The 114,559-nt window shown below is 53.5% G+C and overlaps 1 protein-coding gene and 1 long non-coding RNA gene across 3 annotated transcripts; one reads left to right on the top strand and one right to left on the bottom strand.

Moving 5' to 3' along the window:
• Window positions 1-1,601: 1,601 nt before the first annotated feature.
• Window positions 1,602-16,070, top strand: LOC118499963. The gene is made up of 3 exons (XR_004902482.1): window positions 1,602-1,613; window positions 3,877-3,878; window positions 15,799-16,070. It is a non-coding gene; the product is annotated as an uncharacterized LOC118499963 (long non-coding RNA).
• Window positions 7,507-110,359, bottom strand: DGKD (diacylglycerol kinase delta). 2 transcript variants are annotated; one of them, XM_028510034.2, is made up of 30 exons: window positions 110,184-110,359; window positions 83,925-84,035; window positions 82,192-82,272; window positions 40,139-40,243; window positions 39,742-39,874; window positions 38,854-38,960; window positions 38,393-38,518; window positions 38,157-38,259; window positions 37,322-37,484; window positions 35,437-35,545; window positions 32,490-32,629; window positions 31,618-31,711; window positions 30,483-30,577; window positions 30,279-30,378; window positions 29,918-30,191; window positions 28,672-28,821; window positions 27,687-27,815; window positions 26,400-26,487; window positions 23,467-23,577; window positions 22,271-22,367; window positions 22,018-22,125; window positions 20,944-21,057; window positions 19,949-20,083; window positions 19,537-19,688; window positions 19,089-19,200; window positions 18,908-19,000; window positions 17,884-18,003; window positions 10,239-10,356; window positions 8,777-8,907; window positions 7,507-8,056 (listed from the first exon to the last, which is right to left on the bottom strand). In XM_028510034.2, exons 1-30 carry the CDS (start codon window positions 110,337-110,339, stop codon window positions 7,967-7,969), a joined length of 3,645 nt encoding a protein of 1,214 aa, XP_028365835.1. In that variant the 5' UTR covers window positions 110,340-110,359; the 3' UTR covers window positions 7,507-7,966. The 2 variants fall into 2 exon arrangements, with proteins under 2 accessions (XP_028365835.1, XP_035878579.1); XM_036022686.1 differs by lacking the exon at window positions 110,184-110,359 and adding an exon at window positions 86,038-87,075 and having other exon boundaries at window positions 7,509-8,056.
• Between the last annotated feature and the right edge of the window lie 4,200 nt (window positions 110,360-114,559).

Genomic DNA, 114,559 nt, shown 5'->3' on the forward strand with positions numbered 1-114,559 from the left:
CGCTGGGCCCTTTCTGCAGATCTCAAGGCTGTTCTAAGTCCGGCTCTTCCCAGCGGGGAGCCGGGAGAGAGAGAAAACGGCACTCGTCACTCGGTGTTCCCCGCGAGGGCTGGAGGCTGACACAGTGCCGTTTCGTCCCGTTCGAGAGGTCCCTGCTGTGGCGAAATACGCTCCCACCTCGGGATCTGCTGAGCGTAAAACACAGAAGCTGCCGGAGGAGGAGAGGCAAGCCTGCCTCTGCGAAAACACCTGCGGCCGGGGAGCGGGCTGGGAAGTGGGCTGGGCTCTCAGGCTCTGGCCGCGGGCGGCAGCTCGGCCGGAAAACGGCCCGTCTGGGCCTAGACTGGGGGGGAAAACCGCCGCACAGCACCTCGGAACCCCCGAGTTGCTGCGGTGCCTGCGGCGGGACTGCCCTCGGGGTGCCCCGCCCCCCGCTCTGCTCCGGGCACAGACCTGAGGCTCAGGCCTCCAGCGCTGCAGAAAAGAACCACGTGAGTTAAATTGCAGGCCGGGCGCTCAGCAGGGGGCGCATCAGAGGCGACCACGCACTGATGTTTCTCTCCCTCCCTTCCTTCCTGTCTCTCTAAAAATACGTAAATTAACTCTTTTTAAAAAGTGTCACTTTTCCCACAGCACCGGAGACGCAGTGGAGGAACAAATTAACTACCCCACTGTTCTCAGCGCCTAGTCGCTCCTAGGGCTGGAGGTTTACCGTGTTCCGAGGACGTACTTCCTCCTGAGTCAGCCCTGCAGTCTAGGAGGGGGCGAGCACACCGGGGCCCAGCCCAGCTCGGCTGAACTGGAGCGCAGGGCTCCGGTTAGGCAGGTCGGAACAGCAGCGCCGCCTGCTGGACAACAGTGATCAAAGCCACGGTTTCGGGGAGGAGAGGGCTGCTCGGCGGGAAAACAGCACAGCGGTTACTTGGTAAAGCAGACAGACGTGGCAGTGGTCAGAGAAAGGAGAAAACGACTCGGGAATGAGGCACATTTGAACAAAAAGGCCTTGTTAGGAGAACAGGGCCTGGAAAAGCCAGGACGTCCCACTACAGGCTACCATCTGGCTTTCCCCTCTCGGAGACCACACACCTAAGCGGGGAAAGCTCCGCGAGGGTGGGGCTGTGGATGCTTCACCGCGCGCCTGCGTTGGCTGGGCCTCTGCTTGCGGCGGCGGGAGGCCTGGCCTTCGGTCCCGGCCCACGTGCCAGCTCTTCTCTCACGGGAGTCTTTGCTGCGGCGAGCGCCCTTGCAGCTTTTTTAAATAAATGCTCGACCCGTGCCCGCAGGAGGCGGCGACTTCTTGAAGGAAAGCGCGACGCTTTGCCCAGCAGAGGTATCCTAGCCCCTCCTACAGCTCCTGCCGGGGGCATGCGGATGCAAATGGAGTTGCTGGAAGCCACCCTACGCGGAGGAAGATGCTGCAAGCTCATCACAGCCCAGGGTTCAAACTGGCTTTTCTCCCGTCCGGGTTTGGAGGCAGAAGCGGCTGAGGGATCCGGGTAGGGGGGCCGGAGTGCTGTTCAGGGGCAGGCTCCCGAAGGCCACTGTCACCCCTGTGGTCGTCCCCACCTCCCACGTGTCTCGGCTCCTCCCGTCCGGAACAGCCAGGGGTGGGGGTGGGGACTCGGAGTGCCCGTCCCCAGACGAGCCATAGTCACGTTACTGTGATGGGAGTGCCCTGCGAGGTCCCTGAACGTCTTAGGGACTCACCCGACGCCTCTGCAAGGGCCCCACGCCCACAGGGACACCCGAGAACTCGGGCCGGAGGGAAGAAGTACGTCTTTCGTCTTCCGAGCCGGGGCAGAACCGGAGCACCATTTCAGAGCCCCTCGTCTCCACCCCGGAACCAGGCCTAGCAGGTCGGGGTGCCCCACCCGCACCGCGCGGCTTCTGCATCCCGCAGGGGAGAGAGGCAGGACAGGCTTGCTGGTGAGCCCGTACTCACCGCGCTCCACCCGGCTGGAGACAGAGGCGGGAGTCCCAGTCAGGGTCCCGGGTTTCGGCACCAAATCTGTTGACGCGAGAGACCCGGTTGTTGATGTGTGTGAAGAATTGCACTTCAGCAAATCTGTTAGCGTGTGGTCCGTGTACTAGGGGTCCGTTCCCATGTAAGAGAGCGGGCCTGGCTGGAAGGCAAAGTTTCAGGGCAAAGCGGGGCGGCAAAGGAGTGGCTGCAGACCAGGGTGGCAAGCCCCGGGGCGGCCTGACACCAGGTCTGGGGGCAGGGGGGGAGCTCCAGCACAAGTGTGCGCAGGCAAATCCTTTGCTCCGAGGACGCACACGGCTGGCGGGACGGGGGGGGGGGGGAGCCCCATATTGACTAACAAGTAAACGTGGTGCCCACTCTCCTGGGGGAATGTGACTACGTAAACTTAGGTGTGTTGGGGGGGGGGGGGGGGGCGGAGGTTGTCTGTTAGCCCGAATCCTGGTCTTGCTCCAGGTCCCTTTTGTTCATCTTGTTGTAAACCAGGTACGCGTGACAGGAGGCAGTTAAAGTTGGGGCACTTTCCCAAAGTTATTTGTGGGCTCCTTTTGTAAGCATTAGGGACTCCCTTGTAAAACAGATAGCGACCGGAAGTAGGCAATTCACCAAAGTCGTTTTATGGGCTCTTTCTTTGGGCTCCGTGGACCGGCCCGCATTCCAGGCCTTGGGGTGAAAGCACAGCTTCAAGGCTTTCTTTCCCAGACAATGGAAACGCTACAGTTTCAGGGACTCCCCTCGTCCCCTGCTACCATGGTGTGTGCTGGGAGGTCGGGACACCCAGCAGTCGGACCAGTCCCCCTGAAGCAGGAGAAGCACAGGCAGAACTCTGAGACTGCAACGCTGTCACTGGCCAGCATCTAAGCACCCTGGTTGCCAGGAAACACCTTTTACCAGTTAGGTGGAATAAATAGTAAACCAAGGCAGGGAGGAGGAAGGAGGCGTCTCACCCACTGACTCAGCAGTCCCGAGCCTGTTCTGATAATATTGTCAGGTGTCTCAATATCACAAGAAACACTATATTAACAAGAAAGAAGAAAAGTCCTTGAAATTCTATGTAACATTTCCACTATCTGGGGAAAAAAAGCCTTGAAATTGTGCTTTCATCCCAAGGCCTGAATGTGGGAGGGGGTCCAAAGAGCGAGCCTAAAACAACTTTGGTTAATTGCCTACCTCTGGTCACTATTTTAGGAGGGAGTCCCTGATGTTTACAGAAAGAGACCATAAATAACGTTGGAAATTGCCCCAATTTTATTTAACTGTCAGGTATTTGTTTTACAACAAGATGACCAAATGGGGTCTGGAGCAAGATAAGAATTCAGGTGGACAGACCCCCACACATACCTGAGTTTGGGTAGTCACATCCTCCCAGGAAAGCTGGTGCCACATTTACCTGTTAATCAATATGTAACTTTTTGCCCTCCTATCCCACCTATTTAAGTCCTGGGAACAAAGGACACTCTCTCTCTCAGGGGCTCAGGGGGCTCTTGGCTCTCGGGCCACAGGGCCTCTGGCCACGGGGCCTCAGGCTGCCCAGGGCCTTGCCACCCTGGTCTCCAGCCACTCGTTTTTCTCCCCCTGCTTTGCTCTGAAACTTTCCTTTTCACCCCCTACTCTACCCGGTCCTGTTCTCCTCCGTGGAAGCGACCACTAATAAACTGATTACACACTACTAGGTTTGCTGATACGTAATTCTTTACATGCGTCAGCAAGAAGAACCAGGTCTCTCCTGTCAACTCCTGAGTCAGTGGGTGAGACTTGTCTCCCTCCTCCCCCTGCCTCGCTTTGCTGTTCATTCTACCTAAGTGGTCAGAGGTGTCTCCTGGCAACCGGGATGCTGGATGCCGGCCAGGAACAGCAGCGCAGTCTCCGTTCTTCCTCTGCCGCCTCCTGCTCAGTAGTGCCTGTTGTCTTTAATGTTGTTTGAAACAACTTGGTTACATCGCATTTTGACAGCTGTCATATCAGCATGCATTAAAAGTCAGTTTTTGTGAAGCCATTTTAATACTGCAGATGGAAGAAAATAATCAACGTTTTCAGCATATTATGTTTATTATTCCAAGAAAGGTGAAAAAGCAACTGAAACACGCACACAAAAGATTTGTGCAGTGTATGGAGAAGGTGCTGTGACTGAGTGTGTCAAAGTGGTTCTGGAAGCTTCCTGGTACCACTGACGTTGCAGCCAGACAGCGCCGTGCCGTGGGGCTGGCTCGCGGGTCGGAGGGTGTTTGGCAGCCCCCCGGCCTCCACCTACCAGAAGCCAACGGCGGGGACAGCTGACGTACTCAGAAAACCCGAAGCAAGTCACTGGTGCAAGTAAAAGTGTCTTTATTTTACGGAAGAAAAAGGAACGAACTTTTTGGCCAACCCACTATTTCCCCCTAAGGGGACTGTAAGCCCCCGAGGGACTGCAGCAGGGACGGCCCCTGCCCCTGGCCGTCCCTCCCTCGCCTGGGGCCGGGTGGCACTTCCCAGCCTGCTCTTCCGCAGGGTGAGGCCGGGTCCCTCGGGTGAGCCTTCATTCCCAGTCCTGCTGACCCGGCAGGCCCAGGAGACCTCTGCTCGATGCTGCGGGCCCCCTCGGCCACACGGGGCGTCCCTGGGCACCGGACAGACAGCCCCGGGTTGTTCCGGGACAGACGCACCTCGTTCTGTGGGAGCTGCGACACTGGGGTCCCCCTGTTCAAGCAGCCCCGTCTGCCCCAGGTCACGGCCACCCCCGCCGCCAGGCCAGACCCGGCGGGAAGTGCCGGAGCACTTACCTGTGGGGGGCGGAGGGGTTCTCCGCGGGGAACGGCGCGTTACCCCTGCGACCACCCCACACTCGTGCCCTGCCCTCCCGGGCTGGCAGCGGCCCCCGCCCCCCACAGGAGTGCAGGCTGGGGGCTGCCCGAGCCCACACCGCCCTCCCTGGAAGCCCGGGCTCCTGCGGCCCCACCTGTCGTGTGGCCTGGGCTGGGGGTCAGGCCGGGGTCACAGCACTCGAGGCACGACCCCAGTGCCCAGCTGCCCCGTGACCCGACCCCCGCACGCGCTGACTGCGTGACTCGGGGCGGTGGGGAGCCTCCGCAGCGTGTCCTCGCCTGCAAGGTGCAGATGCCCACCTGGGGGAGATGCCCACCTGGGGGGAGATGCCCACCTGGGGGGGATGCCCACCTGGGGGGAGATGCCCACCTGGGGGGAGCCTCCGGAGGGTCAGGGCACGAACGCAACCTTATAAACGTGCTCGTCACTGGCACCCCCATCGGCCACTGTCAGCAAGGCCCGTTCCCTCTGCAGTGACTCGGTCACGGGTGTGTGACCCGATTCTAGACACTGAGACGGGAGGGGAGGTCCGCAAAGGCCAGGGCTTCTGACAGGTTCCTTTGGCTGGAGTGCCATCCTGTAAACAAAGGTGGTGAGCTTGGTCCTGGGTCGGAGCCCGTACAAGAACTGGTGGATGTTTCTCCTCTCTCTCTCCCCCCCCCCTCCCTAAAATCAAGAAGCATGTCCTCAGGTAAGGATTAAAAACCAGAGACACACATAAAAGACAACCACCTGCTCACACACAACTTACACTGAGCACGGTGAAGTCTGAATGTGATGCCCGGACTGGTGGCAGCCATCGGGTAACCATGAGGCCCACTCTTGGGTGGCCACACGGGAGGAGGGTGCACACCAGGACAAAGGTGGGCTCTGCTAGGCAAGGAAGGGGACGCAGAGCCGCTGGGAAGCAACCCCCCCACACACACAGCCCTCCCGCACCTGCCAGTCTGCTTTTCCACCCCACGGCCCCAGTCCACACCCCGCACCCCAAGGAACGGGGGTGACAGTTAAGTGGCCTTGGAACAAAGGTGCTGCGAGTAAACAGAGAAGGGGGCCGCCAGCCCGCAGTTTCACACAGACTTCAGTTCGAACGCCAGCCAAAACGGCCTGGCCTCGGCAGCAGCTGGGCCGGGGCCGCCTGGGGCTGACCCGGGGGAGCTCCATGCTCCCCAGGCACCCCCCCCAACACTGCGTTTCCGCCTGGCAGATCCTGGAACCCACGCCCCGAACCCTGCCACGGCCTCCCCTGCTGCTTCTCAGCCACCACCAGCTCGACTTGTTTTCGGAGCAGCCGGAAACCCATCCCGAGTCCAGTCTGGACGGACGGACGGAGCGGCGAGTGAGGACAGGAGCCCGGCAGCGGGAGACCCGGCACGGGCCCGTTTTATTTACACGCGGACGGCTCCTGCGCAGCCCCCGGCACGCTCCGCACACGGCGCTGCGGGGGGCGTTTGCTTCCACGGGGGGCACGGCATAAATTAGGGTCATAAATACGAGGGTGAGCCCCACCCGAGGGTACAAACCGTTCTCCAAGACTCTCCGGGGATCCTCCCTGCCCCTCCACGCCGACAGGTCCCTGAGGTGCCCCCGGGACACAGCAGGGGTGCCGGGGCGGGCGGAGGCGCAGCCCCGGGCCAGCAACAAAGACGCGGCGAGGGGGGCGCCGGCCCCCCGCCAGCGCATGTCCACGCAAGTCACGTGCGTCCCTCCCGCTCCTGACGCACAGGAGTCAGAGAGTGGCTTTCGCGCGAACGGCTGCTTCCGTCACGGACAGCAAGCTGCTGTCCAGCGCCACGCCCGACCCAGACTTCGGCCTCATCCACGGGCCCCGGGGCAGCTCCCCTGCACCTGCTCACGGAGCTGCAGCCTGTCCCGTCCTGTCCCGTCCGGGGGCCCCAGGACCTCAGGGCCCAGGCGCCCCACCTCGAACAGGGCAGCCTCCCTCTGGGACCCTGGGGTGTCTCCTGTGAAGCCAGCTTCTCCCTGGAGGCCGGGGCCAGACTTTCTCTCTCCACCTCCCGACTCAGACAGCTCCGCTGGTGGGGAGCGTCCCAGGCAAGAGGGGCCACACACAGCCGCCGCGGCTCCCCTCCAGCAGGCAGCCGAGGGCGCGTGCGCAGTGCGGGGCTCCCCCACAAGCCCTGACGCCGCCGCCCCACACGCGGCCACCCGGGAGGACCACGAGTGGAAGCGCCCACGGACCGGAGGTGGGCGTCCGGCCAGGCCCAAGGAGGGGACCCGCCGGGGCACGCTGGGCAGAGGAGCTGACGGCGGGGCATCTGCAAAGCTAATGGCAGGTCAATGCCGCTCAGCTCTAAGTCCCCGGGACGCCCCACGGTGACTGCCCAGCGCTCCGAGGCTTCCTGCCCAGCCCCTCACTTGGTCAGCCCTCCCCTCCGGGGTTCACCCGGGGGCTGGTGTGGGGTCCCAGGACCCCCCTCCAGGGCGGACAGGAGCCCTGTGAGGCACGGCGGACTCTGGAAGGGCAGCGAGGGGCACAGCCAAAGGCAGTGACAACTCGGCAAGAGGCGTGCGGACACCTCCAGGGACCCGGGCTCTCAGGCCAGCCCAGGCTGCCCACTCACGGCCACTCTGCTGGGACGGCAGCTTGTAGCCCAGCAGGACAGACACCCTTGTCTCCACAGGAGTCCTGGCCCAGCGCACACACAGCCTCTGTCCCAGGGAGGCCGCTCCGGAAGGACACGTGGGTGGCGCGCGCCAGCCCAGGAGCGCGGCTGCTGCTTCACCGGCCGCAGGAGGAGCGGGCCCCCCCCACCCCCCTGTCAGACTGAAACGGGCAGGGCTGGTGGCACAGCCATGGAGCCCGAGTGGGGCTGCTGTGAAGAACCACGAGTGGCCGGGGAGCTCCTAACTGCCCGGGGAGGGACGGTGCGGTCTGGGCCCCAACCCCTCAGAGAGCCGGCCAGAACACGGAGCCACACGCCACACCACGGCAGGGCACACAGACGGGAGTCCACGGGACAGCGGCGCCAGCCCAGCCGGGCCGCCCGCACGCCGCCGGGTGGGGAGCTGCGAGTCCGAAGGTAGCTGTGTTGGTGAGTCCCAGGCCCCGGAGCTGCGTCCTGAGCACGGGGCAGAGAAGTAGCACCATGAGAAGGCCCCGGGCCGCACGCTCACGCCCTCAGTGGCACACGTGGAGGACGCAGGCGGAGAGGGTGGAGGCTAGGCCTCGGAGGCCGGGGGGCCGCGGCTCAGCTCCTTGATGCCACACAGGATCCTCTTCACGTGGCCCACCTTGGTCACGCCGAGGTCCTGCAACGAGAGCAGAGCCCCCTGATGCCGCGCAGAGCCGGGCCACCAGCCGCGGACCACCCAGGACTCTGCACACCAACGGGGGTGTGACGGTGACGCCAGTGGGAGCAACGGTGGGAGAAATGACGAGCATGCAGACACCCCTCCTGTGGTCCCGTCACTGACACCATCAAGGGGACAGCCCACAACAGAGACCACACACAGGCTGGCGGTAAGTGCCACCGGCCCCCTAAGCGCCAGCGCCCGGGACAGGCCCAACGACTGTGCCGCCCGAGGCAGGCACGGCGCTGCTGCTCCCCCCCCCCCGCCGGACGCGGGGAGGTGCCCGCGCTGCAGGCGCTGGACACGGGCGAGCGGGACTGCGCTGGGGGGCCTCCATGTGCCCAGCAGCCACCGGGTCACCCCAGCTCTAACCACCTATGTCACCAACAGAGGGACCCCGTGTGCTGGCTCCCTGACCACCGGCTCCCTCTCCGGTGACCCCACTCACTGTCCACCTGCACTGAGCAAAGCGAGCCCCCCCCCCCCACGTGTGTGCTCTGGCTTGGCCTGGCCGCGGCCCCGGGCGGAGACATCACTGCCCCCCCACCCCGCCACCCGCCACCCAGAGCCGTGCACAAAGGACTGAGAACCCTGAAGGGAGTCCTGGTGCCAGACACGGCCAGGTCGGAGGGAGGGGGCCGGGGGGGGGGCCTCGGGGAGGCCCGGCCGTGGAAGTACCTTGAGGTCCCTCCGCTCCAGGTGCAGGAGCTCAGAGCCCCGGATGTCGTGCCGTGTGAAGATGTCCTTATACTCACAGAGACTGAGGTGCTCCAGCCAGGCAGCCACCTCCTCTGTCCCCCAGAGGTGCACTGTCAGAGACGGAGAAGCAGGAGCGCAGTGAGCCCCAGCGCCCAGCACCAGAGAGGCAGCGGCCGGCACCCCAGAGAGCCCCGGTGCCCAGCAGCGGCAGGCAGCCCGGACACCCCAGCACCCGCACCCAGACACCCTGGCACCCAGACACCCTGGCACCCACACCCAGACGCCCCCCAGCAGCAGCAGGCAACCCAGACATCCCAGCACCCGCGCACCCAGATGCCCCAGCAGCAGCAGCAGCAGCAGCAGGCAGCCCGGAGACCCCGGCACCCACACCCAGACACCCCAGCACCCAGACACCCCGGCAGCAGCAGCGGGCAGCCCGGAGACCCCGGCACCCACACCCAGACACCCCAGCACCCAGACACCCCGGCAGCAGCAGCGGGCAGCCCGTGCCCCTGGAGGGCGCAGAGCCCCAGGCCGAGGGCGGCGAGGGTCTGGCTGTGCAGCCCGAGCCGGCTCTGCCCCGCCGTCCAGAGCAGCGACTTCCCGCCCTTCTCCTCCCACGGCCACGGGAAGGAACCACTAGGATTCTGCGGCACTTCAAACACCAAACACACGCACTGTTAGCTGAACTGGTTGGAGGGAAAATGGGTGTGTGTGCCTCACTCACGCCCGACACCCTGAGGGCAAGGCCAGCGCCCGGCCCAACAGCGGGCAGCACACGTGCTGCTCTGGACGGTCGGCCCCGGCTGGGCGCAGCAGGAGGGGAGACGTGCACGGATCTCAGAGACGCAGAGCCACCGTCACCGACAGAACCACCCCCCCCTCCCCCGGCTGATCACGAGCAGAGAGAATCAAAGGGCGCTGCCCTGGCTGGCGCCAGCGCCACCACGTCCAGGCGGGGCCGCCGGCACGGAGAGCACCGGGGACAGCTGTCCTCAGGGCCAACCCTCCAGACGCACAGTTTAAGTCCCAGTTTACTGACACCAAGGAAACGGCCTGCAGAGCCGTTTCCGGCTGACTTCGCCGCCCACGATGGCGGTGGCCCAGGTTCCCGGAGGCGGGGGGCGGGGGAGTTGATCGGTGAGCGGGCGGAAGGCGGTCCGCAGCCCCCCCAAAGACGCAGGCCTGAGCGTGAGCTCCGTGTCTCCGTCTCGTCACCTCTGCTGTCCCCCCCCTCCCACCCCCAAGTCAGGGCAGGCAGGGGCTCGGTGGCCGGTCGCCTACTGTCAGTCCCGGAAACACATGTGCGGCAGGGACGGGCAATGGCCAGTGGCCAGAGCAAGCCAGAAAGCAAGGCACCCCACACAGGCCGCGAGGCCCCGGGAGGAGATGGAGGCCAGCAGCGAGCGGCGGTGCGTGCGGCCGAGAGGAGGGGGGGTACCCGGCGCTCCCAGGCTGCCGTGGGCATCTCTGCTCCTGCTGTTCTTCTCCTTCTTGAACTTGGTCACCAGGCGGAACTTCCCGCTGCGGCTGCGTTTGGACAGATCCGAGGTCACGTTCTGCGGTGCAAAGTGAGAGACACCGGGCGTCAGACGCAGCGCCCCGAGGCCCGCGTCCCGCCTGGGGCCGGCCGGGGAGGCCGGGGGGAGGCACGCTGCTCCAGCTGCTCCAGCTGAGCTCACCCTGTGGTTCCCCTCGACTGCTGGTCTCGTGCCTACTGTGGACTTTCAATGCCTGTCAAAAGTGGCTTCACGACGATCACTGTGCATTTTTTTCACACTCTATTTTTCATTTTACAACGCACACTTCCCACGCAATGACAGAGCTCTGTAAGGCTGTTTAAACACCAGCCCCACGGCAGGGAGAGCACCAAACAGGCTGTCCGGCCGACCTGCCAGTGCGGCACGGGCAGGCCGGGCCCGCGGCGTCCCGCCCGCCCTCTCCTTGCACCGACTCCCCCGGCAAAGTCTCAGGAGGACGGGAGCAGGGCGGCCACGGCACTCCAGGAGCGGGGCAGAGCCACCACTGCCCAGCGCCCCTGCCCTCGACCATCCTGGGGTCTCGGCCCCTCCTCCGTGCACACTCGGACCCCCGCACGCAGGAGCCACGTGCGTGGACCGCCTGTGGCACTCCCAGGTCAAGCAGAGTTCCCGTCTCTTCCAGGTGTGCAGCTCCTTCCTGCCCTCGCTGGGCGGGGATCTGCCCCGGGACCCCGCCCCCTTCGTCCCCCCACTGACCCCCGGGGTTCGGCCTCGCAGCTGTGTAACGGGGACATCCGGTGCCCCGGTCCCCTGAAGAACGCTCCACAGGGGTGTTTGCTGGGGTTGCCCCGACTGCGAGTCTGGAAACGACAAGCACCTTCACGCTGGGAGGCGCTGTGGGGACCCCCCGGGTTTCCCCACACCCCTCCCCCGGTCAGGGCCGTCTTCACGGACCTCGTGTCACAGGCATTTTGTTTTCAATTTTTCTGCCGCAAAAGAGACAGCTCACAGAAACAGTTTCTCGCCAGCCACCGTGAGTGCTCAAGAAACTCACTTTTATAAATTTCTGGCACTTGGCAAAACTGTCAGCCGTCAGCTCTAACACCAGCCGCCCGTCCAGCACCTCCGGCTACCGGGCGACCAGCCCTGGCTCCGGCCAGAGGACCGAGGGCTCCCTGGGCGCTGAGGGCGTGGGCAGGAGGCCCTCCCACCGAGCCCCCCGACACTTCCAGGCCCGAGGCTGTCCCTGGGTGAGCCCACCCCTTCCTTCCCCACACGGACGCCCCCCCATCCACCGACAACCCGCCTGCACCCAGTCTTTGTCCAGGGGATGGAACGGCCTTTTAATCCCTCCGCACTTTCCAGATGGAGTTCTTTTTCTAAAAGTACTTTTAATTGTTTTAGAGAGAGGAGAAAGGAGGGAGAGAGACAGGAAGAGAAACACAGATGTGAGAGAGACACATCAATCAGCTGCCTGTCCCGCGCCCCCAACTGGGGACCTGGCCTGCAACCCAGGCACGTGCCCTGCCTGGGAACCACACCCACACTGGCAACCTTCCGGCTCGCAGGCAGGCACTCGGTCCCCGGAGCCACGCCAGCCAGGATAGAATTCTTTTAAAGCAGTTTCTTTCATCAACTACTCGGTTTAAAGAAATGATCTGCACGGACCTACTGATAATGCTGAATTCTGGAATAAATGCACTGGATTTAAAACGTGAACCGTGGAAGTCCTGGACCTCCGTCTCCCAACACCGAGCACACCCAGCGCCACTTGCACGGCACGGTCGGAGGTGACGCGGGCCGCTAGGGTTTATGCTCCCCCGCAGCTCGGAACACGAGCTGAGGCCGTGTCCGCCTCCACCTGGCTTCAGCCATGCTTCTCACGTCACGGAAACCGCCGGTTCCTTGACACGTTCCCTTTGGAGGCCGTTTTTACACAGTCTTTTCAGGTTGTTCTGGGGCTTTTTTGAAAAATATCTTAAGATTTCAACTGGCATAAATTTTCCCTGAAAAATCAAGTTTCATCAATATTTTTAAATTTATTATTATTTCTTGGAATATAACTTGATTTCTTATGTTTTGTCACATTCCCTTTATCACTGCATTTTGTTTATTTTTTATCTGATTTGCCAGAGGGTGGTTTAACTTACTCTATTTTACTTTCAAAAACCCAGCTCACAGACTTACCACCCCTGATGCCCTCATCTTTATGCTGGTAACGCCCCCCTCCGCCCCAGGCTCCCCTGGCCCCTTGCACTTCACCCCCACACCCTCCCTCGGTGGGGACACGGGGACACAGAGCCAGAGCTCGGTGTGGGCAGCGGCACCGGGCGGCGAGGAGGCCAGCAGAGGGGCGCGGGAGGCCGGGGCCCGGTGCTGTCCGGAGACAGGCTGCGGTTTCTGTTCCCAGGCCCCCCCAGGTGGGGTGCGGCCCAGCCCTCCCATGCACTGGCACAGCCCTTCTGGTTCTGTAACTAAACCTGTTCTCAGGCGCCACCTACCTGCAGTAGCTCTCACCTACCTGCCGTCACCCCACCCCGGTCCCCCCAGGCCAGGACTGACACCTGCCCATCCCTCCCACCCACATCCTAGAAACCAGGACTGCCACACACACACACACACACACACACACATATACAAACACACACACACGGCCGGGAGGCGCCATGGGATCAGACGTACGGTCGCCTTTGTTTCTGCAGTGGCTGAGCAGCGCTTGCTGAGGTTTGTTTTGAAGACATTTCTCGGTTTACAGCATTGGAGCCACAGTCCCAGACAAACCCGGCTGCTGGTCACCCTGCCGCCAGGTGCCAGGCTGTGAGCCTCCCGCGGCGGCAGCTGCTGCCCTGCCCGTGAGGTGGAGACAGTCCTGGCCCTGCACCCGCCTTCCACAGAGACCCCCGTGGGGGGAGAGGCCACCCCCACCCCGGGCAGGGCAGGGCAGGGCTCAGGAGCCGGGGCTGCGGCCTAGTGGAGGTCAGTTGCCACTTTAAGCCAGCCCGTGCCCGAGGCTCCCGGGTGCCCCAGCTGCTGCTCCAACCGTCCGCTTTGGGAGTTTCCGACCCACGGCAGGCTGGCGCTTTAACGCCACACACTCCATTACCAGAAATATGAAACCAAAAAGAGCATAAAAAACACAAACTCTCAATTGCTTTGAAGTTCCTGAACTCCTCCTCCCAGCTTCTATACCGATGACGACTCCCTGCCGCCCGCAGCGCTGGCCTAGAATGCGGTGGGACTCAGACAAGGCCCCGTGGGCACGCCCCCTCTTCACAGAGCGCACGGCCCTCTCTACAGGGAGGCGCGGGCGCTGTGTGCCAACAGCTGCACACGCACTCCCTCTCGACACCCTTCTGTCCAGACGCGTGACACGGCCTGTCGTATCTGACCGATCATGGACTGGCAGCAGCGGCTCACACCCAACTGGGTTTCATCCCTCTCATCTCCAGAAGCTTTTGCCTTACACACGTGTGCATACGAATTAAAATGAGAACGGGGGGATCACTAAAAGAACAGCCAGGGGTATGTACCCCCAGACTAGCAGAGGGCACGGAGAATTGGGTGGGAAGAAGCGGGGCCGCATCAAAAAGGAGAAAATAAAGGGAACAGAAGAAGTGGGGCAAACAGAAAGCACAAAACCTAACAGAAATGTATCTAAACATACCAGTCATCACAGACAACACAGACAAATGTCAAACAGGCCGGACTCCCCAAGGAAACCAGAGGACCCGACTGGGTGGGAGCCCGGTGTTCAGTGGTACGCGGTGGAGAGACCCCCAAACAAGGCCCAGGGTCTGACCGGGACAAGCGCACGCCGCACAGGCAGACCCGGGGGGAGAGGGCGACGGGAGGTCTTCTCGGGACAACGAGCCCGCCCGCACCCAGTCCCCAGCCTCCGGACGCTGACGCAGGGACTCGCAGTCACGGACGCCGGCGGAGATACCGTGTGCGTGCGGAGCTGGGCAGTACGCAGCAGGCCAGGACAGAAACACAAGTTTGACAAAACCGTTACATCTTACCAACATCAAGTGGTCCCTTTGATCATGTATTGCCCTAGCTTTGCAATTGTTTGTATGTTAACATTGTGGTTCTGGAATTTTCTTACTGTGTTTTCTGGAAATTGTTTATTTTTAATCTTCCTGTGCCCTCAGTTTTCACTGGGGCCCTGGGAGAGAGAACTGGGCTCTGTGGCCCACGTGTGGTCGGATTTGTCAACGCAGCCCGGGACAGTCTGCTTCTAGGAGCGCCGTCCGTGTCGTTTTCTGTGTCTCACTTTCCCGTTGCTAGCTACGTACTAGATCCCAAGTTGTCTTTCATAATATGTTTTGTTTTTGTCCTTTATAGTGGCTTGGAAAGGTGAAACCTCTTCAATTCTACTAGACACTACCTTTCAGTTTTTAAAAAACATCACACTGACTCTACATTTCCCTAGTTATCGAAGCCAAGAACCTGGCTTAACCTCCTTCGCCCTTCCAGGAGGCATTTAATGTGCTTCCACTCCTCTGTCCGAGTTCTCTTCCCGACCTCCCCCCACCGCCCACCTCAGGGGCTTTGAGGACTTCATCTGGGGCCACGGGGCTTGCTACGTCACACCTGCTGCATATTTTGTATGCTGTCACCTTAGTGGTCTCGCTTCACCTGAAGATTTATTACACCTACAACTATCTCACCAGCTGCAACGAGTGCGGCCTGCCCTCACACCAGAGCGTCCCCGCTCGTAAGCTGCTGAGTCCTGCCGCCTGACTAGGAGGCCCGAGTGCCTTTCCACGCAGGTTTGTCTGCACTCACCTGCGAGCTCAGACATGGGCGCGCTGCACTGCTGCCCAGCCCGCCCGCCCCCTCGCCCTGCGGCTGCCAGCAGGGGGAACGGGCCACGCTGGCGGCAGGTAGGTACCCGGCGTCTAGTGTCCAGCGCCCTGTGGGATGCGCACCCTAAGGTGAGCTTCTCTCCCGGCCCACTGCGTTCTCCATCTCCGAAAGTCTAGGGTTCGCCTTTGTCCAGACGCTGCCCACGAAAACTGCCCGTCCGACAGCCCCTCGCCGGGCTCTTGCTGCTGACCCTCCTGCTGCGGGAGGGGACTGCGCCCCGGGTCACAGTGCACCCGGGGTCCTGTCTGCCCAGCCCCGGGGCCTGTGGCAAGTTGGGAGGTCTCCGAACACGTGTGAAAGGACAGTGAGGGCGTGAGCCAAGCACGCCACCGCCTCCGCCCCTGTCGAAAACAAACTTCTAGGACTTCCGGCCAAGATGGAGGCGTAGGTAGACGCCCTCTGCCTCCGAGCACAACCAAAACTAAGGACAACAAAAATTTATAAACAAACAAAAAACAACCAGAACAGAGAGAAATGAACTGAACGCAAGTCTGACAACCATTCATCCAGAGCGGTAAGGAGGGGCGGAGTCAGAGGCCTACGGAGAGGGGTCGAGGGGTCCCGGCAGGAAAAAGCAGTGGCTGGCAGACGCGGGTGCACAGGGTGCAGGCGGCAGCTGGCAGACCCGGCGGCAGACCCTGGGCGCGGGAGGCAACGGGCGGACCCAGTGAGGGGCGCAAGGCAGCTGGCTGTCCGCAGTCACACATTCCTGCGCAGATAAACCAGCTAAAAACAGGCAGCGACACAGGCCGAGCAACGCAGGGCCCCAGCACCGGGAAACAAAGCCTAAATGCACCGACTGAAAACACCTGCGGGGGCTGAGACCCGGAGAACCTCCCAGCCTCGCAGGAGAGCTCCTGGGGGAGACCCACAGAGCCCTAGAAAGTACCTGAGCCCACCTGCTCGGGAGCCAGCACCAGAAGGGCCCAGTCTGCTTGTGGGAAGCAGCAGAGGGGACTGAAGTCCTAGAGAGAGCGGAGCAGGTGCCATTGTTCCTTCTCAGACTCCGCCCCCACACACAACGTCACAACCCAGCGACTGAGGTGCCCCGCCCAGGTGAATACCTAAGGCTCCGCCCCTCATAAGTAACAGGTATGACCAGACCAAAGGGGGGAGGGCAGGGGGAAGATGGCTCAAACAGAATTAAAAGCCCCTCGGCCAGTACTTTTAAGCAAACAAGAGATGGCCAACCTATCAGATGCACAGTTCAAAGCACTGGTGATCAGGATGCTCACAGAATTGGTTGATTTTGGTAGCAAATTATATGAACAAATGAAGGCTACAATAAGTGAAATGAAGAGAAATACACAGGGAACCAAAAGTGATGGAAAGAGAACTGGGTTTCAAATCAATGGAATGGACCAGAAGGAAGACAGGAACAACAAAACAGAAAAGAATGAAGAAACAAGAATTCGAAAAAATGAGGAGAGGCTTAGGAACCTCCAGGACATCTTTAAACATTCCAACATCCAAATTATAGGGGTACCAGAAGGAGAAGAGGAAGAGCAACAAGTAGAAAACTTATTTGAACAAATAATAAAGGAGAACTTCCCCAATCTGGCAAAGGAAAGACTTCCAGGAAGTGCAGGAAGCTCAGAGAGTCCCAAAGAAGTTGGACCCAAGAAGGAACACACCAAGGCACATCATAATTATATTAGCCAAGGTAAAAATGAAGGAGAGAATCCTAGAAGCAGCAAGAGATAAGGAGACAGTCACCTACAAAGGAGTTCCCATCAGATTGTCAGCTGATTTCTCAAGGGAGACCTTATAGGCAAGAAGGGGCTGGAAAGAAGTATTCAGTCATGAAAGGCAAGGACCTACATCCAAGATTGCTCTATCCAGCAAAGCTTTCATTTAGAATGGAAGGGCAGATAAAGTGCTTCTCAGATAAGGTCAAGTTAAAGGAGTTCATCATCACCAAGCCCTTATTTTATAAAATGTTAAAGGGACTTATCTAAGAAAAGATAAAAAAACATGTATAGTAAAATGACAGCAAACTCACAATTATGAACACACCTAAAACAAAAACAAAATTAACTAAGCAAACAACTAGAACAGGAACAGAAGCACAGAAATGGAGATCACATGGAGGGTTAGCAACAGGGGAGTGGGAGGAGGAGAGAGGGGGAAAAGGTACGGAGAATAAGCAGCATGGACAATAGGTAGAAAACAGACAGGGAAGGGCAAGAATAATATGGGAAACGTAGAAGCTAAAGAACTTATGACACACGGACATGAACTAAAGGGGGGAATGTGGGTGGGAGAGGGTGTGCAGGGTGGAGGGAATGAAGGGGGGAAAATGGGACAACTGTAATAGCATAATCAATAAAATATGTTTAAAAGAAGAAAAAGAAAAAGAAAAGAAAACAAGCTTCTAGGAAGCTGCTGTTTAACTGACCAACGCGTCTCCCCAGCCGGGCAAGCAGTGGGGCGGGCCGGCGGGGGGCGGTTCAGCCCGCCTTCTGCCCAGTCCCTGGGCAGCCGCACAGTTCTGCTGCCTCGGGCAGCCTGTGCCCAGGCACCAGGGCCGTCCTGACACTGGCTCCTTCCCTCTGCCCGTCCCTCTCCACGCCTGGAAGGCTTTTACTCGAGAAGTCTCGAGAAGCCACATCGGGGCTGCAAGACTGACGCCGTGTTAACCCTGAGGCCGCACAGGGCACACTGAATACAGGCACCCAGGGGAGAGCCACGGCACCCAGCAGTGCCCCAGCCGGGGGAGCCCCACGGCCCACGTACCTCTTCATCACTGGGCTCCATGAGCTGGCACAGCCAGGGGGTGTCCGACAGCTTCCTGAGCTGCTGGTCCATCTCGGTGAGAGCAGCCCCGAGCCGCTCCTTCTGAGGGGGGTCCAACTGCTGCTCCCGCGGCGGGGGTGGGGGTGGTGGGGGAGAGACACAGCTGGTTGTGGGCTCTGAGGAGCTGCGGCCACAGCCAAGTCCCCGGGTGCTGGGCTCCACCCGGAGAGTCCTTACAAGGACTTCCGGAAACTGAGTCACAGAGCCTGGCTAAGGGGTCAAAGTGAGAGCCTCCCCTCCCCAGGAGTGTCAGCGAGAGAACTAAACTCTCCTCTGTCCGCAGTGGAGCAGACCAGACCCGTCAGAGAAGCGCAGCTGCAGGGCTGATGCCCCACTTGCCCCCGCCGCCCTGGGACCCCCGTGGGAAAGGGGGCACATGAGGGAGGCGCTGCCCCGCTCCCAGAAGCGGGCACTTCGGAGGGAGGGGGAGAGGGTACAAAGACTGGCCTTTTGGGGCCGTTCTCCAGCGTGTGGTTTTAGCAAGTCCCCTCACCCCCTCGGCCGCCCACATCCTCACTTGGTAGAAGACAACGGTTGCCCGGGCCCGCTCTCTGCTCTGGCTCCGGTGACTCAGCAACCCCCCACTCCCGCCCCCACCCCGAGGGCTTCTGGGAGCTGCCGCCTCAGCCAGGTCTGCAGGGGTCAGGGAGGACGGGTGGCGAGCACCGGGCCTGCCAGGCCCCAGGAGGACCGTGGCCGTGTGCAGATGTTCGAGGGAGAATTCTGTCTACAGGGACGACGGCGCCCCCCACAGGATCTGCCGTGCTGGAGAGGAGACGACGTGGCTGAGATGTGGCCAGAAGGGTGTGTGCACCAACCACGTGGTCAGGTCACGTCATGACCTCTGAGGAGCCTCCCAACTACGGGTCTAGGCTCCGAAGGCCAGGAAATCCGGACTAAAAGGTGCTGCCCTTTTGTGCGAGAATGGCCTCCTCACCCAGCGAGAGCCCGCCCCCCAGCTCACCAGGGCCATCTTCCCAGCCAGCAGCAACTCCGTCTCACTGCGCAGGGCCTTCATGTTACTGACCATCTCCAGGACAAAGCTGCAGGTCAGCCCCTGCAGAGAACAGAACACACACTGTGGAGGCGGCCCGAGGGCTGCACGCGCCCGGGGGGGCGGGGCCAGGGGAGGGCAGGGCAGGCACCTCCGCGGCTCTGGGCCTGCTGTACACTTGGTCCAGGGACTTGGAGCTGGCGTTGACGGCGTGGGCGAGCTCCTGCTCCATGTCCTGGTGGGACTGAGCGATCTCCCGGATGCTGGAGGGAGGAGAAGCGCATCCTCATCAGGCCAGAGGAGGGGGGGACCTGGACGTCACCTCACTCTCGGGAATCAAGTGGGGACAGTAAGTGGACTGTTCCCTGGAGTCCAGGGCTTGTTTTCAGATCCACGAGCTGGCTCTGAAGACACCCGCGGGTTGTAGGCTTCCATCTACAGAAAGTCTGAGCAATCTCTGAGAGACGACGAGGGGCCGCAAGCCAAAGCCAAGGGCAAGGGGAAACCCGCTCGGCCCCGTGAAGGGCCTGGGGGAGGACCGCCACGCCCGTGCCCGGCGGCGGAGCGAGACCCCGGCCCAGCAGCAGGACGGCGCTGACCTGTGGATGAGGGCCCCCGCCGCCTCCCCGAACTGGTCCATCTGGGTGGCCTCTTCCTCGGACAGCATCTCCGGGTGCAGGGAGAAGGATGGCGGGCGGGACGACTCGCACTTCTGCTTGTCCTCCCAGGACTTCAGCGTGTTCTCAAATTCCTGGGGCACGAGAAGCCAGCGCTGCAGTTCCCACCACTCCCGGGGGCGAGCGCGCGTCCAGCGACAGCGAGCGTGCCTGGCACACTGACCGGCCGGCGGGGCCAGAGAGGGGACTCTCCTACACCGGGGAGCCGCCGCTCTGGCTCAGCTCTTACAGCTCAGAGTTTCTAGCACTGAACGTGGAAGCCCCCGAATCTCCTTACAGAAGCAGCGCAGGTGTGCTCGCAGGTGAGCCCCAGCCCCTCGGGCAGCCCTCTTACCTGGTCTCGGGTGAGCATCTGTGCCCGGTTCTTGTGGATGATGCGGATGTATCCTGGAGGCTGGACCCAGGCCTCTCCGTCCACCTGCACCGGTACACCCTCGTCCCCCAGGATGGAGATCTTCACCGTGCGACACTGAGCAAACATCACAGCCGTTACCTGGGCACCGAACTCGGCCACGAAGCCTTACAGTGCCGTCCTGCCCTGCGCACGCCTGCGCATGCCAGCCGACCCCTGGAGCTGCAGACCCCACACCTACAGCCAGCCCTGTGGTCAGAGCACCCCCTCCTGTTTGAAGTTCATGGAGCTGAGTGTCTGCGCCCCCACCCCCAGGGTCCCCTCAGCCAGCACTGCACCTGTGACCCCAGTGAGGTCTCGGGGCCCAGACAACAGCACCAGCCCACAGCGAGACTCGTGGCCTCCAAGAGCCGCTGGGCCCCCGGGCACATGCGAACATGCCCAGAACAGAGCAAACTGCCAACAAGTGGTTAAGGGTGCACCGCCCCTCTTTTCAACAAAAACAGTGCCGCTAAAGAGTCATAATTGTGAAGTTCAAGCTGCCTGCCGTGGGGACAGACTGGACAGCACAGCCTGGGGGTCCCAGCAGCTGGTGTGTCAGCTCCCCCCGGGGTCTCTGTGCGTGAGAGCACCACGCTCCCCACCCCCACAGACAGACCCTTCCCAGCCCAGGGCCAGAAACAAGTAACAGAGGTGCCGGCCCTCCAGCGCCCCACCAGCTGGGCCGAGCCCACACTTTCCCCACTTCATCCCGCCTCAGCGAGAGGGGCTAGGGCACGGGCGGCATGCACAGGGCAGGGCAGGGCAGGGCAGGGGCTCGGGGGACTCCCATTTATTCTCCCGGGCTCTGGGCCCGGACGCATCGATGGGAGCAAGTGCGGGGAGACTGCAGCTCTGGGCCAAGCCCTGCCTCGCCGCACAGGTGTGAGCCAGACAGCCCCCCAGGCCCGCCCTGCCTCCAGGACCCCAGCCGGTACCTGGGCAATCCGGTGGTGCTGCAGGTTAATGACCCGGGAGACAGCCATCTGCATGCTGCCGAACACGGCGACCACCTCCAAGATCTTGTCATCGAACGACGGGGCTGCGAAAGTCTGCAAGGCCCGAGTCAGAGCTGACCTGCGCCCCCACCTCCCCACACGCGCTGCTGCACTGGCGCCCCAACTGAAGGGGCAACCGTGGGGTGAACCCGTTACTAAGATCCTGAAACCAGCTGCCTGGGATCAATCCCGGATCTGCCACTCACTAGCCTCATGACCTTGGGCAAGTCACTTCGTCTCCCTGCCCCTCAGTGCCCTCACCTGCGCCTGGGTAACGCCGGTATGCGTGCTGGCGTGCGCCTCACAGGCTGCTATGGGGGCTGAGTGAGCACGTGCACTCCCAGAACAGCGACCAGCACTGTTCTGAAGTGCCCGGGGGGTGTTAACTGCCTTGACCAGCTCGTATGTACAAAGCAAGCCACACCCCAAAAACCTGTCAATGCCTCCCAGAGTTCTCAGCATCAATTCCAAAGCCGTCCCCTGGCTCACACAACCCCACTGGAGTTCCAGCTTCCCTGCACCCCACCCGCTGCAGGGTGCCGCCCAAGAACTCTCTTCCTGCCTTGCCATCTGGCCACTGCGCCTTCCGTCAGCGGCTCCCTCTGCCCAGAACAGCCTCGCCTCGCCACCCCCGAACCTGACCTGGCTGACCCCAAGTCATGTGCTTCAGGTCTCCACACAGATGTCCCCTCTTCCTAGGAGCATTCCCAGATCACCCCACGTCGGGGGTGGGACTGGCTTCTGCATCTCACCTATGCCTCTGACCACACCTGTTCTACTCAGCCCCTCTTCTCGTGAGTGGGGTCCCCATCTGTCTAGCTCTCCACTCCAGCCCACTGGCAGTGCAAGGCAGGAGCATCCATCCCTCTGCATCACCGACAGAGCGCCCCGAGTGCCTGCCGAGGCTCCACTGGGGCCCCAGGTGGCTGACGCTGTGTGAAGGGGCCACCCCTCTGGTCACCACCGCCCTGCCCCCGAGCTCAGGCCCATGCCACCCAGCACCCGTGTACGTACGTCATCCTCCTTGGTGCCCCCCCAGAAGTTGGTCCCTCCGGCGTAGCTGGGAATGTTGAGGACAGCAATGCCCTGCAGACTGGGGAGCGGGATGGGCCGCCCGTCACACTGAGCGGTGGGCATGCAGGACAAGGAGAGAGGAGAGACGCGGAGCATCCGTTAGTCCTCCGCCAGCAACCCGCACGGGGCAGAAGGGCCCACAGGAGTCCGACGGGCCCCTGAGCACCTGCAGTCACGGAGGCCCCCGGCTCACCTCCAGCAGGACCTTCTGCTCCAGGTTCTTGTAGGTTCTGTGCAGCAGCTCTCTGGTCCCGAGAACCCCATACCACATCATGTTCTTGGTCCGACTCCTGGACAGGGGAAGCAAGGAACGGCCGTGGCCGTGGCCTTCTCTGTACAGGTAACTGCAGTCGTTGCTGCAGGGTGTGGGGGCCGCACCCGCTCACAAACGGGTCGCGTCCAGCCCTCCCCTGAGGGCTGAGCGACACCTCCAGGAAGGGCGTGTTCCTGCTAGGGGTCTATGAAAAGTGAGCAGAGCCAGACTTACTGGAGGAAAAGCGGCATTTCCCAAGAAAGTGATCGTACCTTGAAAGGCAAAAAGGTCCAGACACTTGAGGACCTCACCCGAAGTTTATAAATCATGACTTTTTCTGACTATAAAACCACGCTTACCACACACACTTTGGAAAGTACAGGAAAACGCACAGGAGAAAATAGTCTCGTCGCCCCCAGATCTACCTGTGCCGACGACAGACACTTCTGTGGTCTCCTGTCTGTCCTGGACCTGTGAGCCACGGGTGCAAGAACCGGCCCACGGAGCCTCCCGGCCCGCCCTGCCCCCCTCCCCCTGAGTGGGGCACGCCCCATGCGTCCTGCGGCGTGGCCGATCTCCGTGGGCACATCCCCGAGTCCCGTACTGGATCGACCCTTCTGGCTGGGCTCAGCGCGCTCCCGCTCCCCAGCTCTGACCACACAGCAGCGGCCCCTGGCCAGCTTCCTGTCACTGCTTTAGTGACATCCCCAGCAAGAGCCCTCGGGGCCTCTCGTGTGGCAGTCTTCTGCAGGGGGCTCGGGCTCGGGGCCCTGACCCCGCCCCAGCAAGAGGCCGGGCTGCCCCGCTGGCCCAGGACACGGCACCTCCACACGCGCTCTGTGCCATGCTCCTTCACGAGAGACACGACTCTCCTGAGAGACTCAGCCCCCGTTCTCCTCAGGCAGGGTCACTCGCTTTCTCACGCTGAGTTTGCCCCAGCGTGGCCCACCTCAGGGGAACCCTCCTCCAGGCTGGCCTCTTGGACTTGGCCCTGCTCCCACCCAGGCATCTAGGCTCCGAGTCCATGCCCCGCCTCAGCACACGGCGCACGGTGGCCCGCTGACCCCAGGAACGACCTCACGGGTCAGGGAGAAGCGAGGGAGCCTCGAAGGAGGTGTGCACACAGCGCCACCCACCTGCACTTCTCGGGGTGCTCGTCCCGCTTGTTGTTGAAGTCCAGGGATATCTTCGCGTCCAGGCCGATGCCGAAGTAGTTGTTCATGACGCACTTCTCCGTGTAACACTCCCTGCAAGGGGGTCAGAGCGGGTCCCACAGCCTGCTCAGCGCTCCCGCCCCCCAGCCTCCGAGCAGCTCTTCCTGAGGGCAAGGCTCTGGACTTTTTTTTTCTTGGTGACAGTTTTATTGAGAAATAATTCATATGCCACATAACTTTCTCATTTAAAATGCACAGTATGACTTCTAAAAAATATTTATTTGTTTTTAGAGATTAGAAGGGGGCGGGGGAGAAACATCAATGTGTGGTTGCTTCTTGCACACCCCCCAGCTTGGGGACCTGGCCCACAACCCAGGCGTGTGCCCTGACTGGGAATCGAACCGGCGACCCTTTGGTTCGCAGGCCGGCACTCAACCACTGAGCCGCACCACCAGGGCTGAAGTGTACAATGTGATTTTTGACACACTCACAGAGTCACGTCACCACCACAACCACCAGTTTGAGAATGACTGCGTCACCCCAGAAAGAAAGGGCGTATCGCACCCCCTAGCCAGCAGTGCCAACCCCTCCCCAACCCCCGGCGACCACCAGCCTGCCTCCTGCCTCCTGTCCCACGGACCTGCCCCCGCCGGGCACTTCCTGTCAACGGGACCCCACGACAGGGGCCCTTGCGTCCGGCTCCCTTCAGTGAACGGTGTTTTCAGGGTTCGTCTGGCTCTGTGTTTGATCCCCTCTACTGGCCCAACACCACCCCACTGTGGGGACGACACCCATCAGTCCGTGCGCACCGGGGCTGTTTCACTCGGGACCAGTATGTGCCCACATTCGTGCACACACGTTAGTGTGGACGGGTCTCTTCTCTCGTGGGCCCATCCCCAGGAGTGGGACTGCTGGGCCCGTGCAATCTCTGGGTTCAGGGGACCTGCCAGGCTGTCTTCCAAAGCGGCTGCCCTGGCCCACATTCCCACCGGCAACGTCACGCCTGGTGAGTCCATGGCACGTAGACTCTGTTCCTCAGGACATCCCTCGGTCGTCCCCGACCCAGTTAAAGCAAGTCCGCTAATCCGAAAACGTCCCTCCCAGCCTCGCGGCAACACTTCCCTTCCCCACACCCACCGTGGCAAGAAATATCCCAGCTTCTTGCCCCATCGGGCCGCAGGTATCATCACACCTGGGGCTCTAGGGCCCCGATTCCCCTCCAGGGCAGGTGGGTGAAGGGGGCGGCCCTGACCCTCCACCCCGAGGAAGCAGCAAGGAGAAGAGCATGTTCGTGGCATCCGCGGCAGAAGTCCCCAGAGAAATGCAATGAGGTGGGTGGGCTCGAGACTGCGGCAGGGGCCAGGGTCCTGGCACATTTCAGGGGAACGGGTGTCTGCAGCCTGCTCTCACGAGGGATGACTACGTGCCCGTGTTTTTATGACATGCTCAATGCAAGTGCCTAAGAGCTGGGTAGGAGCACAGCTCCGGACAAAACTGAGACCGCACGCCACCCAGTACCTGCAGGTCCTGGGAGAGAGAGGGAGCCGAGCCAGAGAAGCGGCCTGGGACGAGGGGACACGGGTGGCGGGACGGCGCCCAGGGCCTGGAGGCGGCAGGCAGCAGGGGCCTGGGAAGTGCGCCGGGATGGCTCCCGGAGGCCATCGCAGTCAGAGGCCGAAGGACCAAGGCCTGGGTTGGCGGGTGACGGCCTGGGCTGCTGGCCTGGGCGAGGGTGGAGGAGGGGGAGCACAGTCTCCCCACGTGAACGGGAGTTTCCCCGTCTGAAGAGGACAGAACGAAGAGAAGCCAATGGCCGTGGCTGCCTGATATGGACCCTCGGGGATCTCAGGTGAGGGAACGAGTGACAAATGAAATGCTGAGTTCCGGGGCCCCGGGGCACTGACCCTGGAGGACGACAGCTCTGATCTTTTTGAGGAAACGTCAGGAAGGGTCAAGACCGGAGCCCCAGCAGCCCTGCGAGGGGCCCGCAGTGCAGAGCAGACAGCAGGCGGCCGTGTCGGGTCTGGGGGTGGAGGGGGTGCCAGGCATCAGGCAGGCCAGCACTGGCAGCAGGATCTGAACCCAGGCCCCTCCCTGGCCCGCTGACCTGACGGGGCCGCCGCTTGGCACCCTTCCGGCCCTGCCCTCCTCAGACTCAGAGCGCCCGCCACCCGCACCTTTCTCGGCTGCTCTCCCCACCACACCACACCAGACACACACTCGGCAACTCTTAACCAACATCACCGGCCACTAGCGGCCCGAAACGCGCTCTCAGCCAGCCAAAAGGGAAGCCTGGAAAGACGGGCTCTCACACCCCTCCGTGTCCACAGCGGCGTGTATCCACACCAGGGCAGACTCAACTCAACGGCTGGCTACAGCCCCTCCACCTTGGGGCCCGGCCGGGCACAGGGCGGGGGCACAGGGCAGCCCAGAACGTTCCTCCCCACACGTCTAAGCCCAGGACAGCGTCTCCCTGGAGACCACCAGGAGGAGGACCTGGCCCAGGGCCTGGGGCACCAGGCGGGGCGGGGGGTGACCGCACGGGAGAGCAGCAGGACAGCGACGGGGAGAGGGCAGGGGTCAGGAGGAGACACCAGCGCGGGGCCGGCCGAGGGACCGAAGAGCGGCGGCAAAGGGCAAGTGCAAAGCCAGGCGCCAAGAGGAGTTTCTGAACCTCAACACCACGTCTGTTCAGGAGAGGCCGACTCGCGACCACCGGGGGCCTGGGAGCGAGCTGGGGCAGGCCCCACGCCCCCCACTCCAGCGGGGGCTTCCTGTCTCCCCCATCGGCCGGCACCAGCTGAAGAGGACCCCCGAGGCAACCGCCCCCCGAGGCCTCTGGGTAACTCCGAAGCAGCCCCCGCCCGACCCAGCACTCTGTCCTCAGCACGCCCCTCGGCTCACGCCGTACTCACAGGTTTTCCGGCTCAGAGTTGAAGGGGTCAGCGTTTATCAACAAGCGGCTGATGACCGAGCCACCAGGCAAGGAACCGGCACGAACACCTGTGAGGGACACAACGGCGGGGGCGGCCCCGGTCAGGAGCCCCCGTGGCTGACGGACGCGTCGAGCAGAACACGCAATGCGATGTTTCTAAAGCAGCAGATGAGCAGGCACACACGCTGACGACGAGGAGCTGGGCGTCGGGAGCGGCTGTCATCAGCCCACACCCAGGACACACACACACACACACACACACACACACACACACCGGGCGGCAGGAACGGACGCTGGTGAGACAGCGTACAGACCCCCACCAGAGCGGCCTCTGGGCGTCCAGGTGCCCAGTCCGGGGAGGCTCCTTTCAGAGGGATGAACCCCAGGGACATTCCTGGTGACAGGAGCCTTCAAGCCCCCCGCACCCATCTGAAGTCTCTAAGCCAACCCTGAAGGCAGGGACGAAGCCCCGCGTTTGAGCACTCGGCCTGGCCCAGCATCCCAGTGAGGTCTTCATCACTGGCTGACCCAACGCCTCGCAAGTGCAAGGGCCCACTTCCCAGGGGCTTCTGGAATTTCCTTCTGACAGGCGAGTCACGAGAAGCCACCAAAGCACTCGGGGGGGGGGGGACGGTGCGGCCAGGAGGGCTCGGGACTCGGCCCGAGCTGGTTCAGGGGGTCTGCGGGCCACATCGCAGCGCTGCCTCCCTCGAAGGCACCAAGTCCCGCCCCAGCCGCCCCGCAGGGAGGCAGCCACGGGCGTTGCCTCCACTTTATCGGGGGCAACGAGCGAGCAGGGGGAGGAAAGCGCTCGGGGCCAGCCCTCCCGGCAGCTGGCTGTGCTCCTGCCGTGATCACGCTAGAAATAGTGGTGCACACTGCCCCCCGCGTCCCGCACAGCCCACCCGCCCTGCTCTTTTCCCTCAGGATAACGCCCACCTACCCCTTGGCACCCAGCTGGAGGATCGCCTGCTCCAGGCACCTTCCTGGGGCCCCCGAGCAGCAGTGTGGGTGCCGTCGGCCCTCTGTCACTGATAAGGCACCTTCGCGCCGTGACCTGACTCTGAGAGCCCGTCCTCACTCCCGAGGGGGACAGGGACCTGGTCTCACTCATTCCCACAGACCCCAGACCCGGCAAAGCCACAGGCCCTGGGCCTGGCTGGCTGGCTGGCAGGTCAGCGCGTCCCCGACGCCCTCCCGCCCCCGAGGCCCTCCCTAGACACCCTTGGCCACGGAGCCTGGCCTGCCTGGGGGCGGGGACACTCACTCGGGAACAGGATCTTCGTGTTCAACGCGGGCAGGCCATCCCGGTTTCCTGGCTGGGTGGGGAGGGAGGCAGAACTGCCCAGTAACAGGCTTCCTTTGCCTATCAGCTTCTCACACGGGGACTTGGACACTATAGAAACAGGACACAGAGCCATCAGACTGTCCAGGAGAGACCACGACTGCCCGCTGGGAGAGCTCACTGGAGAAACGCCAGGCGGAGGGCCAGGGGAAGTGCAGCACTCACAAGCCACTGGGCGGCCCGGGCAGAATGGGCGAGATGAAGACAGAAGCCCAGAGAGAGAGAGACGAGGAGGGCACAAGGAGAGGCAGGTGGGTTTGAATGCCACCTAAAGAGTGACAGAGGCCACCAAGGTGAGGCCGGGGCAGGGCACAGAGCGGCTAAGCCCTCGTTATACTAAGGGCTCAAGGGGCCAAGCCAAGTTCTGCATAGGAATGACCATGGAGTGACCTCTAAGGCAGATGTACCTCCCAGGGTCTTGTTGGGCTGCAAGGGAGGGGCCGCGCACAGCCAGTGGGAAGGGACGATCCTCCACATCGGGAGCCTGCACTGGGGGCTCCGCTAGGAGGGGTAAGGGTCCCCGGGCAGACGGCCCGTGGGGCTGGGTGCTGCCCTGGCCACCATGCCAGGCAAGGCCGGCTAAGGGAGCAAACTTCGCACATGCACGGTGCCCAGCTGGCTGCAGCCGGAAGGCCCTCAGCCCCATTGGATCTGGGGTGCACAGGGAGGTCCTGGGGAAAGCACACTTCTCAGCAGCAGGGCTCCCCCGGAACCCCCACCTGCCATCAGACAGACAGCACGCAGCAGGTGGTGCACAGAAAGGCCGAGTGTCCCTGCCCTTCCTGCTGCCAAGTGGCCGGAGCAGGCAGTCACGAGAAGGCACCCTGAAACTTCGCTCAGCGAGCTGCTCCAGCAGCACGCAGGCCTGGCCGCAGCACCGAGGGGCACCCAGACCGGCGGGCTGTACCTTTGCGGAGGCTCCTGTGCTTGGCAGCCCCGCAGCTGTCTCTGTGGCACAGCCTGTCGTCCGGCTTCAGGTCCTTCTTCTCCTCCGTCTCAGGGAGACCTAAGACAATCCTCTCCTGCTCCTGGGTCTGGGCATTCTGCTCATCGACAGCTGCACGGGGCAAGAATGGGCACGGCTCAGCCCGTGGCATGAGCCGCAGACGGCACCAGGCTGGCGGAGGGCCTGCTGGACAGACTCCCTGCGCGTCTCCCAGTCTTATTTTTTCCAGGTGTCCTCCTGGCTGCGGCTGAGACCCTGAAGCTCCCACCTCATCCTCACTGTCCCCTGGGCCCAGTGCCCCGCACACCAGGGGCACCAAGCGTCCATGCCAGCAGCCCGAGGAGGAGGACCCGAGGCTGGAGGACGCGCAGAGAAGGTAAGTGAAGGCCCGAGAGCCCAGAGCATCCCCAGGGGACTGACAAGGGGTTCCACCTCGTGCACCCACCAGTGTGTAGCTGGGAGGTCATGACCTTATTATTCTCACTGAGGCAAAAGCAGGTCCATCTGCTCAGAGTAAAGAGGTGAGGGCTGGGAATGCGTCAAACACACGTGGAAAACACACAACGGTTTCTGAAGGCAAGGAGAGCGCGGACAGCCCAGGGCGAGGAGGGGCTTGCTGAGGAGGGAGTGGACGGGTCCCGGCGAGATGGGAGGCAATGACGGTCACGGGTCAATGCGGTTTCCCCCCGATCTCATTCAAGCTTAGCAAACCGAGCCTCACAGAAGGGCGCGGCCGGCCAGGCAGACCTTTCACCCTGCATCGGTCTCCCTGCCTCCCCCAGGGAGGCTGACCAGGGGCACCAGGCCCCGGGCACTCTCTGCACTGCAGCCAGCCCTGCTTCAGACCCCACGGTGCACACGGTCCTCCCACCTGTCTGACTCCTCCTGCCCCTGCTGTCGCTGTCCCCAGGTCCAGCCTCTATATCCACCAGCTGCCTCTGGGCAGGGCCACCCCTCCCGGTGTCCTGGGAGCCTCTCGGTTGTGAGCACCGGGGCTCTCCTTGAAGCACGGTCCCCAGGCAGCCCGACCTCCAGGCGGACAGGGGCCTGTCCCGCAGGGCTGTACCCGAGGTTGGGTGGAGTCCCCAGAGGCGAGGTCCCTTCCAGGGAGCGGTGGAGGCCTTTCTGCCACCGTGCTCGGAGGAAACCGGCACCATGGCCAGCGCCCGCCTGAAGAAACCGCCCTGGTTACGAAGAGACCAGCTACCTTTCTCGGTGTGCTCTATGATCTGGCGAATCGCCTTCTTCAGGCTGTTGGCCCGCAGCATGAGCTGCTCCCGCGGCCGGAATATCTGCGGCCGCGCCGGGCACGCCGACCCCACTGAGCGGTCCACGGTCGAGCTGCAGCTGCTGCCCAGCCCGTCCCCGTCTTCCACCTCCTCGGCGATGGTGGGCGGCGGGGTGGACAGAGAGGACGAGGCCTGGGACTCGTCATCCAAGGTCTTGAGGAGAGAGTCCAGCTTCTCTTTCAGGACAGAGCACTGGGCGGGAGCAAGCAGAGTGGAATGGAGTGGCACGGAGCTCCTCTCTGTCCCGACACCCTCCCACCCGGGAGCCAGGGGACAGACCTTCTTGGCCATGACCTCCGACTCCTCTGAGCTCTCGGTGGTCTTCTCGTAGGCCTTCCCCACTCGAGCCACGAAGTCCTTCACCGTCTCACAGAGCACCCTGTGGGGGGAAGCGCAGGAAGACGCTTCTAGAGAGACAGCTCTGGCTGGGAACCCGGCGCCCCACACGGTGGAGCCCGGTTCTGCCGGCCCACCGGTACTCACTTGGCCGATGAGATCACCACCGAGTGCTGGTCGGAGGTCAGGATTTTAGAAAGGTGGGCCGCAACAGAGTCTTCATAGAAGAGAATTTGCTGCACCTACAGTCACCCCAGAACAGGGCAGGGCGACCATCAGTCCACCGGTGACCTCCTCACCCACTGCGCCCCAGCCCCGCTTCAGCTCGCTGCCCCGGCTAGCCCCGCCAGCGCCACCAGGAAGGCCACAAAGGCTCCCCGAAGACGTGCACGGATGGGCCTCAGTGAAAACTTAAAAACCCCTCGGGCTCCTTCACCCTTCAACCCGAGGCTCACCAGCAGCAGCCCGTGCCAGGAGCGAGCCCCCGCCGCCCCGCCGCCCCGGGTAGCGCTCCTTCGCTCATCAGTCCGCCTGGCCGATTCGAGGCCGGGCCCCCCTCCTCGAGACGGGAGCGCCCCTCCCCACACACGTCTGCCTGCCGACACAGGGGAGCTGACCCTGCGCGGTGAGCCCACTCCAGGCCTTATCCCAGCGGCAGCGAGCTCCACCACTGGCTGACAGCACCCCTCTGAGGCTCCGCCCAAACACTCTTCCTCTCCTGAGAGTGCGACCACTCTCCGCTCGCAGGCCACGCCGCAGCAGGCCCAGCCTGCCGGCGCCGGCCCCAGCCCACTGCGCTCCGTCCACCCTGCCGACCGGCAGGCGGCCCCGGGCAGAGCGCTCCCTCTCCTGCTCAGCCAGCAGCCGGCTGCCCCGGTGGGCCTGAGCGCAGCGATGGGACCGGGGCCGTGCTGCCACCGGGTGGGAAATGAGGCAGGCAAGGCTGCGCCCTGTGGAGCTGGCAAGCCACCATAACCACCCGGAAATGAAAGAAGAGCTGAACGTCAAGCTGGCACAGCCAGCTGCACGAGGAGGCACCCGGGGGACAAGGGGCGGCGGCAGGGGCGAGGAGAGTGGGAAGCCCTAGGAGATCGTCCCCACGAAGGACCCAAATCCTGATGGCGAGCAGGAAGCTCCTAGACGACCTCAAAGCCCAGGGAGGTCGGAGTCCATGGGTCCCCAGCTCGGTCCCGAGCTGCCCCCGAGCCTCTGCGGGCCAGACTAGGGTGAGGATGACAGCACAAGCAGGGCTGGGGGCAGGCGGCCGGCCGGAAGTACGAACCTCGGAGCCCTCGCTGAGGTCCTCGGTGCCCGTGCCGGTGGCGGAGGAGGAGGCCTGCCGGCGCAGCTTGGTCTCGTAGGCCATGACGCTCCACCTGCACACACACGGGCAGGCGGCTCCCAGCAGTCGGCCCACCTCCCGGGGCGGGCCCCACACCTCCCGCCGCAGGCCCCGGGACCCTCCCACCAGTTCCAACTGTGTCTCTAAGTCCCTGATCTGGGCTCCTCTCAGGACTAAGGACTGTCACTACGGGACAGAGAGCCACAAGCCCTCAGCCAGCAGCCAGCTCTTCTCACGCACAAAACGCACAGAACCCCCGTAAGTGGAGAAGGAATGGCGGGGCGCTGAGATCACACCCCCTGATGGCAACCACAGGGTCCTGTGAGAGGACGTGCGGCGTCTCAACACCACCGAGTCACCACGGGCTCCAGCGGGTGGGACCTCAGACATGCACTCGGAACTAAAGGCAGTTCCCCCCAAGGATGCCGAGGGGTTGCTGAAAACACAGAAACCATGCACCCAACACTTAGGATTCTTCTGGGAACAGAACATGAAGTACGGAGGAGGGCACCCTGTTCGCAGGTGTCAGGTGAGGGCTGCAATGGCGGAAGGGGACAGGGCCACCTTCCTCAGTGGCCCCAGTGGGTCAGGCTTGGCCTCGAGGGAAGATCTGATCACTGGGCACCTAACCTGTCTGTTATCTTTTCCATAATCTTGGCCAAAAGGTAAAGATACCAGGAAAGTCATTTCTACTACTAACTGCAGAGGGCCTGCGGTTTCCAGGGACCCCGGTAAGAACCCCTGGTCGAGGTGACCTGTCTCCGCCCCCTCCCCCCCGCCCTGGTAGGCAGCACCGCCACGCGCCCACTCACCTGTCCAGCATCTTGGTGCTGGCTCTCTCCAGCTTCTCCAGGATCTGAGGGAGCTGAGTGTCGTCGTCACAGGCCGAGCCCCAGCCTAACACACGCGCCAGGTCGTTCCCTGTGCCCAGGGGAAGCACGCCCAGCTGACACTGACAGACACGGGGGGAAGACACAGCCTTGAGCCCTCTTCGTCGCTGACCACGGTGGCTTAACTAGAGAGAGTCGCTTCCCAGGAGCGAGGCCCCGCCGCCCCAGGCAGAGCCACGGGACAGGACAGACGGCCTTTCGGGCCCCACAGCCGAGTCCTCCTCTGCCACAGGCTGCACCTCGCCTGCTGCCCTGTGGGGGCCGCCCGCTAGGACCTCGTTCACCAAACCGCGTCCTAAATCCCCTTCCCTCCCACTGGCACGGCGATGGCCTCAGTCCCGTCCCTGGCTGCTGGGCATCTGAATGCTGAAGAACCCTTCTGTGGCTCCCCACCCGCCGTGTCTCCCTCCATCCGCGCCGTCTGACTCACTGAGGCCAAGCTCATCTTCCAAAGACATCACTAGTGTCGCTTCCCCCTCTCAACACGCTTTCAAGGGCTTCTGAGTCCCACCCAAACAGGTACCAGGACACCCAGTGTGGTCACCAAACTTGACAACGTCCCAGTGCTCAGCCTACATCCCTCTATCTGCCACTCCCCAGAGAGACCCCTTACATTGCTCAGGCCTCGGCCCCCTGAATCCCCGCCCCAGAGCTCCCACCAGGCCAGGAGAGCACTCGGGAAGTTCCAACTGCAACACGCAGTGTGCAGGGAGGGCCGCTGGTCCTCCCTAGGCTCTGCCAGACCACAGTCGCCCGCCCCGGCCACGAGGGAGGCCCCCCACCCTGCTGGGGACAGTGAGCTGGAAGGTGAGGACCAGGACATGTGGGCACTGGGTCCCCAGAGCCTGAAAGAAAAGGCAGGGGCAGGGGTGTGAGGGCACTGCAGTGGGCCCCCTGCTGGAGAGGCGGCCCCCCTGCCCGTGAGACTCCACCCAAGTGAGGGCGCTGAGGAGGAAGCTGGAGACGCAGAGGAGCAAGGAGCCACACCGGGCCCCGGGAAACTGCATTAGGGAGTCTGGGCTGCACCCTAAAGCCAAGGGGTCACCAAGAGACGCTCAGGGGTTCATGTGCAGAACTGCTGTGGGGAAGGACCCTGGGGAGGGTGGATGCACGGAGGCCCAGGGTCAGCAGCACACAGGGCTGGCAGAATTGAGCCCAGCAACTACGCAGAAATGAGGAGGGCGAGGGAAAAATTAAGAATAGCTATCAGATCTCTAGCTCGGGTGTTGGGTAGATGATAATTTCCAGACTCTAAGGAAAAAAAATGTGGGCTGGGGAGGCTCAGTGGGGTCAGGGCTCAATGCAGGAAATGAGGGGCTTGAGGTGGGGTGGGGCAGACAGGAAGATGAGGAGCACCAAGGGGTCGGGTCCAGGGGAAGCCAGGGGACAGGGGGTGAGGAGCACATGCCACAGGGAGGCCGGAGAAGGTAAGTGCTCACTGAGTTCCCCTGACTAGATGAAACCTGCTTTCCTGACTAGCAACAATGAACTTGGAGGTAGGTCATCCTAGAAGTCAACACAACTTAACACAGGACCTGAGTGTAGTGCCCAGACTTCACCACTAGGGGGCAGCATTCTCTTCCCTGAGCAAGTGGCCTCGCTGGGGCTGAGTGGTTCCAGTCCACCTTCCAACACCGCTCCAGCGCCCGGGCTACATACATGCAGGCTAAAACCAGCCCACCCCACCTCCCAGGCCCGCCAACATGGAGAGTCAGGCCCAAGACTTGAAAACAGCATGTTCAAAGCAAATGAAAAACTAGGGAAAATATGACCGACAAAGATTTTATATCCCCAATGTGACAATAATCCTCAAAGAAATCAATTTTAAAAGGTAACTACCCCAATAGAAATCTAGTCAAGAAACATAGACAGGTGATTCATTTAAAAATTCATGGCTGAGATGTTTGACTTCACCAGTATTAAAGAAAGAAAAACAAAACCTACCCTTTTTGCCCGCTTACTGGGCAAAAACAAAAAGGGCGGCAACAGGTGGCGGAGGAGGGGGCGGCTCTCCGTGGCCCCGGGAAACAAGGCCAGTGCGGCCCGGAGGGAGTCTGAGCGTGGGCGCCCCCTGAAAGGGGCTGACGGGGCCGGGTCCACGTGGTCCTCGCCAGGCGTCTTAACGGAGCGGCCCGGGCGGACGGCGCAGCGAGTGAGCTAGCCGAGGGCTGGCAGAGCTCCGCTGGGCAGAGAACCTCCCCACGGACCTCCACTCACTGCCGCAGGGCGAGCGCGGGGCCCGTCACATGCTGCTGTGTAAAGCGCCCTGACGCAGCAGCTGGAACTCAGAGCCGCACTACACCACGAGCGTGTCGCCGAGGGGTCTGGGGACAGTGACCGGTGTCAGCAGTGGGCAGCGACGGAGGGGGGATGAGCGTGGGGAGGCTGGGAGTGGAAACAATGAGCACTTGACTTTTACAATCAGAAAAATCTGCTTTTAATACCAAAAAAAATTAAGTCCAAGGGACCCCAGCTGTGACTTTAAGTTCAAGTCTGCTTCTCTCCCTCCCTGGACAACAAGAGGCATCAGGCAGTAAGTTACTCCACACGACCCAATACGGGGCAGGAGGGGACAAGGCGGGGCGGCAGCGCCACCCACACCTGCTCCCAACCCGGATCCGTCCTGCAGAGGCAGGTCCTTTGTGCGCCTCGGTGTCCTTCTAACTGTGAGGTCCCTGTTCCTGTGTAACAGCCCCGGGCCCCAGGATGCTACCGCGCCTCCTGCTCCTGCTCCCTGCTGCCAGGCCTCCGTGGGCCCCCACCTGGGAACGGTGCTCCGCGGGCTCACGGAGCACGCCCCGAGACCGCCCAGCCACTCTCTAACGGCGGCACGGCGCCCGCGGGTCTGGGCTCCCCCGTGGTCAGGTACCTGCTTGTGGAGGTTCAGGCTGTCGATCTCAGAGAGGACCCAGCCCACACTGCCATCCCCACCACACACCAGGATCCGGAATGTGTCGAACTTCTGGAACAAGCGTAAGCTGCAGAGGAAGAGAATGTCAATGAAATGAGGTGCATTCTGAGTGACAGATGACAGCCAGTCGGCCCCGGGCTGGGGGGCCCCATCTGTGCTCCTCATGCAGACCCTGCACCCCCTCCTGTGAAGAAGCCTCTCCCAGGTGCTCAGCCTGCAGGGGCCACTGGGCGCCTGAGAGCAAAGGGCTCCCACCAGGGCCCCTGAACCCACTCCCCACTCGGCCGGCCCCACACTCAGCCAGCCCCCGCACACGGGGTGCAGGAGCCTAGGCTGCAGGATTCTGTCCACACTTCACCTTCCCTCTGGGTCCCTGCGTCCTCCCAGATGGTATGGCCCATCCCTCTCCCCTCCTAATTCTATCTCCATCCCCTTCCTGTGCTCCTCGTGGTCACCCCACCCCTCGCACGCAGCGTCCCCTTCGGGACAGCCACAGCATCCTCTGCTCACTCCTCACCCACGTCCTGAGTGGCCTCATCTACGTTTTGGCTTCAGAGATGACACAAATGCTGATGACCACGAATGACCTGAATGACCCTAAACCAAAACCTCCGATTTCCTGAAGGACAATACCTTGCACTTGCCTACCCAACGGGCCACTACGGTGTCGCCTGGGTAGGCACCTCCTTGTCCTAGGTTCCCATCCTTGGAAAACAGCAGAGCCACCATCAAGCCGTCACCGGGCCAGACGCCACTGTCCCGGCCACAGTGGCTTCTCTCACAAGCCGTACCAGAGCCCCCTCCCAACCTCACATCCCCTACGGACACCTCCAATCCTGCCACAGCGTGGTCTTCCCAAAACTGGTCTCGTCAAGTGTCTCGCTTTAAGAAGTTGTCCCTTGTTTCCAGCAAAGGTTCAAGGCTCTCGGCCAGCGCCTACGACCCTCCCTGGTGAGCAGCTTCCGCTCCCCCGGATGCCCCCAGTCTTCTGGCCTCTGCACGCACAGCACCTCCTGCCTGGCAGGTTCCAACCCCCCCTCCCTGCCATGACATCACCAGCTCTCTTCAAGCGCCAGCTCGGGGAGAAACTCAGAGACCCCCAGTGGGATTCAGAAGCCCCTTCCCCGAGTCCCACAGAAGCCGCACGTCTCCCTGTAAGTGACGGACCTCTGCGTGTGTCGCTGCGCCTGCAAAGTGAGCATCCAACAGAACAAACCTCTCGGCTGGCCTCCCTGGAGGAAAGCTTCCCCAGTACTGAGCAGCCAGGGAAGCCACGAGGCAGGCCTGTGACCCCTGACCTCGAAAACGCCCATGCCACTGTCCACTGACACACCTAACAGCGTGTGCGCCACGCCAGGCAACAGGTCAGGCCACGTTCAGGTCAGAAGTGCGTGCACAGCTGAGACTCACACCAAAGACTGGAAGGACAACCAACTCAACTAACTATTAAGAGTGGGCACCTCTGCAAGTGGAATTTGAGGAGGTGTGTGGTTCAAGAAACACAGTCTTTATTTCCTATTTTAAAATGCATGTTTGAGCCCTGACTGGCGTGGCTCAGTGGACTGGGCACCATCCCACAAACCAAAAGGTCGCCAGTTCGATTCCCAGTCAGGGCACAGGCCTGGGTTGTGGGCCAGGTCCCCAGGTGGGAGCGTGCAAGAGACAACCAATTGATGCACCTCTCACATACTGATGCCTGTCTCCCTTCTCTTGCTCCCCCCTTACCTTCTCTCTAAAATTAAATAAATCTTTCTTAAAAAATATATGCTTGAATCGTTTAAAATTAAACATTATCTTCAAAATTTTTTTTAAACTCCAGGGAAGATGTATTCTGCAAGCTCACCCGAGGTGCGGTCCCCCGTTCATGAGGTCGAAGACCTGGGCAGGGTTCAGCAGCTGTTTGAACCTCCTGAGGAACTTCACGCCCTGGTTGTCCCCACTTTTCGAATTGACGAAGACCAATAAGGGGCTGGTGCAGGACGGAGGACACGTGGCCTTCCAGAAGCCTGCATGCGAGGAGGGGAAAGGACGGAAGGACACCGGAGGCCATGAGGGATGGAAGGGCACTCTTAGTCGTGCGGGGAGAAATCATTCTGAGGCCCTGGAACTCCCAGGAAGCCAGTAACATGCACACTTCCACACCGCTCCCCCACGAAGAAGAAAGTGAGGGCCCCCCAGTCTGCCATCGAGGGTACAGGGACTCGAACACTCGGAAGGACAGGGCATCTCAAGGCTCCGACCTTTCCTCTCACGCTAAACCTGAAGAGCTGGTTTCCTCTGAGACACGCGCCTGGGTTTCCCGCCTCTCCACCCACACTTGTTAATGCAGCCGCCCCTTACCCTCTGGACAAGGGACAGTAGCTGTGGACAGCGTGCGAATTAGTGTCTGCCACTAGGCGGAGACCAGCTGATGGAGACACCACCACAACAGCTCCCATCAGACATGCACAAGAGTCTTCGGCCGGTTTCTACTCACTCACACCTCCAACGGCCGTGCTGGCCTCAAGTCCTAAGCCTTCCCAGTGGCCACCGGGACACCATTCACCGTCTTTGCACCGGAGTGCTCTCCCCGGACGCTGGGCCTGCCCTCCTCCCAACCACATCTCAAAATCACAACACAGCCACCCCGGAGAGGGCGAGGAGAACATGCGGAGGAAGGGCGAGTGCGTGGTACCCACCATCGGAATCGATGCTGTTGAGAGCCGTGGGGGGGATGACCGACACTTTGCACAGGCCCAGCGGGCACTTGGTCACTAAGGATTCTTTACAAGCTGTGTGCACCTGGAACAAGAACCCACGCATCACAAGGGGTCACAGCCTGCTTCACACGTGGCCTGCAGCTCAGGAGGCATGGGCTGGCCTGCTGGTCCCATCGGGGCCCTGACAGGACCGGGGGTGGGCCGAGCTCACTCACCATGGCCTTGCACCACAGGCAGCGCCAGTCCTGCAGGCGCAGCACGCTGCCGCAGGTCTTGTCACACACCGTGCACTTGGCACTCACAGGCAGGTTTCCTTCCAGCCACTGGTGAGGCATGGCGATCTGCAGACCGAGCGGAGACAGACACGCTCTGGGCACGCGTCCCAGCACCCCACACTCGGGCACCACAAGACCCTGGCCAGAGACGCTCCCCAACGAACCCAACCAAGGCACTCTTCTCAACACAGGCAGCGGAAGGACAGTGCGGCACCCCCACGGCACCTGCCCCGGCACAGCATGACACACAGGGACTGACACGGAGGCACAGAGGCCCACACAGAGTCCCCAGGCGCACAGCAGGAACAACGCAGGACCACGAGGAAGAGAACTAAGGAAGAGGGCCGGCCCAAGTCTTGGGGAGGGGGACCACGCCGAGTCGGCCGGTGCCCCATGCATACCCCGTCCTCGTCCTCGATGATGTCCGTCCCGATGGAGGCCAGCGTGGTCCACTTGCAGTTATTGGTTGCGCGCACAGCACACCGTTTGTGGGCCTTGAACTTGCACACTGTGGGAGAACGAACACATGCACCTCCAAGCCTCGCTCGTGGCAGCTGCTTCCCACGCTCGTGGAGACAGCCCGGTGGAACTCCCCGGGCCTCTGGGACCGTTGGAACGGCACACGGCACTCCCCGTGTTGGAACTAACTACTGGGACACACGTGGAGGCCCATCTCGGTGGCCCTGGGCACCCAGAACAGCCAGGGCCAGCAGACTTTCAGGGAAGGGCCAGAGAGTGACCAGCTCAGGCCTCAGGGGCCACGCTCTGTCTCCATCCCAACTGCTCGGTCTGCCTGGCAGCCCGAGGGTCACCAGGGACCACGCTTCATGTATGGACACCAAATTGTCCATTTCACATGATTTTCTGTGTCACAAAATAGTAATCTTGATTTTTTACCATGTAAAAGTGTAAAATCATTCTTAACTAAACAGGCCGCATAAACACGGGCAACAGGTGGATTCCGGCCCAAGGGCCACCGTTCCCCGCCCTGGAGGTCAGCGCGCCTGTCCACAGCCCGCGTCGCCCGCAGGGGCACAGCCACACCGGGCTGCCCCACGGTTCCAGCTCTCCTCCCTCCGAATCCTCTACATGTCCTCCCTGTGTCTCCTTATTACCACTTCCCTCTCTCCTCGCCTCCGTGACCACGGAAAACAGTTTATCAAAGACTCCTCGGCTGGCACAGTAAATAATCACGGGGAACTCACTCTACCCCTGGCCGATCTGAGGTGACTACGTTCGAACCTCCGGGGTCAGGGCGCCCTGCCCACAGAACAACACACGGTTTGCACCTTCACAGGACAGTCCGTGGGACGTGACCCCAGACAGAGCCTCGCGACACACGTTGCAGTAGGTCGGCCTCGCGTGGGAGCAGGCGTACCAGTTGTGCGTCCCTGAGAAGTGGTCCATGCTGTACTGGGTCGGCTGCGGGGAGGACAGACAGACGGCAAAGGTAAGGGGAACCTCCGACATCCTTAAGCGTGGTGACTTGAGCAGGGTTCGCTCACGGGTCCGGGGGAGGAGAGGACGAAGGGGTACAAAAGGCAGGGCCACGGCAGGATGGGGCAACCTTAATTTACCAGGAGCGCGCTGAGAAAGCGAGTTCCAGAACCGCCCGGCCCACCCACGAGAGACACCCAGAGGGCACAGGGTGAAGGGAAGGGCAACGAGAAGACTCCCCTTTCCTACCTCAAAATGCTCCCGACTCTGGACGGTCTTCAGGGCTGCAATCCAGTCTTCCATCTCCTTCCTGTTATCTGCACACAGGATGAGCTTCCTGCACGGCGTGATGACCTAGAGGAGGCAGCGCATTCAACACACCCACGAACCAAGGACAAACGCTGACAGCTCTAAAGTTGCCTTTAAAACCCACTTTCACTGTGTATATTTTAATGAGAAACAACTGTCTGATTCAGATACTTTACTGAACAGAACACTAAAGACCAAGAACCATCTCAAACCAGAAAGGCTGTTGGGAACCGCCCTGACTGGTATCAGAAGCTGAAACCCCCGCCTAGGCTAAGGCTAAAGGAACGCCCTTGGAACCGTAAGCCAGCAAGGAGACAAAAGCTTATCTCCCTGGCAGGAATGCTGCTTCTGCTGCTTTATTCATACCTGAACCCCAAAAAGCTTGGTCGGCTAGCCAAAGACGGGTAAGATTCCCCAAGGGGGGAACGACCTAAGACAGGCACGATCACTTTGGGAGGCTCCCCAAAAGAAGGACTTGGGTCTGCAGCAAAAGGGGGTGATGGACCCTCGCTCCACGGCTTTGATATAGCCTGAGTTCTCATCATCTGGGAGAAAATCTCCTTATCTCTTGGTTGCCTTAGTTCCCTTGCTCCACCTAAGCCTGAAACAATGACAGGGTGGTGCAGCTCTGTGCTGAAAAGGGTGGATTCCCCGGGTGATCAGGCCTAAGAAAGAACATGTAAATTACTGTGAAACCTTCTTTGTTTAGAATGCTCTCAGTTGAATGAGAGGGGTCCAAGGAGGAAGTTAGTTTGTTCCTCAAAGTCTTACAGCTCTTTGACCCCGACTCACTAGACCGGTAGAGTTCCTTGTTTTCTATAGTTCCTTACTTCCCCCTGATGAGTACTGTACTTTACCTGAATTATTATGCAAAATGAGCCCAATAAAAGCAGGTATGGACGGTAAATCGGCGGGCTCCCCACTGGTGGGGGGGCCATTTCCTATTTCCCCACAGAAACTAGTTTGTCTCTGTGCATGTTTTTTCTCGCGTGTTTTTCGACGAGCCATCGGCAGCGTTCCGTGGTCACTGCTGGCCGGTGACCCACGCATCAAAAGGCAATCGAATTCAGGGTGTACGTCCACCAGAAACAACCCACGCGGACACTCGCGAACCACTGACGCTCAGACGCAGCAGTGCGCCACGGGAACAGCTTGTTGCGGACAGAGCACAGCGGGGGCTGCTCCCACACGCTCGCGAACCGCCACCGAGCACTGACGCGGGTCCGGGAAAGTCCGGTCCCAGTTACCCTAAGGACACCGCGGGCGTTTCACACAGACCACACGCCGAGGTCCGTGTGCGGAACCTTTTCATGTCCGACGAGAACAGCAACCACCTCCTGCGTGCGGGGCCTGAGCAACTAACTTAGCTGGAAGTGAGGTCGTGACCCTCGTAATAATCGGCAAATCAAAACTACAACCACGGCGTACAAAACGTTCTTATAAATCAACAGAGGATATTCTTCTTCTAGAAAAAAGGCTGCGTGTTTACATCTGAGAGAAAATACAAAGCGGCTAATACACAAGTAAGAAGATGCCTACCCACCCTAGTCATCAGGGACACAAATGAAAATAAGCCATGTTTCACCTAACAGAACAGCAGTGTCGAAAGATGACAACTCAGCGTTGGCAAAGACACAGGAGAAGAAAGCTCTCCTCAAGCACTGACAGGAGGCAAAGAGGACGCAGACTTTCTAGGAAAAACGGACCATGTCCACCAACATTTCAGGCGGTGCCCTCTTTCTCAACCCCGTCTGGGAGCGATGAGATGCGGCTGCACAGCTCCCAAGCCCACCCTGCGGAGCAGGGTGCGCGCAGAAGTCTGGCTCTGGGTCTCCCCCGAAGGCAGCCCGGAAAAAATACCTGAAACCACAGTTCGCCCCCCATGTTTAAGGTGTTAGCTAACGCAAGGACACTTTCCTACCCCCCTTTCAGAGCGGGAGCACTCCGCGGACACTCCCGCCTCCGCTGTCTCCTCCCTCCGAACCACGGGCATGTCCTGGCCCCCGCCCCTCAGCAGCGGGTGCCGGTCCCTCGCGCCTTCTCGCAGCTGTGCTCCCCCCACCCCCCCTGCCACCCCCACGCTGGGGAGGCACCGCACCTACGCAGCCGTTCCCTGCTAGTCCCTGCTACCGGACACCACGGACACCACCACGTTGTCGAAAAGCCTTTGATGCGGCAAATGGCGCAGCAGTGTTACGGCCTTCGCACAGGTCTTTGCGTTTACCCACGCGTTTGGGGGATAGATTCCCGGGACACCCTGACAGCGTAAACACACATGTGACTTTGCTAGCTGTTGTTGGGTGCCCCCCCCCCCGCCCCACCCAGGGGCTGTGCCGTTTTACATTCCCACCAGCAGCGTCAGGAAAATGACACTTCCCCAGGGATTCACCAATACAGTTTGTTATTTAACTTCCGGTTTCTGCCCATCTTACAGCTTTAATTTCTACTAGGAAGACTCAATTTAGGAGCACCCAGTGTAATGATGAGGTGGTCATGTTTCTGGCTCAGAAAAGATAAAAACAGGGTTTTACAGATGGCCTCTTCTGTGATTCCCATAAACCACCTACTGAGCTAATCAGGAAGGGGTAATTGGAACTGGGTCACAAACCACCGGGCTGCTCACGCTTTCCCGTAACCAGGGTAACTGGGGTAACCACGTGCGGGGGGCCAGGCTGGGCTGCAGAAAGAGGCAAAGAGAGCGTGAGGTGAGGGGAGACTGAGAGACAGAAAGTAGAAGACTGGAGGAGTGGGGGCCCTCCAGAGGGAGGGTGGGCGGTGGGAGCCACCCTCGGAGGCCCCGAGAGCACCGCAAAGAGCTGACACCCGGCACTGAACACACCCGTCCCTCCACCCAGCAAGTGCTCACTGAGTGTCCATCTGCTCAAGGACCGCGACAGGCCAGAGCTCCTGCCCACACAGAGCTCCCCTTGCCTGGGGAGACAGGCGAACGAGAAACTTCAGACACCGGGATGCGCTGTGAGGACAAAGGGGGTCGTGCGCGTGGGGCTGCTGGGAGCTTTGGAGGGCGGGCGGGGCAGCCACGGGAAGGCTGGGGGGCGGCCAACGGCTGGGTCGGTGCTAGAGGACGTCTCATCGTACAAAATCTCAACAAGCACTTCTTTTTACTTTTTACTCACTCTGGCGTGAGTGTTAACATTTGAACATTTTTATCAGCCTAATAGTTTCAGAAAGATACTATACTTTATACTTTCTTCTGCATAACTTGGAGATTATCTCAGGAGTTAAGCAATGAGACACTTACAGAAGAGAACAACGCAATTCTTCACGTCCTGTTCTATTTTAGGTCTTGTTTCTACCACTCCCGTGACAAGCTGTACAAGATGCAGAGTCCACATCATTCCAGAGCTCAGCCGATGGCGCTCCGGGCCCTCCCCCTCCACGTGCCGGAGGAAGGAGGGGCTACCAGACAGCGTCCCGGGCACTGGGCACCACCGGGCAGCAAGCTATAGACAGAACTGTTATGTTTAAAGATGGTGAGTTCCTGAAACTAACGATAAATGTTGTCATTTCCACACTCTGTGCCGTTATTTACAGGGAGTGAAACACTGACCAACGGACAAATGTTGAAGAGCCTCGTGTTCAGCTTTTTTAGCAGCATGGGTGCCTGTCTGAGCCCCGCTGACCGGCTGGGAGACGCGGGTGGACCGTCTGCGTTTCTCTGCGGGGGAAGAGGGATGACGAAAGCCACCTGGCAGGGCTGTTACCAGGCTGAATGTAACCAGACGCAGACAGCACACAGCACGGGGCCCAACACAGTGTTCGGGGGACGTCCCTGGGGCCGCAGCCCTGACAAGCCGGGAGAGCGGGCGAAGCCCTCCCTGTGCCCCCATTTGCGCATGTGCGAACAGGGGCCCCGGGAGGTGCTGAGAACAGCGCCTCGTGTGTGAGTGCTCCCTGCCCACCCGCACCCCCACCCCCCCGCCCCTCTCAGGGCCACCGCAGGCTCTCCCCTGTGGGCGTCACCTTCCTGAGACTCTCCTGGTGCCGGCAGTCCACCTCTCAGAGCATGAGAATCATCCCAGCAGACCCACCCACCAAATAAAAACCGGTCTGCCTCTCTCCGATCACACTCCGCCACCCAAGACCGAATCCATGCTTGTCAGCCACCCACAGGCCAGACACAACTCGGTCACCTTGGATGGCGCCCCCCTCCCCGGGTCTCCAGAGCTCCCCAGCAGCCCTCCAACCCAGGGGAAGCCTCCTGGACATGGGGGCAGTCCCGTGCGCCCCGGGGCCCATGGGTGAGGCGGGTGAAGCTGGGGGGGGTCCTTCTCCGGAGGAAAGCGGGAGGCTTTCTAAGAGAGATGTCCTGGACGGGGCTCCCATTCAGTCCCTTTATTTGGGGGACAGAGGGGCCAGGACAGGCCTGAGGAGAGAAGCAGGTGCTGGAGGACACCTTCAGGTTACCCCCTCGTGGCCACTCACCAAGCTCACAAAGCAGGAAGAAGGCCGGGTCTGGAAGGGCCGCTCTGGGGAATGCCGTTACTGTGCCGTGTGTAAAGATTACACACCGAGGGTGTAATAACCCCGTGTATCATGCACACAAAACACGGGTGGGCACTACGCACGGCAAACTACAGTAGTAAGAGTGTGCCTCTGTTTGGACTGCCACCGCTAGGAACCAAGAATGAAGAAACATCCAGAACTATCCCAAAATCAAGCCTTCACACAGAAAAAGCTTTGGGGACCAGAAAATATTTTGCTCTATATTTTTCAAGCAAATTTGTAAGGTAAGAAACAGCTCACATAAATAACTGGACTTAAAAACAAACGCAAATGAAAAGCAGGGAACAGCACGAACAGGTCAGGACGGTCAGCAGCGCCAGGCTCGGCGGGCCGGGGCCCAGGGCTGTGGTAGGCAGACTCGGTACCGAGGGAAGCGGCAGAGTCACAGCCCTGAGCAGAGCGCTGCGTGAAACCCACGAACTGGAGAGAAAGCACGTGCCCAGCCGTGCAGCTGGCAGAACCTGAGACAGAGTGAAGCGGAGAGGGGGGTGGGGAACACAGAAATGGTGGAAGCTGAGACAAGCCAAAGGAGCAGTAAACAGACTAAATTCTTAGACTCTTGCTGGAATTTTCTGAGGTTAAAGGACCTTAAAAATCAGTAAGGAAAAAAAAAGCAGAACTAAGAGAAACATGAATGAAAGACTTGAACAGTGCATTATTTCACAAATGGCCAGTAAGGCGCTCAACCTCAGGAGGCAGCTGGAGAGTGGAAACTGAACCCCAGCGTGCTCGCCGTTCACGGCAGCGGAACCGAAGGCACAGAGGGTGCCCAGTGCTGGCGAGCTCGCGGCACAGCTCGCACCCTCCTGCACTGCCGGCGGGAGGCGGCTGGGCGCACCTGCTGGGAAACCAGTAAAGGTGATGCTGTGCCCCCTGTGGCAGGAAAGCCAACGCGCCGCCCGCACCAGGACAGCAGCCCCCCTCTTCACAGGCCCGCACACACACAGCCCGCACGCCCAGCGCCGGTCCGGGGACGAGCTGGAGTACGAGCTGGAGCACGGTGGCACAGCGGAGCACTCCAGGGCGATGAGAACGAGCCTCCCCGCCCCACCCCCATCCCTGGTGACATGGTGACAGTGGTGGCGTGCTCACTTTACCACCCCGAGACAAAGGACGATGGAAGTGTATGAAGACTATGAGAGACTGGCAGAGCTACGTTTTTCAAGTGTTAGGAGTGAAATATTAAAGTGTTAGAAATGGATCTTAAACCTATGAAAAGTATTCCCACTTACTCATAAAATAAATGCAAATTAAAATTAAGGGACACCATTTCCCTCCCAGGTAGAGATCAACAGTTTGGTAACGCTAGTGCACGCTGGGGTTGTGAATCAATCCCACTCCCACGGACCACTGGGTGAGGCCCAGCACACTTTAAACTGCAGACCTCTGTCTCAGTGTCAGTGCTTCTGTGACTTTGTCCCACCAGCATCCCCCCTGAGCAGTGGCGCGCAGCACACACAGGGTTTTCACAGCAACACTCCCTGGAGAGACGAAGGACTGGAAACAACGGAAATGCTGATGGAGATGAGACCGGTAGGCCACGGGCTGAACACATCACCGCACACTCCCACGGCGGAGCACCACACGGCCGCCAGGCGGACGAAGCCGCTCCGTCCTCCCGCGCTCACAGGGACGCCCTCTAAGAACAGTATGGGGGGCATGACAGTAATCCTGGTCACCTCTGAGGGGCTGGAAAATTTACTTATATCTTTTTATCCTTTTGCATTCTGTAACATGTACATGAATCATCTATTCAAGAAATAATTATTTTTAAAGTCTTAGTTTAGAGTATATGCTAAAGATTAAAAAAAGGGGCTTTAAAAGTTCTACTTGAAATAAGAACTTTTGCCTCCATCCTTTCAAAATAAATGACCTTCGAGGAAATACAGGAAAATACTTAGCTACCTAGATACCCGCATGAGTCTCTGAGACCCAAGCCAGACCTCCCAGCGCCCTGGGAAGAATCAGCAGGAGGGCCCACCGGCCACAAGCAGCGATCTCTGAGAAACCAGGGGCAAAGGAGCCCTGCCGGAGACACGCAGATGTGATGTGTAGGTGGGCGAGGAGGTGGACTCCTGAATCACAAGCACTCGAGCCGACAGGACAGGGGCAGCACCCGGAGGGCGCCAGACGATGGGGGCAGCCACCATGGGGGGGGGGGGGCACTCAGTGGTCCTGGGAAATTTCTAGGTATTTACATGCATCTGCTTGTTTCACCTTCTCTGCAACCTACTGAAATAGATACTGAGAGGAAACTGAGGCCCAGCAGAGGCCCTACCCAAAGCCCCACAGCTAACCAAGTAGGGGACCGGACCCCAGGCAGGTAGGCTCCAGGCCCGGCCCCTGACCCCCACCACCACACCCCCCCACCTGAGCTTCCCACCTGGATTCCCGACAGACTGCTGGGTGGATAATGCCAGGAAAGCGGGGCCAAAGGTAGGGGAGGGGCCGGCACTCGCCAAGAGCTCTCCGAGGTTCACTCGGAATGAGCCACTTCCTTTCTGGCAGGAATACGCGCTTGGAGGAGCGGCACAAGGACGATGTGGACATCTCACTGAGTCATCTGACCGCTGCTCCTCCCACGGGGCCCAGGTTTCCCAAGAATCCCAGAGGTTGCTGGAGTCAGACCTGAAGGACGACGATGGGGGCAGTTCATGACTCACCAGCAACGTCGTCCCCCTGTCCGGAGCTTCCAACCACAGAGCTGGACACGCCCTTCATGTGTGCATGAGACCTTCAACGACAGAAGACCAAGACCCTGCAAACGCTGCCATGCTGCAGCCACGGCCAAACCAAACACAGCCTCAGCAGCGATAACTGTGGGGCCCTGAGCCTGGGACGGGACAAAGGCCACGCCGAGCAGGGCAGACATGCAGCCCGGACCGGACAGGAGCTGCTCAGACACCCTCGTCAGATTTCAGGGATCCAAACCAGTGCACAAGTAACCAGCAGACTCCTGCTTCTGGAAAGACGGTTACAGGCACTTTTGCGTACTTCCCTGGCTGAGCACAACTACAACCCCGGGCGTTAGACTTGAAACAAGCGTGAGCAGACGGAAGGGTACAGAGAAGAGGGCAGACAGACTAGGGGCCTTGGGGCCAAGGAGGGACCCAGGCCGAGCTCCCTGGGTTCTCTGTCTGTCCCAGACATCCCAGGTGTGGGGCTGAAGAAGCCACAGCCAGAAACACCAATGGACACAGAAAAAAATGTAAAACCCTCCAAAAAGCTGCTCTCTCTCTAGCCACAGAACCAGGACAGGAGCAAGCTGGCAAGACAGAAATCAATAGCAGTATGGAAGCCAATAACCACTCCGCTCCAGCCAAACAGGATGAAAGTACCGCAGCCCCCACGCCCACCCCAGACGGTAACCAGAAGCTCCAGCACCCGGGATGCTGGCCATCCTCTGCGGTGTCAGAGGACGTGCTGAGGCAAATAAGCACAAGAAAAGGTATTCAACATAATTAGCCATTGAGGGAACGCTGATTAAAATAAAATCACAATGCAACATTACTTTACACCTACTAGATATTTAAAATAAAAACAGCACGTGGAGAAACTGGCCCGCATCGTTGGTGAGAATGTAACACGGTACAGCCACTCTGCAAAAACAGTTTGGCAATTTCTCTAAAAACCAAACATGCAACTATGAAACAACCCAGCAAAAACAGACTTGGGCAGTTATCCCAAAGAAATGAAGACTTACGTTCACACAGAAGCCTGTCCACATATGTCTGTAGCAGCTTCACCCATCATCACCCCAAACTGGAAGCCGCCCGGGGGCCCTTCGGGGTAAATGATCAAACACTCGGCGGTGCGCCCCGTCTGCGGACTACGGACTCAGGAACAGAGCGAGCGGTGACACACACGACCTGGAGGGCCCTCCCAGCAGCCACGCTGAGTGACAGGCACCGATCCCTAGAGGTTACATACTCTGCCATCCCATGAACACCCCTGAGACGACAGAATTACAGAAATGACGGGTTAGTGGTTGCCAGGGGTTCAGGCGGGGACCGGGTGTGGCTGTGACAGGAAACCAGAGGACCCCGGTGGATACGGAACCACTGGGTCTCAACCACGTCTGTGCCAACATCCGGGCTATGAGCCGCGCTGACTTCTGCAAGGTGTTACCACTAGGGGGACTGAGCAACGCACCCCAAAGACCTTTGCATTACTTCAAGTCTGTGTAATCTACAATGCTCTCCAAATAAAAGGTTTAGTTAAAAATAAGTAACCACGTTAAAAAAAACCATTTTCCCACATCTAACGTTTAGCTGGGGAAAACGGGGAGTAATTCCCGAACAATGCTCCATTTCTTAAGGACAAGGGCATCTGTGGCCTCAGCACAAATTAAAAGTGTAATCTTATCTCATTCAATAGGCAGTGCAAGCTCATGAAACGTCTGACTCGCCAAGAAAACAGTATGCGACACGCCTTTGGCACACATTCTTACAGAAAACCAAACCTCTCCGCAGGCCCGAGTCTGAGTGAGTGCGCAGGAGGGCCGTGGCACTGCCCCTCCGTGACATGAGGCCTGGCGCTCCAGCCTGCACAGGACAGAGCCCGGAAACGGCGGGACTCGCTTCTACACGCGCCAGGGCCTGAGCAACCAGCGAAGCTGTGCTCCACGGCAGCTGCAGACCCCGGGTCCGCCCGCACACCGCACTGCGCTTCCTCGGTGGGTGGGCCCCGGCATCCCTCCAGCAGCCAGCGTACTTACTCTGGGAGCAACCAGAACTGCCGCCAAGACAAGAGCTGCCCCCCTCCCCCTGCTCCAGCCCCACAGATCCCACTGCCCGCCCAGCAGACCTCTCTGAGGTCCTGCTCACGCACCTAGACAGGTTGTCATGCTGGCGCCCCCGCCCCCGCTGGGAGACCGCACCCTCAACCTCACCTCCTCTCCCACACTCAACCCTCACCACCTCCAGGCTCCAAAGTCCTCCTGTCTTCTCAGGAAAAATTCATTTCAACAGACAGACAAGGTCTCTGCTCCAATAGACAGGAAACAACATCATAAGTAAATTGCATAGCATGGAGAGTAGTAGCTGGTAATAAGTCTGGAAAAAAAAAGAAAAAGATCAGAAAAAGGAGGCCAGGGCCAAGGTAGGGCTCCCTGGGAAGGTTGGAAGGGCTCAGCAGGGAAGAGCCGGGCACGCGCCTGCAGCGGGAGCGAGCCCCGGGCGGCCAGAGTGCCCTGCGGCACCCGCGGGAATGGGGGCGCTCACTCTGGGTGGAGTGAGAACCACGGAGCCCCAGAGCAGACGGCTGCTGTCTGGCCTAGGTTTAAAAACACCCATGCTGGTCGCTTTCTTGAAGACAGTGTAGGGGCCAGGAGGGAAGTCAGGAAACCCTTAGGGAGGGAGCCCGGGAGCCCATCAAAAGATGAAACGGGGGTGCACTCTAAAGTGTGCCCAGGTCCTGGGACCTGGGACCTGGGACCTGGGACAGGAAGGCTGTGAACAGGCACGGCAGTGGAGAGTGGGGACCAGAGGTTCAGTTTCGGACACGATGAGGCTGAGGTGTCTGTCTGAACCATGCCCATGTCCAATGTCTGTTTTTAAAATTCTCATTCTAGGACATTGTCACTGATTTTTCTTTTTTAACAGAGGGGAAGGGGAAGAGGGAGAGAGAGAATGAGAGAGGGAGGGAGGGAGAGAAAGAAAGGAATATCAATGTGAGAGAAACACTGATCAGCTGCCTCCCGTCTGGGAATCAAAACTGCAACTCATGCATGTGCCCTGACTAGGAATCGAACAGGCAGCCTTTCAGTGTAGGGGCAATGCTCCAACCCACTGAGCCACACCGGCCAGGGCCTCATGCCCACGTGCCTCGTCTCCCCGGGAGGGCCTCGCCTGGCCAACCAGCTTGGCCGCGCTCAGACAAGGAACGAGGTCACGCCCACGCCCCCACTGCTGCGGGCGGTCTCCCAAGTCAAGCTCTGGAGAGCGGCCCGGCTCTCCCGTCAAGCTGAGGACGCACACACCGGGCAGGGCGCCCTCGGAAAGACACTCTAGTGCAGCTCGTGCCCGTGTCCCCATGTGTCTGTGGTGGCGGAACCCGGGGAAGCATGCGTCGACAGCGGCACACTTGATACCTACGCCACAAAAACTGACAGCCGAGCGCTGTGGTTCTCACCTTGGGCCGCGCCGACAAAGAGCCCTGAGGGTTACATCCCACTCCCCACTCCCAGAAACTCTGACGTCATCTAGGAATCAGGAATCAGTTGTTTCAGACCTTGAACCACTTAACTAAAGGTAGGCACAGCCAAACGGGTAAGTCTCAGAAACACAATGCTGGGTGAAAAAAGCAAGTTGCACCATTTATTCAAAATTTTAAAGCTGGCTAAATAATACTACATATTGTTTCTACCCATATATGAGTAAAGGAAGTATTAAAAACATGCAGTCAAATAGCAGACAGCTCAGCACAGGGATGGCCACTGGGCAGGGGGGGTGGGCGCCGAGGCAGGAAAGGGAAGACAAAGGACTCCAAGCATATCCAGAATGTTTCTTTCTCGGGCTGGAAGTGTGCATAGTTGTTCGTTATGTTATTTTTTGAATGCCTGAAATAGTTAATGGTTTCTAAATTTTTTAATGTTTTAGCCTTGGCCAGTGTGGCTCAGTTAGTTGGAGCATCGTCCTGCAGTCTGAAGGGTCACAGCTTCGATTCCCTGTCCAGCACAACCCCAGATGACAGGTTAGATCCCTGTCAGGACAACTGATGTTCCTCTCTCACACTGAAGATTCACTTTCTCCCCCCCCACTCCCCAACTCCACCCTCTACCTCCCCTTTCCTCTCCCTCTGAAAGCAACGAAAAAAAAAAATGTCCTCAGGAGAGGATAAAAAGTAAATAAAACTGTAAGTGTTTTGACACAAATATATGCTAAAATACTGAAGCCAGAGCTGGAGATGTACACGGTATGTCTTGTGTTTATAGTTTACTGTATTTATGTATTTATTTATACACACAAATAGTACAGTTTACTGTGCCATACAAATTTATAGCTTGCCTTGCCTTTAGAGTGCAGCCTTCCGAAAGGGAAAGGGCCAGCCCGAGGCCATGCCTGCAGACAGAGGCTGCTGGCGGGGGAAATCTCAGAGCACAGCTGGGTCTTAGTGCCTGCACACACATGCCTGCACTGCACACACACGGCCCTCTAGGTGCTCCCGTGGCCACGAAACACCCACAGATTCCACGGGCCACCCTTTGGTTCCAGCAGACACAACTGTGCCTGATCTGCCTCTCAAATGTCTCACCCTGGAGCAGAGTCCTTCATCCTGAAGAGCTGGCTGCGGGTGTGAGACTAAGGGGGACGCTTTATAAAAAGAAGAGGGAGGTACTGGCGGGACTGCTCACAAGGAAGCTTTAGAGACCAACAAAAAAAAACCTCTCCGAACACAACCCCTCTTCCATGAATCATTAAGGTGGTGGCCACTGGAAGCTGACATCAAACTCTGAAAGATTTTGAGGACCATCAAAGCACACAGTGATGCGTGTCGTACAGCTCAAAGGACAAGCCAGCTCAGTAAGTCTGTGAGGGTGACCAGCGTGTGGCACAGGGGGCAGTACTACACAACGGCTACAACAGACGAGCCGCTGGTGCAAATGACTAGTCTCTCTAGGCCTCAGCTCCTTAACAGTGCCTGCCCCTCGGGTCACTCAGAAGGTGATGGAGACAGGCTGTTCTTGCTGCTAGCAATGGGAGCTGTGACCTGCTGTCCTCAGGCCCAGCACAGGTCAGGGCACATGAGACGATACATGAGAGCAAATGGTTGGCTCCCCAACTGTCCCTACAGTGGGATGTCGGAGCCAGCACAGACACCTGGACTCAGGGGACACTGAGCGGCCCACATGAGCGTCTGGTCAGCACCTGCCTAAGGCGCCGCCCCAACACTAAGGACGCAGACCGCCCACATCTACGGCAGCATGAATAAGAAGCAAGCGCTCCACCTGGGCAGCGGACGTCCAGGCTCCACGGTGCTTGTTTCGGGATCTGGGGTGGAATTCGTCCTGTGACAAAGCTCAGACAACAGGAATTCATCAGAGAAGCCGACCTGGCCTGCGGGCTTTCTGTCAGGCCAGGCTGGGACTAGAGCATGTTTCTTGCGTGCGGGTGAAGTCATATACCAAGCAGACAGCCTAAGAAACCCCAGCCTTCCACTTGTAAGAAATACAAAAGCCAGCCCTCTGGAGGTGCACCCAATAATCTACCATTCTTTCCACCCCCTTCATTTTTAAATCCCCACACTTTAACCTCTTTCCCACATGCTTCCCGCATCACCTACCACCACCTGGAGCTCTTACCTGCGGCTCTTCTCTCTTTCAGGACATTGTCCAACTGCTCAAAATGGACCAGAACTGGGGACCCAGAAAAAACGAAAACTGAGTTTTCAAATCGATGGACAAGAATCCGTGGGCCAGCAAGGCAGAGCAGAGATGCCAGAGTGACGGATGAGCCCCGCACAGGTCAGCCACTGACCACGAGCAGACAGAGACAGCGCTGGGACAGGGTCAGGCACCTGGAAATGCTCTCCCAAACATAGCTCCCTGGCCCGCAGGGCCTGGAAAGGTGGCCGAGAATAAGCATCTGGCAAGCTCAGTCATTTCTGTCACTTCCTGTTACTCACATCCTGCTGTTCAGATGCTGCCCAAAATGCTGGATGAATCCCTACCTCGAAGCCCCCGGAGACCCAGGCTATTCAAAACAGCTGGATGTGCGTAGACAACGCACTTCCTCACAGAGAGCTGTACAAAACACAAAAATAGACACACGCAAGCAAGCCTCCGGAGGTCCCTGTGCAACAGCAGCCCCGGGATACAGGTCAGACCTCCAGGCACTCAGCCCTGCCTGCTGCCCCACCCCTGGAGAGGGCCAGGCGTGAGCTGCTGATGGGACTCTCTCCTCCCTGAGTCACACCCCTCCTCCTCTCAGGGCGGCTCAGGGCCAAAGGGGACAGGGGGTCACCACTACAGCTGCTGGCCTGCTCAGGGGCGCACAGTGGACAGTCAAAGCCAAGCAGCCTCCGCCAGGCTCTGCCCCACCTCCTAGCCCTCCTGAGGACACCAGCCACCGGGAACGCAGGACGCCCGGGCAGGGAGCAAAGCCAACTGGGTCAGAGGTTACAATCACATGTAATCTATCAGACGACAGATTTTTTAAAAGGAACAAAAAGTAAGACGAAGCCAAAAGTAGCAGCAAACACTGAATCATGAAAACCGTATCTGAAGTCACTCATCTCTTCAGCATCTCGGCAGAGCGTCCTTCCTTGGGCTTTGCGGCGTGCTCAGCGGGTGGGGAGCCTCACAGACAGATCAGCGCCCACCCTGAGCAGGGGTTTGGGAGGCAGAGGGCCCCAGGGGGGAGGGGCGCCACCACCAGGAAGGGCACCAGGTGTGGAGGTGGTGCCCCAGAAGGGATTTCCGCCACAGCAGGTAGAAACAGGAACCGGGCCCAAAGAAGGCAAAATAAAAACAAACAAAACCTAGCGTGTTGCCAATAGAATACTAGAAATAACCTCAATCTCCAAAAACCGGGGAGCGGTGAAATAAATGACTCGATCATATAACGGTATACCTCATAGCCAACTTTGAAAAGGATAAGGCTGCCTATTTATGAGTACAGATGTTATAATGTGGTAAGTTTAAAAAGCAGATTACAAATTAGGATGTGTAACACTGACCCCACTGTTCTTCATAGGAAACACCTTAAAAAACTATTTGTCTACAGCAGGGTTTTTTAACCTTGGCACTATTGACATTTGGGGCAAAATAATTCTTTGCTGTCCCTTACGACATTGAGGGGTCCTAAGCAGCAACCCTGGACACACCTGTAGCATATGCTCCCCACCTCCCAACTCCTGCCCTCCGCTGTCACAACCCCAAATGTCTCCAACTGTCAAAGTCCTTGGCGGGCCAATCTCACCTCCCTACCCCATATCTCACCAGTGTTTGAAAACCACAGGTCTCTGTAGTAGTGTGCATATGTAGGATCTCAGGCTTTTGAATGTCTCTTGTTTGTTTGGGTTATAGTGTTTATTCAAATGAACATGTTATTTGTCTTAAAAGTGATTAAAAATAATCTTAGCATAGGTAAAACATTATAAGTGTTTTTGCTACAAGGAAATGCAGCAAACCCTCACATTCTATAAAAGGACACAATAAAAATAATAAGTCTCATGGGAAAGGATGAGCTGGGAGAGACCACTCAAAACCTATGCAACTTTGTAGCCAAGCATTAAAAAACAATCGCAATCTGCCTTTGCTGGTATGGCTCTGTGGATTGAGTGTAGGCCTGTGAGCCAAAGGGTCACTGGTTCGATTCCCAGTCAGGGGACTTGCCTGGGTTGCAGGCCAGGTCCCCAGTGAGGGAGGCACAAGAGGCAACCACACATTGCTGTTCCTCTCCCTCCCTTCCCCTCTCTAAAAATAAATACAATCATAAAAACAACAACAACAACAGCAATCCTAATAAAAGCACAGTATATAAGGAAATGCTACAGTGAAGATAGAACTTTACCTTCTAAAAAAGTGAAGGAGCATGAAGGAGGGTGAGATTGCTGCAGCTGAGCTACGAGAGTCTCGTGCAAACGCACGAAGAGCGGAGGCTCAGCGAGCAATTCCCAGGCAGAGCCTGCAGGCTCCAGCCCAGGCTGCGCTTCCGCTCGCTGGCCTCCTCCTGCTCCTGCTGGTGATCGGCTGGGCCGGCACACTTTCTGATAGAGAAACACACCACAGCAAAAAGGACTAATTGCATCTCCCTCTTGGCTTCTGCGCAGAGGAAACAATGAACTCCAAGTCATTAGCTCAAACCAATATTATCCCAGTGATCATGAAATCTAATTCAAAGTACCCTGGCAGTGGATTGTGGAGATGGAGGGAGGAGGGTGGAAATGCTTTGGCAATCTTAAATCTGGCTGCCACCACGCTATCATAATGTATCCATTTTCCTCCGGGGTGGTTTGATGTTAAATCTGCTTACACCCAACAGCATCTATAGTAACGTTACAGTAACAAGTACCAAGGGGAGGGCAGGGGAGGGGTTCATAAGCAACCTCTGCAGCCCAAGGTCAGCCAAGCATTTTACCACGGAAGGTCAGGCTGATTAGGCACTAAGATATCCCAGAACAAAGTGGTCCAAGGTAAGAACACCCACATCTGCTGACTCACCAGGTGGCCAACACCTTGGGACAAAGTCTGGCGCATGCCTTTACTGATGAGCTAAGCAAACCGCTGACAAGCTACCAAGTAGCATGCTGTGCAGCCAGAAAACAGACAAACCAACAAAGGGGAGAACAAGGCTCACAAGCAATTTATGAAAGAGCCTGTTTATATTGCAGTACTGCATAACAAAGGGTGGAGGGATGGGCAGAGGGAGGGAGGGAGGCTGATTTAAAGGGTTGGACGCATGGCCTGGAAAACTGGAAGCTGGCCTTTCACGTGGTGGAATTGGGGCATTTTTTCCCTTTCCTGCTGGTTTTCTAGAATTTTCTAAATCTTCTGCAGTCATCAGCCTGTCTTCTAACTGCCCAAGTGACTGATGTCCTCAGTTGTGGGCTGCCATTTGTAAGTGATCCAGGACAGGGGATCTCAGGATACATTCCCAGTCAAGCAGGTGGGTCACACTCAAGGTCACTGCCTTTCGGGAACGATAACCCTTCTCATCTGTAACCCCCCTTCCAGGCTTCAGTTTACCCCTTTCCTTTGACCAAGCTTTCTGTATTCTTCTGGTATTTCAAGTATATTTCAAAAACGAAAAGAAGTCATTCCAACCACGGGATTTAACATTTTAAAAAACTAAAACAGAAAAAGTTTATAATTTATTTTTTCTTGGTAAGGCCTGACCCAGAGGGCCTGTCTCCCAGGGCTTTGGACAAATCACCAGATATTTTAACAGCCACAATGGGAGGCCATGGCATGCAGTCAGCTGGGGCCAGCTGGCCTGACTTAGGAGTCACCTCCCTTTGTCATGGCACAGCTGTGACAGCCCCATGTGGATGGAGGAGACAGAAGAGCTTCCCAGGGATGCCAAGGGATAGAGACACAGCAACAACAAACCAATTACCTCTGCGAATATTTACAGAACGCAACTCTGTCAGACATGGCTCTAGGGCGCTGGAGGAGAGTCAAGAAGCCCCAGGACATCCCTTCTCTCATGAAGCTTGTAGCTCTTCCTCCAACAAACAGACATCAGTGCCTAAGATGTCTATATAGACATCAGAAACAAAGAACTGGAAGAAGCTATACCCATTAAAAATTTTAATTCATTATCAAAAAGTTTCAAAGGTACGGTCAAAAACCTTCCCCCACCCCCACCCCCCAAAAAAACTCCACATTCAGTTCCACTGGCAAATTCTAGCAAAAATTTGACAAGGAAATAACGCCAAACTTTATCAGAACAATGACCCTCATTTTCTGATGCTAGTTTATATGTTTTATAACACCAGCTTAACCTACGTACCCAAACCAGACAAAGGCAAAGGAAAGAAAGAAAACTGAAGATTAATATCTTTCATGGATATAGATGCAAAGGTCCTTAACAAATCAACAGCAAACTAAATACAATAATAAAGGAAAGAATATGCATTATGAGAAAACAGGGTTTAACAATTGAAAATCAACCAAATTTGCTCTTTTAAAAAAATAAAGGAGAAAAAAAATGATCACTTCAAAACATGCAATAAAGTATGACAAAATTCAACATATATTCATAATAAAAATTCTCAGCAAACAAGAAAACACTCAAACTGATAAACAGTACCTATAAAGAGCCTACAACTAACATGATGCCTAACACTGAGAAGCTGGACGGTTTCCCATTTAGACTGGAAGAAAGGAAAAGATTACTGCCTTCACTACTTCCACTCAACATTGTACTGGCAGTCCTATCAATAAGGCAAGAAAAAGAAATAAAAGGCATCTGGGTCAGAGAGAAGTAAAGGTGATGTTACAACTGTCTATGTAGAAATTTCTGAGGAATCTACAAAACTACTAGAACTAATAAGTTATTTTCCAAGGTCACAAAATCCATTATATTCTTATATGTTTGCAGGAAATACCTGGAAAATAATTTTAAAAATTTCATTTAATAAAAACAGAAAACAAACACAGGAACGAATCTAACAAAAGACATTAAAGATATCTGCACTGAAAATTACAAAACTTTGCTCAAATTTTAGAAGAGCTAAATAAATACACAGATATATCATATATTATGTTCATGGGGAAACTCAATTTTATTAAGATATCAATTCTCATCCTGGCTGGTGTGGCTCAGTGGACTGAGTACCAACTGGCCTGAGAACCAAAGGGTTGCTGGTTCAATTCCCACCTGGGGCACATGCCTGGGTTGTGGGTCAGGTTCCCCAGTAGGGGGCGCTCAAGAGGCAACCACTCAATGATGTTTCTGTCCCTCTCTATCTTCCTCCCTTCCCCTCTCTAAAAATAAATAAAATCTTTTTAAAAAGGTATCAATTCTCCACAAACTGATTTATAGATTCAATGCAATCTCAATCAAGATTCCAAGAAGCCTTCCTTGTAGAAACTGAAGTTATTTTTAAGTCATAAGAAAATGCAAAGGACCTAGACTAACCAACACAAGCTTAAGAAAGAATAAAATTTAAAAAGAGAGAGCTAAAAGAAAGGAAGAAAGGAAAGAAGGGAGGGAGGGAGGGAGGAAAAGAACAGAGTTAGCAGACTTGCCCTCTGTGATTTCAACACTGACTGTAAGGTTACTTAGAATAATCAAGAAAGTGAAACCTCAGTGAAACACTACTACTGCATGTCTATTAGGTCATGTAAAATAAGACCGACCACACCAACACCAAGTACTGGTGAGGATTTGTAGGAAATGGAACTCTTACGCATTGCTGGTGGGAATGTTAAGTTCCGAACACTTTGGAAAACAGTTGAGCAGTTTCTTAAAAAGTTCAACATACACCTACTATATGACCCAGCAATTCTCCCGTTAGGTAGTGGGTTGGCCAAAAAGTTCATTTGTTTTTTTCCATATGATGGTTCCTAGTAGCGCTTAGTTGTCTTTCACTTCATTGGAAGCAATTTTGTTAGACTGTATTGTGACAGCTGTCATATCAGTGTGAATTTTAAAAAAACATCAAAATTAGTGAACTTTTGTGTAGTCATTTTAACATTGAAGATAAAAGAAAATACACATTTTTGGCATGCTTTATTATTTCAAGAAGGTAAAAATGCAAGTGAAATGCAAAAAAAAGATTTGTGCAGCATGTGGAGAAGGTGCTGTGACTGATAGAACATGTCAGAAGCGGTTTGTGAAGTTGTGTGCTGGAGATTCCTCACTGGACGATGCTCCAAGGTCAGTAAACCAGTTGAAGTTGACAACGATCAAATCAAGACACTAAGTGAGAATGGTCAACGCTGTAACACATGGGAGCAGCCGACATACTCAAAATACCCAAATCAATCAAGTTGTTGGTGAAAATGAAAAACATGACTTTTATTTTACAGAAAAGAACTAAACAGACTTTTTGGCCAACCCAGTATTTTCCCAGGGGAAATGAAAACATATGTCCACCCAAAGCCTTGAACACGAATGCTCACGGCAGCTGTGGCTGCAAGCACTCCAAACCAGGAACAGCTCCGACGCCCACCGACCGGTACGTGGACCAACTAATTGTGGAGGAGGAACATGTTATTGATACAGCCGACGTGGAAAAGTTCAACATCACTATGCTGAGCCAAAGCAGCCAGACATTTATTTTTTTAAAAAAGAAAAAAAGGATATACTATCATTATTCAATTTACACAGGATTCTTAAAAATGCAAACTATCTACAAAAAATAGAAATGTTTGCAGGGGGCAGGCGTGTAGACAGGGACTGACCACAAGCAAACTTCCAGGGGGCTGAACTGCAGTGACAGTTTCCACAGGTCGGGGAGTGGGGGAGGGGGTTGTAAATTCATCAAGCTGTCTGCTTTAAACAGGGCAGCTCACTGGACAGCAATAGTGCCTCAACTAAGTTAGAAATAGTTTTAATATTTACATATCTTAGTGCACTGTAATATTCCTTAAAAGACAGAATGAACCTCTCTCTGAATGACTAAAGCGACCGAGTAATTTATCACCCAAGCTGGGACCCTTCTGCAAGTCCCAGTGGGTGCTAAGAATCATTAACAGGTGTTAACTCATCCACAACAGGGCGTGTGCACTCACAGTGCCCTCACAAACCAGCACCCCGGCTCTGGGAACGACAAACACGCAGCCTGTTCCTCGGTGTGATTAGATACTTCTTGATAAAGAGAACAATAAAGTTCATTCCTCAGAAGACAGAGCCAGAGCTGCAAGAGCAGGAAACAGCCTCCGGGATCAGCTGTGCCTGGGGCCCTGGTTCCCAGTCAAGGAAGTGGCCCTAGTTTTCAGTGTCAGGGGCAGGACAGAGGCCAGGGCTCCTGCCCCAAGGTCCGTGACCCTTCAACCCTTCCGCAGATGGGGTGGGGACCACCCCTACTCCCACTTTGCAAATGTCTGATTACTCAGATCGTCCATCTTCAGACCCCTGCAGGCAGAGAGGGCTGCAGAGAAGGTGGCACCCGGACACCAACCGGCTCTTTAGCACCTGCCCAGAGGGAAGGGAGGGGACCTGGGAGCGGCCACAGGTCACTCCGAGCAGGGCGCTCTGGCCTATCTGAGGGCCTCCACACTGGGCTGAGGTCTTGAGGTTTCAGCTAAACATCCTGTGCAGAACTTGCACAGCAGCTCCTGCAGCCCTCCCCAGTCTACAGAAAGAAGGGCGGGGGGGGGGGGGGTCACATGTTTCATTTTTGAGTTTACATTTCAAACCAGGCACTCAAGTTCTGACCGGGAGGGATTACTGAGTCAATAAACAGCACAGCCTCCCCATCACAGAGTAGGGAATTATTTAAATTTGATAAATTGTTGCAAGGAACCAGAAAGATCCCACCACTCTACATACTCCTGAAATACCAGCCAATTCTGGGACAGAATGATACCATTTTCACAACTTTCAAGGAAAAAAACAGACAAACAGAACTTGGCTCAACCACATCCCTGGCGCATGTATCAAAGAACACTGAGTAAAGAATGACTAAAATTACTCATTTCCAAGGAAATGATTAGACACCCAAGGAAAAAAAAAATCAATCTAATCCATGTACTTCCACCACTGTTTCTTTTCTCAAAGACTCACGGCTCCACATAAGCACTGTAATGAAACTATAATCTTTCAACTGTCGTTACTGAGGGTTCATTTTCTCTCCGCTATAATACAGATAAGTACAAGTATTGACAGTCAATACACACATACACACACATATGCAAACATGGAACACACATACCCCAACAGTGCTGTAAAAATAAGTACCTTTTTCCTAAATCTGGATTTCACAGATTTCCCTACTCACTAAGAACACACGGCCCAAAAGTAACAGCGACTTCTCCCATCCTAACTCTTAAAGCTACGGAACAGGCGCCACATTTGGTTCCACCGCTCACCAGCCAGGCTGCCAGCAGAAGACAGCGTCTTCTCTCCCGGCCCGCTTGGGACAACTGTGAGAACTGAACCCCAAGCGCTCACGTGGAGCCGCTGGCTCTTCGGACCATCTGTGCCACAGAAGCAGGTGCTGCCGTCGGCAAAACCCCACACTTAGCAAACACACAGCCAACAACTGGGCTCAATGCCCACTTCTTCCTGCTTCTTGAAACTGAGAACACAGTGGATTATAAAGCATGGAATTCACTGGATCAACTTCCTTCTGCAGCTGCCCTTCCAGTCCTGCTCCGCAGTCCACTGACAATCACTGCATTTAATTCACTAAGCAGCTACTATGTGCCAAGTACTTGCCCCACTACCATGTGAGAGGTAGTACTGCCCCCCCTGTGCCAATGGGAGAAAAAAGCCCCAGGTGTTAAGGACTGACATCCCGCAGTGGACGGCTGGCACGGCCAGGACGTGGGGTCAGGTGCTTCTGGAGCCGCGCGGGGCCTGGAACCAGGGGGGCTCGCTCATGGCAGGGAGCCCAGGCAGCAGGTGCTGCTCTCCTCACACGAGGCTTCCCATCTGGCAGGGCTTCTGGCCTCAGAGGAGTTACGGGACAGCCCAGCCCATGCGTCTGACTCTCCCTGTTCCAGATCCAGGCCGGCAGTCACAGAAACTGGGGAGTTTTTCCATGCGAGTAAATTTGCCAATTATATATATAGCTTTTCCTCTCTCCCAGCCAAAGTGACAAGCATGCAGAAGGTTTTGCTCAGGAAGTGTCTGAGCTGCAAAGAAGCTGAGAGGGAAAACTGATGTTGAAACCCGGATAAAGGTCACGGTTCCTCATGGAAGGAGCAGCCCTGACCACCCCACAGGCTGACGTCGGCTGGAGACAGCTGAGACAGGGTGAATCGCAGGCCCACGGTTCCACCCTATGCCGGTCTGCTAAGGAAGTTTCATCCATTCCACAAACACGAGGGCCAAGTAAGTAGTCAAGACTTAAAACAACTAGAACTATTACTTAAACCATTACATGGCTTCCTTTTTATTTAGAGAAATAAAAACAGGAAGAATATAATGAAAAGGAAAACTGAATATAAATAAAACATAAGATAATTAAACAAAGGCATCTTATATTTTTAATCACACTTGGTTTTCTTTACATTTTATTCTTCCTGTCTTTAGTAATGCAGCCAGAGAACTTTTAAGGGTAACAGCTCATTCCAGACATCTACTCTGCAGCTACAGTGCTGCTTTTTGAGCAATGTCTGTAACACTGAGCTCATCTGAAACCCTTTGGGGCCCCCATAAACAGAAGGACTGCTGAGTGTTAGCGAGGCGACCCTAGTACTGTCCCACTGCAGCGATGAGTGGCGGCGGAGGTAAAAACCCAGAAGCATGTGGAGGGCACTCTCTGCAAACCCAGGGAAATGAAGGATCAGTGAGATGGAGCGGGATTACCCCAGTTCACAGGTAAGAAAACCGAGTCTTGGAGAGATGAAGCATCTTGCCCTAAACCATACAGCAAACAAAGACCACCTTTACAATACACCTCATGAGTCTTCTGGGTACCATAAAGTATTCCACCAGTATCACTTGGGGAAAAGGAAATTCTAATGCAGGCATGAAAAAGCACTCCGCTCCTTGCATGGCACAGCCCCTCTGACACGGTCATTTCAGGGCCGTCACTAGGATGATGCCAGGAGTGAAGCCTGCTGGAGTTCTGTCCCCACGCCGTAGGACTAAGTCACGTAAGATTTCAGGTGCTTTGCAGAAGCAGCTCTCTACACATGCATATCTTACATAACTCTCATTCGACTTGCACTGAAATTTATATACGTGTGTGTATATATATACACACACACACACACACACACACACACACAAAACATCTTTCTTGTTTTTTTTTTTGCCTTAGACCCTTTTTGGCAGTCTGGTGAAGCCTATACACTCTTCCTCAGAATGTCTCTAAATTTAGGATTGCAATGGAAACCGATTTTAATAAAATATACTCATATCTACCCACAGACCCATTAGAAAGTAGGGGGATCCATGAGCCTAAGCTAAAACCCCTGCCAGGCAACACACTGCCTTCTCTCCTCCTCGCCCCCCATCTCGCAGAGGATCTGGGCCGACGGGCACTCTGGCAGCCGTCCTGCACCGGGGAATCAAATTCCGGGAGGACCCAGATGACCCTGAGGGGCTGCCACACTCAACAGCGCTGCCTTCTTTTGTTCGGAAGAATAAAACTTAAGGTGTTCACATCATTCTTATTTTGGCATTTTTTTCCTATAAGCACATGTAGTGGGTTGAATGACAGGTTCCAAAAACATATGCCCATGCTCCAACTTCCAGAACCTGTGCCCAGGAGCTCATTTAAGTAAGGATCTTGAGATGAAATCATCCTGGATTATCTGGGTGGGCCCTAAGTCGGTGACTAGTGTCAGTGATAAGAGAGGACAGTGGGGAGGAATGGGGACGGCCATGGGCACATGGAGCAGTGGAGACACTGGGGTGACACAGCCACAGGAGCACTTGGAGCCACTGGGGAAGACGAGGAGCAGAAGCTCCCCTGGGACCTCGGGAGGGAGCGCAGCCCTGCCGACCCCTGGCTTTCGGACTTCGCGCGGCCAGCAGTGTGAGAGGACACATTTCTGTCGCGGGAGCCACAGGGTAATTGGTCATGGCAGCCCCAGGGAGTTAAAAGGGCAGCAGAACCTATTTCTAATAGACACATCTTCACGATTTTCTAAACGTTAACTACTAAGAATTGAATATAACCCCCCCTCTGTGTATGCAGTGTTGAACATGGGGTTATGCAGAAGCAACCATCTGCACGTCTCTCTTAAACCTAATTCTCCTTCAGGTTATACAGAAACCCTCTTCTTCTCAACCCCTCATTAGTTAGCCAATCCACTTTCCTGGAGCTGATAAATAAAGCCGGGGCCCGTCCTTCCCTGCATTTTGTTCTTCTGTGATGCCAGCAAGTACTCGGTCCTTGCTTTCTGCCTCTGCCCAGGCTCCTTCTGTCCCCTCCAACCAGGCCCTCACCCCTCACCCTCACCCCAGGGCACGCTGACGCCTCCACCGCCCTTTTCCAGGTCGGGCCATCCAGACAGCAGATGTCCTGCCAGGCTTTCTGCCCAGGCTTCTTCCTCCACCAGCTTAGTCGCTGACGCCAGGGTCCCTTGACCTGTCCCCCTGCTCATCGTCAAACCCAGCCCAGCTGCCTTCACTCCTTTGTTACAGGTGACGCGCTCGCCAGAGATTCTGGGGATTCAGGACACACTGAAGATCCAATCGTGAATCATCTAAAAGAATGTGAGCAGAGGCAGGAACACAGAAGTACTCATGCTCAAAAATGAAGCTGTAAACCACAACTAAACCCAAATCAAACAGAACAGAAGGAAGTTTTAGCTTCTCAACCTCAAGGGCAGGCAACAGGTGAAGAGGAAGGCGAGAGGCGGAGCGCAGGCCGCCCTCTCCTGGGCAAGGGGGCGCAGCGCCGGAGCAGCTCTGCAGGCAGACCGCGCGCATCTGCCCAGATGCCCCTCCTGTGACCTCAGGTGCTCGCTCCAGCAGTAGTTTCAACAGGAAACACGAAAACCACCCCAAGTCCCTAAATATCAGAGGAGTCAAGTTTAACGGATCATTTACGACACATCTACCTACACAATGAACTATCTGCAGCCGTAATGACCGTGAGTCTGATCAGTACAGACTCATGCTGTGGAAACATTTATGATGAAATAATAAAGCCAATATATGAAGTACACATACACAGATGTGTGCATTACATATGTAACATTTAATGTTGGCCTACAAAAAAAGAATCTTACGGGAACCTGAAAAACGGACACAGTCGCTGAGCTACTGTGGGATCTTTTTTTTCCCATTCCGAATCCCCTCTCAAGTCATGATTACCACTTAAACACTTCGGGAGGTAAACACGCAGCACCCAGCCAGCAGCTCTGGTGCCCGGGACGCACTGCTGCTCCGCCGAGCCCCTGACCGCGGCGCTCCTGCTGGCTCTCCCCACGCTGCTCTCCCCCTCTCGTCCGGCTCGCACGCTCCCGTCTCAGAGGACTCCATCCCAGGCCCCTTCTCACCACTCTCGCAGCATTCTGCACCTTCTTCTAGTACACTTGGCACAGGGACTATAATTATTTCTTTTCACGTCCAGCAGGCTGTGGGCAGTCACCTCTGTCCGCCCTCAGGCACCCAGCAGAAAGTCTGCCACAACACAGGATTGCTGAAAGAAGGAAAAACAAGTCTTTCTACACCATGAATTGTTTCCAATTGGTTTCTGTTTGATGTCAATGATTAGGGTGCCGAGGTAAAGCTGTACTTGTTGTCATGTTATTCCTATATTCCCCAGGGGTGAAGAAGTTTTCAGGCTGTCGAACTTGCTGGAAACACAAGCACACCCACACTCACAGAGGAACGGAGCCAGCCCCTCCCACAGCTGCTCCTCAATCCTGCTCACAGCAGTACGCAAGGCCTCAGGAAGTGGGCAAGGCTAACCTACCGGCCGGCCCACGGGATTGCCGCAGAGATGAACATTTGTCCTGCAGGGCTCTGCAAGAAAGAAACGATTCAACACCCTCTCTGAGTAGCAAGGAGCAAGGATCCAACTTCCGAGCTCCCACTGACTCACGGGGCCTGGTGTATCTTGCAGCGCGGACAAGCATGAAAGGCAAGATGCAAGGAGGTATGTGTGACCAAGTGCACAAATTACTAAGGAGCCTGTGCCCATTTACTGTCACGTGAGCTTCCCGAATATGGCTGCACCTCAAAATCACAGAAAGCTTTAGAGAATCATCCATTCGTAAAACAGCACCGGAATCTCTGGGGACGGTGCTCGGACGCAGCCACGTGTCGGAGCCACTGTCCCGAAGGAGCAGAAGGCCGCAGCGTGGACAGGAAGATCGCACCGAAGCGAGTTTTCACCCCTCCTTTGGAGAATGCACAGGTTTACAGAGAGAACTGAGGAGAGGGCTCCAGACTGACGGCGACCTGTGCACGGGGCTTTCATTCCCTACAAAGAGTAGGCGTGGCTGGTGCAGGTCCGTGCTGGGCGGAACTCTGGGAGGGCCCCTCGGGGCAGATTCCCTGGACAGCATTAGGTACAAAATGAGGAGCTATCCAATGATTCACAGTGCTTCTAAAAATGGGCAGAATGACTCTTTTTAATGGTTTTCTATTTCAGGGCTATTCCAGTAAAACTTGTCTTTCCTCTTCACGGTCCAACTCAACGGCAGCTGCCACCATGACCCAGAGGCAGAGTGGAGCAGCCAGACCGCCTGCGGCCCGTGAAACCTGGGACAGTCCGTGGTGATTTGTTTAATTAGAAGTTACTACTCAGCAAAGAGAAAAAGCATGCAACATTTCAGTTAAGTAATATAAGTAAACCAAACTAAAAAAAAGTTCTAATGAAGTAGCAAATGACATAATAAATAAATGTGGTTCATTGCTTTCAACTGACCCACTGAGGAGGAAAACAGAGCGCCCATAATCATGTTAACAGCAAACACATCGTACCTATGTTGTGTTAGGTCATTTAAATCCTCACTAAACCCCGACAAATGGGGGGTTATTCAATTATTATCTCCATTTCTCAAGTGGGGAAACTGAGGCTCAGTGTCATTAAGTGCCTGTCCAAGATCACTTAGCTAGTGAGACGCCTGGCCGTTGAGCACTGGGGCCTGTGCCCCTGCAGGGCCCTGCGTGGGTCCTTTCAGAGACAAAGGACACAGGACACTATGACCTGGCCCAGCTGTCTAGGCTCTGACATGTGACAGGAAACCCAGATCCTGGACATTCACAGGCAGGGAGTCCCTGACTCCTCTGGGAAACCCCAAATTTGCAAATACCACATAGCACACAATTTTCCCCATAAATGGAATAAAAGGTAATTGAACACGTCACAGCAGGAGTCCTAAAACACACAACCTCTCCTCGGGCGCCTTTCCCTGCAGCGCTGGCTTTCTGGCTCCCGGCCCTCCAGCTGCTCCGCCAGCCCTGACAGTGCGGGAGGCCCAGGGCCGCCCTGAGGGAGGGTGTCCAGTCCCTGAGGAACATGCGTCCCTGCCAAACCACAGCCCCTGCTCGTCCCAGGGCCAGCGCGCCGCCCAACACCAGCACCCCAACCTGAGGGAGCCAAGGCGGAGGGCTCAGGCAAGGGACCCAAGACACACAGCAACAAGTGGGAGGCTGTGTGACGGCAGGTGGCCGGGGGCACCCTGACTGCAGTGAAGGGCTCCGGAGAGTGACACTTCCAAGAGCCACCATCCTCTGCCAGGAAATGTGGGTGTGGATGCCTCCCAGTCCCGGAGCACTTCAGGCTCCCTGCCTTCAAGGGACACAGGCCAGGAGCAAGCTCCACCTGACCACACTCAACCCTTGATCTGCTTCCCGCCGTCCATCAGGAGTGCCCGTGCCTACCGCAGGTGACAAGCACCTTGTCCCCCTAGGTTTAGAACACCTTCACTAACTTGAATTCCACTGATTCTGCCTCCTCCAAAGGGACAGAGCCCCAGACACCAGACACCATGAGGTGAGTTTCTGAGGTGAAGAGGGGCAGTTTCTAAAGCTGAAAGAGGTCGGCGACAGGGTCCTGGTAAAGAGGGAATGTGGAGCCCCCTGAGCCTCGCCCTGTGTGCTGTGACCAGGCCGCCCTGTGGGCTGCTCTCTGGGGAGCACCTACCTCGGACGGCTCCGGTCCCCAGGGTTCTTCGATACTGCTACTGAATTCCCAAGTCGTTCAAAACAAACGGCAGCGGTAGCCGGGACAGCTGGACGAACTGCCTGCAGCACCCCTCTCCGCGCCCACCCCTCGCCTGGCCACGGCGAAGGGCCCACCCAACCCCCTCTCACGAGTTCTAGCCACCTGTTCCCTGCAGATCTAGTCTCCAGACTCAGAACAAAACCCACTGATACCACCCCTAGCCTTAAAAATCTTAACGGCTTCCCAGTACATTTGGCAAAAAAAGTCTTAACCCCCACGGCCTGGAAAGCAATTCATCCTGACTTCTGCCTGTCTCATCGCTCTCACACCTGCTCCCCTGGCAGGGAACCACCTGCACCTGGACACTTGGCATCGCCGGCCCTTGGCATCGCTGGCCCCGATCCTTCTCGGCCCCGGGAAGGCCTTCCCTGACCCCCTCCACCACTTCACCCGAGCCACCTCCTTCAGGGCCTGCTGTCCCTGCGTCTGCACCACCTGCCACCCCATGCCACTGGATGCTGCATCGAAGAAGGTCCAGCCCACTGAACACGTTCTGCTGGGTGCCATCAGTGACAGACACAAGGCCCAAACCATCCTGGAACACTGGTGACCACGTCACTCTTCAACAAGTCGTCATGAGCACCAGCTCTGTGCTGGCACTCGGGGAAGGCAGTGAACAAAACAAAAACCCATGCTCTCACGCAGCACATGTTTATCACAGCATTGTAACGAAGTAAATACAGCCAAATGGACTCAGAGTGGCTGGCAGGGAGGGACGGCGGCAGGGAGGGGAGGAGCGCAGGCAGTGTGAGAACAGAGCTATGCTGTACGTCACTGCTTTTATTTTTGCTGCATTTTCAACTTTAAATAACATTAAAGGCGGTAATGACATTTTATCAAGTCTTTATTAAAATAGGACCTAAGTTAAAAATGATGAAAACATTGACTTGGGGAAATAAGTAAATAAAAGCACTGAACTCTAATGGCCCTACCGTTCCTGACTCACTCTACCGCTCCAGGCTGCTCCGGGAAGATTACAAAAGAAGCCAGCTTAGGACTTGAAGACAACAAATAAAACCACAATTAAAGCCCAAAGATGAAAAGACAGGGGAGGGGGGGATATCCAAAGTCCATGAAAACATTCAGAAACCCAAAAGAAAATGGAGGTGCTCAAAGGAAAATTTTTCTCTAAGGCAAGAAAATGACTACATTAAACAGAAAACATTTTAAAAATAGTTTCTCCATCAAATGAGAATAAGCCAGGATAAAAACAAAATAAAAAGAACATGAAAATTATGCTGAAATGGGGGTAAAAACATTGCAAGTCGATGCAATAAAAAAACAAAATTAACACTTCAGCAAATAGAATTAGAGAAAACCAACAAACGGAAACAGCACAGGAGAACGTGACGGAACCCTGAGCCCATGACCCCACCGCCCGGTCCCTACGGCCCTCTGTAACCCCCTCCACCAGCCAGCTGCTCGCAGGCAGAAGCCGTGGCACCTTCACACCTCACCCCGGGTCGAGTCGATGGCACCATCGGTCCCTGCCCAACCTCCGCCACACCCCGCCCAGAGCCAGAAGCCACCCCACCCCACCACATCCTGCACACCCTCCCCGTCCTCCCCCAGTGCACCCTCCACGCTGCAGCCAGAGTAAAATGCACCATCACTGCAAGTCTGGGCCTCTCACCAGATGGAACTACTCCGTGGCATTACAAGTCAAAGGGCTAAGTCCTAGGCCCCCTTCATGGCCTCCTGTGGCCCTCCTCTCCCTCTGGCCTCAGCCGGCCACAGGGCCCTACTTTCACTTCTTCTCAAGGTCCCCACCACGAGGCCTTTGCACACACTGGTCCCTACACCTGCCCCATTCAAAAGCGCCTACGGACACAGACACACACACAGAAGTACACTTACACACACGTCCTTGAGTGGAGTTACCACTGACCCCCCCACACGTCTCTGTTAAAACACCACTTCCTCTGGGGCAGTCTCCCCTCCCCTCCCCTCCCAAGACCAGCAGTGGGGGGAGGGGGGGGTCCTCCTTATTATAAGGCCCCTGCAGCCTCCCTTCCCTGTTGCCTGTCTCAGCCTGTAATTACACCCCTTCTCTGTGTGCTTCACTGAGCCCCCACTAGTGTGCGAGCTCAAAGAAAAACAACCTCCCCCCACGGACACTTGAGCAGTGAGCACGAGCTTGGCCGCAGGTAGGCCCGCAATGGACGCACGCCGAATCAACAAGCGGAGTTCCCAAAGAGCAAGACAAAGCGCACGAATCAGGATTACAGAGAGAAGAGAAGAAAAAACACCCCTTTCGAATTTGGAAAACCAACACCAGAGCCTGGAGACAACAGGTTCACAATGCACCCGCCACGCTCCTGAGCAGAAACCAGCGTCGGGCCTGAGGAGAAGAAGAGCGGCCTAAGAGGTTTCCAGCGGAAGGGGCAGGCTCCCTCCGAAATGTCAGCAACATCAAGGCTGGCTTCAGATGCTGCCCCTGCCACACCAACGTGGAAAGCAGGATGTTGCTGGAGCTATCGAGGGAAAAGACCGTATTTGATCCCTTTGTGGAAAGCAGAACATTTTACTTTATGTATCTTCCTTGTTCATGGGTCTCCTCTCATCTCCATTAGTCTGCCGTGAACGCCGGGACGCCGGGGGAGGAAAGCACGGAGTGGCCCGTGCGGTGTGGGCGAGCACTCAGCACAGCCTGGCCGGGAGCGGGACATCGGGTTCCAGCCAGCTGTAAGAGATCTCGTATAAAAACAGTTGTGAGCTGTAAGTGGACGGTAAAACTGTAACTGTAAAAACAGGGAAGTTTCCATTCAAATCGTTAACAAATACACATGCAAACAGTGCAGATGCCGCTCACAGAAATGCAAGACAGAAGACGGGCACCAAGGCCACCTGAGACGGAGAAAGGACCGCGAGGCCCGCCCCAAACACTGAGGTCGGGTGCATAAACCCGACTGGCAGAGAGCGTCTGAGGGCCACTATTCCAAGCAAATAAATAAATTACAGACTGAAATAAAACAAATTCTACTAACACACCGCTTAGAAGGATGAAATCTAAAATTCCGAGGAAAAACTAAAGATAAAAGTGAGGAAGAGGGAAGTCCACATATCAATTAAACTCTGAACAAAGGAAAGAAAGTATGGCAACATTACCAGTGATATCAGACAGAGTAGAGTTAGTGCCAAAAAATTCAGTGTGATTAATAAGTAATTACTCGATAATCAGGGTATTAACATTTATGCGCCTTTAAAAGCTTCAAAGATGAGGAAGGTAAAAACTGTCAGAAACAAGAATAAAATGACAAATATAATTGTTCTAAAAGAGATTAACTTCTCATTATATAATTGTTCTAAAAGATATTAACTTTTCATTATCAGTCTGTGGAAGATCAAGTACATAAAAAATAAGACCATAAGAAAAACCTGAACTCTGGCTGGCATGGCTCAGTGAACTGGGTGTCAACCTGCGAACCATAGGGTCGCCAGTTTGATTCCCAGTCAGGGCACGTGCCTGGGTTGCAGGCCAGGTCTCCAGTAGGGGGTGCATGAGAAGCAACCACACATTGATGTTTCCCTCTCTTTCTCCCTCCTTTCCCCTCTCTCTAAAAAGTAAATAAATAAAGTTAAAAAAAAAAAGGAAAACCTGAGCAACAAATTTTTAAACTGTAATGAAGACCAAACTTTATTTCCTATGGTAAATACACTATCTTTCAAGTAAATGCTATCTAACATATCCTACATTACATATAAGTGATCTCAATCACTCATGTAAACTTATAACATTACTTATAATATATTATAAATATATTATACTTATAAATATTATAGAGTGACAAAATTTTAGAAAAATTAAACAGGTGACAACTGCTGACTCATAAGTGGAAGCCAGAGTCTCAACAGAGCTTTTGGCAATACTATAGAACTAGTGGGGGTGGGGTTAACCACTGGAAACAGAGCCCAAGAAACACACAGCTAAAAGTCCTGAGCAGCTCCCCCTACCCCTCCCCCCCCCAAGAAGAGGAAGTGAAAATAGGCCAGCCAATCAGGAAAAATAAACCTACATTCAAATCGGCTCTATCACAGACTGGATTTAACCAGATCTGCTGCTTCCTTGACTACTGGCCAGAGGCAAAAGCAAATCCTTTCTGAGGGAAGGCATCATCATCCTGAGCATAAAATTATCCTGACAACATTTCTGACAATGTCCGCCAACCGAAGTTAACAGGCATGTCAGAGGGAAAAGACTAAAGGAACAAGGGCCAAAAGGAAAACCAGACAACAGAAAAAGACCCACAGAAGAACCAGATACTTCAGTTTTCAGACATAGACTATAAAACAAATGTGCTTAATATGAGGACTTTAGCAGGGAACTAGAAACCTTTTTATAAAACTCAGATGAAAATTGTAGAGCTGAAACATAAAATAATGGACACATAAAACACAACAGACGGACTTAACAACAGATAAGAAAGACCTGGAGAACATCCAAATAAAAATAGTAGTGATAAAATATCCAACGTAAAGAGAAGAGAAAATACTCTTTAAAGAGTACAGGAAACATATGGAAGACAGTGACAAGATCTAACATACAAGTCCCAGAATAGGAGGGGAAAAAAAGTTAAGGGGTAGAAGCAATACTTGAAGAAATAACAACCAAGACTTTCCAAAACTGCCAACAGAAGGGGCACACATAAATGCACAGACTTCAGAAGTGCCAGAACACTAAGCAAGATAAACACAAAGAACCATGCCTGGAAAAATTATAGTAAAACAGCTCAATGCCAAAGAAAAACAACAACAACAACAAAAAGAAATCTTAAATATAGTCTGGGGGGTGGGGGTTATATTACCATCCAAGGAGCAACAATAAGAATGACAAGTTACTTTCAAAGAAATAAGGGAAGCTACAATACAATGGAGTGACAGTTTTAAATCTCTAAAAGACAATAATTGCCAAGGTAGAATTGTACATGCAAAAATACCCTTCAAAAAGGTGAAATAGCCCTGGCTGGCATAGCTCAGTGGATTGAGCTCGGGCTGCGAACCAGGCATCGCAGGTTCGATTCCCACTCTGGGCACATGCCTAGGTTGCAGGCCATGGCCCCAGCAACCGCACATTGATGGTTCTCTCTCTCTCTCTCTTTCTCTCTCCCTTCCCTCTCTAAAAATAAATAAATAAAATCTTTTTTAAAAAAGGTGAAATAAAGATATTTTCAAACAAAAGTAGAAACCCATACTAAAGAAATACTGAAAGAAGCTTTTCAGATATAAGGAATATTACCCCAAATGGATCACAGAAATACAAAAAGAAGTAGAGCAACAGAAAGTACAAATATTCATTTTAAGTTGAAATTACGGACTGTATAATAATGCACTATGAGATTTCAAATATATACAAAATTAAAACATTCAACAAACCTTCAAGAAAGCAAGAGGTGAAAATAGTGTTTTGTTTTGTTTTGGGTTTTTTGTTTTGGTAACACAAATTAATTATAATTTCAATAGCAATGAAGGGTATAGAGAGGTTAAATGCTCTAAGATACTTGCATTGTCTGGGAAGCACTAAAAAAAACTAATCTATACTAGAATTTAAGTCAAGGATGTATTTTGTAGTCTGCAAAACACCCAAAAAATATATACGAAACAAGCTAGAAAAGAAGGGAAACCAAAATAATTATAATCCACTTAAGAAAAGAAAGGTGTGAGAAAATAAAATGTGACACAGAGAAAACAAGTAACAATATGTTAAATTTATACTCAGGCACGAGAGTATCTAAACTAAGCACAGATTTAGATTTCCGGCCAAGAGGGAGGCGTGGGCGCCCTTCTGAAACACTGTGTGTGTAGAAACACTGTGCCTCCTCGAACAACCAGAAGAAGGACAACAAAAAACAACCAGAATTGACAGAAAACCAAACTGAATGAAAGTCCAACAACCAAGGAGTTCAAGAAGAAACATTCATCCAGACTGGTAGGAGGGGCGGAGACGGGCAGCTGGGGCAGAAAGGACTTGGAGCCAGGTGGCGGCTGGTGGAGCGAGCAGTCCCACATTTGAGTGCAGATAAACTGGGAGAAACAACTGGGGGGCAGGACAGATCACACACCCAGGGTTCCAGCACAGGGAATATAAAGCCTCAAAACCTCTGAATGTAAAAACCTGTGGGGTTGCAGCAGCAGGAGAAACTCCCAGCCTCACAGGAGAGTTGTTGGAGGGACCCACAAGGTCCTAGAACATACACAAACCCACCTACCCAGGAATCAGCACCAGAAGGGCCCAGTTTGCTTGTGGGAAGCAGAGGGCGTGACTGAAAGCCAGCAGAGAGTGGAGCAAGTGGCAGGCACTGTTCCCTCTCAGACCCCTCACCCAAAGACAGTGTCACAATGCAGTGACATGGGTTGCCCCACCCTGGCAAAAACCTAAGGCTCAGCCCCTTACTAGGTAACAGGTGCACCAAGACAAAAAACAAAATATGGCCCAACTAAAAGAACAAACCAAAGCTACAGAAAAAATATAATTAAGCGATGAAGAGATAGCCAACATATCAGGTGCACAGTTCAAAACACAGGTAATCACAATGCTCATAGAAATGGTTGAGCATGGTGATGAAATGGAGGAAAGTGAAGGCTGTGAAAAGTGAAATAAAGAAAAATGTACAGGGAGCCAACAGTGAAAGGAAGGAAACTGAGTCTCAAATCAATGATTTGGACCACAAGGAAGAAATTAGCATTCAACAGAAACAGAATGAAGGAACAAGAATTCAAAAAAATGAGGAGAGGCTTAGGAACCCCCGGGGCAACTTTAAACGTTGCAACATCCAATCATAAGGGTGCCAGAAGGAGAAGAGGAAGAGTAAGAAATGGAAAACTTGTTTGAAAAAATTATGAAGGAGAACTTCCCCAATCAGGCAAAAGGAAATAGACTTCTAGGAAGTCCAGGAAGCTCAGAGAGTCCCCAGAGAAGTTGGACTCAAGGAAGCACACACCAAGGCACATCATAATTACATTAGCCAAGAGTAAAGATAAGGAGAGAATCTTAAAAGCAGCAAGAGAAAGGGAGACAGTTACCCACAAAGGAGTTCCCATAAGACTGTCAGCTGATTTTTCAAAAGAAACCTCACAGGCAAGAAAGGGCTGGGAAGAAGTATTCAAAGTCATGAAAGGCAAGGACCTACATCCAAGATTACTCTATCCAGCAAAGCTATCATTTAGAATGGAAGGGCAGATAAAGTGCTTCTTAGATAAGGTCAAGTTAAAGGAGTTCATTATCACCAAGTCCTTGTTATATGAAATGTTAAAGGGGCTTATCTAAGAAAAATAAGATGATCAAAAAAATGTGAACAGTAGCCGTGGCTGGTGTAGCTCAAAGGATTGAGCACCAGCCTGAGAACCAAAGGGTCAACAGTTCGATTCCTAGTCAGGGCACATGCCTGGGTTGCAGGCCAGGTCCCCAGTAGGGGATGCGTGAGAGGCAACCACACATTGATATTTTTCTCCTTCTTTCTCCCTCCCTTCCCTTCTCTCTAAAAAGTAAATAAATAAAATATTCTTTTAAATGACTAAAATGTGAACAGTTTAAAAATGTAAACAGTAAAATGACAATAAACTCATGACTATCAACAGCTGAACCTAAAAACAAAAACAAACTAAGCAAACTACTAGAACAGGAACAGAATCACAGAAATGGAGATCACATGGAGGGTTATCAGTGGGGAGGGGGAAGAATGGGAGAAAAGGTACAGGGAATAAGAAGCATAAACAGTAGGTACAAAATAGACAGGGGGAGATTAAGAATAGTATGGGCAATGTAGAAGCCAAAGAACTTATATGTACGACCCATGGACATGATCTAAGATAGGGGAGTGCTGGTGGGAGCCGGGGTGCAGGGTGGAGGGGAATAAAGGGGGAAAAATGGAACAACTGTAATAGTGTAATCAATAAAATATTTTTTTAAAAAACAGAAAAATAAACTAAATATAGCTTTAAATATGACCCAGTTGAAGACATAATCCAATTAAACATACAACAGATAATATTAAAACCACAGTTAAAAGAATCACACATTAAATAAAAACAAGTGTTGAAAGTAAAATAGAAAATTTTACTTTCTATTTACTTACTATCATTACTTACAATGTAATTACTAGCCAAAATAAAACTACTGTAGCTGTAATAACATCAAAGTAAACTCTAAAGCAAAAAACATTAAGATTGATAATGAAGGTTACTGTATAATAAAAGGGTGAATCTAGTAAGAATATAAAATAATTCTAAATCTGTATGGACTAAACAAAACCCTCCAAATATATAAAGCAAAATTAACAAACTGAAAACAAAAAAATAGGTTAAGTCCACAATCACAGTAGGAGATACACAGTTTAAATAAATCTCACTCAATAACTAATAGGACAAGCAGAAAATAAATCAGTAGGTTATAAAAGATTTGAGAAAAATGACCTCGCTGTGTCCTAATCAACTGCATAAAGAACTACCTAATCCAAGTTCTGCTCAAATGCACATGGAACATTTATAAAAAACAACAGGTCATAAAGTCCTGATAATCTCAAAAGATTAGAATCACAGAGTTATGTTCTCTGATCACAGTAGAATTAAGCTAGAAATCAGTAACCATACAACTAGAAAAACCCCCAAGTGACAATAAGTCAGGAAATAAATCAGAAAACAGACACAAGAGAATATACATTAGGAGTCTACTGACATGAAATACCTAATAAAACAGTCCACACTCATCCACAGCAGCAGAAGTCAGGACAGGGGTGATGCACCGGAGAGGTTCTGGGCGTGCCGGTTACACAACATGCCTGTTTGCACTCCTACTTATATACTTTTTGGTATGGAGGTCATATTTTCCATTTTAAAATTTATTTAAAATATATAGTTTCAGGAAAACAAACTCCTTTGAAAAGTTACGGTAGCAAAAATATACCTTCAGCACAAACTGTAAATATTGTGATCCTAAAGCTGAATATAATTTTAAAAAGTGTTAGACAATGAAAAACATTTCACCTAGTAACTTCAGCCCACTTTCTGGTGTGGGAAATCTCATCTGAAAAAAGACAAAGACAAAGCACTGAAACCATTACAGCCCCCGAGGGCAGAGGGAGAGAGGTAACTGTGAGCCCCACAGGTACAGCACTGACTACCTGAAAACACGTGAAAAAGTCAATTCATAAAGAGAGAAACACATCATAATTACATTAGCCAAGGTAAAAATGAAGGAGAGAATTCTAGAAGCAGCAAGAGATAAGGGGACAGTCACCTACAAAGGAGTTCCCATCAGACTGTCAGCTGATTTCTCAAAAGAGACCTTACAGGCAAGAAGGGGCTGGAGAGAAGTATTCCAAGTCATGAAAGGCAAGGACCTATATATCCCAGATTGCTCTATCCAGCAAAGCTTTCATTTAGAATGGAAGGGCAGATAAAGCGCTTCTCAGATAAGGTCAAGTTAAAGGAGTTCATCATCACCAAGCCCTTATTTTATGAAATGTTAAAGGGACTTATCTAAGAAAAGAAGATAAAGAAAAAACATGTATAGTAAAAGGACAGCAAACTCACAATTATTAACAACCACACCTAAAGCAAAACCAAAAGAAACTAAGCAAACAACTAGAACAGGAACAGCACCACAGAAATGGAGGGCACATGGAAGGTTAGCAACAGGAGAGTGGGAGGGGGAGAGAGGGGGAAAAGGTACAGAGAATAAGTAGCATAGATTGTAGGTTGAAAATAGATAGGGGGAGGGTAAGAATAGTATGAGAAATGTAGAAGCTAAAGAACTTATAAGTATGACACATGGACATGAACTAAAGGGGAGGAAGTGGGTGGGAGAGGGTGTACCGGGTAGAGGGAAGTGAAGGGGGGAAATGGGACAACTGTAATAGCATAATCAATAAAATATATTTTAAAAAAGAGAGAAACACAGATATAGTGGACTCGGAGAAATGTCTGACCTCACTTTGATCACTGAAGAAACAAATTACCACTTTTAAACTATTGAAGTGGCAAAGATATTCTAAAATGTGAACACATGGTTTGTTAAAGGACAGGAAAAAAGCACTTTCTTTCATAAAGCCTTGCTGATATTTCTGAGGGCAATTTGGCAATAACATACCAAAAGTCTTTTAGTTTTCACAGATGAGTGTTAACATATGTAATCATCAGAAGTATACAACTCCATGTAACTGCAGAGGCAGGGACATGAAGCTGGCAAGCCACCCTTTTCTGGGCACTCTGCTGTGGTTCTGGCCCGGGAAGGGGGTGGCCCCACTGTCGGCCCCACTGTCGGCTCTGCTCCCGGCTCTGGTCCCACCTCCCGAAGGTACCCGCTGCCACTGCCCCGCCTGTCAGGGATCCAAAGGCAATCTGTGTCTTTAGCTTCGGCAAGGCTCACTCTGTTCTTACAGAGCAGGGAGGCGGGTGGACCCCGTCCAGTGACAGGAGACCCACCGTGCCACTTCTTCCACCAAGCCTGCCTCAGTCCCTCTCCTCCCCCCCACCCCCAAGGAGCTCCGCCCACCTGTCTGTCTATTGCCCTGGGAAGTTTCTTGTCCCAAGGCTCCTTACTTCATGGCACAGTTCTCTGGCCATTTTGGAGAGGAAAAAAAATGGAGTCTCTTCTAATGTGGAGCAAATGTACTCGTGCTTCTACAGCTATAAAGGGTCCCCATCTGTTGGCTGATTCATGGTAATAGCATCTTCCACTGACGGGCTGTTTGTATCAGGCATGCAATTTTAGTAGAGGTTGCAGAGTTTGGACATCACTAAAGGAATAGCTGGAAAACCAATGAGATACTCCAGGGAGTGCAGAACTTCTGGGCACATTCATTCATTCATCCTGCACTCGCTCCCTGAGCAGGGCGCCGCCTTCCAGGAGGGCATGGCAGGCCTGCCTGCAGAGGGGGACACCTACACGACTCCTGCAGCTGGCTGTATGGTGACAGGTTCAGAGGTCAGACGGTAAACGTCTCAGGGGGAGAGAAATGGGACAGATGGTTAAGTGTGAATTTTAAGCAAAGAAAACATTTGTATCACCGACAGCCCCAGGGCCCGAAGCTTCCTGACTCAACAGAAGCCTGAAGGGGGACTGGGCCCCAGACACTCCCCACTCATCTCCCACGCCGGAGGCCATCGCGGACTACTCAGGCAAGAGGCCTCCTCATCTCGGATGTTTCCGGGGAGCCTCGGCATCCATCTTTCCGTTGTCCTTGCACCACACCCCCAGATGAGACGGCGGTTTTAGAGCGCTGGCGAAACAGAAGACAAGCGGGGAAGAATCGGCGCCTCCGCCCCCAGGGCTGGGCACCACCCAGGACCAGCGAGGGGACAGGAGGCGCAGAGGCTGCTCCAGCACAGAACAGGCCCTCCGCCTGGGAGCCGCGAACCGGGCCCTCAGAACTCGTCTTCCGGCGGAGTCCAGACCCAGGTCAGGGCTCGCTCTCAGGCCGGGCTGACAAGGCCCCACGGTGACCTGTGCAGTCCCCGAGGACCACGCTGTTTCTCCATATTTTTACTGAGGCAGAATTCCTACACAGTTCACCCTTTTAAAGTGTACAATTCAGCGGTTTTCAGCACATTCACAAAGTTGTACAACCATCACCCATATCTAATTTTAGAACATTTTGTCACCCTCAAAAAAAAAAAAACCCAACAAAATAAAACCCTGCACAGTTTAGCAGGCACGCCTTCTTCCTTCTCAGCCCCTCGAAACCACTAATCTACTTCCTGTCTTTACAGATTTGCCTATTGTGAACATTTCGTATAAATGCAATCACCAACTGAGTGGACATCTGCGCCTGTCTTCGTTCACTCAGCATAACAGTTTCAAGGCTCATCCCAGGTGTAACATGTATCAGTACCTCACTTTCTTTTCAAAAGCCTTTTAAAAGTTTCTACTTTCTACCTCAAATAAAATCCCATTTCTAAGAATTTATACTATAGAAATACTCAGAAATGCACAAAAGCATCTGTGTGCAAGTATATATTACAATATTCTTTATGATAGGAAAAAATCAAATGTTTAATGTAGAGACTCAATACATAAACTTATACAGTTATATGATGGAATGCTATGTAATATAAATAAATAAGGTTTTGAAGGATATTATAAGATATGAGAAAAAACTCATTCTTAAAGAAAGTTGAAAACTATATTTTATAAAATGTATATTGTGGGCTCTGGCTGGTGTGGCTCAGTGGATTGAGCACCAGCCTGCGAACCAAAGGGCCACCAATTTGATTCTCAGTTGGGGCACATGCCTGGGTTGCAGGTCAGGTCCCTGTAGGGGATGCGTGAGAGGCAACCACACATAGATGTTTCTCTCCCTCTCTTTCTCCCTCCTTTCCCTTCTCTCTAAAAGGAAATAAACAAAATCTTTAAAAAGAAAAGCTGTGGAAAACAGAAAAATTACAATAAATATAAAGCATAAACTAAATTAGTACCAAATAAATGGGATAGATCGATAATCCAAGAACTGGTTTTCTCTCCCTTTTTTTTTTAAACGGGGAGCTTAGGAAGTTTGACAAGAAAAATAAAGCTAAACAAATAAAATTAGAAATCCAAACAAAGGTGGGTCTACACAGAGACACCGATGTTTAAAGTGCAAATGCTACATGCTACTGAATTGGAAGGTGTGAAACAAGTGGGAAAGTAAATTACAAAAACAGACTCAGAAAGTAAAAAAGCTCAGATCAAAAAACAAAAATTAATCTTTCAGACTTATCCATAGACTTACCTCCCCAAAAAGTCTTTGTGACAGATAATTTAAAGTAAGTTCTCTCAAACTTTCCAAAACAAACAATTCTAAAGCGTTCCAGGACATACAAAAACATATAAGAAGTTACTAAATGAATTTTATGGGGCTATTTTAACCGAAATCAAAACACAACCAAGGCTCCTTCTCCACACCAAAGAAAACCACACACATGGACCAGAAAATTCTAAATACAAAATGCAAATACCTAAAACCAAACTGCTCATCTAAGTTAATGCTCAAAACACTCCCATGAAATTCAACAACCATTCTTATTATTAAAAACACTAAAAGCCACAAATCAAAGAATAATCATTTGCACATCTCTCCGGCCACTATAAAAACAATAAAATTCATGGAGAAAAAGTTGATGATATTCCACGTAAAATGAGGAGCAAAATAAGAGAAACCATCAGGAAAAGCTAATTTAATAAGCCACGAAGCAAAACCAAGAGCAGTTAGTTACATCAACACAAAGTAGAAATTTAAATGAAGGGAAATCCTATTAGTATCAGCACCACCAATAATCAAACCATCAGTAAGTAAATAAAACAAAAACTGAAAGTATCTGAAACTAACACTAACCCAAAATGTTAGATCCCAAACATGAAGAAAATTACCCACCTTGACTGTTATAAAAGAATTTTTTTTAAAACAGGGATTATATTTTATTCCTAGATGAGATAGCTGAATAATATAAAGAAAACAAATTTTAAATATTCCATTCCTAGTACTGGAGTCATACCTTACATAGGTAGGTTCTAAAGTTAGCCCCTGAAGCCAAAATCGTAAAGTCATACGAGAAATGCCATATAGCCATTAAAAAATATGATGGACATTCAGATCAGTCAACACGGGAAAATGATCACCATAAATTGTCAAGAGGGAAAAAAATGTAAACACAGAAGGATCAGTATGATCTCATGGTAGATGTGGGTAGTAAAGAGACAGTTATTCAGAAATACAGAAACGCCCTGAAGTGCGTAGCTGCTACCTCTGAGTGGTGAGGTCACATAATTGTATGCACTTAGAACTTCTGCAGAAAATACAACAAAGCTTCTATAAGTGGGGGTGTGGCCAGTTTAAAAGTAAAAAAGAAAAGAAATACATCAAAATATCAATTATATGTTTTGAGGTAGCCTAATCATGGCTATTTTTTAATTGCTTCAACATACTTTTCTGTATTTTCCAAATTCTGTACTAAAATCATGAAAAACAAACCTCTGTGAAAGACTGTTAGAGAAATGTAAACAACATGTTAATACATTTCATTTGGACCCTCCTGTTCTTTTTGTGCTTACATGTGCCAAATTCTCAGCTATTCTCCAACCACAGTATTACTTTCAGCCATTAAATTCATAATCTACCAGGAATCATTTCCATCAGCGCAAAAAGGACAAAAAAGTCTGAACTGCTCACACACTTGTTCAAATTAAAAAGGGAAACCAGACATGGTGAAGAACCACGAAAAGTGAGCACCCAGAGTCTTACCGTGAAGCTGTTGTTGACATTTTTGGTGCTGGATTCGGCCACGCTGGCATCTGTCAGGTCCACCTCATCGAATATGATCGACTGGGGAGAGACACAGGGGCCGCGGCCAGCGTGAGGCTCCGGAGCCCCCGGGGCGGACACGTTCCCCGGCCCTGGCCCAGTGCTGCTCACCACTGTCCTGAACCCCAGACAAGCGCCCACAGAGGCCCAGGCCCCGGACGTGGAGGCTCGGGGACAAAACAAACGCGGGCTGCACCCCCCATCCAGCCACAGGTGGGGCTCTGGGATTTCTTTTCACCCAGGAGGTCGAGAGTGATTGCACTGGTAGAGAAAATAATAATAACAATAATACTGCGATTCTGTATTTATTTCCTGCAATACCAGTGTCTCACTTTTAAATGTGAAATATGCCCTCAGATGAGGTCCACCTGGGAGAACAGGGGTCGGGACTGAAGACCCTCTGTCCTGGCTTCAGCTTCTCCAGGAAGCACATTTGGGAGAAAGGTGCCCACTAAAATAAATGATTTTAGGGGAAGAGAGGCCAATCCACAGAGAAGCAATCTGGCTGTGAAAGAAAAGGAGGGAGCAAAGTGAAGGAACCTAGTCCTGGAGAGAGACAGGCTCTGGAGGAAGGGCTGGAAATCGGGCCTGGGAACACCCCCCCGTTTTCCCTCCGCTCCCCTCAAGTCGCCCCTCACACCCCCCTCCTCCTGTTAACCTTCCTGGGCCTTCTGGGAGGACTCCACAGGGAACGGCTGGAGGAAACACTAATAACTCAGAAAAGAGACTCAGCCTTTTAAGTAACCTCCCCAACCCCCACAGAACTAAAATAACTATAAGGGTTTGCGTTTTTTTAAGTGAGAAATATGGTCACAGCCCTTTCTAAACAAGTTGCTCTGTCCAGTTTCAAATTTTAACCCACTAACTCTCTAGGGATACATCTCAAAATGCAAATGATTCACATTCCAGATTTTTCTTAACGCCAAAATAAAAGTATTGACAGCAACACTGATACAAAAATACTGGTGTTCAAAATACTAAAAACTAGCTTTGCAAGCACACAGGTGTCTGAGATGTGGAAGACCACGTTCGTTTAAACAGGGCGGTGACTCCGTGCCTCCCACGGCTCCTCCCTCCTCTTTCACAAACGTGTGCCCGGTGACTCCAGCTTCCGTCTCTCGGGCAAGATGGCACCCAGAAGGAAGGGTCCCGGCCAGAAAGCCCAGTGGTGAAGAACGGCTGCTCACACATCAATAAGTCCAGTTTTCGAAAATACTTTTCATTAGTTTCACAGGTGTGTACTTACCTCCAAACTCATCAGGTTATATATATTAAATATCTATAGCTTTTTGTATGCCAATTAAACCTCGATAAAATGGTTTTTAAAAAGACACTGGACTCCGTAATGAGAGATATATAAGCCTGTAACCCCTGATCTTTCTACAAGAAAGATATCCAGCTATATAACATGGCTATTTCTGGGACATTCTCTCCTTTCTCACTGGTGGCATACCACATTCAAAAAAGGAATAAAAGTAAATGTTTATAAGCACTAAAATGTGCCTTGAGACAGATAAAACCTAGCACCCTGGAGTATTGGGAAACTCTCTAGAAAAAAACAGCTTTAAGGATCAAAGGCTCCCCCCGATGAGGACCCAGCGCCCAAGCCTCCCCTGCGGGACCCCGGGACCCCAGACGTCTCCTCCCAGGACGTTCCCAGCACCGCGCCTCACCTTCGAGGTCTTTGCATAGTACAGCGTTCGCCCTCGCAGCTTGAAGTACCTCCTTTTGGACCTCTGGAAGGAACTGTTCTGTTTGGTCAGCATCCCCTCCTTGATGACGGTCTGAAAGCACAGAAACGAGCTCATGAGCACGGGTTTCCACAGACCCCTGCGCTCGTCCACCCACACCGCACAGCGCCTGTCTGGTGCGTTCGCGTCTCTCACTGGTGACAGCCTAGCAGAAATATTTCTCACACTCTCCCCAGACCTTGACCCGTGGACAGGCCGAGCACGCTGCCGGGGGAGGGCTAACACAATTCTCTGCGGGGCGATGGCATGCCTGCGCGGCGGGGGCTTCGGAGGCCAAGGTGTGCCCTGGATGCCCAGGGGAGCAACAGAAAGGGACAGGCTAGAAGGACCACAGCAAGCGGCCCGGGGCCAGTACATTCTCCAACTTCAGCATTTGGTGTTTTTCAGCTATTCTTGGCCCCGTCTCCATGTTCTCAGGCCTCCTGCCATTTCTCAGGATCCCAATGCCAAAACTGTCAACGCAGGTTGCTGCGGGGTTCCACACAGCTCCAGGCCTGCACCCCACTCGGCCCTCACCCTATTCACAGGCTGGGGATGCATGTCTGTCCACACTGTGAGAGAGAAGGGGATGGCCACAGCCACCAAAACTCATCTCATCTTGTAAATCTGATCAGTCCACCACAAAACAGAAGTTCTGGCAAGAGAATCAAGGGGTGGACAGCTGTCCACTCACCTCGTCTCAATGGAAGAGTAGGGCATGGCCTCTCCTGGAGCTGTTTCCCCTCACACTGCATCCCGTGTGCTGGCCACCTAACGGGCCGAGGACACCCCGCAGACCACCTCAAAGTTACATGCTCCAGGAACACAGCTTGGTCATTGACACGTGGAGCCACTCGGAGCCACTAACACAGTCAAAACTAACGAACAAGATGCATGAAACAGGAGCCTGCTCTCAGCATCTGCAGGGTATGTTTTACCCCACCCAACAGAAACATCCGTTATACACAGCGTCTCATCACAGAATGGAGGCAGAATGTATAAAAATTCTGTTAAAGGATGGGAATACTGGTTCAGAGACACTTCCGTTTAGTTATCCAATCCCATATAGCTTTGCACTTTAAGTGACTTTTTTTCAAAGTATCTATACGAAGCACTTGGGTATCAGTGGCACTTGAGATGACATGAGACGAAACCAGACACAGAAACCTCCCACCACCCAATGCACCAGAAGGCAAGGGCAGGACACCGGTCATCTGGTCCTTCGTCACCAGAGGGGGAGCACAACTCAGGATGCAGTGTTGTTTCCGGCCCCCTCAAAAGGGTGCCCAAGAAAGCCCCTGCCCCCTACATACCACCCACAGCTGGCCATGCAACAAAGCCCCCACCTCAACGTCACGGCAGTCCAGGGGGTCCTGGGAACGCAGACAGCAGGTTCCTCTCCAACCCCGACTCCAATGCCCCTCTGTGAGCCCCCCTCGGCACAGGCAGGCTCCCACCACAGGCCAGGGGTAATGGAAGCTGCGCTGTGGGGCCAGCCTAGCAGTACAAACGGCAGTGCTCTCCGACCCCCGAGAGAACCGACCCAGGAAAGACTCCTGAGGGCCCCACCTACTCACACCTGTACCTTCACGCGTGAGGAGGCTGCCCACCTGCTCTCCCAAGTAATGGCGCCAGAAGAGAGGAACACAACATCACCCAGTGGTCAAGAGAAAAGACACACCAACTACAGTCACAGAGCCTGAAACCTGCATCCTTACTGAGCAAAGGCCTGGCTCTTCCAAAGTGTGGGGACACCCGCTGAACCAGACCCAGGCCGACCCCAGGAGCTCCCGAGAGAAAGGGGTCTGTACTCTGGAGAAACTCCCGGGCTGTTTCCCAGCCTCCTCTGCAGACCCAGGTGCACATGGTGATGCTCATTTCAGCGCGCTCTTCCAAGACCCAGGGTGGCCGGCCTGCGCACCGCAGCACCGGGCCCCGGGCGCCTGCACCCCACTGCGGGAGAGCCTTTCTTCTGGACCCACAGAACCCGCTCTCAGGCGCAGGTACCTCTCCTCACCCACGCAGGCACATCTCCTCACCCACGTGTCTTCCTTACCTCTGCAGGGGAAGGAGCCGCTTCCATCTCTTCCCCAAATGCAAATTAAAAAAAAAAAAAGACAAAACCAACAAGCACAGACCCAGAAAAGTTCTAAGTTATCCTTAAAGGATAAACGCTAGAGCGCTTTCCCTTGCGTCTCCTGCTCCACATGTCACACATAAAAAAAGCAAAATTAAAACACAATCCACCACACACACACACACACATCTTTCATAAAGCGGATGACAGCTGATCGTGGGCTACCCAAGGAGAGCTGCTGTTCTATTTATAGAACACGCACGCCCAGAAAAAGACTGGTGGGTTTCAGCGGAAAAGGCTGGAGAAGAGATAAAGGCAGCATTTCTTTGAAGCTTTCTCAGAAACTGCATTTCTTCTGATTCACTGCTCATGAATACTATAGATATGTTGCAGAATATTTTTAAACACTCAGTCAAAGCCATGAACTAAAAGTGGTCAAGAAAAAAACCCATCTGAATAATGTGCTATGTTTTGCATCAGGCAGCCTGTAACCAGCACCCACAGGAAACGCTGCTTGGCTGGCAAGCCTCCTCCTTACAGCCCGGCGAGCAGAGAGCCGGAGTCAGACACCCAGCTCTCAAGCGCAGCTCACTCAGGGCACGCTGGGCGGCCAGGCTCTCAGAATCGACCTATCACATTCTTTGCACAAACAAGGGGGCCAACCCCGTCAAAGAGGGCACCTTTACTACCACCAGGGACAAGAAAGAGCAGATCTGCAACACACGCAGGCACTGAGAAGAACAGTTAGCAAGCGAGAATGTGTGCACTGGCAAACCTCCAGAGAGGAAGCAAATCCCCCAGCTGGACTCCAGGGGTGAAAGACACCCGAGTGCTCAGCCTGAGCCTAAGTGTGGCCCTCGGTGCCACAGCCACCCACTGCCCAAACAGACATGGGCCCAGCCACAAGAGAGACCACCGAGTCACCTGCTGCAGAGGAAGGTCCGGAACAAAGACCTGAGGAAGGCAGCTCTAGAAATGCCCTGAAAGGAGGTGTCAACAAGGGGGCAGAGAAGGGCGAAAATAGGCCCTGTGAGCCCTAGTCAAACCCACCCGCCCATAAGGCCCTGTCTCCAAGGGTGTCGGCCCAGTCACAGGGTGAGGCTGCCCCTCTCTGGAAAGGCAATAGAAGCCCCTTCCCTCATCAGTCCCCTTTAGTTCCGCCACAGCCCCAGCACTGGCTCTGAGGACTACAGGGGCAGCTCAGAGCAGGGGAGGGCAGAGGACACCGGCACCAAGGAGGGGGCAATCCCCCCACCTCCCCGAGAGGGAAGGCATCACAGAGCAGGCCTCAGAAGGTGAGCAGGGGTCTGAGCAGACCAGGTGGAGGGTGTGAAACCATCTGAGGCTGCAGAGAGCCCAAGAGGGCCAGGAAGGTGGGGGACAGGCCCAGATCACTGACCGCCAGGCCTGTGAGTCACAGGTCAAGGCGTGGTGTCTCCGATGTACACTTCGGAAAGATGATTTTGGCTGCAGTGTGGAGCAAAGAGGGAGGGGGTGAAACCTGGAGGCAGGAAGAACACTCCAGAAGCTCTTACAAAAGGGCAGCCAGCCACGATGAGCACCTGAGAGGAAGGGGACATGACACAGGCCTTCGTGTTGGGGAAGACAACCCACCACTGACAGAGGCAAGGAGGCAGGCGAGAAACCGAGGATGACTCCGTGGGGCCTCCAGGGGGAGGAGTCGGCTTCGTTCTGGACATCCTGGCTGTGAGGACCTTGAGGACACCAGCGATCTGAGTGGAGAGCAAGCTGCGGACACACCGTCGAGGGGAATAAGAGAAAGTTTAACCGGGGAGATGCCTCAAGGCACTCCCTCATGGAGAAAGGAGAGAAGGGGAGGAGGCCCGGGGACCCAACCAGGAGCCCAGGGACACCGACATCAACGTACAGAGGAGGCGGGAGCCCAGAAAAGAGGATGAGCGTGAGCAGGAAAGCAGGGAGCAGATGAGAAAGCACTGGGAAGACCCGGAGGATGTCAAATACAGCTGCGAGGTTGTGAGTGGGACTGGGCGGAGCCAGGAGGGCCTGCCAGAGCAGACTCCGGCCTGGCCCCGGGCAAAGCCAGGTCGAAGGGCACTGAAGGGGTTGTTTTTCTTCACTCGCACGTTAACTTTTCATAAACACAGGGCCAGGCTGTACGCACTGTACTTTTAACTTCCTATTTCTTCCGCCGCGCTGTGCTGTCAGCACCCTTCCATATTGGTAAACATGTTTTTGTCGGCTGCCGAGTACCCCTGTTGCGGTGCAGACACCAACCCCCCGCAGGGACCCCGGGAGTGCTCCCCGCCCGGCACCCCCAGCGCCGCTTCAGGAGCACTGCCTCAGCCACACGCCTGCTCGAGCCCTGCACTGCTCCTTAGAGCCGGTCACTCACTACAAGTGGGGTTTGGGGATCAAAGATAGCCCAGAAACAGGTCCGAAACCAAGACGTGTAACAGCAGCAGCGTCGCAGGCTAGGGCGGCAGAGAGCCAGCCACGTCCATGACCAGGGCTGAGACTCAGCCATGCGAGTAGACGGCCCCCATGGCCCCTTCCCTCACACACCACAGACCACAGCTGCTTCCAGGCAGATGGCAGATCCGATGCAAAGAGCAAAATCTAAGTTTCAACAAATGATACAGAAGAATTTCTTTAAGACTTTGGGACTGGGAAAAGTTTCTTAAACAAGACTTGAAAAACAGCCCTGGCTGGTGTGGCTCGGTGGATTGACTGCTGGCTCTCTAACTGCAAGGTCACTGATTCGATTCCCAGTCAGGACACATGCCTGGGCTGCAGGCTGGGTCCCTAGTCGGAGGTGTGAGAGAGGCAATTGATAGCTGTTTCTCTCCCTGTCTTTCTCCCTCCTTCCCCCTCCTCTCTAAAAATGAATAAATAAAATCCTTTTAACAAATTTTTAAAAAGCAGGGATATTAGCATAAAAAAGTTAATATACAAAAGGACTACTAAAGTGTTTCAGTGGAAAGAAGCTAGAAAAACTTATTACCTTAAATTTGCATAGCACTTTTCACGAGCATTTTCCGATCTATTTGCCAACTTAATAAAACAAACACTTGTGGTCTAAGAGACAGACACTAAAATTCCAATTCACAAATAAGAAAACGGGTTACCAAGGGACTGAGTAACATGCTCAAGGTTAAACAGCTAATAACAGACCACAGAAGAAATGTCAGGCCTCCTTACTCGTATCTCAAACCTTCTGCTATGGTTTATGGTTTATGAATACCATAATTCATAAAGAGAGAACAATAAAAAATAATGTGTTCACAAAGCATCTACAACACATTCCAAGAACTACAGGTTATTTTAAACACTGAGTACCCATTACACCTTCTACATTTATATCAGCCATTTTTACCTTTTAATCCTCATACCAACTTTGAGATTTTTAGTAATATTCTCATTTTACAGATCAGGAAATGTGGACGGGGCGCAGAGTGGCAGAAGAATTAACTAACTGGTGCAAGGCCGCATGGCCAGTAACAGGAGACCTGGACAGCCAGACCAAAAATATTTGTTGGCAAAAGAAACCGGCATAAAAGTCCACTGATAAATCTGATTTAGCCCAATTAAGCAAAGGTAAATTCCTTCATCTGTTCCAAACACCACCCCACTAGTTCGTCCCGATTCAGACTACTGCAACCTCTCAACAACCTCCCCACCCCCGGTCTCATCACAGCCTACCAAGAGCTGAGGAAGGTTGCCCGTGTGAGTGTCTCCACGGCACCAACAACCAGCGGAGAGCGCAGACCACAGCACCTGGGTAACCTCGGGGCGGAGCCAGGCCCTACACCAGGTGCTGCCGATCGGACTCATCCACGTGAGGTTTTTCCTAAAGGCCCAAACAATAAGCCACAGAAAAAGGACTGCCTGTCTGTCTTACCAATCACGTGAACACACTTTCTGTTCTCCCACTACCCTGGTCCACCTCCTTCAAGGCAGTGCCACCAAGATCAAAGCTACCGTATCCCAAAGCCCCTGTCACTGAGAGGAGGGGAGCTGCCTCATTCCTGTCCCCACTACATGAGGAAGGACAAGCAAAAAGCCTTGAAGTAGCCCAAAACGTAATCCCCAAAAGAGCTGCTCCTAGACCTGCCCTTCATCCAGAGTCCACAGCCACCCTCCCCAAACTGGGGGGCGGGCACTTCTTTCACTGTGGAAAGGCTGACTGCCCCTCTCCCCTCTTGGCTACCAGGGTCTCAATTCTGAGTGGGCTGGCTGTGCCAAATGTAACCAGCCACCACCGTCCTAATCCCACTGCCCCCACCCCGGCCACGCAATTCAGTCTTGCTCAAGGAGCCTACACAGATGTCCTGCGGGGGCTGGGAGGTAGGGGAGTTGCTTCACTGACTTGTGGGATCATGTGGCTTCAACTCCCCCCTCCTTCTTGCCTTGAATGTAGCTGCTGTGTCCCAAGCTGTGGCAGTCATGCTGAAGCCATGGGGTAGCAAGGCAGAAACAACCGGGCTCCGCTGGTGTCATCGACCCGTTAAATGCATTCCTGTCCAATATAGGGGGGTTGGCTGAGCTAGCTCAGCTCGGTCACCGTCAATGGCCACTCTGGTCACTGATGCTGCTGTCCCAGGGTTTAAGGGCTTTCTACAGAGGACCCCACTTCATCTACACACACCCTTCCCTGGGGGAGGCACGGTAAGCACTCCCATGTCACAGAAACGTGGCCAGGAGAGGAAATACGGGGTCTGCATTCGCGGAGTGCCTACACCGCACCAGGAACGTAATCACCATCACTACTTCATGTAGTCTTCACCGCCCTGAGGAGAGTGACCACCCACTTCACACATGAAGAAACTGAGGACCAGGAAGGACCTATAGCAATAAGAAAGGACAGAGATGGGCTTCAAACCCAGGTCTGTCTGATCTCAACTCTCTCCAAGCTTCATGATCAAGTGAAAAAAAAAAAACAAACATATGCTTGAGGGAAGTTTTTAATGTTTTGGTTTTTACAAGTTAAGCAGGACCAACTACAGTCATAACTAACTCTCCCACTCTCCTGGGGTGAACATATGGACAAGTGTGCACGGGTCAAGACACAACCGATGCCCACTGCACACGAAGTGGGCCGACCCGGGCCACCAGCGGCGGGAGCACCGGCGCAAGGACACGCACAGTGGTTTGGCTGAGGCACGGGAGAGTCACCGGGCTTCTGTGAGCCTGCACAGTAAATCTGCCTCCCTACGGGCGGTGGGATGAAATGCGCTCTTTGTTTCAACAAATATTTATTGAACACTTAAGTGCCAGCACTGCTGGGAATACGATGATGAAAGAGACGGGACCCTTGACCTTTAAGGAAATTGCATGCTGGGAGAGGAATACTTTTACAAAGTAAAAAGTACCATCAGAATTTGCTTTAGATACCAGAACAAAGTAGGGCTGGATGGAGGTGGGGACAGATGAAACAAGAAAGGCACGACGCACTGATGACTGTTTAGCCTGGGTGAATAATTCGACTCCTCTCCCTACTTTTGTGTAAGTCGGGAAATTTCCATTACAAGGTACAGACAGGGTGCGTGGGTAACTCAGAAGTGAATGACACACACACTGCAGCTTGAGTGCGAGGCCTAAGGCTGCAACTGCTTGGGCTGCGAGCAGCCGCCCCCTTCACCCCCGTTTCCTGGTCTCCATCCCACCTGGGGTGGGGGGGGGTGCTGTGCAGAGGGAGGGACGGCTCCCACGCAGCAGAGTGCCGCACAAGCACGAGGCAGGACCGTAGCCATCATTACCTGCCACCTGGGCACACACTCACCCCAGGTCTCTGCCCGTTTTCAGACAGCAGGTGGAAACGGGAACAAGACCTTCGTTCAACAGCCCCAGTCCAGGCCGCTGTGCGTACTACAGGGCCCTGTTCTCTGCTTGAGAACACTCGGGGTCCAGCCACTGCTAACACCACCACGACGCTCTGAAATAAGATGCTTCCCGTGTGTTTTTAGTGTATTAAAAACAATGGGTTATAGAACATACAAATTATTTAATTAGCTGCTTTTACAACCAATATGTCGTGACCAGATCAGCTTTTATTTTGTGTATTGTTGCTCTACAACCTATTTCTACTTCATCTATTGAAATGCTTAAGTACCCTGAGTAATTATGGACATATCTGAGAAACGGACAGCGCTTTATACATCAAATAGTTTCAGTGTCAGTTTAAAATATATCTTTATTTATATCAAGACCTTGAACTATGTGCTTAGATAAATCTATTTTCTAAACGGGAATAAAAAGTTGGGACAAAGGAGAGCATAGCCAGAACGCACACACGTGTTAGGATGCTACGAAATTAAGGCCAGTGTTTCCATGTCACGCATGCCCTTGTGTATCTGGCTCCTCGAACTCACTGTTCTGATCGGGCAGTTGGGGCTGTTTCAACCATGGCTCGGGCGTTCCAGAGAAGTGGCTGAGGGCGGGCTCCCCTCCGTCTTCTGCTACTGGAGCCCGGCGTCCTAAACCGTACCAACACCACGCCACTCTTACCGTCAGCAGTCTTCAGTTCAAGGGTAGCATGTCATGTTTTTGTTTTGTATGAAATAACAATGCCCATTTTAGAAAATGTAGAAAAACAGAAATAACAATAATCCAAACTGCACCACCCAGCACAACCCTTGATATCAGTTTGGACACGTCCTCTGTCTTCCTCCCCATGCACCGTGCTTGGTCCACAACCGAAGGGCGTTCCCTAACACAATGCCTCTCCGTCTCCCCACCGTCTCAGAAGTACCGTCCCGTTACCACCTTCCTCAGTCATCTGCACACTGCCTTAGGCACAAGAGCAGGCACCTCACTCCACCACTCCCCAGCTGTGCGGCCTGGGGCTGCTGGGAGCCTCGGCCACCTACCTCTCCTGGCAACTGTCACGTGGTCTCATGAAGGTGAGGTCAGACCACCCCTGCCTGGTGTCAGTGCAGGACCAGCACACAACAGGCGTCAGCCCTCACTGGGCCTTCGCCTGGAGTGTTTCTGGGTTTGCAACTTTTTATATTTAATGTTGCAATAAACCTATTGTCCATTATGCTTTTCACATTTAAGAGTATTTCCTCAGGACTGGATCCCACCGGAGGAATTACAGGGTCAAGAGTATGCACTTCCTTAGAATTTTTTCATCCACGTCACCAAATCACTTTCACAAATGGTTATACCCATATGTGCTGCCTGAGGCTGAAGAAGCCAAAGAATTTCTATAAGCAGCAAAATTCAAGCTCTCACAACACTGGTTAGATACAAAAACACACTTAGACAAAAAGATGCATACCTCAGTCCTGACAAACCTGGTTTTACCCGCCCTCTTAAAGTACAAACATGTGCAAACTTTCAGCCACCACAGAAAGGGGATAAAGACCCACTTTCCAGACTTCCTTTTCACTCTGCTTCTTGAGTACCAGTTCATGTTTATCAGAGAAATCAAAACCAAAGACTATCAAATGGGAATGGGTTTAATGCGGTATTTATTTCAAATTTTTCCAAAACATGAAGAACTGAATTGAGTCCACACTCTCAAATGTGAAATGTAGGAGAGTTCTAAGGCAGTAAAAATTCTGATATGCAGGTATTTTCTTTTAGACTATTTAATGTGTGAATGTCTCATAACCATACACAAGAATGATTCTATTGAAAATCACTTTATGAACTCTACCGAGTCTACTCCAAACCAGTCGGGATTACCAACTAATCCTGAACACCTCATTAGCTGGTCTGAGAGACAGAACCCAGCTGAAAAAAAAAAGTGGCCCTCTTCAACAAATGGTGCTAAGACGTTGGATGCAAACGAATGAAGTGGTAACCTCACCTCATTCAAAATATAAAAATTAACTCAAAATGGATCAAAGACTAAATATAAGTGCTATAACTATAAAACTCTTAGAAGAAAACACAGGCATAAACCTTGAAGGATTTGGCAATGATTTCTTAAATATGATACCAAAAGCACAATAAAAAAAAGAAAATACATAAACTGGACTTCATCAAAATTTAAAACTTTTGTGTATCAAGAGAGTGAAATGACAACCCACAGAATGAAAGAAAATATTTGCAAATGATATATATGCTAAGGGTCTAGTATCTAGAATAGATAAAGAACTCTTACAACTGACCAAAAAAATAACCTACTGTAAAAATGGGCAACGGACTAGAATACACATTTCCGCAAAGACAACATACAAATGGCCAATAAGCACAGAACAGATGTTCAGTACCATTAGTCATTAAGGAAATGCAAATCAATCAATAGCATGAGATACCACTCCACACACCCCATCGGGACAGTAATAATAATAATAATAATAACAACAACAGTAACAGAAAACGAGTGTTAGCGAAGTGCGGAGACACTGGAACCCTCAAACACTGCTGTAATACTGTGCAGCCATTGAGGGAAACAGTTTGGAGCTTCCTCAATAAGTAAACACAGAATTACCCAGCAATTCTACTCCCTGGGCATATACCCAAGAGAACTCAAAGTAGATATTCAAGTAACTTGTTCGTAGCAGCCCTATTCACAAGAGCCAAAGAATAAAAGCATTTCAAAGATACATCAACAGATAAACAGATTTCTAAACAGTGGTACATCTATACAGTGGAATATTATTCAGCCATGAAAAGGAATGAAGCGCTGACCCATGCTACACCATAGACGGACCCTGAAAACGGTATGCAAGGGAAAGGTGCCAGACACAAAAGGACACACACTGTGTGACTCCATTTCTATGAAATGTCCGGGACAGACAAACCCAGAGACGGAGAGCAGACTGGTGGCTGCCAGGGACTGGGGCAGAGCGGGGAGTGGGGAGTGGCTGCTGAATGGGGAAGGGGTTTCCAGGTGGGGGACAAAAAAGATCTGGAACTAAACAGCGGTGGTGATGGCTGCACATATTGTTAAAATGCCCCTGAACTGTACATTCACAATGGTTAATGGTAAATTTTTTAAAAATAAAGAAAGTGGCCCTCTTCCAACTTGCCACAAGGACAAATCCCTGTTCACCCTGGAGCCTGGGGTGTACCTGACCTTCATGGGGCCAGAAGAACTGGGCTAAGGAAATGCACAAACCCACCTTCATCTTCTGCATCACCTTCAGATGCAGAAGAACAGAAACAGCCAGAAGTGGGTGGCAGGTGACCCAAACAACCCCACCACTCAGACCAAAGGGGCAGGGAAACCTGCCCACAGCGGGGACAGTCCAGTGAATGGCAGTTCAAACCCACAGACCAGCCAACACCCCGCAAGGATCAATAAATCAAAACAAAAAAGTGAGAGGCTGGAGATACACCATAAAGCACATACAGAAATCTGAAATGAATTATTGCAGAAAACAGAAGACCACTTTAGAAAACATGTGCTTCTTGTTGTAAGACTGCAGGAAGATTACTGCCTCTATTAAAAAATCACCCTGGCTGGTGAGACTCAGTGGACTGAGTGCCGGCCTGAGAACCAAAGGGTCGCCAGGAGGAGGCGTGCGAGATGCAACCACCCATGGATGTTTCTCTCCCTCTTTCTCACTCCCCTCCCCTCTCTCTAGAAATAAATAATCTTTTTAAAAAATTAAATTTATATTTTTTAAAGTACAGGGACAACCAAAATGAGAGCAAGGTGAAATCAAAAGGTAACATATCAAGCTAAGATACAGGCCATGGTTAGAGAAGGAGCAAAAGCCCCCACACTAGAGCTGAATTAGAACCCACGTGGGGGGCTAAGGGAGAAAATGCACACTGTGGAAAACGCCTCGGAGGTGTTCGGAGCCAAACGGAGATGCTCACAGAGGGGCAGAGACCAGGGCAGAGAGGAGGAAACTCGGAGAAAAGCTGGCAGCGTGAAGGGACAGGCTGTCTAACCAATAGTACTAAGAACCGCCCCAAAGAAATACAAAATAAATGGAGATGCAAAAATCAGAGGTAGAGAAGACGAAAGCTTTCCAACTCACGTTAATACAAACCAAAAAAGTGGAGCAAAGAGCTGCCAGTCGGACGTGCTGAACTCGCAGGGCACTGTCTGCTCGGGACACAGGAGGGAGAAGGGCTGCGCCCCACGTGGGCCTGGGCCAGCCGCCTCAGCCACAGGACGCAGGCTGTCCCCTCCGCCCCACAACCCGCCTCTGCTCTCCACCGAGATTAAAAGAGAGAGAGTCACAGTGAGCAAGCGTTCAAAGACCAAAGAGACAGCTTGAGGGGGCTCTCCTGGGGAGATGGGGACAATGTGAGCGTCAAAAAGAATGACTGTTACTGACAGTAAACCACTGAATGTAACCAGTCATGAATCCACAGCGGCACCCGCCCTTCTGAGAGAGACAGAGAGACAGAGACAGAGAGACAGAGAGACAGACATCTGCCTCCACTGGAATGACTATTTTACCAAATCCTTGCTTTGAAAATTGGTAGTTAACCAGAAAACTGGCAATTACCCTGCCTTTTTAGGAGGAAATGTAGTCCTTCCCCAGGTGAAATGGAAGGATTTCCAGAAAAATACCAACAGATAAATGTGGGGAAAAAGAAAGGGGACGGTGGGACCTCCATTTTGCCAGTTCTCTCAATAAAACGGATTTGGGCAAATGCCATGTGTGAATGCTGGAGGGAAGGGGATTTTCACAGCGCCCAGGGATCACCGCACAGGTTGCTTCCTAATGGCAAAGAGGGAGATCCACATTCCCAACGGAAACATCTCCGCGTTACCGAATGGCAGCGCAGCGTGGGGGCAGGGCACAGAGCCTCCCAAGTCCAGGAGTATTCAAATACAGCCAAGTCTTCAAACCTCTCACTTTCAGTTTACAGCAAACACAGAGGAAATAATCGGACACATCCAGAAACAGATTTCACAAGACAACTCCGCTCGTCTCTTCAGAAAGTCAGTGTCCTAGTGGGGAGCACAGGGAGAAAGAAGGGGTGCGGGAGCCATACCTGGTTGAGAGACCGAAGAGAGACAGCCACCAAATACAGCGCATGAATTCTGATGGGTACGCGGTTCCCAAAAGGGAAGCTATAAAAAGCATTTTTGGTTCAGCTGGGGAAATCTAAAAATGATGTGGATATTCAGAATTAGAAAATTACAATTAATGTTTCAGGTATAATACTGTATAGGAAAATGTCCTTATTTTTAAGAATCCTTATTTTTCAGACTTTAGTTGTAGTAATGGCATATAGGAAAATGTCATTTTTAGGAGATGCATGCTGAGCTAGTCAGAAGTACACTATCGTGATACTTACAAGTCACCCTCAAAAGGTTTAGCAAATTATTAATTATAAGTGGATATTATTACATTCAATACATATAGATAAGGTATAGTTGGCAACATGTTCATTATTGAATCTCTTTGGTGGCGGGTATTTGGGTGTACACTGCACATTATTTTAACATTTTTCATAATAAATTGAAAAAGAGCTTTCCTTGCAAAGACGGTCTTCACAGACTAGTGCAACCATTACAAAGTGTAAGAATACAGAGATTTTAGTAACATGGAGAAATACTTATGACATAATAGTGAAAACTTACATAGTTTCATTTCAACTAAATTAAATAAACACATCCAGAAGAAGAGTCCAGAAGGAAATACAAAAGGGAGCTCTGGGTGCTGGGGTCAGCAGCTCACCTTCCTCCCGTCCCTCCCTCTCCTCCCTCCTTCTCTGATGGCTCCTCCTCCTCTGCTCACTCCCCAAGCCCCCACGCCCCAGAGCCTGACCAGGCCCTCTTCCACAGTCCCACTGTTCTCACTCAGGCTCAGAGGAACCACACACAACTGGGCAGTGGCTGGGTAGGGTACACTAGCAAGAGATGCCACCTGGAATCGATGGGACTTGGGCAACTTCACGGCACACTGGCAAGGTGCCTCCCTGCTCCAAGCTTATGCCCCTCATCTGTAAAGCTGGGGTGACAGGACCCAGGACACCAGGCAGTGGAGCTCCGTGAGAGCAAAGCCCCTGAGCTGGTCCTCTGTGGCCCTCAACCACAGCTCCTCGTCTCAGAGAAGAGCCCCATTACCCAGCTCCTCATTAGAACCACGAGCATCCTCTCCCCCAACGGCCACACCAAGACTATCACTGAGTTCTCAGGTCAAGTCCAACACACTCTCTCCACCACCACAACCCTGGCCCAGGCTGCCGTTGTCTCTTACCACGTGGGCCAGCCAGCACCCACTCAGGCAGCCACAACACAGCCAGAGCGATCTTCTCAACCTGGACCGGCTCAGGCGTCACTTCTTAAACTCTCAGAACGATAGTGGTCCACTACTACAGAGCTCCCTCACTAGCTCCTACCCAGGTCCCAGCCTCACGGCACATCGAGGTCCCTGGACTCTTGCTAACTCCGTCCACACCAGCTTTCTTTCAGCCCCTTGACCTCCCCAGGCTCCCTCAGGCCACAGGGACTTTGCACACCTCTTGGACCAGCTACCGCCTCTCCATTCTTTTATTAACCCTTCACATTTTTTCATTATAAAATAGCACACATAAAGTCCACAAAGCAAAAATGTACAATTATCTCAGACTGAGAGCCCAACTACCCACCACAGAGGTTGGGAAACAGAACACCTCTCACAGACCACCCACCCACCACCGGGACTTCCCTGGTAATCATTTCTTTGCACGTAAGTTTAACCCCCTTAGTGTCCTCTCTGTTCTGACCTGGATATAAATGAAATCATACAAAATGTATCCTTTCACGTCTGGCTTTTTTTGGCCAGACAACCTCAATGCTGTGATTAATCCTTAAACCAGCAGGTAGCAATTTCTTTCCACGGATGTACAGCATTCTCCTGTAAGAACGTATCATCATTGACCCAGTCTACTATAGGCAGACGACTGGGTTGCTTCCACTTCTGATCTATCACAAATACTAACACTAGTAATATTCTTGCACATGCCCAGTGGAGTGCATTTGCTCATGTAAGCTGTTAGATACACACCTACAAGCAGAACTGCTGAAACAGGGTACACATCCCTTCAACTTAACAGACACTGCCAGAATGTCTCCTAAAGCGGTGTTGCCAATTTCATCTCCCACAACAACAGAGGAGGCGGTCCCTTGCTCCACCCACATCCTTCCCAACACCCAGATAGAAGAGCTGCACCGGGCAAAGCACTGGCCCTGGGGGCCAAGCTTCCTCGCCCTCTATGGGTACACCACCCTCCCAGCCCATTAATGTGCTCGCCAACCCAGAAACTCCCCAAATCTCCCCAGTCTGAGGGTTTTTGTAACTCCATTTTCCAGCCCCCCTTCACCACTAGGAAGATGGGGATAAGGCTGAAAGTTCACATCTCTAACACTTGTTTGGTCTTTCCGGTGACAAGCTCCCATCCTGAAGCGCTACAGGGGCCCCACCCTGCGTAGCCAAAAGGGGCCCTTATGAGTAGCAGAAGACACTCCTATTGCTCAGGCGTTCTGCGCCCGGAGCCAGAGACAAAGAGCAAATATATTTATTATACCACACATAAATACAGATTTTTGTACACTGTCCTTGAATCCTATAACCCTGCTATACTCATTTATTATAACTTAACTGTATATAAGGAAACATTTCTATCATCTGCAAATGAGGAACTTTTTTCTTCCTTCCCAATCCATGTACCTTTTATTTCTTTCTCTTGCATTACTACAAACTTTGAATGGAAGTAGTAGTGGTAGACATCCATTTCTTGTTCCTATCTCATGGGGAAAACCAGCAACTTTTACCATCAGTCTCTGACTGGTGTAGCTCAGTGGGCTGGGCGCCATCCCACAAACCGAAAGGCTGCCGATTCGATTCCTGGTCAGGGCACGTGTCCAGGCCGTGGGCCAGGCCCGCAGCTGGGGTCATGCAAAAGGCATGAGATGTCTCGCTTGCACATCAATGTTTCTCTCCCTCTCTTTCTCTCTCCCTTCCCCTTTTTCTAAAAATAATATATAAAATCTTTTTTAAAAAGAAAGAAATTTACCATCAGGCACGAGGTTTGCTGCTGCTGCAGACACTCTTAATTAACTGGACCAGGGAGGTCTCCCTCTTCCAGCAGTGGGCAAGCACAGCCCATGAGCAAGTCCGGTCCATCGCCCGTTGCTGTAAAGAATGCAGCCACGCCCCTCATGTCTAAGGGTGCTTTACTCTGCAATGCAGAGCTGGGCAGTTGCCACAGGAAATGTGTTATGTCCCGCAAAGCCTTAAATATTTACTACCTAGCCCTTCACAGGAAAAGTCTGCTGACACCTTCTCTCGTCCAATTTGAAATGAATGCTAACTTTTACCAAAATTGGGGGAGGGGGTTTTGCATCTATTGAGATGCCCACACATTCTGTTTAGAAAACGTTCACCTTTCTTCATTAGTTATGTTACACTGTAAGCTTCCTTGCTTGTAATGGCCTTATCAGGTTTTATACTACTCAAGCTTTGTTGGTCTCATAAAAAAAGATACAGAGTGTTCCCTCTTTTACTACTTCCTAGAAGCACTTATGTAAAACTGGTGTTATTTCTTCCTTACATGCTTAGAATTCACTGGAAACGTCACCTGGGTCTAACGGAAAATTTTTAATTATGAATTCAATATCATTAATAGTTATAAAACAGTTTGCATTTTCTATTTCGTATGAGTTTTAAGTTGCGTTTTTCTAGGAATTTGTCTACTTCTTCTAAATTTTAAATTTTACTTGTATAAGATTATTTGTAATACCTCTTCATTCTTTTTAATGTCTGTAGGACCTCTGACGATGTACCTAATACTATTTGCCTTCTCTGTTTTTTCTTAATTACTCCTACTGGGGTTTATCAATTTTATCAGATTTTTCAAATCAATGTTTTGCCTTTGATGATCCTTCCTAATGTTTTCCATTTCATTAAATATTTCTCCTCATTATTTCCTTCATCCTATTTTCCTGGGTTTTAATGTGTTGTTGTTCTTCTGATTACCTGATATACATGCCTACTTCATGGATTTCCAGCATGTCTTCTTTTCTTTTTCTTTTTTTAAAGATTTCATTTATTTTTAGAGAGGAGGGAAGGGAGAGAGAAAGAAACATCACTATGTGGTTGCCTCTTGTGCACCCCCGACTGGGGACCCGGCCCACAACCCAGGCGTGTGCCCTCACTGGGAATCAATCCAGTGACCCTTTGGGTCACAGGCCAGCACTCAGTCCACTGAGCCACACCAGCCAGGTCTTCTTTTTCTAATATAAATGTATTTAAAGTCATAAACTTCCCTTCAAACATGACTTCAGCTGTATTCCATTAGTTATACATATTTTGCTATCGTTCAACTCAAAATATTTTCTAGCTTTCTTTGACTCATAAGGCAGTTAAAAATAGATTTCTGAATTTCCAGATACATGAGAATTTTCATTTGATTGATTTCTAGCTTAATTGCACTGTTGTTTGAGAACACAGTCTATAAAATTTCAATCCTTGCAAACTGGTTAAGAACTGCCTTGTAACCAGCATACAGTGAATCCTGACAAATACACCCTGCACACTTGAAAATGGTTTGATCCTGTGACTGTCAGGTACATTGTTGTACGTACTCGTATGTCCATTAGGTCAAATTTAATACTTACGCTGTTCAATTGTTCTACAGTTTTACAATTTTTTTGTCTGCTTCATCATAACAACACCTGAGACAGGTACGCTAAAATATCCCACTATGGCTTTGGCCAGGTGGCTCAGCCGGTCGGAGTGGTATCCCCTACACCAAAAGGTGGCAGGTTCACTCCCCAGTTGGGGTGCATATCAGAGGCAACCCGACTGACGTTTCTCTCTTTACCTCTCTCGTTCTCTCCCCTCCTCTCTCTCTAAAGTCAATAAACATATACCTGAGGAGTTAAGAAAAGAGTAATAATAATAAAAAAAAACACTATAATTGTGGATTTATTTCCATTACAATTGTATTTTTCCTTTATATATTTTCAAGTTATGTTAAGTGCATACAGACTTTAATTATATGTGAAATAAACCATTTCTCATTTATCAGTCTATCTTTATCTCTAATACCATATTTTGCCTTCAAACCCTATTTTGTCTGATTTTAAAAGAGCTCCATGAACCTTCTTTTGGTTAATGTGTGCATAGTAATTTCATTCTTTTACTTTCAGTCTTTTGATACCTTTTTGTTTTAAATGTCTTTTTGTAATAGCCTGGTTAGGTTTTGTTTTCTTACCTAACAATCTCTGTCTTTTAATTGGAGCATTCAAGTCCACTTACATTCAAGGTGACTACTGACATACTGAGATTTAAGTCTATCAACTTTGCACACTATGTGTTCCACTTTTTCAATATTCCCGTTTCTCTCCGTTCTTGCCTTCTTTCAGATTTAGAATTTCTTATTATTCAATTTCTCTTGCCTTGTAGCTTAGATACCATGTAGTCTTTCACAATTGAGTGGCTGCCACATGATTAAGTGTGTCTGAGACTTGTCTAACATTAACGGGGTTTTTTTTTCATCTTCCTGGAAATATGAGGACCTTAAAACAGTTTTCTCCCATTTACCTTGTCTGCTCACAAAAAAAAAAAAAAAAAAAAAAAAAAACCACCACCACCAAAAAAAAAAGCAAAAAAAAAACCTGTTTTCATTTATTTGAAAATGCCTTGACTTCAGCTTTACTTCTGCAGGGTTTCTTCGTGGGTAAAGAATTCCGGGTTAGCAGTCAGCCTGTTTCGGTAGTTCGGTTTCAGCTGACTTCGGTTCCGCATGGTTTCTGTTAAGGATACAGCTGTCTGTCTAACTGTTGCTCTTTTGAGGGTAATCTGTCTCCAGATGCTTTCAAGTCTCCTTCTTTTCATCTATGGCTCTCAGCAGTTACATTATGAAGTGACTGGTGTGGTTTTCTTCGTGCTCTGGGGTTACTGCCATCTGTGGATGGCACCTTGAATAGTGGAGGGCAATTCTCAGGCACCATCCTTTCAAATACTGTTTCTGCCCAATTTTCTCTCTCCTCTCTGAGATGACAAACATTAGTCAGACCTTCGCACTGTTATCTCTGACTCCTTCCCTGTCTTCTAACTATTCCATTTTTTTATGTCTCCAGGATTTCTTGTGGTTATTTTCTTTTGAGCTAGCTTCTGGGCCACTAAATTCTTTCTTCAGCTGTGTCTAGTCTGCCCTTCCCTTAAGAATTTAGTTTTGTATTACTACATTTTTCAGTTTTAACATTTTCACTTGGGCCCTTACTGGTGTGGCTCAGTGGGCTGTTCCACAAACAGGAAGGTCACCAGTTTGATTCTCAGTCAAGGTACATGCCGGGGTTGCAGGCCAGCTCCCCAGTTGGGGGCGCGTAAGAGGCGATCGATGCTTCTCCACCCCATCGATGTTTCTTTCCCTCTCTTTCTTGACCCTCTCTTCCTCTCTCTAAAAATAAATAAATTAAATCTTTAAAAAAATTTTTTTCAGAAAACTGTACTTGAACAATGATTAAAATAAAATTTTAAAGAGATTTTTAATTTTCATTTGTTTTTCAGTTTCTAGTTCTCTGCCAAAATTCTCAATCTGGTCTTTCATCTCCTCTTTATTTGGAAATGAGGTCTCTGCAATCATAATTAGTTACGGATTTTGAGATACACTGATGTTTTGAAGTCGGCATCTAATATCTGGAGCCCCATTAATCTGCCCTCACATCCTGTTGCTTCTACTGGTTTTAACTCAGTAGCCCTGCGCCCCGTGTATATGCTTCTTACTGTACGCAGGACACTGGATCCACCACGGGGCTTGTGAAAATAACTGGAGGACTGGATGGCGTTATCTCCATCTACAGGGGATTAATGTGCTTCTGTTAGAAACCTGGAGACAGCAGCACTCTGAGATTGGCTTTACCTAATTTCAGAGCTGGGACGCAACTTGAAGCAGGACTTTTAGTTCATCCTCATCCCCTGGAAGTGGCTTCTGGGACCCCAACCCGAATGAGGGGGTTCACCCAGGACTGCTGCCCTCTGGCAGACCCTGACACTTCAGCTCCACCCACCGCCACTCCCCACCCCGCCACAGCATTTCTAACGGCTTCCCGGCTCCCCTTCAGATCAGTATATGGGCCTGTCTCCATCCCGTGTGGTTGCCTCATAACCAAGTACCCCAGGCCAGGATGCCTAGCCAACAGAAATGTTTGTCTCGTGACTCAGGAGGCTGGAAGTCTAAAATCAAGGTGCCGGCAGCGCCCGATGGAGCCAGGGAGGACTCCGTCCATTACCTCCAGGTGGCCCCACCTGGCCTTGGCTTGTGAAAACCTACTCTCTGGCTCGCTTTTTACAGGGCCTTTTTCTCCGGGTCTCTCTACGTCCATCTCTCCCTCCCCTTTTTCTTATAAAGATATTAGATTAGAAGACACCAGACATTAGATTAGAGTCCACCCTAAACCCAACTCTATCTGCAAAGACCCGATTTCCAAATAAGGTCACATTCTGCAGTTCTGGGTAAATTCTGAGGGGAACACTATTGACACTATAGGCCTTACTGACCCCAAGGTAGAAAGCAGCCCCAACTGTCATGCTCACTGGCTCAGACCGACATCCTCCCCAGATCCTGGCCTCATAAATCTGCCTGATCTTATTAGCTCTCTGCTGCTAGCAGATGGTGCCTAGTCAGCCTGGTCAAGTTCCCAGGGCCGGTCAGTCCGTCGATCTGCCCCCTACTACCAGAAGTCCCTTTTCCTGCCCACCTTTCAGATTAAGCCAAACAGTCAGTCCGTTCCTCAGGAAGGTCCTTCCACACCCCCCTCAGCATCGAGTCAAATTCACCTGCTAAAGCCTCCCAGCGCACTCCGGCCCTCTCCTGTCACAACTGCCCAAACGTGTGACTGTTCATTCATGTCTGTCCTGTCTCCAGACTCTCAGCTCCAGGACTGGCTTGGTTTCTGCTCAGGACGGTACCCCAAGCGCCTAGCACACTCAAACATTTTAAGGTCTCCAATGTTTGCTGAGTTAAACTGGATCTGTGAAATAAGGAAAATAATGCCTTGCTGGGGTATTATTAGTATTCAATAACTAACAATTGTATTTTTTTTAATCCTCGCTCAAGGATATGTTTATTGATTTGAGAGGGAGAGGGAAACATTATCGATGTGAGAAAGAAACATCAATCAGTTGCCTCCGTCAGCACCCAGACCAGGGATCAAACCCGGAACCTAGGTATGTGCCCTGACCAGAAATCCAACCCACAACCTTTTGGTGTATGGGATGGCACACCAACTGAGCCACCCCGCCAAGGCTATTTTTTTGAACCCTCGCCTGAGGGTACTTTTATTCATTTTAGAGAAAGAGAAAGGCAAAGAGAGAGAGGGAAACATCGATTGGTTGCCGCTGCAAGTGCCCCAACCTAGTATCAAACCCACAGCCTAGGCATGTGTCCCGAATGGAAACTAAACCCACAACCTTTCGGTGTACAGGACAATACTCCAACCAGCTGGGCCACCCGACCAGGGCCAAATTAGCAATTTTTTAAAAGCTCTTCATTGCCAATTGTCTACCAGACTCATTTTTATTTGCTCTTCCAGCCGACAGAAATACAGACTCACCCAAGTCAGCTTGAGGTGGGGAAGGACAGGTTCAGGAAGATAGATGGCTACTATTTGAAATACAAAAATCGAGCAATCAGAAAGACGGAATGAATCACAAAAGCAACCATTTACTGAATGCTTGAGATGTGCGAGGCACTACGCTGTGTTGTGCGTGCATTATCCTGTTTAATTCTGAGTTACCATTTGTTTTACGGACCTGAGAACTATGACCATTTCTGTTTTGCAGATATGTAAACTGAGGCTAAGGAACACACACCTAACATCTATGGTCACTACTGCCAACCCAAGAACTAGTGTTTTCCCTGTTTGCAGATAAGGAAACCAAGTCTTAAGAAGTTTAGAAACTTGTCTGTGATCACATGTCTCATAAGCAGGAGAGCAGGAAGTGGATCAACTTCACTTGACACCACAAGCTACTAACTACTACTACACACTAGCTTGGAAACCCTTCACACCACTTCGCACCCAGCAGGATGGCTCTCATCAAAAAGACAACAACGGAGGACATGAAGAAACTGGAGCCCTCATGCATTGCTCATGGGAATGTAAAATGCTGCAGCCACTTTGGAAAACAGTCTGACGGTTTCTCAAAGGTTAAGCACAGAGTTACCATGTGACCCAGTAAGTCCACCCATAGGTGTATATGCCCAAGGGAAATGAAACATGTCCACACAAAACCTGCACACAAATGTTCACAGCAGCATTATCCAGAACAGACAAAAAGTGGAAATAACCCAAGTGCCCATCAACTGATAAGTATATCCACACAATGTAATATTATTCGGCAATAAAAAGGGAAAAGTACCGGCACGTGCCACAACAGGGAGGCACTTCACACGCTGCCTGCTAAGGCCGAGAAGCCAGACATGAAAGGCACACGCCGCGTGTTCCTCACCCAGATGACACGTCCAGGGTCGGCAACCCTGGGTGACAGAAAGGGGTTAGCAGGTGCCTACAGCGGAGAGAGTTGGGAGGAATGGGGAGTGGATGCTAATGGTTACGGGGTTTCTTTTGGACTGATGAAAATGTTCTAAAATTGACTGGTGGTGCCTGCACTAATATGAGGATACTAAGAATCACTGAACCATACACTTGAAATGAGTGGTATTTGGTATGTGAACTATACCTTCATAAAGCTGTCATTTTCTAAGTCTTTTACACCTTGAAACTTTTACCTAATTTCTACTAATTTCATTTCACAATGGGAAAATGCTTTGTTTACGTCTGAACTCAGGGCTATAAGCACTTTTATGCACAGAACCAAAAATGTTAGCTTTCAAAAACCTTTAAAAAAATTAAAACTCTACCTTAACTGATACACTCCAATTTCACAGTACCTTGCAATGCGCTGGTGGACTAATCTCCCAGTGCATGAACACTGCTGGCTCGTCTCCAGGGCAGCTGCGCAGCCTGGAGAAGCACTGTTGTGTGCTGCAGTCAGGGTACACAACTGAACGGTGTGCTGGGGACGCTGGAACGTGTAACAACACCAGACCTGCATGAAATGCTAAACTGACAACCTTCCCAAATCACACATCACATTTTCAGAACGCTGGAGACTTGAGGAAGAGTGTTAAAAGAAACTTGTGCAGCAAAGACCCGGAGTTTGGTAAGGCTTCTCTTTACACACACGGTAAGGTCTTATTTCTCAAAGTCTGGTCCCTGGGACCAGCAGCAGCATCTCCTGGGAGCTGATTAGAAATGCAGAATCTCAGGCCACACCCCAGAGCTACTCAACCAAAATGTTCACTTTAACAAGATCCCTGGGGATGTGTCTGCTGTACATTCAAATTTGAGAAGTACTGTCATAAGATACTTCCTTTTCTTTTTGCATTAGGGCTGCTCTAGCTTACTGGACTCGTATTTCAAAACGTGACATACATACAGCTTGGGTCCCGGGCCACCTTGTCCTCAGCTCCATTCCTCTACTGCTCTGTTCCACATGGTGGTGCCCCCCCCCCCCCCCCCCCGGCAGCAGCTGTGCCCTCCCCAAGGCTCCAGCCCCTCCACACAACTCAGGGTAGTTCCAGCCTCCGCGGGGCGGCAGTTGCTCCTGGAGTCAGATACGCCGCCTCCCCACTTTGTCCTCCAGCTTTGGGTGGCAGTGGTTTCCGGGTAGTTGCCTCATCTCAAGGTTGCCTCACTGCCCTCTGCTTGCATCCTCAGTTCTTCACCACTTAGGTGCACGTGCCCCTACCTAAATTCCCAGTTTTAAATACGTAAGGTGGGTCTGGTTTTCCTTTTGAGACCCAGAATGATACCCGTACCATTTTGGACATTTCTCTTATGCACCACATCTACCAGAGAAATTTTCTGAATGGCTTATCTGCCTAAAAAGGGGGGAGGGGTAGTGTACGTACAGGAAACCTCCTATTTCCCACATGCTGACAGTCACTAACAACCCCAAAGAAAAATCAGCCTTAGGCTACTTGAACAGCAGATGTAACTGTATTCAGAAACTCAAGTCCTCAGGGTATATTTTTAACACTAAACCCATCACTCCTCCTCAAGCAGAACAGCTGGTGGAGCAGCCACCATTGTTTGGTTTGGTTTCATTTGGTTTTTTTTTGGGGGGGGGGGTGACCCACATCCTAAAGAACAGAATTCTGGACAAACACTGGAATCCTAAGAGATGGAACCTTAATCACACTGGTAAATCACAGGATGTACCCCACACTAGGCACATGACATGCTGGAGGACCAATCAACGGGAGAGAACCGCCCCGTGGCTCCTGTTGAGGGTCACCTGGAGATCTCCCTGAAAGCACATCCAACCCGGCTGCTCCTACGCTATGAATAACTCTCTGTGACTCCCTCTTCCCCAAGGCCAGAAACCCAGCCCCAGGCCAGCCCTTCAAAACGCGCCTTCCCAGCCTCTCCCTAATTGCTCTCAACCTGCTGCACTCACCTGCTGCCCAATCCCAGGGGTGCCAGGGGTGTCCAACCTGTGGCCCGTGAGGCCCGTGATGGCTATGAATGTGGCCCAACACACAATCATAAATTTACTTAAAACCTTTTTTTGCTCATCATTTTTTGTTAGTGTTTTTGTATTTAACGTGTGGCCTAAGACAACTCTTCTTCCAGTGTGGCCCGGAGATGCCAAAAGGTTGGACACCCAGCAGTGAACTCCGTGGGGAGCCCTTCCTCCCTCCCTCAGCCCTGCAAACGACCCCTCCAGATCCCGCCCCACAGGGGACCTCTGTATCCCTGCCTGCCCCCCTCCCCGAAGTGCTCTGAGCTTCCACGGCGCTCGCCGCCTCCCACAGTCCCGCACGCAGGTGCCCATCCCCTCCAGGCTGGACCCCCGGACCGAGGAACGGCCTTCCCTGTCGGCATCCCGACCGCGGTTCAGACCCACATCCACATTTACTCCCTGAGACACCCTGGGCAAGTCCCGTCCCTTGCCTCCCTCCGTGTCCAGTTCCGTGAGATGGGGACGCCCGAGAACCCCGACTCGACGAGTTGGCGCCAGTACGAGATGAGCTGTGGCCTGTGTCAAGTGCTGTAAAGTTAACCCAACGCAAGTGCGGGCACACGGCAAGCACTGGAGCACTGCCAGCGCTGCCACCGCGACTGCTCTACCTGGAACAAAAGAGGCACTCGAGACCTCTCTGCCGAATACCTGGAGCGCCTCGCAATAAGCCTGGTTTGGGGCGTGCGAGGACAAAAGGCCGCCCCACCACCGGTCTCAAGAGCCGGCCGAAGGCAGGGGAAGAAATGGCTCCGGCGGCGAAAGCAGCGGCCGAACCTAACCGGCCCGGAGGAACAGCGCACTGCAGCAGGGTGCAGGGTGAGCGAGCCTGCGCCCGCCGGGGCGCCGGGGCCGCCCGGGGCCGCCAGCCCGCGGCCACCTGCGCGGCCCCGGCCCGCGGAAGCCCGGTGCCCACCGGAGCGCTCGCCTACGGCCAACGCCGGGGGCGGTTTGCGACGGCAGCCCCGGTGGGAAGACAAAGGGTGCAACTTTCCTCCTGCACAAAGGAAGCGCGTCTCTCCGCAGCTAGGGTTTGGGGTCTCGAGTTCTCCGCGGACCGCGGAGAGCGAGGCGCCGCACGGTTCCCGGCCAGGGGAAGCCCCTTCTCCCCGCGTCCCCGCGGAGGGAGCGAGAGACGGCCACCACGCGCGCATCCCTCCCCTTTGGGGCACGAAAACGCACGCGAGTGGAGGGGCGAGCCGGCGCCCCCGGGGCCAGCTGGGTTTCTAGAGAGACCGCAGGTGAGTCTGCGGGGCGCCCCGCGGGACGGGACCCGAGCGGGGCTCCGAAACGGGCAGAGCCCGGGCTCCGGGAGCGCACGCCTGCGGGGCGCAGCCGGGAGCCCCCTATCTGGCGCGCTCGCACCCCCCGCCTCTAGGCCTCAGTTTCCTCCCGTTCCCCGCGGCGCGGGGCTTCCGGAATCGCAGCCCCCCGCGGGGGAGCCCGGGCCCCGCGCGCCGCTCCGCGCGGCCCCCACCTGCGCCCCCGGCCCGGGGTCCCCGCCGCCGCCGCCGCCGCCCCGCCGGGAAGGGCGCTCGGCCCGGGCGCGGGGCCGGGAGTCCGGCCCGTTACCTCGCGGAGCACGCTCCGCCCCGGCAGCTAAACCCTGGGCCGGGCCTGGGCGGCCGCTCCGGCCGAGCCGCGGGCCTCACGGGGCTCGCTTCGGCGTGAGGGGCGCGCGCCCGGGCCGCTGCCGCGTCTCACCTTCTGGCGAATCTGGCCCGAAGTGGACACCTTGCGGATGAGCTTCTGAGGGGAGCCGGGCTCCGCCTCGGGCTCGCTGTCCGAAGACTCCTCGGGCGGCGGCGGCGGAGGCGGCTGCGGCGGACCCGGCTGAGGGGCGCCCGCCGCCGCCGCCATGCTGCCCGGCCAGCGCGCGCACCGCACGGGGGCGGGGCCGGGGGCGGGGCCTAGAGGGGCGGGGCCTGTCCTGGCGAGGGGCCGGGCCGGGCCTCGGCGGCCTTCAGCTCCGCCCCTCGGTGTCCCCTGCTGGCGGCGCTCTAGCCGGGTCGCCCCCCACTGGCGGTGTCCTGGCCCTGACTTAGCATCTGTTTGTTTTCCTGGAACACAATTTGTGGTTTTTTGGTTTCTCTGTTCACTTTTTTTTAATCTTTAACCTTCCTCTTCAAGAATGTAAGTGACCTTCAGGAGGCCTGGGACTGTGTCCTGTCCTGCATTGTGTCGCCAGCATCTAAACAGGGCGCCTGGCATTTAGCAGTTAGTTGCATGATAAACAATTGGGCAGTGGATGGATGCAAGGGAGAAAGAAGAACCTACCTGGACGGACCTTTGGGATATCAGATCAGGGATGCACGATTCCATCCGGGAAGGCTCCTGGAGAAAGTGGTGTTTAAGGCCAGCAGGAGGAATCCCTAACGAGCTACAGGTGTCCTGGCGGTCAGTGCTCTAGGCAGAGAGACCACATTGTACAAAGGCCTGGAGACAGAAAGAACAATCCTCCAGAAAAAAGGAAGTGGTTGTAAGCCCTGGCTGGCGTAGCTCAGTGGATTGAGCGCGGGCTGTGAACCAAAGAGTCACAGGTTTGATTCCCAGTCAGGGCACATGCCTGGGTTGCAGGCCATGACCCCCAGCAACTGCACATTGATGTTTAAAAATAAATAAAATCTTTTAAAAAAAGTTGTTGTAGCCTATAAAGGGAGGGAGGGAAATAACAGGAAGAGAGAAGCCTGGGTCAGGGAGTCAGACAAGACTTTGTGAAAGTGGTAAGGGGGTTGGTCTTTGAGTCCTGAGAACCACTGGAAGCCCAGGGTGGGGCGGGACTAGGTCACAAAGCTGGGGCTTGTGACCTGGATTTGCAGGAACCAGGGCAGGTAGCCGCCCTGGGTTATTGGGAGGGCTTGCAGAGGTAGAAAAGTGGACTCAGGAGGCAGGATCTGTAGGCAGAAACAGAGGCCCTCGGCTGAGCCACAGGGTGGGTGGGTGGAGTCCTTCACTGGGGAAATCCAAGTGGACGATGGCCTCAAACCAGAGTTTTCCACTCTGAGAGGGGAAAATCCTCAGGGGGCCGCACAAGTAAGTGTCACCTACCCTTTCAAAGGACTGCTAGAGACTCGGAGGCCCCTGGTCTGCCTGTCAGCATTCTCTGGCCCTCACTGCACTTTGGCAATGCTTTCCAGAGGCAAAACAAGGGAAGACCCCCCCCCTCCAGGGGCCACAGCGTAGCATCCAGCACGGGCACATGGCCAGGGGAACTCACGGCCATGGCAGAGCATCTGAGGGGTTAATGCAGGGACACTCCAGGACAAGCCAAGGGCCCTTGGTGTACCAAGCCACCCTGCCCAATACAGTCATCGTTAGCTGGCTACATGTGGCTACCTCAATTTCAATTAAAATTAAATTTCCAGCTCTTCCTTGGCACTGCCTATACAGGTGGCAACCGTCTCTTACTCAGCACCATAGCTGCCTTTGGACTTCTCACAAAACCCAAGATTGTCCAAAAGAGGGCCGAAAGTTCATCCAGCACCAGTCAGACTGATATGTCAAAATTCAGCGGAACTGGCAGAATCCCAGAGGGACTGACAATAGGGTGCACAGGAGATTGAAGGGCCAGATCTTGCTGCCCAGCATGGGTTATGGGAGCAACAAGAACACAGCAGGTGGTACCCAGTGGCTGGCTTGCTTTCTTTCTTTCTTTCTTTCTTTCTTTCTTGTTGTTCAAGTACAGCTGTCTCCATTTTCCCCCCCACCATTCCCCCATGCCCGGTGGCTTTCAAACGTTCCTGGTCCCCAACATCAAGGAGCTCGAAGTGCTTGATGTGCAAAGTCTTACTGTGACAAGGTCGCTCACAACATCTGCTCAAAGAACCACAAAGCCACTGTGGACAGAGCAGCCCCACTGACCACCACAGGTGCCAGTCCCGATGCCAGGCTGCCCAGTGAAGAAAGTGAACAGACAGATCACATACACATTGTATTTAACAAAATGATAAAATCCTGCAAAAAATTTTAAAAATTAAATTTCCAGTTCCTCAGTCACACTAGCCACATTTCAAGTGCTCAGGGGCCACTTGTGGCTTTGAAGCTGCCACACGGCACAGACATAGAACATCTCTGTCATCGCAGAAAGTTCCGCAATGCATGAGGTCAGTGAGGACTCCCATGTGCCGACCGCTGGACTCATGCCAGACCCTTGCCCAGCGAGCCTAGTCCTCACACAAGCCCCACAGAGCGAGCTTGCGATGGTCTCATTTTGGAGATGGAGGCTCTGCAATCTCTCCCTGAATGGTGTGGCTCAGTGGGTTGGGTGGCATCCCGCAAACCCAAAGGTCACTGGTTCGATTCCCGGTCAGGGCACATGCCTGGATTGTGGGGCCAAATCCCTGTTTGGGAGCATGTGAGAGGCAACTGATGTATTTTTTTCTTGCATATCAATGTTTCTTTCCTTCTCTCTCTCCCTCCCTTCCCCTCTCGAAAAATAAATAAATAAAATCTTAAAAAAAAAAAAAGACTCCGTAACCCAAGGCTCAGATACCTCTCCAGAGGAGTGAGAGAGGCAGGGCTTGAACCTGGACCATGTGAGGCCCCAGGAGCTTGTAGGAAGAAAGAGGGGAGAAGAGCCCTGTTATGCACTGAATGTGCCCCCCCCCAACATTTATATATTGGAGCCCTAACCCCCAGGTGAGGCCTTTAGGATTACGGAGGCCATTAGGATGGGCCCTCATCCAGGACGGCTGGTGTCCTCACAAGAAGAATAAGTCTGGATGCAAGCAGCCCCGGCGGGAAGACCCGTGAAGACACAGGGAGAAGGTGGCCCTCCACAAGCCAAGGAGAAATGTCTGGGAAGAAACTGACTCTGCCAATACCCCGATTTCAGACCCTGGTGTCCAAGACTGTGAGGAAATACATTGCTGTCGTTTAAGCCCCCCGCCCTGGTACTTTCTTGTGGCAGCTGGAGGAGACTGATGCGGGTGCCAAGGGAAAGGTGTCCTGATCCCCACAGAGGCTGGTCATTTTGTACCAGTTACTTGGCATGCACTGTGACACGTGAATGCAAAAAGCTGGGGGTGGGGCGACTGAAAGGGAGAGAGGTAACTCATGGGACACTCTCCAAAGGAGGGGCGGCCCCAGCAGGGTTGGGGATCTGAACAGAAACACGAGGGGATGGAGAGGAAGACCCAAAAAAGGCAGGAGACTATCAGGCAAGTGACAAGGATGAGAAGGGATTCGGGGGATTTGGGATTTGCTGGGGGGCCGGGTGGAGCGGGGAGGGGGGTGGGGGCAGGGGGGTTGAGCTGCTGCGGAAGGACCCAGAGCAGCCTCTGTGCTGCCCTCAGGGGCAAGGACGTCACCCCAAGCATGGAACCACGGGAAAGCGTGTTTGAAAAGCTTGCCTGTGTGTCTGGGCAGAGAATGATGCAGGGGAGAACAGACTAGAGGCGGAGAGGGCATTAAAGAGTGAGTTACCAATCCAGACACGGCTGATCTGGGCCAGAACCGCGGTGGAGGTCGCGGAGCTGGGGAAGGGAGGAGACACGGCAGAGGAGGGAAAAGAAGCCACCGGCCGTGGCTCCTAGTGAGGGGGTTAGGGAGCAGGACTAGTTGGGGTGCCTCCCAGATGGGGAGCATACAAGGGCATGGTGCCCCACTGAGCACAAGCAGGCTTGGAGGAGATGAAGGAGATGAACTTGGTTCTGAACAAACTGCACCTGAGGTTCTTGGGTGTGCTGCTGCCCACACCTGTCAGGTGCTAGAATCCATCCTTTTAGAGGCAAAAAGCCACGGGCACGAACGTGGATGCAGGTCAGAGCTGGGAGGTAGGTACTGCGGCCGCATGGGAGTAGATTTGCGTTTATGAAAAAGCACTAAAAACTGCCACAGCCAAGAGGAGCCCAGGAAGACCTGACAACTAAACGCCGTGTGGGGTCCTGGAACAGAGGAAAGGGCACTGGGCAAACGCTAAGGAAACCGGGGCACAGAGCGGGCTTTAGTGCAATGCCGTGTCCGTGTGGATTCAGGGCGTGACGCAAAGGCGGCCGCTGTGTGTGAGATGTTAACAACAGGGGACACGGGCTGGGGGACACACTGAATTACACACTGTACCATTTGGCAAATTTTCTAAA

The sequence above is a fragment of the Phyllostomus discolor genome, chromosome 4 (genome assembly GCF_004126475.2).
Source record: "Phyllostomus discolor isolate MPI-MPIP mPhyDis1 chromosome 4, mPhyDis1.pri.v3, whole genome shotgun sequence".
NCBI lineage: Eukaryota > Metazoa > Chordata > Mammalia > Chiroptera > Phyllostomidae > Phyllostomus > Phyllostomus discolor.

What these genes read in the sequence shown, in the direction of transcription:
- DGKD (XM_028510034.2), bottom strand. Translation starts at nt 110,339, where the DNA reads ATGGCGGCGGCGGCGGGCGCCCCTCAGCCGGGTCCGCCGCAGCCGCCT. An exon ending in GAGCACCCCGAGAAGTGCAG is followed by an intron (nt 22,368 to 23,466) that starts GTGGGTGGCGCT and finishes TCCCCTGTCCAG; the next exon opens with GAGTCGGACCAAGAACATGA. An exon ending in GGGGCACCAAGGAGGATGAC is followed by an intron (nt 21,058 to 22,017) that starts GTACGTACACGG and finishes CGGGCCTTGCAG; the next exon opens with ACTTTCGCAGCCCCGTCGTT.